Genomic DNA, 111003 nt, shown 5'->3' with positions numbered 1-111003 from the left:
AAAAATTTATTTATTCACTCTCTTATTATTTTAAAATATATATAAAAGTCATTAAACATAAATATATTGTAACTCTTCTCATTTCTTCCACTTAACTAGCCTGATCATGCTACAATGATAAATAAAATAAAAGGCTAAAATAAAATTTTGGTTCTTTATTTATATTTTTTGTTTAAATTTGATCCCTTAAGTGTAAAAGTTTTACTTTAAACCCTTAAAAGAACTTGTTAGACTAAATTGATCCTTCAGTTAAATTATCACACAAACACAATCAACTTATTAATACCTGATAGATGATTATTTTATGAAAGTCAATTTAGTCAGCCAAATTATGAGAAATATAATCTCAGTCGAAATTATTGTTGCTTGAATCAAAAGCTGATAAAAAAAAGTTCAATTTAATCTAATAGAGACATTATCATATTAAAGTGATTTTTTAAGGGACAAAATTCATATAAAAAATATAAATGAGACCACAATTCTATTTTTAGCCTATATAACATTATGTTTTTTTTATTCTGATTTTTTCTTTATATTTTTTTTTAATTTTCCCTTTACTTCCAAATAAATCATTTACATTGTGAAGAAGCAAAATTGGTGCAAAGGAAATTCGGAAAAATAACTACAATTTGTGGTAATAAGTCATAAGTGTACATGTTTGACCGTGGGAAATTAAAATAAATGTATTTTGTAATGTCGTATTAATTTATATAAAAAATATTTATTTATTATTTTTAATTTTCCAAAAATAATAAAATAATATTACTCCCCACACTTAATTTGTCCCGTGTGATAACATGAACTAGTTCTATGAAAAATCTAAAGATAAATGCATCTTTCACTAGTAATAAAGTTTGAAGAGCTCAGAGGATCGAATTCCATTTGGTTGCTGCTACAACCATTAAAACCTTCAACAATGAACTGAATTACATTTACAGATTGTTATACATGGAAAGTGGTGCAGTGCAAAGAGTTGTGGAAAGGTACAATTTCCTGGATGAGCAGCATGAAGATTATTAATATTATCCAAAATAATTTGCCCCAATTAGTCTTTACATACATTGATCATGTGATTTTTTATTAGTCCCACAGTTTTGCCAGATCATGTGCCTAGTTGGAGGGGGGAACAACATTTTTTTTTCAGCCTTGAGGTAGTTTTGTCCATGAAAGCGTTGAATTAAACTTAGATTAGGATGTTTCTTTAATGGGATAATCTTTTTCTACCTTTGGAAGTCCTTCGAAGCAAGATAATCTTTTTGTCCATGAAAGCATTGAGGAATGCTAAGCCTGCAAAAGCTGAGAGAGAGGAAAGTTTTCAAATACAAGGGTGAAAGCAACTGAATAAAATAGTGATCAACTTCATTCAATCTTGAAAGTTACAGCATAAATATCTCTCCACACTCCTTTATAATATTCTTGTTACTAATTATAATATTTTTATAAATAATCTCTAAAAAATAAAAAATAATTAATATATCTAAAATTTAAAAATAATTATAAAAAAAATTAAATAAAGTCTTATAATTAGAAATAGAACCATTACTTCCTACAAAATTTTGGTTATATAAATCACTTGAATATCAAAGTATGGTCGTAATCTCAAAATTCAAATCTAGATTCATCACATTAAAAGTGATTAATCCCTTCTAGTAGACCCAACCCATAAATAAGATAATTATATTTTATCACGTGCAATTTGTTTATTTGTCACAAATTTATTCTTTTAAAGATAATTACGTTTGAGATACAATCAAACACTAAATGTAATCATGTAGATATTTTTTTAAACCAAAATTTAAATCTTGATTCATCACATTAATAGTGATTGATCCATTCTAGTAGACTCAATCCACGAATAAGAATATACTATTTAGTATACAGCACCATCGCCTTCCGTAACATGGAATTACTTGGAAGGTGGGACTATGCAATTAGAATCTAGAGCTTTTTCATTTGAAGATATGAAGATCTTTAATAAAATAAACCTCTGAATTGAATTAAACTTAATCTTGTCCACTAACGTGCGTAAAGTGAATGATGTCGATCTTAATTTTGCTTTACACTTCACTTCACTTCACCATTTAATATCAGATTTTGGAATTCAAAATAAATCTTTTGATATTGCCATACTCATTTTCTCCATACCAAGTTACATGCACCGCACACTGTCACATTTGAGTAACAAAAGGCATTGATGATTGTTGTTGGCTCCTCGTTCTCAACAGAATTTGGAGGAATATAGAGTACGGATACGAAGTTCTTTTCTCGAAGTCACACTGCGTGGCAACTAGTGTCACTGTGTCACCTTGCATGAAAATAAGTACAATTGAGTTGTATAAATTTGTGGAAAAAGTTCATTGTGAACTATCTTTTCTTCACAAAAAAATATTTTTAATATCTGTAAATTGATATATTTCAGATTCATAATTCGTGACTAACTGAAATCTTTGAGATACGATACTAACCAATAAGTATAATACTTATATAATTGTCATGCTCGAAATATTGTAAAACTTGACTTTATAATTATTCTGAGCAAAATGTTTGATTGTTTAATCAATAGAAAGCTTGATTCAACTTTCTATTTTATTTATTATTTATTTACTATAGTGACATCAAATCTAAGTTCTCATGTATCTACTCCAACTTTTGACTACCAGTTCGACCCTAAAGAATTAAGCTCGATTCAACTTAATTATTAAGAAATGTTTTTTTTAATTAATCAAAAAATTATAAATAATATTTTTAAAATAAATAAATTCAGAGAACATATAAAAATGATAAAAACTATTTTACATGAAAAAAATTTAATAGACATGTACTGTTTTATTATATTAACTGATCAAATTTATTTTTATATGACTTTTAAAATAATTATTATAAAAATAAATAAATTTATGTGATAATTTATTATTAAAATAAAGTATTTGTGCATATATTTCTTACATTTAAATATGATTTTAGTGCTTAAAGAATTTTTGTTTCAATTTTTTATCCTTGTAAAAATAATTTACTCAAGTTTATTTTATTTTATTCCTTCTAATATATATTTGATAGATTAACAATAAATAATTAATGTGTTATAGAAACTAATAAAAAATAAATACATTAAAAGTTTTTTTTTTGTCCAGATCACCTATAGTGTACATCGTTGATGGAATATAATCTTGTTCTAGTCGAATATGACCACAGTAAAGCTCTCCTTCCAAATATTTAAATTAAAACAAAGTTGAACATAAAATAAAAAAATTACAAAGTACCAAAAATCAAGTAAAATTTAACTAAAAGAAAATTACTATATTCCAGTAGAAAAAAATAAACTTATGATTTATTGATTTTACAATTGACAACTTCTTCATGATTATTTCTTGACATTATGGTTATGACTATGTTTGGCAGGTATTTGAGTTAGTTTTTAACCTTTTTTTATTAGCTAAAAAACTTATTTAATTGTTTGGTAAATAATTTTTTTTAATAATTTTTCAATGTTTTTTTAAATATACTTGAAGTAGAGTTTTTTTAAAAGCTAACTTCTAATATTTTATATTTTCTTTCTTTTTTATCTTTAATGTATTTATCAAATTTTATGTTTGTCCTTTTTTAAATAAATCAGAATTTTATTGTTATTTAATATGAAATAATAGGTCATACCCTAGTTTAGTTTCTTTTATTTTTTATATTATTTTTTTTTTATATTTTTATATTACAATCTTAATTTAATGATTATAATATTTATTTTATTAATTTAAGATTATACATCAACACATTGATAATGATAGATGATAGAGTTTTTTTTAATTATATTTTACATTTTATGTTACATTATTTATTTTAACTATTGTGCCACTTATAATATTTAATTTATTATTTAAACACTATATTTTGTCTTTCATTTTTTGAATAATTTTATATTAAATTATTTATTTTAACTATTACACTAATTAATATAATAAAAAAATAATCTATTTAAGTGTATTTTCTTATATTATTTTAAACTTGATTAAAAATATTTTAATAAATAATATAAGATTAATATTAAAATACTTAACATTAAAAAATGTAATATAAAATAGTAGAATATAAATATGTCTATTTTTGTCATTTCATAATTTTAGTTTCCTTGAATTTTAATTGTAATATTTGGTCTCTCTAGTTTTATATATTGGTGATTTTGGTGATCCTGATAGGTTATTAATAACTAATCTTGATTAATTAAGTTATTAAGTTAATTATAAATTAATCAAATCATTAATTATTAAAAAAATTGAATTAGAAAATTATTAATCATAAATTTTCACTCTTCCTCTTTTCTGCAAATTAGAGATTATGGTTAATAATATAGGAGGAAACCAAAGTTGTAAATTTATAAAATTAGGAAGAATAAATGTTACAATTAGAAAATTGAAGGAAAGCAAAATCATAGAGTAGTTGGAGAGCTGCAGTAACAAAATTACAATTGAGCCAAATAATAATAGTACTAGAAGTCTAGAATAATTACTTTTCCTTTCTCCGGTTAAACAGATAAAAGTGAAGCGAATGCTTAAGCTTAAGAACAACAAGAAGCATCATGTTCATAGAAAAAGTGAAGTTAGCGTAACAAAGAGTTGGTGTGCAATGATTCCTTGGCTTTTGGGAGCAGCCTATATAAATCGCCAATTCTTAATAAACGTTCGAAACATCCTACTTTTCTTTCTTGACGCAATTCAGACGCCGTTCCTATTCTTGATCTTCATCATGTCCAATCCCAAATCCGAGTCAGTAGTGTCTGAACCCTCTGATTCGGAACCTTCAATACCCATTTCGTATCCAATAAAAACTCTTTCGGAGTTGGAGTCTCGCTCGTATTTTGAGTCCTTTCACTACCCTTTCAACAAAGCTTCTTCTTCGGTGAACAATTCTTCTTCTTCCTTGCCCAACAGGCGCAGATTGCTCGTGTGTCATGACATGGCTGGGGGCTACTTGGATGACAAGTGGGTCCAAGGTGGCACCAACCCCGATGCTTATGCCATCTGGCATTGGCATTTGATCGATGTATTTGTTTACTTTTCGCACTCCCTCGTTACTCTTCCTCCTCCTTCCTGGACTAACACTGCTCATCGCCATGGTGTCAAGGTACTTTCTTAAAGTACACAATTTTGGCTTTGCTTGCTGAAAAATGTTAACTTTTTGTTTTTGCTAAGTTTGGCTAGACTTGATTTGGCCCGAAGTTGTTTTTTTTTTCATCCTGGACTCGATTCAATTCAAGTTTACTTATGATTCGGTTTAGAATTTATTTATGTAGTTCAAGTTCGGATCATTTATTTAGCTAGTTCAATTTTCAACTCAAGTTCAGTTCCTTTGGTTCATGAACGAAGTTCAACGAATTAGCTATCAAAGTGAATCGAGTCTCAAACTAATTTCAAGTTGGTTTGATTCATTGATAACATAACCACACATATAGATTTTATAATTTTGACAAATGGTTTCCTCTCTTTGCTTATTAGCAATCAGTTTTAAAGGTCATTTAATGGCTTATACAGTTGGTTTAGTTTAAATGTTCAACTGATCCGAGATCATTTAGTAGCACTTCTTTTCTAATTCTTTTATTGGAGCTCCGGCCTTATGGCATTTGAGTTTGTTTCTTGCTTGAAGATGTTTCTGACAGCTCATGCTTTAATTAAACACAAATAGATTATTCTTTAGTTGTACTTGTTCCTTTTGATATTTCAGGTGTTGGGGACTTTCATCACCGAATGGGATGAGGGAAAGGCTGTCTGTGATACAATGCTTTCGACAAAGGAAACTGCACATATGTATGCAGAACGTCTGGCAGAGCTTGCTGCTGATTTAGGCTTTGATGGGTGGCTAGTAAATAATTCTATCTCTGTGCACTTATTAGTTTTATATTCATGTCTATTAGTCCACTTCAATTTTATATTATGCAATTGAATTGATATTTCATTTCCATTCACTTCCTTTTATGAGTAATAAGTGAACTGTTAGCCAGCACTACTAGTGCATAAGAGGCTCCTAATGCACGTATAGTGCCAAATTTAATAGACTGAAATGATTTGAGTTTGGGCTCTTTTGTTGAAGGTGCATGGTGTTTAATCTAAATAATGCCCTGATTGATATAAAAATAAATATCTAAGAAAATAATGGGGAATAATAATATTGTAGAGATTTTACTAGAAAAATTTCTAGGATATGTTTTTTTTAACTGAAGTTTGTAAAATCTACAGTTTTTAGAAGAGAAGTCAAGTGTATCATTGGAAATATAAATAGCCTCACAACCATTGTATATTTAGAAATTCGCCAAATATTCTCAGTGAATTGACATTATGAAGTAAACATATTAGATGTTTTATGCATATTTATACCAAAAATCAAAACAAATAAGTAACTGTTTTTGTCCTACTTTACAGCCTTGCTTTTTTGGTATTCTTGTCAATTATTCAAACAAGTAACATTTAATTGCAGATAAATATGGAAGTAAATTTGGATCCGGGTCAAATTTCTAATTTGAAAGAGTTTGTAGCCCATTTATCATTAACAATGCATTCTTCTGTGCCAGGATCATTAGTGATATGGTGAGTATTAGATGATTAGTCAGCAATTTTTTTATTGCTGTGGATTGTACCAGAAGTTGACTTTGATGTGTTTTCTTGGACATGTAGGTATGACAGTGTTACAGTTGATGGTAAATTGAATTGGCAAGATCAACTAAATGAACACAATAAGCCATTCTTTGATATATGTGATGGAATATTTGTGAACTATACATGGAAGGTATTGCTTATCTTCCCCTTGCATGCTTGTGTGACACAAATGTTTAATCAATTGTCATTTTCCTTGGTTAATTTTAATTTGTACCGTGTAGGAAGACTATCCAAGGCTCTCTGCTGCTGTTGCCAGTGATCGAAAGTTTGATGTGTACATGGGAATTGATATATTTGGAAGGAACACATATGGTGGTGGACAGTGGAATGTATGTGCTTTGTGATATACAGTCTGCTATCCCAATTTTGAACTTGTTTGGAAATAAATTCTTAATTGTTGTGAGTGGAACAAAGATCAGAAACTGAATTTGGTCTATTGGACATGTATATTCTTAGTGAAAATGCTTATTTGACATTCAACAGATATCATAGATGATCTGCATGTTTTATTTCACTTTAAGCATATATCCTGTCTGTGCATGGTCTTTCTCCAGTGTTTCATTTCTGATTAGACTGCATCCCAAAATAAGAAAAAGAAAAAAAAAAAAAACTCAGACAAACAACAACATATCTATTCATTTCAAGAAAATAATTACTTCTCATTTTGGCTGCAAGGCTATGAAATACCTTGTGTTCTTCGCATTCAATTTCATTAATAGGATTAATAGTTATGATTAAAATTATTAAATATGGTTTTGCACATTATTCTAGACATTTCAATCATCAGAACATTGGTTTCATTCTGGTTATTTCAGAATATATATGCACTTTAATGTTATAACTGCCTTTAGAGAAATTTCTTTCTACATTTAGAACCCTTTCCCTTGGTGAAGCAGCCAACTGCCTCTAACTAGATATCCTTTTACTAAAAAGATAATTATCACTTAGTCTTGTTTTCTTACTGCATTGTATTTGAAATCTATTTATGAAAACACTTGCTGTTGGAGTTTTTTGTGGGACATAGTCTTGTGAAACCTGAGCTGCCAAATAATTTTTGACAAGTGTCGTATGTGACTGGTAAAGTTAATAGGATATGTGTTATTTTGCTTTTCTTGGTAATTATCTCAATGTTGTTTATGCGCTTTCTTTATTCTCATGTATGTCTCAGGTAAATGTTGCTCTTGATGTAATAAAAAAGAATGATGTCTCTGCTGCAATATTTGCTCCTGGCTGGGTCTATGAGACAAAGCAACCACCAGATTTTCAGACTGCTCAGAATAGGTAACTTAGATACCTGTTTTGCAATACTCATAATTATTGCAAATTTTCTTTCACATGGTTAACTGAGTTAATGCATATTAATATTTTGAGGAAAAAAATCTACTGTCGAAGTAGCCAACATTGTATATACAGAAAGAACATTAAGTTGGGGATGACACAAAGGCTAGAGGTGAAATGAAAAAAAAATGATGAATTCAATCTATCTCTATAATTCTAAATATCTATAAGAAGGGATCTTGTTGAAGAGGATGAATATAAACTATAGTTGCCCCAGAAATTGCACTTCAATATCTTTAAAGGCTTTGATTTCATTCTGATGGCATATCTTTAAGCTTCAGAATTTTCTGTACTAATTTTATACATTCAGACAAATAAAACCTGTCCTTTTGTCTCTTCTATTCTTTTTGGGATTACGTAACATAATTACATAATATAATACATCTGGATGATCCCCATTATTTGCTTCACTAAAATGTATCACATGACTAGCTTGGTATTTTATTTCAAACATGTTCTAGATTACATTTTTTCCTGGTCACTCCCACAAAGCAAATATTAATTTTGTGAAGATGTTTTGCATAATTTTAGAATTCATGATCTTTTATGCAATCTGCTTTTGTACTTTGAAATAACCATAAACTATAGTTTAGTAACTTTAGTTTCAAGTTTGTTAGTACTTTGATTCCCCAAGAGAACCTTATTTTATAAATAAGGTTCTCAATTATGCATTTTAGCATTAAGTTGGTTCATTCTATAGTTTCTGATTATTCAATCCTGAGTAAGGAACTTCACTGATTTATGCCAGTCTCTTGGAGCACTTTCTCTTTTCCAGGAGTCTGATCTTTAACTCGCCAAAGTCATATATTACAGTACTTATGAAAGCAGAAATATTTCAGATTTTTTTTATCCTATTATTCGTATTGCCATAGAAATACTAAAAGCTTTCATGCATTTTGAAATGTGTTACAATGGTGGGTGCAAACTACATGCTCAAACTTTCTTTTATATTAATGACGGAGATCAAACCTTAAATTTCTTACTCATGAATAAGCATTATTGCCATGCATTGATATTGCAGTTGGTGGGGTCTTGTGGAAAAGTCATGGGGAGTACTACAAAAACTACCTGGAGTACTACCATTCTACACTAATTTTGATCAGGTTATCTATTGCAAATCTTGTCCCCTTTTATATTTTTTCTTCTGTTGTCTACCCTAGTATTTTTATTTTTTTCATTGTACATTTGGCATCTGCTTTTTTTTTCTGTACATTCTGAATTTTTGCACATTTTATTCAATAGGATTTATTTTTAAATTAATTTCAGTGAAAATGATTCTAAGAATAATTTGTGAATTTCAAGAGGAAGATGGTGGTGGACTGAAAAATTTTATATCCAAAAAGACAAACTTTGGATTAGTGCACATCAAACTGGCAAGAGGTGAAGAACACAAAGTCTAGCACTGAACCTCCATCAAAGAAATAATTTTTTGCAGGATATCTTAATAGCCTAAACAAGACCTTGGCAATCTTCAAAAATAAATAAATAACCTTAACATTTTTTCTTCTGTGCAATCTCACTTTAGATCAAATACTTGTGTAACCTATATTTCCAATCTTGCCATTGTATCTTCCAAATATATCATATATCTTTTATTTCTTTCAGGGACGTGGTTATCATATTTCAGTTGATGGTGATAATGTATCAGATGCTACATGGTGCAACATTTCTTGCCAAGGCTTTCAGGTATGTGTAATGCGCCAGATAGTCATTCTTTCTTATTGTTGGCTCAACTATTTACCATTAAGATTGTTGGATAGATGACCTAGAAAAGATTATATGCCCTTGTTTTCAAATTCTTATTTTCCATTTCTAAGATTAGGGGCTAATTTTAAATAGCATCGTTATAATAACTGGAAAACCAAGTCATGTTTAACATTGTGGATTTATGATACTTGTTTAAGAGCTTTATTGTAATCTAACTCAAATATTTGTGTGCAGCCACTCCTTGAGTCTGTTGATCCGACAAACTCTATTCAAGTTTCTGTAGAGTAAGTGATGGTACATATCTAATATTTTAAAATGTTCCTGTAACTGAAAATTGTAACAGAATGTGCATATCGCATATCGCATCTGTTCAAAGTAAATATTGTCTAGTTCTGACATGATCTGAAGTATTTATTGACTTGCTTTCAAATTTCAGCTTGAAGGAAGCATCATACAGTGGAGGGGGAAACATTACATTCAAAGGATCCCTTGAAGAGCAAACTTACTATGAGAGCAAAATCTTTCAAGGAGAGTTTCTTCTGAACGATTTGCCTATTCACTTTATTTATTCTGTAAGTTATATCTTCTTTATCATTATTGCTGAAAAAACTGCACACATCAATATGTTTTTTTTGGTTTTAAGAATGCCATCATATCTGGAATACCTGCCAATGCATGAATCTTATTAGATTCTTAGTGCAAATCAGTCTTGGTTATGTAATTGAGGTAAGGCAAGGGGAATTTGGATGTGTTATCTTTTTTTTGATCCTCAAAAATAATATTATATATTAGATAAGTTTCAGTACAAGTCGTACTGAGATTTTTACAATCACCAATGAAGTCTCCCATGTGGAGGTTTGGTTCCCTAATACAAAACTAATCATGATGGATTAAAGAACCAAAACTCTAAGTATGTATTGGTGATCCCTATCTGTGGAGCTATTTTCCACTAATTACAAAATCCTTCTCTGATATGACTTGACCATTGATGGAAAGGATTGTCAAATCCTTTTTCTAGGTTCCTTAACCAGCTCCAGCAAAGGAAAATGGCATCATCCAGTATCTTAGGAAAATGGCATCATCCAGTATCTTACTGGTGTTGGGGCTATCATTTGAAAATACTATTCTGTTTCTATGGTTCCATATACTCCAAGTTAGTGCCACCCACCAAATTAACCATCTCTGTAACTTGATACCAAGATGTGTATTGCAGAACGAGTGCTGCATGTAATTCTGCCTTGGATGTTGTGAAAAAGGTCCCACCATGTTGATCCAAGACAAGGATTCCCACCATATCTGCCTAATTTTGTGACAGCTGAAAAACAAATGCCCTGCATCCTCCTCCTTTTCTGTACAGAATGGGCAGAGTGTATCATTGATGTCGATATTTCTTCGAGTCAAGTTCAATTTAGTGGGCAGTCTGTCTCTCATTAATCTCCAGACAAAAAATGCTACCTCGTTTGGTATTTTTAGCTTCCATATGGCATGAAAAATTCCATCTGTGTTTGGATGTGTTATCTTGATCAATGGAATGATATACATTCTGTCAAATTCACTGAAATGATTATGTATGTTCCATCCCTATCTGAACCCTCTTTTTCATGAGTAATGCAGGTGAAATCTGATGGTAATTCTTCATTGGGACTTAAGCTTGAGTTCACTTCCACCAGCAACAAAAGAGCATCTGTACTTCTCACATCCCGGGCTGTGAATCGTTTCTCAAGCAAATTCAGCAAAATAGTTATGACACGTGAACATAAGGGATTATCCTCTGGATGGGTTATAAATGAAGGTGTGGTTGCAATGAATGGATACACTTTAACAGAAATCCATGCAGTGTGCTATGGATCAAATGACAATGATGAAACTTTGGCTTCCCCATCAGATTATTTTGCGCTTCTTGGTCATATTACAATCAAGACTTCTGACTATAAGTCATATTTTCCTGTGTCTTCTTCCTGGCTAGTTGATGGAAGCTGCATAAAATGGACATCAGATCCTCTGGGTTCAAAGACCCTTGATGTTAAAATTTCTTGGAAACTAAAAAATGGACAGAACTTTCTATTTCTAAAGTACAACGTATACTTGGTGAAATTATCAAAACAAGATGTAGGTATAACATTAGAGGATGTGAAGGAGTACCTTGGAGTAGCACAAGTAAACTGTTTTTATGTTTCTGACCTTGAAGTTCCTTCTGACACTTCTAGTCTCAAATTTATAATACAAGTCTGTGGGGTAGATGGGACAATTCAAGAATTGGATGAGTCTCCATATTATCAATTGGAGGTTGAAGATCCCTAAATTGTCGTTAAAATGTAACATTACTCCAATGAAGCAAGGTCCCTAAATTGTCATTAGAATGTAACATTATTTCTCCAATAAAGGAAGATACATAAATTGTCATTACAATGTTACATTGGAATTGGACAGTTCACGTTTATGTTACAGTAAGTTAATACAACTTCTCTTAAGAGACTACACCTAATAAACCCTTGCTTTAGTTTCATGCTCAGTATACAACTAACAGGACCGAAATAGAAGCTTATGAATGAAATTATGAAACTATTTCGAGTTACTTTTGGACATCCTATGGTGATGTAAAGCCAAGAGTTTTCTTTTTTTTTTTTTTTTTACGATATAAAAAAAAATATCTTCTCAATATAGATTTTGTCATATGTCGTAGCAAAGTTGCAATTTTTAATTTCAAATTTACTGCCCAACAACTTATTTTGATATAAAGTTTGATTTTTTTTAATAGAAAAAAGGTGTTTTTAAATTAAAAAAAACTTGTTTATAATATTTTACATTAATTAGACAAGTTTTTAAATTGTATTAAAAAAATTATTTTTTCATAAGTTAATACTATTAGTTTCTGAAAAATAAATTTAACACATTCATTTAATAAATACATTTTTTAGAAATTTTAACATAGGCTCTATGAAACATGGTGATGTGGAAAATTTAAAATGGATATTTAAATTTACATTGCCTCAAATTCAACACGGTGCAAACTTTATTTTCTTCTCATATCTTATGTTTATTTGTTTAGCATCGAAGCATCTGAATTCTGAAACAACCTTTGGTTTTGGAAGTATTATCCTATTCCTCGAGCCCTCAAAAGGAAAACCGGGTTCCCACAATCACTGTCTTTGTCTACACAAAAAATACAGAATTTCAGATTGATAAACAACAGAGACAGGGACGTGCCTTTGTCTTGTTATGTAGTTTAACTTATTGTTAATGTTCTACTAATTCTCATCTTTTGACTCACTACAAGGTTCTCTGTCCCACTGAAGTTTCAAGAACAAGAGGAAAATACTTTGGCTGTGATTTATTGTGTTGATTGCTGTTATAGCTTTGTCTTTTTTCCTGAAAATCGAGTAAAATATCGTGCAGATATTACTGGCCGAAGCCTAGAGAAATCCTTGCAAGACAAAAATACAAACCGGCAGCTGTCACTAGTGCAAAGTATCACAAATATGATGAAGTTTTAGAGTGAACAAAGATTTAGCTTACCTTTAAGCTTATGCATCAATTGATATGAAATTGTTTCGACTTTGATTTTGAACTCCAGTATAAAAAATATATTACATTAAATATTAAATATTTAGGAAAAGAAATTGTTGTCATAATTAATAAACTTACACTGTCCTCAAACAATGATTTGATTGACTATCAGGAAAGATATCTTATTCTACATGATCTATCCTTCTTTCTCAACAAAAGCTTGATAAATTAAAGTTTAATTACACTAGTTTTATTAAATTACATTAGTTAAATGTTATGGTTACTGAACTCATTGTAAATGGATCATAAATTAGTTGATTTTGAAACATTCTCGGATGAATCATGAGTTTTTTTTTTTTAGTAAAACATAAAATCACATTAATTGCAACCATATAATTAAATTATTGAAATGTTGCAAGAATACCACATTCGTGCTGCTAATATTGAAAAGGATGAAATAAATAAAATAAAATAGTGTATGAACATCAAAATGGACAGCATTTTACTTTTACTTTTTTATTTATGTTAAAATTTGTTTATTTTTTTATTTATTTTAAGATGTATTTTAATATGTGTGTATATGAAAAAAATTCAAAAGCAAATTCAACATAAAGTTGTTAACGGATAAAGCATGTGAAGTCATTTTTAATGTTCAACCTAACAGGGCTGTGAGCCTGTAACATAAATTTACAAACCATTACTTCAATCTTCAATCTTTCCTAACAGAAACAACTCGTGACACAAACATTGCAAACAGTGACAAAAAGGGTCCCCTTGTACTTCCTCCATAACATAAGCTTCTTCTCTTTATTGATAAAATAAAATAATTAAAATTAAACAACTATAAAAGGGATTTATTTATTTATTTATTTTGGTAAAGACTAAAAGGGAAGGTTTAGTATTATTCTTGTAATTAAGCAAGGCAAATGATATTACCCAATAAATTTTTTGTACCAGTTCATTTATGGGCCATATGGTTGTTGTAGCAACCTCTTCAAATTAACTTTGATTACAAAAAACTAAAAAATTAAGTTCAGTAGGTCAATTAGAATCACACACGAAACTTTTGAGGGACCCGACCTAATTCTAAAGAAGGTTCGCCACTGATTAGTTTAGATTTTAGAATGGTAGAATAGGATCACTAGTATACAGCTAGATACAGACAAGAACCGTGCTAAGACAAGGTGGATTCGGTAGAGATAAATTAAATGAATGAAAATTCATGTTTGACTAGAAAATGTTTCACATTAAACAAAGTTTGATGAGGAATCTTTCAAGTTTAAGTCTGTTGTTACACCATTTTTTTCCTCTGAATTTTTTAATTAAAGAACAGTCGGTTGTCGCCCACTATTATTAGGCTTTTCTGGTTTTCTCTTGAGCATTTAAGATAATAATGCTTTGTTTTGGACATAAAGTTGTTTGGAGAGATGGGTATAGAAATCCTATACATATAATAGCTCATATAATATGTTGTGCACATCCCATAAATCGGGCACTTTCTTGCACAGACCCCCCACGTGAACCAGCTAGCTAGAAGCTAGAAGCTGATCCAAATGAGGAAACCTCTTGAAATATTTTAACGTTTTTCTACTATGATTAGAAAATTGTGGTATGCCAAGAAATGGACAGCTTAGATATGGAAGTTAAAGCGAAAATCATGCATGCAGTATTTGATAACTTTTGACAATAAAGGATAAACTAATGGCTGAAAGTAACATGCGTAGAGTAAAGAAGAGACCCAAAGGAAACTTAATTTGTGAAGAATACATTCAAAAATATGAAAATATCAAAGAAGGAAGGAGAAGTTAAGGGTCAAATAGAACATCTCTTATTTTTTATTTTTTTAGTTTTTAATATTTTTTTTTTAAGATTTCATTATAAGCATAAACTTTCTATTTATCTTGAATTTTTTTTGTTTGGTGAGAAATCACGGTTGTCTTTAACCCATTGGATTAGAGACTATTCTCGCTCGTAATTTATGATCACAACAAAATCTTACACCATTACATTAACTCTTTTAAATTATTTATTCCTAATTTTGGGATAATATTATTTGTTTCATCACACCAAAAATCCTAGGTTGAATAAGGATTGAGATTATGGTCAATTTATAAACATTCTCTTGTTACTTTCTAACTATAAAATACATATACTTTTTTTGTTTGAAGTTTCACAATGTTAGTAACATTTTTAAAATTACACTTATCCGAACACTTTTTTTATACATATTAGAGCCTTTTTATTGGATTTTTAAAAAAAATATTACCAATGTACCAATTTTACTCTTCAAGTATGAGTTGCATATTGAAGTGATTAATTGCTTATTTGTACCTCTCGTGTTCCTGTCGAAGGGGGCTTAGCCATTACTAAAAAGTGTTAGTGACGAAGATAAACATACTAGGGAAAACATAAAGCAAAGGAAAAATAACAATACTAGTGGTCTCTGACCCACATTGCAAAAGCTCCATAAAAGCCTCTCCTTTTACTCTTTTCAACCTCCACATCTTGTGGATCTCATCCACAATTGCATGGTTGAAAGTCTGTTTGTGGTGATGACACCAATCACCAATCACCATGAAAGAGCTTCCAAATAGTTACCGCAACGACCTTCCTTTTCGACCACCCTTGGTGTTTGTCCCTCTCGTTTAATTAAAACAAACTCTTATCATGATTTGTTAATGCTATATATTTTTATTGGTTAATAATAAATCTTTTCGGGCAAGTTCATACTAAATAGCACTTCACTAGGTGTCAACTAGAAGCACAATTCTCAGTGCCAAAAGGGATCTAAAGGCATTGAATCACTACCTCAGTGTACATCTTGTGATCTAGTTGAAATAAGATTATGCTTGGACAAAATTGGAAATTTGAATGTAATTCCTTTAATTGATTAATTTAAATGCTTTGCATACAAATTCTCACACTTGTCAAAAACAAGCAAAGTAAGACTTACTGTTCAATTTGTCTCCTAAATTTCATTTTGTGTGAAATCGAATTTTACTATCTTTTCAATCAATGGCTCATATTGTTTTTCTATCTTTTTTCCTTCTCTCACAGTTCATTTTCCTTTTTTAACTATTGTTTGCTATATAATCTTCTGCTACGTTACTTTTATCATCCATTCAGATACTTTTCCTTATACAAAAGACTAAAACTAAACCTATGAATATCAAAATCTCTTACTTGCATGCTACATATATAATCTTCGATTTTTAACAGAAAAACTTATTCGATTTCGTACAAAATATGAATTTTATAATAAAAATTAGCAATTTATTCACTCCAAACCACAGAATTCAATATTTTTTATTTGTTTTTTAAAAATTCAAAAAGTGATTCACTTGATAACTTTTGTCCTTCGAGAACAAAAAGCATGTTAAAACCTCATAGACAATGCCCAAAAAGAAAAAAGAAAAAGGAAAAACAAGAAATTAACAGAAAATAGTTGTTAATGTATCTCAAATCTCAAATCTCAAATTATCAATCCTTTATATAGTTTTCATAATTTGGTTTACCACATTACAAAGATTAATAATAAATAATATGTAATTATCAAATCATTTGTAATCAAATTAATAATATTATCAAATCAATTAAGTTATTATAATACCAAGTCATTTAATTTTGTTTTTTTAATATTATTATAATATTAAGTTGTTTCCAAGTTTTATTATTTTTAAGATGTACACATTTAAAAAATACATATTTCATATAAATTAAATTTCATAAAGCATGTTTTCCAAATACATAATTATATCTAATAAATTTTAAAAAAAAATGAATAATAAGGAGTGTACTATTCTGATGTAAGTAAATTCCACCTCTCTAAATAATTAAAAGATACCCCTAATCATCAAAAGATCATTAATATAAATTAAATTTTTAAATAATTAAAAATACCATCCTGTCTAATAAAAAAATTATCATTGATTTAATCCATAAAAATATAATAGTTTTTAGTATTATCCTAAAAGAGTAGTTAAAAATAAATATTAAAATATTGAAAATTAATTATTGTTATCATTAGTATATTTCTAATATAATTTTTCATTATCCTTATAACAGTGGAAAATATAAAATGTTCTCAAACGGAGAATGGCACGGCTTTTCAGGGTGTTGAAGGAAAACTAAAGTAGAGGTCCACAAAAAGAGTTTCAACACTTATTCGTACTTACAAACAACAAAAATACAATTCTAGTGGAAAAACAAAATGATTTTATGTTTGCCAGACTTTGTGAGTTGTCTTTCAATTACATGAGATGGTAAATTTATAATTAATCATCAGAATGTTTGCCATTTTAAAAAAGCTCACCGACCCTCATCTGAATGCATTAATGATCAAGCATCTTAATTATTAGTTTAATGGGTTAATTACTAGTATTACTAATTAAGAACACTCTGAGTCTGAGTGACTTCACCGGTACTTAACCGCGTGCTAGAGTTGACTCTAAAACTGCATTCATGTGTCTTAACTTCAAAAAAATAGTTTAGAAGTTCAGACAACTTTCAATGCTTCACATATGTATATGGAATAGTATAAGAGGTGGTTAATCACTCTTTAACGTATTTTTCTCTCTCATATTCTTTATCATTAGTTAGTATATATTAAAAATTATAAAATTTATTAAATAAAAAAGAAAGCTTATAAAAATATATGATGATTTTTAATAAATTTAGAATATTGATATGACATCAAATATTTTTTTTCTTTCTATCACATCATAACATTTATTATACATATATTTTTTCTTCTTCAATCTCTTTTATCTCTCTAGGCCTTAAATAACTTATGAGTGTCCATTAGTCATTTTTCTAAATTTTAACCATCAGTAAAGAAAAGAGTATATTAAAACTAAAAGAATATGTTGCCAACATTTTGTGCATGAAAAAGATTGTCTAAATGATTTGAAAAAAGGGACTAAGAACTCAAGAAGCATTTGCATTCAAGAAACCATGTCATGTCCAAAAATACTCTCTCTTGAGAGAGAGTCATAGATTACATTGCTAGAAGAGGCATAGTTGAGGTACTGAGGGAGTTCATTTTGGAGAAGGTAAGATTTCTGATCTGGGTCTTCCATTTCTGGGTTTGGAATCGCTGGCTCCTGCTGCATCTGGATGCAGAGTATCTCTGCTTGAGCCACTGCAAGCTGCATTTGAAGCTCAGAAACCTGGTTTTGCAGATAGGATATGGCTCCAACACAACCATACACCGGGTCCCGAACTCTTGCATGTGCCTCATACACCAAACTACTCACAGCATCCGCTCTCTGGTGAACCGGAAGTTCCTGAAGCAATTATATACATCTTTTACATCTTAGAATTTGTGTTTCAACCTAACTCAACTTCAAAAACTAGTTTACAAAAAGTGAGAGTTTTGTCATACTAATACCATTTTGAACATTTTACTAGTAGATGTGGAATAACAGAAGAGGTTAAAAGCCATTTTGAACCAAAAAGTTATCAAATCCAAGAAGCTTAAAATAAATCTGAATATCCCTTTTTTTAATTTCACCTTTCATAGTAAAAAAAAAAAAAAAAGCTAAGGAGGCATAGGTAGTGTATGAGATACCTGAAGCATTTTGCTAACATTGCTAGCACCAAAAACCTTGTGAACTAAGGCGAACTTTTGAGGATCATTGGAAGGGAAATAAGGAGCAAAGATGCAGTCCTTGGTACACCTGCGTCTCAGCAGTTTGCATGAAGCACATGGAGAATTCCCAGCCATTTGATTATAAGAAAGAAAGAAAAGGGGGGGGGGGGGGGGGTACTACAAAAATTCTTTGTTTGGAGGGTTAAAGCTTAAAAGTATAAAGCAGGAAAACAGAAAGTTAGGAACACAAGGCAACTGAACTTGACAAAATGAGAGACAAGGAGTGTGTATTTATAATGGCCAACACCGTGTGAGGCTAGCCGCTAGCTTTTTGTGAGTATAACTTTCAACTATCAATCAGACTCAACTTCTAAAGAATTTTTATTTTTTAAAATTTTCTTATCAAATAAATTAATGGCTTGGCTTATTTAATTTCCTATGCCAAGGTCATGTGTAATTTTAACATGAAAGAATTCATTACTCATTCTTTCTGAATTTTGTGATGTCTGCATTTGAAAAAATGTGCTTTGCGGATATTTTTGCACAAAGAACCAAGTTGTACAAGTGGGCAATTGGGGGCACGTATTCAATGGTGACTAGTCATTACTCATTAGGTTTCTTAGGAGAAATTCTGCATCACACTCTAACGCAAGTTGGTTACTGCAAGAGGGTCCAAAAAGGCCTTGGGTGTCCAGATCGTTCGTGAACAAACCTGATGACATAGGCTTAGCAACTGTAGTCTTACTCTTACTATGTGTTTCTTAACTTCATACCATCAAATTATTAGCTGCATTTAGACTAGAAATAAATTTAATCACCAAAAAAAGTCAAGAATTTTTTTTTCTTATTTTCTTATTTCCCGTCGTCCTTTTTCTTTATTTAAATGTTGTTGTCTTTTACATATGTTATACATTTCTATTTTTTGAAGTAAAATTCAAGGGGATCCCTGTTATAATATATATTGGCTTGGTTTTGCGCACAACACATTTTTAATATGTTTTATACCATCATTTTTCACGTTTTTACCAATCTTGTCACCGAATTATGAAATAGAAAAGAAATATCTTGTGGGTCTCATCTAGGTGTCACACTTTCTACAATTTTTTAAATTCAAATATCTTTCTTTTATTTTCATTATCCCTGTCAAACGAAACATAGGAGTTTTATCTGACTCAAATTACTTCCTTAAAAAAATGTTTGTGATCTCAAAATAAAACAAAACAAAAAAATATTAGTAGTGGATATAAATATAAGTATATAGATATTTATTATTGGGTATATATACAAGCATTGTTCCTTTTTACCTACATAGGTATGAATATATTAAAAAATAGTCATTTTTATAAATATAAATATTTCAATATAATATTCAAACTCTACCCCTAATTAGGCCATCATTATTCTTATAATCAAACTCTATTGCTAGTGTAAATGGTTATTTAAAATGAACTTTATACACATTTATCCAAACACACACTTATTTTCAAAGGAGGATACCGTCCAATGGAGGATAAAAAATTGATGTCGATAACCTTTTCCATTTTTTACAATTGAAGGTATTAAAAAAATGGTCTTATTAATGAGTGTTTTAAGAGCATTAATTAAGAAATGAAAAAAATATTAAAAATCATATGAAACGCATTTAAAAATCATAGTAGAGGACATTTTTATGCATTTCATTGAAAATATTTTTTCTTTTATTTCTTTAACTAGTGTCTTTAAGACATTAGTTAGTTGACATTTATCTTAAAAAGTCTAACCAAATATATTAATGCCTTATTAATTAGAAGTATTAAATAAACGAACGATTGTTTTTAAAGTATATGTAATGCTTAAAATATTTTATTGATGATACTTGTAATTAGTGTCACAGTTAAATGTATTTTTTATAAATTAAAAATGAAAAATTATGTTTAAAGTCAACAGTGTTAATTATAAGATAAAATCGAATAGATTATCAAAGAGTAAAATATTAAAATAAACTAATTAAATATAAAACGTTGGTATATAATCTTACAATTAAAAATGTTAAAAGAATAAAAAAGATAGATAGCTAGAATTTAATCATAAAAAACTATCTCAAACCCTAAAATTTATAGTCACTATCTAATTAGTGTTTAAGTTAGAACTCCAAGAACTAGAAGAGAAAACAAAATTATCTTATGACACACTATAATAAGCGGATTCGGGTCCCATGGGAAGATAAACCAAAGGTTATCGTAGGCGCCGCCAAAGGTTGTAAATTGAAATAGTGAGGGTTTGACAATGTGGTTTCCACGTTGTTTGACTCTTAAATGAGTGCTATAGCCTGTTTAGTTGTCTTAGTTAAGAGTATAGGACTAGGGTTTGTAAGAACCAGGTTAATACGTACCAAGAAATGAAGCTTAACGTGGTTACGTGGATGTTTGTTAGACATACAATTACAAAACATTCACGTGAATACACACGTTAACATTACTTTCTCCAGCTTTCTTTAGTTGTGCGCATAATATAGTTTGACTCAATTCATTCATTTTATATAAATCACAGGGAAATAAATGCCTTGTGCACGCAACAACACTTAAGGATACTCTAAATTGAGTGCTGCACATATATATGTAAGTGACCAAGGCTTGTATATTTGCAACCACTACTAAAAAAATAGCTTTTTACGACGGTTAATAAATGCATTTTACGACGGTTGTCAACCGTCATTGTTTAAAACGTCGTTAAAACAAAATTAATTTTTATGACGGTTATTATAATAACCGTCTTTGAATGTACGAATCTTTCAAAGACGGTTATTAACTAATAACTGTCTTTCTATGTTGTGTCAGCATTTACATTCAAAGACGGTTATTTAGTAATAACCGTCTTTGAATATAAAAATCAGAAACCTTTTAAAGACGGTTATTATGAAATAACTGTCTTTGAATGTCAAACGAAGAGACATTTTAAAGACGGTTATTTCTTAATAACCGCCTTTAAATGTAAAAAAAAAAAAACTTTCAAAGACGGTTATTATGAAATAACCGTCTTTAAATGTTAAAAGTATAAACTTTGAAAGACGGTTATTTCGTAATAACCGTCTTAAAAAGGACATCAAAAGTGAGAAATTATTAGACATTAAAATTAATATCCAGACATTAAAATTGATATCTAACTTAGTACGTACTAAAATTATCAGACATTAAAATACAATTATAGAAAGAACATACATATATCAATACCAATTAAAACAAGAGTTTAATAGATATGAACAGTTAGTGTAAAAAAATTTACACTGTTACAAAATAATGCAAAGTCTGACCGAGAGCCCCCTATTCCAACAATATCCCTCTGCAAAAAAGGGAAACAAATATTATTATAAACAAAAATCATAAAATTAATGTTCTTGAACAGAGAACAATAATAATGCTGACAATGTCCTCAAGCATGGAGAGCGAAAGACAAGTTTCCCAAGCATCATAGATCTTGGTGACATGAATTACAAGGTGAGAAGGATTAGGGGCATAAAATTAATGTTATTTGAATATATTAAAATAACTATATTGAATGAGGGCATTTTTATGAGTCATTAATCAATAAGAATTTTTTTAGCTAATTTGATTAATTTAAACATGGACAGACAGATATCACAAAGGACAGGCACCTAAAGTTGCTAATTTTATTTTAATCTATACACAAACTTTTAATTAATTAATTTATTTAAATCTATCATATTTTTCCAAAACTAATTAATATGATTTATTAGAAATGTTGTTGTATGTGTGTGAAAATGAATAACTGGAGTTAAATTAGATAATTAGAGGAGTGTAAGATTAAATTAATTAATTAGGTGAAGGTTAGAGATAAAAAAAATGTTAGAGAAGTGTAAGATTAAATTAATTAATTTTCTCTAACTAAAATGTAGGGGTGATAGAGATAAAAAAAAATTATTTACATTTTATTAATATAACTATGTATCACAATATAAATTATTTACTGTAAAATTTAAATGTAATTTATTATTCCAAAATATTTATAATTGGTTTTGTTTTGGGTTCCTATTAAGCTGATCATGGCCCACACCAAGTATATGTTTTTTCTCTAACTAAAATGTAGCATACTTTATCATCAAGAAGGCTAGTAAGTTTCTCTAAAACACTAGCATGGCATAATATGTTTTGTTCGCCAATTGTCTTGCAAGAATGAATAAATTGGATGTAGCATAATATGTTTAGCCCAGTAAGATTTTCATTCTCACTTTTCAATAATGAAACGATAATAAGAAACGGAATATTTTTAAAAAAATCAGCAGTTCCACGAAATATTTTTAAAAAATAGTAATATTAAAACAATAATAAGAAACGAAATAAAATAATTAGCAGTTCCACGAAATATTAATGTGAAAATTTATTGTAATTTTTATAATTACATTTCTAAAATTTCATAAAAAATATTGAAAAACATTTTTATTTTTTTAATAATATTTTTTAAATTTAATTTTATTATAACACATAAATGTTTTTAATTAGTAATTTAATTTTCACATTACATAAAATAAAATAATGTTATTTTAACATACTTGATCATCAAATCAGCAACTTTAGCAAGCCCATACTCTAGAATACCAACTACCTAAAAAATGACATAAATTACAGGAAAAACAAATTTACAACAGCACATCAGGAATAAAATAGAATGTTCCAAATAGAGTACGAGAATATAATGTATTAACTTACATCCATTGCCTCCAGAACTGTTTGTAATTGAATCCCATTCACATTCTCAACTTCTAAGTGATACTTGACTTCAACTTGATTCAAATCCACATCAAATCGTACTGCCTTTTCCATAAAGTTCACGAGGACCTCTTGAATCTACAAACCCAAATCGAATTCCTCTAAAAACAATCACAAACTCAATAAAAATCACTAACTATCCAACCATCATTTACTATGGCACAAATCACATGAATTGATTGTATTGTCAAACATATCAACGAAAATATAATTCAACCACAAAATCGCATTAAGTGTTCCCTACCCAGTTTATCATCACCAATGACAAAAATTGAAGGTGATATCTTACACAAGGGGATCAACATCTTATCTTGTTGGAAATAGGAGCATTTAATGATTATTATTTTCCAAGTAGCTTAGTTATTGAATATTTCTACGCACCTCAACAAGGATAACTTCAAAACATCCATCCTATGTTAGAATTGTAGAAATCCATTTTACTTATATTATCAAGACCAAATCCTAAATCCATACCCCTAAGGAAAGAGACAAATGATTCAGAGATTTACAACATGCAGTAGAAGGAGCATTTAAAAACATTACAGCAAAAGCTTACATCAGCAGAAAGTGGATCCACTAACTCCAAGCCAGCAATGTCCAATGAATGAGAAGAGGCAAGACTTCCCCACGGCCAGCATGGACCATGGAAGGCCCACAACAATGTTATGTTTTCCCCCACAGCTATCATAACTATTTTGCGTGTGGGTTCCATTGATTTCGATCCACATTACTAGCACTGCAGAAAGCTGAAGAAAATTGAGGCTTTAGCTAAAACTAGAAATGAATAGCAACTGTAAAGTAAGCATAAATACACAAAAGGAAAGTGAAATTTTAAGATTTGGCACTTCAACAAGCATTACCTGAGCAACAACAAATCCACTGATACTATACCCAGGGACAAAGAAAATATTATCAACTACCCCGTTTCCAAAGCCTAATTCAACCTGCGAGAAACACAACGTTAGAAAAATAGTAAGCACAATATGCAGAGGGAAAAATTGACACAAAATTGACCACAGACCTTTCCCTTTTAAGTGAGAGTTTCACGATCCCCGGACACTTCTTCAAAATTGACACAAAACCCACCTAAGCCCACGCTGGAACCCTAATCCTTAACTCCTCCGCCGCTCTCCACAAACTCCTTGTCATCTCCCTCCAACCTCTGCTCACCATCGCTGCCGTTACACAGCCTCGTCGGCGGCAACTTCCTCAATACTTCCCATAGAAGATTCCCCGACAAACCAGACGAATCCAGATCATCTTCTTCAGACCGCACATCGACGGGCTCCGACAGGTCGAGCCTGCCAGCTTCGTCCTCGTCGAAGGAGATAGCGCGGCGGAGGTGAGACAGCGGGCAGCGGGAGGCGGAGCCGGAGGAAGGAGCGGAAACGGCGGAGAAAGAGGAGTGGGAAGGGGTGGCGGAAGAAGCGGAGGTGGGAGTGGGAGCGGTCTTGCCGGTGCAGTCATGGCCCTTCTTAGGGAGGCCGCAACAGCCGCAGTTGTAGCTGCCGTGCTTCTTGCTGGCAGTCCTTGATTCGGAAGTTCTAGGGGTGCTGCGAAAGCCCTGTCGGGAAGGTCGAACTCGACGAAGAGGCTGTGGAAGAGATCGATTCAACCAGGGGTGCCGTGTGGGCACGACTAGGGTTCAAGAAAAAGCAAGAGGTGCTGCAACCACGCTTAGGGTTAGAAGAAGGCAAGATGGTTCAGCGCGAAAGGAGAAGTTGAACGGGTTGCGCGTTTTGTTTATAATCCAAATGATTTAAGACGGTTTTTTTATAAAACCCGTCGAAAATTGAATTATAAAATGCTCTTATATTCATTATAATTACAAAAATGCCACCGCACTACTTTCTAAAGCGGTTTCCAAGCAACCGTCGTAGAGCCCATGTCGTAAAATGCTGTTTTTGTAGTAGTGAACGAGTTAAGTTACGCATGACCAACGAGTCAATCAATTATATGTATCAAAAGATGTACGTATGTTGTTTTATTCAAGATATTATTATAAGGTTAAATTGGTGATAAAAAAAAATATCTATGTGAGACACAAACATATTAAAAATCTCATAACATTTGAAAAACGGTCAATCTCATTAGGGAATTTGTGAGAACTCAAGAAAACCTAATTTAGTGTTATTTCTCTAATTAACTGCATTGACAAATGACTTAAGATTAAAGTATTTTGAAATGAGATTGACCGTTTTTCAAATGTTATGAGATTTTTTTTTAAAAAATGAAATGTTATGAGATTTTAAACTCGAGCTGATTGCACATTATTTTAAAAGTGGAGATTTCTTGTTATTTTGAACTTTATTTTCTTGACTGCCAAATCTTTAGATAACGGCTAATATATTTGTTCAAGGGCCGAGTTTCCAAAAAAAAACTTTTACAAAATATAATATAGGGTGATAAGTAAATTTAGGACCCCGATCTAAAATACATATATAACTCGGTCTAAAACTTGAAAGATACGCTCAGCCAAAGAGGCAAATAAGGGTTAAAAGATTTTTGTTAAAAAAAGGCATAATAATTGGTGTATATATATATATATATATATATATATATATATATATATATATATATATATCCGAGAGGGCACAATTAGTATATGATATGATTGTTTTAGTTTGAAGCGATTTATCAACAAATTAGTTAGCTTCTTAATTACCCAGAAACTGGAGTTCATTCTATTCATCTATTCTAGGCTAGCTAGTCTTGGCCCATAGTTTAGCATGTTTAGTCAACGGTTTTGGTTTTCTTCGTGTTCTTGGGTCAAGGGCAATATATATTTCATATCAAGGAAAATTCTGCCCAATATGAAACAGATACATCAGAACCCCGTCATATACTATATTTTATTTTTAACAAGTTGAAACGTAAGAGGACTAATCTCGTGAGCTATGATTGATTGTATCATTATCTGCTTAGGCTCGTATGTTATGTGTGTGCGCGTGTGATACATTCAAATATTCGTATCCATAATAATTAGATCACAATTTAAAAATATAAGTAATCCAATGTTTTTATTGGAAGCTAGAAAAAAAATAGTTTATAAAAGAATTCTAAAACATAATTTTTTTTTTATTTTACTTTTAAGGGAATCACTTTTTTTTTTCTTCAAGTAATACCTTGTAGGCCTCGTGTAAGAGTTTGGTTTTCTAATGAGACTTTTCATAGAGTCCGAGAAAAATGAGGGATAAAAGAAGAGAAATTAAGATGAAGAGCATTCACGGAATGTTTTCATTTCTTACTAATTGATGAATTTTAATTTAGGCACTCAGATTTGGATTTCATTAGTACATTAAATATAATTAATTTAATTTCATGCATGCATTTGTATTAATTAGGGCTAGCTAGCTTAGGCGGCCTCCACTATAATGGTAATTAAACATCACACCCTACGTACTCTGTCTTGTTTAGAAGACTCTTGAGTCTTGATGTGTATCGTATTGTCACTTCTTTTTTTAATTAATTCATCCCAAATAGACATGTAAGATGATGAGACAAATTGTAGCCACACCATTTTTTCAATTCTCTTTTATTTCTTAGCAACCACACGAGATGAGTTTCATTTCTCAATTTTGAACTTCCCATGTATCAAGTTACTCTTGTTCATATCTAGATATACTTTTGATTACTTAAGCTAGGGAGTTGATATGACATTTTTTTATGGAAACCGCTCATACAGTTAGCTATCAAGTTAATTAATGTTTATTCGATACTGATTAATTTATTAATAAATGTTTAGCAATTTACCATAAATAAATTGGTACCTATGGATCGGATAATTTCTCCCTATCAAACTATATATCTTTTTCCATATGTTAACTTGAATCATATTAGCCATATATATACCATAAGATAGAGTTGGGTTATGTGTCATTTTGTAATTAACGAGTAATGTTATTTTATAAATATCTTCGTACAATAATTTTTATAATAAAGAAAAAGATAGGAAGAAGAAAAAAGTGTGAGACTAAGTGATTGCGGTGAAAAGAAATAAAAAAAATGCATTTAGCAATTAAGTAATTAAGGAGAACAGGTTGGTAAGATATATAATTTTTCTTGTCAAAATTCACTATAAGAAAATGATAGATATTTCATTTATATATATATATATATATATATATATATATATATATATATATATATATATATATATATATATAAAAGTTTCTATCGGAGTAACTTGTTAACTTATTTTTTAGAAAATAAGTAGATATAAATTAACAAGTTATGTATTAGGTGTATTTTAAAATTTTATAGTTATATATAACTCCTAACTACTACTTTTTTAAAAGATTAAGTGGGTGTAAGTCATTGAATGTTATATTAATTTGTTGACATACACCAACTTGTGGGAGTAACTTAAATCATATCTGGGTGTATTTTAAAATAATTATACAACTTGCTAACTTGTATGTAGATCGAGATTATCTTAAAATATATTGGCTGTAAAATTTATTAACGTATTTTGACTAAAAAATAAGTGTGCTTACGTTAACAAATGGTTGTAAAATTTGTTAATTTACACACACTTATTTTTAATTGTCATTTAGTGTAATAAAAAACATCAATTAGTAGTTTTTTTAACAACTTAAATTATTTTAAAATTTAATAATATGCTTTTCAATTTTAATATATTAAAATTTTTATTTTAATAATTTATTTTAAGTATTCTACTAATTACTAATTAGTTGTCTAAACAGTGTATATGTGCATACATATTTTTTTTCTTATACAAATAACTTTTATATTACTATCTCCAATCGTATGTGGACTTTACAAGAATTAAGTTTTCTATTTAAAAAAACAAAAAAAAATACTTGTTTGACAATAATAAGTTTTTAAAAATATTTTTTTCATTTTTAAAATAAAGAATCAAAATATTTGTAAGCTGTTTTAGTTCTTTATTTTCATATTTTTATTACCTATATTCTTCTTTGCACAGTTCCTTTTTCTTTTCTTTTTTTTTTATACCTTTTTTACTCTCTAAAAATCAATTTTTGACAATCAAAATAACTTTTAAAAGTTAAACAATATAATGCAATGAAAAACTTTAATAACTATTTTCAGGACACTTTGACGCCCAACTAGGTTGTATTCGCATTAGACTTTTTTTTTCGTTATATTCTCTGTAACACTTTACAAGTAGAATCAGTTTTGGTTGTTTTAATGAAAGTTGTAGATAAAATTATCCTTCGAAAAATGGCATTGATCTCATGTCACATTTAGATGTCTTCAACTCCAGATATAGTAAAAAAATATATTAATTCCCCCTATAAAAATAAAATAAAATTCATTCCTTGTTTTACAAAAAAACAAAAAAAAAAACTAACTAAAAGTTATTCTCTTCTTATTTTTATGTTTGAAGTTTGAACGCTAAATCATAAGTAAAATTCTATAATTATTTAAAACTAATGCTTATTTTCATATTCTGTTTAGTATTGGACAGTAAAAGTAAGTGGTCATGTTCTAAATGAAATCACAAATGATGGAAGTATGTTAAACAGATCTGATGTGTGAGCAACGAAAAGAAGGTTATGTCAAACAGATCTGTGTATCCTCGGAATGTCAAACAGAGAACGTTGTATTGCAAGAGGAAAGTAGAGATTGGAAGGTGACAGAAATTGTAACGTAGTAAATGCTTTTGTTCTTGAAAGTTGCTGCTTGAGTTTTGTCCTTGATCAATTCTAGTAAATGAGTTATTATGAAAAAAAATATTATATCAGATAATTGAGTCTTGAAATGCATTCAACTATTGGAAAAGTGTTTTGAGTTATAGACTTATGTTCAATTGCAGCTTGTTCTTGAAAACTCCATTGCATCGAGGAAAGTCAAATTGGCAACTAAGTACTACAGTGGGTATTTAAACCAGCATATGTTACATTTTCATTTATAAAATTTTGAAGTCTCAGATCTGTTACTTTTTCATTTCTCATTGTAAACTGTAAAGGTTTGGTAATGTTACTTTCATGTTATACCCAACATTCTAAGCTTCCAATATATAAAAAAATTTGTTTAATAGCTCTTGGGACAACACCAGCATTGCTCGAAAATTTGCCATTCTATAGTCAGCAATATGTTAAGATATAGAATAGAAAATACAAGACCCTTTTATAGTTCTATTGATATGTAAAATATGTCTGCAATATGATAAATTGTTAATCAATTGAAATTTAATCTGCACTTTATAATTTGCAGAGCCATTTTCCAAAGGTGTAATTTTTTTTTCCCATTTCAAATGAATCAAAGACAATATTTAATTAGTTGAGCAACTTCATTTAATTAAATTCTACAAAAACATCTAATTAAGATAACAATACGTTACAATACTTTCGGTTTCAAGCTGGGCTGTGGAGTTATGGACTATGCTAACAAGCAAATAATGTAGGTCAATTCATTACACCAAACAATAGCCATCCTATGCAACTTTTGCCATTCATCACACCAAATCAATTATTTTTTTTGAACAAATGTTAACTACTAGTTTTTATTAGTGGAGTGATTTGAACTCACTATCTATTTCTCTCTCTTTTATTATTTACCACCAAGTAAATCTTATATCTCCCACCAAATTTATTCATCACGACAACTTGTTAAAGCAAATATATAATTCATCATAATAGCTAGGGGTAGAAATGATTTGTGTTACGTTAAGTCTTACCTAAGTCTAATTTAATCTATTTTATATTTTTATAGTCCAAGTTTTGATATGTTATTCATCACGAGCCAATTTTTAGGGTTGTACTTAATCTTTATATTAAGAAGTGTAAAAAATATTATTTTTTTACACAAAACCAACAAAATTCATTAAAAATAGTAAGACAATTTTAAACTATAAGATATAAATGAAATTTTCCTACAAATATTATAGTCCCATGCTACCAAAATCTTACGTCTCACCAAAGGAAGGAAAAGAAATCTATATTCTTGATATCCAATTGTGTTTATACAAATTAACCTATTTCAAACATCAGTTAAAATAATTCAAATCAGTCAAATTACTAAAATAATTTATGTAATTTAAATAAAATAATTATCTTATTATATATCGTATTAATAATAATACTATTATTATAAAATATTATTAGCCAGGTTAATAAATTTTTAATAAGACTTGTTTAACTTATTTAACTAAATAGATTTCTTAAAAATTTTCAATCTAACTTTTTTTTATTAAATTAGCTAGACCAAATGACCTAGTGTATTTTTGCAACCCCCGTAACTACCATTTCTGTCATTACTGATCAACCAGAGAAATACTAATAGAATTTTCTCCACTTCCTCTATTTAATTTGCATTATTTTAAATCGAGAAAGATGCAAGATCAAATAATGAAGATTCAAGGAGTTATAAGTTTGACCCAATAATTAAAGAAGAACAAAAGAAAGGGAAAAAAGCCTACATATTGAAATTTTTTAAACTAGGATCCTTTAGAGTTGGAGTGCCCTATCATTCTTCATTCTTCCTCTTCATTGATGCTCTTTTACTCTACACCATCGTTCATATCCAGAGCCGACATCTTGTTCTCCCCAACGGTCATCTTCTGCGCCCCTTGAAGTAATCCTCCGGGAAGCAAAGGAGCTTCGCCGCGGCGCAGAATTCCGGCAGCCGCTTGGAAGAGTGCGTTGCCGGCGGCAAGCTTCGCAAACGCCGCCGCGTTCATCGGCGGCGCCTTGGACAAAAGAAACTGTGGCTTCGGTGCTGCGGATCTTTTTTGTCCCAATACCGAATCGCAAAGGCTTTTGGAGTGAATGGATTTTTGTCTCCGGCGCCTTCGAACCCACCTGCATTGAATGATCACACACCCTTTTCGGAACTGGAAATGGAAGAAATAAAACAATAGGAAAAATGGAGACTTGGAACAGTGACACTGAGGAAAATTTCTATACTGTAACAAACAATTTTTCTTCTTCACGATTGGACCACATGACTCCCTTCTCCACCATAGAAGCCACCAAAAAACAAAAAACGTGTGACAATTCATTTAAATATATATAAAAATAAAGAAGAAAAACCGTAGCCATGAAAATGATGAAAGAAACAAGAAGCAATATAATTGGAAGGAAAGGAAGAAGAAGAGTCTAGAATAGATATTTCAACGAATCCTGAGACGAACCACGAGCATGCCACGCGCCCACTCCAACGTCTATATCAACTTCCTCCACCACACAACACTACCTCAATTACTCAACTAACGCATCTTCATAGTTCATTCATTCATTCATTCATTCCCCTTGTTGTGTTGTGTTCTCTGCAACCATGCTTCTCAGAACAGCTTCATCTTTCTCTCTCCTCAAAGCCAACGCCGACCATATACTCCCTCTCCCCAACTCTTCTTCTTCTGGTATTATTCGCTACTCTCAGTCTCTGGGGAAAAACTTGGTTCCATGCGCTACCAAGGACACCAACAACCGCCCCTTAACCGGCGTCGTTTTTGAACCCTTTGAAGAGGTCAAGAAGGAGCTCGACCTTGTTCCCACCGTCCCACAAGCTTCCCTCGCTCGCCAGAAATACACCGATGACTGCGAGGCTACCATAAACGAACAGATCAAGTGCGTTACCCTGCTTCTAACTTTTCTCCTCTCTTTTTTTTTTTTTCCTTTCTCACTTCAAAAAAATTAACAAATTAAGTCTCCTTTTAGTTATATTCATGAATCGTTATAAATTAACATGACTTTTATGGGTACGAGATGAAGAAGGTTTTTTTTTTTTTTTTTATCTGTTTATGGGTTTATCTTGTTTGATGGTCTTTAATTTTATTTTATTTTTCACTTTGCAGTGTGGAGTACAATGTTTCGTATGTTTATCATGCGATGTTTGCCTACTTCGATAGGGACAATGTCGCGCTCAAGGGTCTTGCCAAGTAATGATTTCGTTATATATTTATAGGTTTTGCTGTGTAGTATTTTGATTTACCTTGTGAGGAGTAGCTCATTAATGATTGTGATTATTACAGGTTTTTCAAGGAGTCAAGCGAGGAGGAAAGGGAGCATGCTGAGAAATTAATGGAATATCAAGTATAAATTACAGCTTTCAATCTCCGAGAATATGTTGCATGTGTCAATTGAATATGCAAATTTTCAATCTTATCTTCTAGAAAATGATACTGAGATTTTTGTGTGTGTGTGTTAATGTAATTTTAAGAACAAACGAGGTGGAAAAGTGAAGTTGCAATCCATAGTGATGCCTCTTTCTGAGTTTGACCATGAGGAAAAGGGAGATGCCCTGTATGGTTAGTGTGTTTGTCATCCCTTGTTCTGTTTTTTTCATGTATTTTATAATTTATAATTAAACTTTTCACTTTTGCGGAGCATTGTTGTGCATTTTAATGATGAGATATGTGTGTTTTAGTTTGTTGAGGCTTATATTTTTAGAATTTGAAAACATATTTAGCAAAACTGAAATGAGTAGCATTCACAACATCCTAAATCATATGAATTCCAATTACTTGTTTTTTAGTATCTTGTTCTTTGGATGTTCCCTAATCTGGAGCTCGATCATCCATCCACTTGAAATATTCTATAAAATGAAATGAATTATGATTTAAGGTTGCATTTATCTTGTTTGTATGCACATATGTTGATTTAGTTATGTTAGGAAATACATTATGCCTTAATTCTTAGCAGAAACGTTGCATACAAATACACATGATGTATGTAAGCCAACTTGTTCAAAGTGTTTGCTTTGTCTGATGAACTTCCCCTGCAGAAATTTGTATGTTTGGAACTAAATGTATTTTGTGTTTGTTTCTTGTGGCAGCAATGGAACTTGCTCTGTCGTTGGAGAAGCTAACCAATGAAAAATTACTTAACTTGCACAGTGTAAGATAAGTTTGTTTGGTCCTAGTTTTGGGTTCATAGCATGTTCGGATCATTAAATTCAATTTCCTCATATTCAATTCCAAAATCACATTGAAAGCTAAAGCAACAAATAGTCATTTCCACTTTTTCAAATTTTCACCATAATTTTGGGTCTTAGAATCAATTATAGTAGCTATCCAAACAAGCACGCCATTTGTCTCATTTGTGTTCACTTCAATGTTGTCAAAAGTGAAAATTCATTTCTTTGAACATGTTGGATTTTGTTTGACAGGTTGCCTCAAAGAACAATGATGTGCAATTGGCAGATTTTATTGAAAGCGAGTTTTTGGGTGAACAGGTAAAGTGACGTTGCAATTTAATAAAACTTTCTTATAGCTTACTGGCATAATGATTTGCACATGATTGTATGCAAAACACTGCAAGGAAGCTTTTGTAGATCTAAAACTCAGCACTTCTTTTTTATTGGGTTAGGTGGAAGCCATAAAAAAAATCTCTGAGTACGTTGCTCAGCTCAGAAGAGTTGGTAAAGGACATGGTAAGAAATTCTAATTAAGCTACACAAAACTTGGTTGAATATTTCTTTCCCTAGTTCTTTCAACGAAAGAAATTGTTTTAGCAAAAAACAAAACGGAATCTAAACGCTGTGTTTTCTTTTATGGCATCAACTTTCAGGTGTGTGGCACTTTGATCAGATGCTGCTGCATGAGGAGGGCGTTGCTGCTTGATTATCTTTTTTTTTAGTATTTGAATTGATATTTTTAATGCACTTCCATCAAATTAAATCAATTGATATGAAGCAAATACAATATACAAACTCAAAATAAAGTTTTGTTTTTTTTAATATTTACTACTTTAAAAATTTTATCATTTCACGAATTGATATATATTTATGAGCACAAATCAATTGATTTAATTGAAGAAGGTGAAATCAATCAAAAGTAGGTAGCAAAATATATAAACAAAAAATAAATTTTAATTGATTGCAATTTTAATTGACTTCACAGATAAAAAAAAATTAATTACACAACAAATTTGAGATAAAAAGGCGAGACCTATTTTAATCGGCACTTAACAGTGTGCTGACTTGCTCAATTAACAACATGAGTCAATTACTAATATGTTAATATTATATGAATTTCCAACAAATTTATGAAGTTATTCCAAAGTTCTTGTCGTTTATATCGAAAACTCAAATTATCAATATAGATAAGAAGATCATAAGCTTCTATTTGATAAGCAAAGAAAAACAAACACAATCATATATATTAAACAAATACTATTATTTCACAAAAAAAAATATATATATATTAACAAAAGATGGCAAACAAAAAGCCATTGTATGAATTTGAAATAAAAAACATTGACAAAATATAACAGTCCAATGATCTGCCTATTATTTTGTTTTAATAAGTTTTGATAGAGTATGAACTTTTAATTCAAACTCAAAAAAGAAAATATTAAGATTATACATCATCATTTTTTTTTGCTGAATTTATATTGCATCATATATCATGATTATTATCTTATATATCATTATTTACTTAATCTTTTTATTTATTATTTATTATTATAGTGAAAAATCAAAATTTAAGATTCAACGAAAAATTAAATCAATTTAAAAATGGAAGAATGGATTATTTTTTTTTTGAAAAAAATGAAAGAATGAAATTATTAAATCAATGATTAAAAATTTACTATTTTTAATTTAATTTTATTTAATTAATTAACTAGAATTGATTTAATTATATTTATTTGAAGAATGAGTCAGAGAGTCTTCTAATTACATACAACATTCTTTTATAGATAAATAGATATGAATTTATTATTTATTAAATTTATTTAATTTAACTAACTAGAATTAATTTAATTACATTTAATTTAATTGAAGAATGAGACAGAAAATATCATGTGACAAATTTTAATCATATAAAGCCTTCGTGTATATAATAAAATAATAATATTAGATTTGAAAAATTTGGAAGTAAACTTAACAAAAACAAAAATAGGGGTGCGTTTTTGGGCTGGGATTTACAGAAATAAAGAAGAGCCCAACAAGAAGGTGTTCCAAACGCGAATCGTGAGAGAGTTCTACAGAAGAAAAACAAAACCCTCCTTCTTGAGAGAGAAAGAAGAAAGATGGCTCCGAATCTTGAATGTCGCATGTACGAAGCGAAGTACCCGGAGGTGGACATGGCGGTGATGATACAGGTGAAGAACATAGCGGACATGGGGGCCTACGTGTCGCTGCTGGAGTACAACAACATCGAGGGAATGATCTTGTTCTCCGAGCTCTCCCGCCGTCGGATTCGGAGCGTGAGCAGCCTCATCAAGGTTGGACGAATCGAGCCGGTGATGGTGCTCCGTGTCGACAAGGAAAAGGGTTACATCGATCTCAGCAAGCGCAGGGTCTCCGAAGAAGACATCCAGGCCTGCGAGGAGAGGTACAACAAGAGCAAGCTCGTCCACTCCATCATGCGCCACGTCGCCGAAACCCTCAACATCGATTTGGAGGTACTAATTGCTATAGTCTATTCTTGTCTTTAGGAGGAGGAAAAGTGGCCTGAGTTCAGTTTTTTCGTATAAGTACCAAATTGAGAACCAACCTGCAACACATATAGGACTAAATTATGTGTTTAACCTAAAATTTAAAAATGATCCCTGGAATTTTTTTGCTTGATTGTTATTCATTTTTATTTTTTTCTGTCTTGTTTCTTTATGATTTTTATATTGCTGTATTTGCTCACTTTTTCCCTGTGAAACATGTTTGCCGATAAAGAATTATCGAGAGAAACCCTTATTTCTGTGAATGTCACTGACTAGCATCTTAGAGAGGAGTGTTATTTAGAATAGGGATCATTAGTCTAAATATGTGTATAATACAATTGGTACATCTATTTACAGAACATTAATAATAGTAAATTAATATGTAAAAAAGTTTGTTGGTTGTATTTCTCAGCACTTTGTTCAATAACTTTTTTTTTTTTGTATGACCCGTATAATTAAATATTTTCCTTTTCCTGGTGCTACTATTTCAATTTTTCTATTGAACTAAATTCAAATGTGCAGGAACTTTATATTCACATTGGATGGCCTTTGTATCGCAAATATGGTCATGCTTTTGAGGTAAGGATATATTTTATTCTTTGATGGTTCCCTGACTGTTGTAGTTACTGAATAAACTTCATTCCATGCAGGCTTTCAAAATAATTGTGACTGATCCTGATACTGTTTTAAGTACTCTCACTCGTGAAGTTAAGGAAGTTGGCCCTGACGGGCAAGAGGTAAATATTTTTATCAGAGTAAAACTGACCACATCTTGCAAGTCTTGTTTATGACTAAATGTTTTTTTATTGTCGCTCATAGGTGACTAAGGTGGTGCCAGCTGTATCAGAAGAAGTGAAGGATTCTCTTGTGAAGAATATTAGAAGACGAATGACCCCCCAACCCTTGAAAATTAGGGCAGATATTGAAATGAAATGTTTTCAATTTGATGGAGTTCTTCACATTAAGGTCTTGATTATTTCTATTCCTCCTGTTTCTTATTTTGGCTTCTTTTCTTTTAAGCATCTAATTTGTTATGTGAAGTGTTATTTCCTATAGCTTATCTTCCAAAGTATTCTCACGTTTTATAATGATTTGATTATGCAGGAGGCAATGCATAAGGCTGAAGCTGCAGGAAATGATGACTGCCCCGTCAAAATTAAACTTGTTGCTCCCCCACTTTATGTTCTTACCACCCAGACACTGGACAAGGTTAGTGCAATTTTCACATAAATCTTGATTATGTATATAATTTTTGGATGTATGAATTTTGCCCCTACTGTTGTATTGTAGATAATGTTTGGGGGCATTTGAGATGTAGATTTAGGTTGGCGATTGTTTAACCTATTATGATTGATGTGTAAGCCATGCATTAGCCAAAAATGATTCGCCCCTGAACATTCTCATAACTCCATATCTTCAACATCATTGCAGTGTTGTAAAATTATATTTCTCTGTTGTGGGTTGGTAATATTGGTTTTTAAGGGTGTCTAAGTAAAAAATAAAAAAACTTGAGTGAGTATTTGTTTCAATCATATTTTTAGGAGTGCGCATTAGAAGTTACTTGAAATTTTTTTGCTGTTTGTACCAAAATTCCCCACATACCTCTCACCATCTCTCTTGCAGCTACTTAATATTATATGTAATTTGTTTGATCTGGTTTCTCTGTTACCTATTGAGAATAGATATCTTTTATACAGGAACTTTTTTTTAACCTAATGTCAAATGTTAATAAATCTAGAAGTTGTGGTTTCTCAAGAAACCATTACTTTTGCTGTTATAAGCAATTCGTACTTGAGTCATGTCTTGTCTATGGGTACTGTTACTGTATTGATGCCCTGCAGAGATTTTAATTCCAATTGTGCTATAGGAAAACATCTGGAAAGATTTTAATATCACAACTGTTAGACACCATAACATGTATATGGTATTTGAAGCTAATTTGTGTATTTTGTTATGGTCTGGACAGGAGCAAGGAATATTGGTTCTCAACAATGCCATAGCTTCTTGCACTGAAGCAATAGAACAACACAAGGGTAAACTTGTGGTTAAGGAGGCAGCTAGAGCAGTGAGTGTCAACTTCCTCTATATTTGTTTTCTTGATTATCAACTATATATTTGATCCATGTACAAAATTTTGTCCATCTGCCTTTGGATCCTCCTTTTATATCTTTTGATGCCAGTATAGGAACAGTATAATTCTACTACTTTCTTATTTTGGGAGGTTTGACACTGCATTGTGATTCTCAGGTGAGTGAACGTGATGATAAATTGCTTGCTGAGCACATGGCTAAGCTACGCCAAGATAATGAAGAGGTCAGTGGTGATGAAGACAGTGAGGAGGAAGAAGATACAGGAATGGGCGAGGTTGATGTGGATAATGGTGCCGGGATAACGGACTGACAAAAAACTTGTAGGTATAGTAAGGCATAGATAGCAGAGTACGGCTTTACTAATTTTGTCTTTTTTATTATTATTCTTTACAAAACTGTCTTTAAATGCGGTTGTATAATACAAGCTTGAATTACTTTATGTTGAGATGTCTTGTATTTTATTTTTTGATGTCAAGTGATGTCTTGTAACTTGCGAAGCGATTTTGGAGTTTCTTGACGAGGGTGTTCAACCCAAACTAATGAGATTTACAGTTACTTCAAATTTACCATCGCCTTTCTCTTCCCTTGCTCTCTACGTGGTTTGCTATTGATTATTAGATATTTGTTGAACGTAATTCTCTTAACTTCACACAATAATTACTTGCTATTTCTATTTTCTAAATACTTGGTTTACTTTCCAAAATTCTAGTAAGAGCCATATAATCCAGTTAATCCAGCTTATAAGATTTGGCTCTTTTAGACTTTGGAAATCAAGTTTTTTTATTTATTGTGAAGGTATATAAACAAATGTTTGCAAAAGGAGGAGCTCTGGTAACGTTTTCTTTTATTTTATTATTATTATTTTAGTTGAAATTAATTCAAAACCATCTAGTAGGAGTGTAAATTTATTAAAATAGGATTAATACAACTTTGTGATTTATACTAGTAATACATTTTCTCAAACATTGTTTTCACTAATATTAATATTTAAAAGAAATAAAGAATGTTTTAAAAAATGTGTCACTAGAGTATGTTTTCACAACATTGTTTTCAAGAGGACTGTCTCTATCTTTGCAACATTGCAACATTTTTAGGCTGTATACAAAATCGTGTTAAGCATTATATAGTATTTGTACTTACATCTACTTTACATAAAGAGATAAAGAGAAGAGTCTATGATGATTGATGGAGAGAAATAAAATAAGAAATAGCCAATGAATAAGAAAATGATTCTTGAATATTTTTTCGGTGTCTACCTAGATAAAGAGAGAAAAAAGATACTAGTAAATAATTGATATTGCTGGTAATATGATATAACAAAAAAAAAAAAAAATCGATGTCTATCGTGTTAAACATTATATAGTATTTGTACTTACAACTGCTTTACATAAAAAAAAACATAAAAGAGATAAAGAGAAGAGTCTATGATGATTGATGGAGAGAAACAAAAAAGAAATAGCCAATGAATAAGAAAATGATTCTTGCCTGTCAAAAAAGAAAATGTTTCCTTACCCAAAAAAAAATGATCCTTACCAAAAAAGAAAAGAAAATTATTCTTGAATATTTTTTCGATGTCTACCTAGACAGAGAAAGAAAGAAAAAAGATACTAGTAAATAATTGATATGGTTGGTAATATAATATAACAAAAATGCGAAGTATTTGATGAGTCTTAGAAGTTTTGAATGTACAAACATCCGTACCCCGGTGAATAAACTGGAAGATAAATGATTTTAGTGTTAGTAGGTGTATTATACTATATGACAATTAATAAATTATGTTAAAAAAGAAATATAATTTTATTTGTATTTATGGTTTGGGCGAATATTAATTATTGATTCCAATGGGATTAATTGATACCAATAAGATGGTGAGGAAAAAAAAAATATATGACGACAAATTGGGAAAATAGTTAAGTGGAAGGTTTCAAATGTGATGTGTCATTCTGATTTGCGTATCATTTGGGTAGTGAGGAATCATGGGATCTTGGGTCTTCTACCTTTGACTGACACAACATACTAACATATCAGCTACCTAACTCAGTCCACTTTCACCGTCACTGCATCTCCATCCCATGATTTCAGTTCATTAACCATCAACACACATTGCACAAATATTGCAAACACAATTCTTGATCCTCAAGAATGGCAATTTCAGTTGAAAGCCTATTGAAAGAGAGGAAGTATCCTTTCATCTTCACCTTCATGGTCTTGCTCATTTGCTTCACGATCCTCACATTCACCTCCACCTCCACCTCCACCTTAGACCCCATTGGCTTCTACCCCGATGTCAAACCGCAACCACTCGCTCATTTTTCTTCGCCGAGTCCTAAGCGCCAAAGATTGCCACTCAAGGGAGAACCTTTCTTGGTTGATGCAACCATTGATTGGAAGCCTTGTAAGGGTCCATTGGCGATGGATTATATACCATGTTTGGATAACTTTAAGGCCATTAAGGCTCTCAAGAAAAGGAGGCACATGGAGCACAGGGAAAGGCACTGTCCTCATTCTAGTCCTCACTGTTTGGTGCCTCTCCCCAAAGGATATAAAGTCCCCCTTCCTTGGCCTAAGAGCAGGGACATGGTGAGATTGATAGTTTGGTAAGATTTTCTGGTTTTTAATCAATGCTTTCTTGCTTCCATTTTTTTGATGCATGAATATTTATGGCTGTTTCAATCTTTTTGACATTGAGAAAATTATTAGGTAGTCCGAGACACTATGTGACATGTATCAAAATTTTCAATTTACAAAAGAAACATAAATTAATAACACTTGATCATGTGTCATTGCTATGGGATCTCGGACCATGTAATAATTTCTCCTTGATATTGGCCTAAGACTGTAGTAGTGTTTTATAATGGATGGAAGAAACTTGCTTGATGTTTAAGTGATGTACTACTTCTGGTGGTTTTCAGATTTGGTATGATAATGTCCCTCATACAAAGCTTGTTGAATACAAGAAGGAGCAAAACTGGGTGGTTAAGTCTGGCGATTATCTTGTCTTTCCCGGAGGTGGTACTCAATTCAAAGAAGGAGTTAACCATTATATTAAATTCATAGAGAAGGTATATCGTTACTTGGCTTTTCATGATTTGCCTAAACTATGATATGTCAAGTGCATTATTTCCCATCCATGTTAAGCTGTTATAAAAATACAGAAACTGTAGAAATTAATCCATTCAGTTTAGGTGCTTCTAGTGTTATTATAATTAGAGTTTCACCTTGATAATTCATGTGATGAAGGTTTGCATTAAAGGTCAATATAGGTTACTCAACTGAAATTTCAATTTTGATTTGAAAACAAAACCAAACACAGTTACGGAACTGCATTTAAGTTTACTAAACTCTTCAAAAGAAGAAGAGAGAGAGAGAGAGAGAGAGAGATTTGGGAGGAGAGGGATAAGGACCAAGGTGGATTCTTTTCTTCTATTTTATATACCTGCAGAAAGTTCCTTTGAGAGTGAACCACTTACCATAATAATGGTTTTAGTCCAAGAGCTAAGATATTTGAATCTAGGGTACAGTTAAATTTGAACAAATTTATGCTGCTTTTCTTACATATTGATATTTTGTCAACAAGGGATAAAATTCTAGGCTTAGAATTGGCTTTTACGAGGAAGGAGCTTGTTTGAAAAGTCAACTAAATTGTGGTGATTCCTAGAGGTGTGTTGAAAGTGGCACATGACATATAGCAGTAGACAAAAAGAACAATTGTTAAAGTTTCACATTGACTAAAGATAGCATCAAGATAGATTATATAAGTGAAAAACAATCCTCACCATACAATCCGATTTTATAAGGTTGAGTTAGGCTTAAAAATGTTGAAAAAAAAGAGAAGAAAATAACAATGAAAACAGAACAGCAACATGGAAGCAGCATCACCGCAGCCAAAATAGATATGCAGCCTGGCTTTTCATATATTATGATTATGAAGCTCTCATATGGGACAGCAACATACAAAAGGGTGGAGCAAAACTGAACTCAGAATTTGGGCACATTAAACTTGTTACAACAAGGCTTTAAATAGAGAACTAACAAGTCCCTCATTGGATGAAATAAACAGCACATTATGGCTACCTTAAACTAGGCATCATTGGCTTACAGCTACAAGTTGTTTTATCTGAGCACAGGTAACCATTTAACCAATTTTACAAGCAACCACGAAATCTTCAAAGATATTTAATGATAGTAGAAAAATCTCACACCGCCAACACTCCTCCTTCAGATTTTTCTTCAATAATTCAAGCTGATCTACATTGACATCTTCTTGCAGCTTTCATGGCATTATTTTGGCATAAACGGGGATATCATACTGCTGACATATGGCGACATACAGCCTCTTTTTATATAAGCATTTGGGCTGTAATATGCGATCAGCACCATGGCATAAGGGTAGAGGCGTAGAGCAAAACTGATCCAAATCTGACCTCAGTTTCCACTCCCTCATTAACTCTGATTTTGTTTACCTCACAGACCCGAAAGATCAATGAAGCTCTGCTGTCAAAAATGACTAGCAGCCTTTTTTGCACTCCCTCAATAAATTAATCTGATTTTCTCTACCTCGAAGACCCGAAAGATCAATGAGGCTCTGATACCATGTTGAAAAGAAAAGAGAAGAAAAAAACCTTGAAAACAGAACAGCAACATGGAAGCAAAAGAAAAAAACATTATGGCTACCTAAAACTAGGCATCATTGGCTTACAGCTACAAGTTGCTTTATCGAGCACAAGTAGCCTTCAACCAATTTTACAAACAACCACAAAATCTTCAAGGATATTTTATGATAGTAGAAAAATCTCACACTGCCAACAAAAACCCACGTTCTATCAGAGCTGTAGAAAATGACTTAATTAGAATCTTACACATGTTCCACTGAAATAGCTAGATTAGTATGTAGCTTTTGAATGCTTACTATGTCTTGTAGTTTTCTGAATGACTTTTGTTTTATGTCAGACACTACCAGAAATCCAATGGGGAAAGAATATCAGGGTTGTTCTTGATGCTGGTTGTGGAGTTGCTAGCTTTGGCGGCTATCTTCTGGACAAAAATGTTATTACCATGTCATTTGCACCAAAGGATGAGCACGAAGCTCAGATACAGTTCGCTTTGGAACGAGGAATTCCTGCAACTCTTTCTGTCATTGGAACCCAAAAGTTGACATTTGCTGACAACGGATTTGATTTGATTCATTGTGCAAGATGCAGGGTGCATTGGGATGCAGATGGTACTTATTGAATTCCATTCTTCTGAGTTGTGTTGTGACTTAGTTATGTCCATATCAGGACAACCTTCTTCTAATTGACTTCCAAGTTCTATTTGTATTATTTTTATATGACAAGAGTGTTTGTTCACAAATCTGTAGGTGGCAAACCGTTGTTTGAGCTCAATAGGATTCTTAGACCTGGTGGTTTCTTTGCATGGTCTGCCACACCAGTTTATCGCGATGATGAAAGAGATCAGAAAGTATGGAATGGTTTGTCCCTCACTCCCTATGCATATGCCTCTTTTGTCATTTGAAAAAAAAAAGATTATTTTACACCTCTTTGGAATATATACACCTTATTGAGGAGGAAAGGAGAGATGAGAAGGGAAGAAAGAGAAGTGAAAGACGTGAACAATGATGTGATGAGAAAAAAAATTGAAAGAACCATAGTTTATGATTTCTTGAAGGATGTTACAAAACATGCAAATTTTACCAATGATGAATGTTGTTCTTGTTTTCTGCAGCCATGGTGACCGTAACAAAAGCAATGTGCTGGACTGTTGTGGCTAAGACTCTTGATTCATCTGGAATTGGGCTTGTTATATACCAAAAGCCTACCTCAACTTTCTGTTATCAGGAACGCAAAGAGAGAACTCCTCCTTTATGTGAAACTAGCGATAGGAAAAGTATCTCATCATGGTATATATGCTAAAGTTTTTGGTTGTATTTTTTTGACATTTATATTTCCACCAAATTTTATTTTTCTGTAATGCCAACATGTATGATGCTTTAGCTTTTTGATATGTGTATATATACACAGTATGGAATGGCCTGACATTTTGCATCAATTTATAACATATGTTGTTCAAAAGGAGACAATAGAAAATGTTCATGTACCATATCACTGTTAGTGTTAGTTTAACTTCTATCTCTGCTAATTTTCTTTGCATGATTGTGGTTAGGTATACCAAACTCAGTAGCTGCCTTATACCTCTTCCAGTTGATGCTGAGGGTAATCTGCAGAGCTGGCCAATGCCTTGGCCCGAGAGGCTTACCAGTATACCTCCGAGCTTATCCATTGAATCCGATGCCAGCGAGATGTTCTTGAAGGACACCAAACACTGGTCAGAATTAGTTTCAGACGTTTATAGGGATGGTCTTTCTATGAACTGGTCAAGTGTTCGAAATATAATGGACATGAATGCTGGTTATGCAGGGTAAAGTATATTCAATTGTAGATTAGCTTTATTATGTCACTCTTCTTTGACATTTATGTTTAAGGAATGCTAGCAACACATTCTTTAAGGCACTTTTTATTATTGGTTAAAATTTATTAAAAACTGTAAAATGGTAGAGGTTCATTAATTAAGATTACAATAAATTTCAACCGATAAAAGAGACTCTGTACTGCTAACATTTCTCTTTACGTTCACATATATGTTTGTCATTACATAAACTAAAATTTGCTCATTAATCTAATACCTTCCAAGTTTTCTTTGAACTGATACCATGCATTTTTTTTCCCCTCAGATTTGCTGCAGCACTCATTGATCTACCAGTCTGGGTGATGAATGTAGTACCCATTGACATGCCAGATACTCTTACTACTATATTTGACAGAGGGCTAATAGGAATGTACCATGATTGGTGCGAGTCCTTAAACACATATCCTCGGACTTATGATCTTGTTCATGCTAGCTTTCTCTTCAAACATCTTATGCAAAGGTACACATATTGAGGAAACTAATGTCTAGAACTAAAGTGTCTAGTGGCTAGTGCTTTCTCTTGTAGAATTTTTTTTCCTACTATATTTATGCTACATAGTAGGAAAGATAAAAAGTTCTATCATATTGTAGCATAAATATGTGTTAATTATGATTCTCACAGTTTGCAATAATCTTTATTGTCAGATGTGACATTGTAGTTGTGGCTGTGGAGATAGATCGAATAATGAGACCAGATGGGTATCTCCTGGTTCAGGACTCTATGGAAATAATTAACAAGCTCGGTCCGGTCCTGCGTTCACTTCATTGGTCTGTAACGTTATATCAAAATCAGTTTCTTGTTGGTAGGAAGAGTTTTTGGCGTCCAAGGCCCTAGAAACTGAATGAATGATCAATAATAGGGTTGCTCATCATTTATTTTATTTTACTCTTTTTTGGCAGTGATGACGAATTTTTATATATACCATCAAACTATGAGAGCTTAATCATTTTTATTTTACTCTAATACATTTATAAAATAAAAAGTTGTACATCAAGTTTGGGGAAGGAATGCTGATAGAAAAATGTTTTAAAGAAGGAAAATTTGGCAGGCAAACTGTCAATGGAAATTCTGTAGATGAGACATTTATTTAGGAAAAAAAAATACAAAGAAAATTATTATCTACAACTATTATAAAGAAAATAGTCTCATTTGATATTATCTTTTTTCTGGATAATTTTATCTTTAAATATTAATATATTATAAATCATTATAACATTTTAACTTCTAATAATAATTATATCTTTTAAAACAAGTAACACTCAAATATATATATATATATATATCTTTTCTGCACTAGTTTCTTATGATATAAATTAATTAGTCTATGTATATCGGAGATGTATAGCTCCCGCCTCCCAGTCTGCATTGTGGCACGAGATTCTTACCATTACTATTCTCATCGTCCTCTGCATTATCATTATTTTTTAGCATTTGTGGGTCAAACATTATAGGCATGAAAATTACAATCATATGTTGATAACATTGTACTTGAATTCATGTTTGAATCGTCATAACGTCTATTCTTATCCATTTCTCATTAATAATGATAGGTTATTTTAAATAAGATTTAATTATTCATTTAATTATTATAATTTTTAAACTTATCTCTTTTAATCTCTATAATTAATAAGTGAATTTTTTAGTCTTAAGTTTATATTTTCTCAAAATATTTTTGCCGTTAAACCCTTTTTTTTTTAACTCTATTAGTTAAAAAATTTTAACCGCACCTTTGGATCCTTCGATAATTAAAATATAAATTTTTGTCACTAAAAAATTTACTTATCAACTATAGGAATTAAAATTGATAAATTTGGAAAACTAAAATTGATAAATTTGGAAAGCATAGGGATTAAATGATTAATTAAACCTTTAAATAATTATGATAATATAACGATAAAATATGATTCCAAGTTTTTAAAATATTTATTTTTATTTTCGTAAAATCTTTGCCATCATTTACTAATTAATGGCCTAAACAAAAGCATAAAAAATTAAAATTTAACATGCCTATTTTTAATTTGATAAAATCTTTATTATTAATAACTAATTAATGATTCAAATAACTTATAAAAATAAAATTTTAGTACATTTTTTTTATTCTTCAAAACAATTAAAAATTGGTATAAAATTTATAAATATTTATTACTATCTAATTGTAAATGTCTTTAATCACTTTTCAAATTTTCACTCATGGTTATAGTTTGTGATTCTAGTTTTTTAAAAACTTTAAAAAGAATAAAGTAAAAAAATTTGAATGTTATAAAAAAATCAATAATTTATATTAGCGTGGGTGAGCTTGTTTAAACTTTAAAAGATAATTTTAAAATAAACATTTTTTAATAAGCAATAGAATTTGCTTTTATTAAAAAATAAAAAAATATATATTTATTTCAAGTAAAAATAATTTAAATTAAAAAAATCATAAAACTCTTTATTCTATTTAAAAAAGCATTTATTTTAGAAAATAAATTAGCTTTGTATGTGCTGACATATCAACCGTTGATTTTCTCATTAACGATTCATATTACTTATGTTACTTTTATGATAATTTAATTAAAATAATTTATCTTTAAATATTTTTACGCAATTATTTAATCATAGATGATCATAAAATATGATAAAATTGTTTATGTTTGTAAGAATTACTTTAAAAATTATATCTAAAACGATTTCTAATTTATTTGATCGTGTAAAAATCTTTAAACTAACTTATGTAAAAATTAAATTATTATTTAATATTTAAAGAAATATAAAACTAATATGTAAATAAAACTTTATTTGATGAAAGTTAAAACTTTCACTACTTTCCAAGACAATTTTAAGTACCCATATTTATAAAGTCAGACCTTAAGTCAAACACTAAAGATTTTTGTGCAAATTAGCCACGACTGAGATTTTGCTTAGGCCAGAAAGGTAATTATACGAGAAGGAATTATCCTACAATAGTAGAAATGATTATAATTTTGATATATTATTAAATATGAGTAATGCTATATTTTCTAAAACTTTTCTTATAATTTTTAATATTTTATGAACATAGTATTAAATGAAAGAGTCAAAATATTTAATGATTTATAAAGTTAAAGGGGTTTAATATTTTCTTTATTTATTAAGTGGAAGGATTTCATGAAAATTTTATTTGGTATATTATTAAAAAATGATTTTTTTTACTATAATAACTGTTATATATTAAATGAGTATCCATCTCTTATTATACGCCCACATAGTTAATCACATTTATAAATATGTTTAATGTGTGTGTGTAAAACCATGTTTTTCGGGTGGACAATGAGTGGGGAAAAAAAATTGGGTGCATGTCTGTATCTTTATCCATATTAAATGCCAATATTTTTAGTAATAGAATGATGTATACTAGAACATCTATAATCTGAAATTTAAATAATTTGAGTTTTTTATTTATGTTAAGTGGTTCTTATAATGTTATATTATCATTAAAAATTTATATATATTTGTTTTAATGGTATAAATTTAAGGAACTCTTAAATGATAAAAAGATATATTTTTATCTATAAATAATTATTGTTTATATAAACCATCAAAGTTTAATTTTAAGCTGTGAATCATCTTCAATAATAAAATAAATTAAGTAATAATATTAAAAATAAGTAACTCCTTAAATGCATTGGAGATGCTATTATGAGTATAATAAAAGACCATTTTTATAATAGTTAATTTTTTTAATTTATTTTATTTTAAAGAGTGATATTTATATATATATATATATATATATATATATTATATATATATTACATTTTTTATATAATTTCAAATTTACATCCCATTTTATTAATTATACCTATTTGATTTATAATTTTACTTATATTTATTAAATTTCATTTAAACCAATTATACGTATTGTGTAACTTTGACTATTATTACATTATTCTGTAACTTTTAATTAGATGGTATTTTTTTAAAACTCATTATTAGATTAAAAATTTCTTTCATATGGATTACATATGCAAAAATTCATATTATCCTAAAATTATTCACTGTCTTGTTAACATAGATTAAAATTAACATAATATAAATACTTCAAAATATATTAAAATATTAATCATTTGATTATCTTCTTTTGTTATATTATTCAATTTTGATAAAATTTGACACATAAAATCTTGATAATATTTAGATATAATTTAATGGTTAGATCAATAAAAATTACATTTTATATATAAAAATAATATAATAATTATCAAAATTATACGGATGTAATTTTTATTTCTTCTCATATATATATATATATATATATATATATATATATATAACATAAGTATATTTTGTTTTTGACAATAACATTCAAGCTAAATATTCTTATTGTGGGTGACAAAATTATTCTTCTAAAATATTTAATGCATAATTAAAAAAATAGTTAAATTGAAATAATTCTGGCTGAGTAGTTGATTAATGATTAGTGTGCTTGGTAATTTGTACAAGGTTGAGAAAAAGTATTTAAGAATATAAAATTAAAATTATTAGTATTTAATTAATATGTATCCTTCATATATATTAAGAAATTAGAAGAGAAAAATATTTATTATATAAACTATAAGAAATTATATAAAAAAATAATAAATAATATAATTTTTCTATTATTCAATAAAATATTTATACTTTTAAGTTGAATATTCAAAAGACACTCATTAGCATTTTTCAACTTAATATTAATAAAACATGAGTGAGAGAAAAAGAAACAAAAAAATACACAACAAGGTTGAGAAAAAGAAACATGCTAATCATTAATGAGGATGACCCTTGCCTTAATTGACCTATTATCCGTACATACAAATACATACATGAATTCAACCCCACCCCACACACTGCTTTTATCTTTTCTTTTTCTTTCATCACTCATCACTCTACACACTAAACAGTAACACCCATTCATAAAACCACACCACAAATTACACACAGAGAACAAAACCTGCTTGTTTCAATGTGGCTACCATGGCGTATCCGAACCACAGCTTCGCGTTCAAACCGATCCCAATCCTGCACCATCTCCTGCTCTTCCTTCAAAGACATCCAATCCATACTCGAATCCGAACCTGAACCTCCCTCTCTATTCCGCCGCCTAATCGTCTCTCCCTCCCTCATCCGCTCCTTTAGCAGCCCCCGCGCCGCCTCCTCCGCCGTCCAACCGCCTCCGGACTCCGACCGTACCGCCGTCGTCGTCTACTACACTAGCCTCCGCGTCGTCCGCCGCACCTTCGACGACTGCCGCGCCGTCCGATCTATCCTCCGCGGCTTCGCCGTCGCGATCGACGAGCGCGACGTCAGCGTCGACGAGCGCTTCCGCGAGGAACTGCAGCGGATCCTCGTCCGCCGCAGCGTGCCGCTGCCGAGCGTCTTCGTCGCCGGCGTGTACATCGGCGGTGCCGACGAGGTGAGGAAGCTCTACGAGAACGGCGAGTTGCACGAGTTGATCAGACGGTTGCCGAAGTCACAGAGGAACATGTGTGATTTGTGCGGAGGGCTGAGATTCGTGGTCTGCGACGAGTGCGATGGAAGCCACAAAGTGTTCGGAGAGAAGAGTGGCGGATTCAGGAGCTGTTCGTCTTGCAATTCCAACGGTTTGATTAGGTGTCCTGCATGTTTCGTGGTGAAGCCGCGACACACCAAATAATTCCATTCCTTCCTTCATTCCCTGTAGTATAATATGAATATCCCTTTCCCTTCTCTTCATCATGCATGTTGAACTTAGATATATTCCTTTAATTTTTCATTGTTGATGATCTCTCTTTGAATCACTCAAGTTAGATTCTTTCAAAAATTTCAATTAAACCCCTTATGCAACTTAGGTTCCATTATGTACAGTTGATTGATTGATAATTGTTAGGAGTATGATATTATGATGTCTGGTTATGTGTATGAAGAATATTTTATGGAAGAGACAAAAACCATTTTGATTTTGATGATCTCTGAATTTTAAAAAGAACTAATCTTCAATTATTGATTGAGGGATATCCGAAAACATATTGAAAGATTGTGAAAACTTTCTGCATGTCTCAGTTTTTTTGAGTCGCAGAAGTTTCGGTGAATTTGTTCAATTCAGCAATTGGCATGAAGGGACGGGAAAATAGGGACTAATTTTCGTCAAAGCGCACACAAGATCAGGGTTTTTTTTTTTTTGGTAAATTTTTTTTCATTCTACATTACTTCACAGTTTAATTTTCAATATACACGGAATTTTTTCTCTCCTTTTCGTTTTTTTTTAATTTAAAATATTATAAAATATAAATATTATATTATATAATTTTTAATTAGTTATATAATTACTTATTTATTAAATCAATATATCATAAATTTTCAGTATTTTTATTTCATGAAAATAGAAAACAAGAAATCAAACCAAACATGTTTTCAGAATTCAAATCTTTTGAAAATGGAAACAGTTTTCAGAAAATGGAAAAAGGAAATGAAAACAGAAAATGAAAATGCAAACCAAACACACCCTAAATATCTTTAAAGATATTTTTATTATAAAAAATAGTTCATATTTAACGGTTATTAATATCTTTTGGATATTTTAATCTTTTCTTTTCAGATTTACAAGTCATAAATAATAAAAATATCAATTCTTATCACTTAAACCAAAAATGTTTTTAAAGCTAAATAAATATTTTTAAAGATATTTTCAATATATTTTTATTTAAAGATATTTTCAATATAACAGTTGTTACTCTTTGAAATTTAATTTTATGTCTATTGTATACGATAAATGTATCAATTATTTTTTCTACTGTGTTCTTTAGTTTATTTTAATATTACTAACTAATTTTCTTATTTTTTTAATTAATGAACATAAAAAAAATATCACTAGCATATAAATTTAACTACAAAGATACATACAACGTAACTAAAAAATTGTACTTTAATTTTATCTAATTTTTTTATTTTTCTTTATCTGTATATTTTTTCTTTAAAAAACAAAACTATAAAATTTAATTTAATAAATAAGTAATTTTAAAACCAATTAAAAATTTATATAATATAATATTTTAAATTAAAAGGAAACAAAAAGGAGACAGAAAGTCTTTTCTTATGGCGAGGTTCATCCCGCAGCGTGGGGATCTTTCAGGAAATCAAACCTTGTTTTTTTTGAGGTCCTGCTTACCACCATTTCTCTTGCTACCTGTGTGCCTCCTAATTCCGTGAAGTCCTTGGAACATGCGCGATTTATTCAGGATCCTTGTCAAGAAAGAAGTCAGTCCCTTCTTTTTTATGGGGGAGATTGAAGTAGTATATATTGAGAATTAAACTACAAAATAGTGTAGAGTGAGAAAAAATAGGAGAAAAAATATGTATTTATCAGAAAAAACTTAAGATTCGGACTATTTCATATGCAAAAATCAAGATTCAATTTAGGATTATTTGTTGCTTATATTTTAGAGATATATTTCATAAATTATAATTCTATGAAATTATATTATTGTATAGTTTTAATGTTTAAATTATTTTTGTTTTAAAGTAATTTCTTGGTGGGATTCAAGTTATTTGAATAGATTTACGTGTCTATGCAGAGTAAAGTAAATGTAAGAGTTTGATTGGATAATTTTTTTTATAAATACTTATAAAAAATTAAATATTTTTTTATAAACTACAATTAGCTTATATATAAGTTTTTTTAGAGGAGCTTATATATAAGTTACAAACAAGTTTTGAAGAAACTAATAAAGAAAAATTCTAGCTTATGAAAAACTTTTTTTTCTCTTCTAAGTATTTATTTTGAAATTTATCTATAGAGACCTTAAATTACTTTGAAAAGTATACTATTTAAGAGGTGTATTGTATACCACCTTATTACTTAAATTTTTATTTCAATTGAGTGAAATATAAGAAATAAGAATTTGTATCTCTTAACAAGTGATAATAATTTATATCTCTTAATCCCATGATAGTGACTTTTTTTTGACAAAAATTAATCATTACCGGTAATAATTACTTCTTATCAATATCATAACTAATAAAAAAATATTTATATTGATACATATTACATCAATTCATGCACCGTTTAGTCATTTTTTATTGGATAACTTTATCTCAATTTATCATTAAATTTTAAAAAATATTTTTATATGTAAAATTTATAAAAGTTCAAGTTAATCTAAAATGATTTAATATTTCATTTGTATACATTAAAATTAATATAATATATACTTTTGAAATCTATGAAAATAAGAACCCTTTAATTATCCTTATATTATTAAATTTTTTCATTAAATTTGGTACAAGTAATCTAAATAATATATAATTAAAATTTAACAATTAGATCAATAAAAAAACATTTTATATAAGAATGATTTTAAATCCTATTATGACATTTACTAATCTCTTATTTCTTTTATATGGTAAATATTGATTTATTTAATATTTTTAAGACATTAAAGATATTAATTTTTATTTAATACTTTGTTTATAAAATATTAATATCTTATTTGTTTTATATAGTAAATATTGAATTTTTAAATATTTTTAAGCCATTGAATATATTTATTTTTATTTAATGTTTTCTCTATAAAATATTAGAAGAATCTTTAATAAAGTATAACATTACTTTTTAATGATACTATTGATAAAAAAAAAATCTTTGAAAATATTATGGCCCATTTGGGGTGATTATTAGTTTTTAGTTTTGAAATTTTAAAAAATAGCAACCAGTTTTAGTTTTTTTTTTTAAATTAAACTAGTTTTTAAAATATGATTAATTTTAAATAAACTCATTTTGAAAGTTTCATATCATATTAAAGTTAATTTAAGAATGTTTTTGTGTGATGATGACAATAATAATGATGGTGATAACGTTAGCAATAGTGACAAAGATAAAGATATCAGTGGTGGTCACGATGATAGTGACAATGACAATAATAACATTAGAGGTGGTGGCAAAAGTGGTATTAGTGGTAGTGGTGGGGTGATAGAGGTGGTATTAACGTTGGTGGTGGTGATGGTGATAACGAAGATAGTATTAGTGGTGGTAGTAGTTGTTGTGACACTGATGAAAGTGGTATTGTTGGTAGCGGTGATGATGACATTGATGGTTGTGGTAGTGATAGCATGTTAATAGTGATGGTGATGTCGGTGGTGGCACGAAGTGGTGGCTGTGTGGTGGTTGCGATGACATTGGTGGTGGTTGCGGTAGCGGTGACACTAATAGTGATGGTGGTGGTAGTAATGCCGATGGTGATGGTAATGTTGGTAGTGATGATAATGGTGTTGATGGTTGTAGTGGTGACAATGATAATGTTTGTGGTGATAGTGATGATAGAGGTAGTAGTGATGACAACAAAAAGTATTATTGTTAGAGTGAAAAATGTGTGTTTTTTTAAAACTAAAAATCAAATTTACAAAACTTTTTTTTTAGGTTTGAAAATGAGTGTAAAATTATTTTGAAAATAATTTAAAAATCACTGTAATTCCATTTTTGTCAAACACATTTTATTTTAAAAATTACATTTGAAACTCAAAAACAAAAAACTCGCAATCACCCCAAAAGATTGTTAGTTTTTTTTTTCATTATCAGAAGATTTGAACACACAACCTCTGCATCATTCCCTTCTCTTTTCACTACTAGACCAATCTTATACCTCCATTATCATAATATTTAAGATAAATCATTTTTAAGCTTGAACAATACGCTCTATAAATTCCATCTATGTATTTTTTTTTATTAATACATCATAAAAGAAAAATGGCCAAAGCCCAAGACCAGAGAGGAAAACTATCCGAAGATACATTATGGGCCTTTGATATATTTTTAGGCGAATTATTAAACATACCTCCCTTTTTATTTTTGTTATTAAATTTCCTAAAATAATCCCACCCCTTACCTCCCTCTCATCCAAATATTATAATATCAGCATTACTACTTTCATCCCTAACTATAGGAGTTGTTAATTTCAATTTACAGCATGATTAAAATTATTTTTTTATAGAAGTTAACGTGAAGCAATTGTTTTTTCATCACAATTGTTTAACGCGAAGCAACTTTCTATGCCTTATTTTGTCCGCTTGGTTACAACCAAAAGAATGAAAACAATGAGTTTGAGAAATAACACTTTGAGAGTGGTGGGACATGGGAAGGACGTGAATTTTTGGCATGCAAGGTGGGTAGGATATGGGCCTTTATGTAAAAAATTTCATGAAGAGTTAACTAAGTTTTTAGTTCTTAAACATTTTTTAAATTTGATTTTTAATTCTTAAATTTTTATTTGACTAGTCAATGTTTTTTAACTTTTTTCATTAACGTTGATAATTCATAAACTTTTGTTAGACTGATTAACATTTCTAAACTTTTAGGATTTTCAATTTTTAGTCCCTAAACAAAAGTTTGAATCCATTATCTTTGTTTATTTAATAAAATTTTAAGAATTAAAATTTTCAAAAGCTTAAAGACTAAAATACTTAATGGAAAAAAGTTGAACCACATTAACCCGTCAAACAAAGTTTAAGAATTAAAAATATTTTTTTAAAAAAGTAAAATAACCTTAACCGGTCAAACAAAAATTTAGGAGCTAAAAACTTACTTAGCCCAAAAATGAATAAATTATATCAAAATTGCAGAAGTTGGTCTTTGGAGTGGTGAGGAATGGAGGTAGACTTCGGCTAGGGATTTGGAAGGATAGGGGCAGTAAAGCACGTGCACGTACACAATACGGGGGAGTTGTTATTGACAGTGTTACTTTTGCTATTGACACTACTCACGTGGTGTCTTTTATTAGTATCTCAAAAATGTTCTTTTGATAGAAAACATAACCAGAATCCTGATTTCATTGCTTATATGGGGTGAAAAAAAAATTAAAGTACAAATGAAACATGATTATGTTGTACAAGTGTACAATGGAATCACATTTCTCTTGTGTAATTATTTTTCACTTTCAAATAACATAATAAAATCATAATTTTATTGGATATTTTTTATGCATCCCTAAATAATACAGCGAAATCATGATTTTATTGTATATTTTTTCACCCCAAAAAACACAATGAAATCATGTTTTCACTATGTAAGAAGGGGTGTAAAAATATACACAATGGAAATATGATTCCATTGTGCATATTTTTATTTTTTAGTTGATTTTAAATGCAAGTTACCTTTTTAAAAATAATTATATTAATTGTGACATAATTTATCATTTTTAATAATAATTAATATTTTTTTATTAAAATTTAATTAATTAGATAGAAATTACCTTTTATAAACATAACTAAATTATTTATATGAACTACCTTTATTAATAATAATCAAATCAATTTATGATATTAATTTGTATCATATTTAATTTAATTACAATTAAAAATAGAGGAAAAGAAAGGGAAATTGTGGGGGTGTTATGATGGAGAAGTGAGAGAGGGGAAGGAAAAAAGAGTTGGGGTGTAGGAAAACTCAGAAAGATAAAATGGTCATTTGCTAAAACTTGGTAGTGCAAATAATAATTTTGAAAGTGTCAATAACAATGTCCCAGTATGGGATTGTTTGTACATGTAACATCGGGTATGGGTTGTAGACACTCCTTGTGACAACTACCTCCAATTTCTTGGATGTGCTAGTTTAAAGTTTTTTATTGAAATAAGTGTTTATTTTAATAAAATAAATATTTTTTTTATTTTTTAATATATTTATTTAAACTGTTTATATTGAAAAAATAATTTTATACTTATTGTAAAATGTAAATCTTATAGGTTTCTTAAAAGAACACTTATATAAAAAAGGTTTATTTTAAAGTTGTTTTTTTTAAACTCACCCAGTATATCATTCTTTTGCTTTGAAAAAATAAATAAATTATATACACAAAAAAGTTCTTAGGAGAAAAAAATAAAAATATCATTTATAGAAATATAATAATAATGATTAGTCCAACCTTTTAAATAATTTGTATGATGAGAACTATGTCTAAAATATACATATGTTCAGTCTATATATCAAAATTAAGAAGTTCTAGATAAGTTAGTAATTAACTTCTTGATGTTTACATCATCATCTGTAATTACTTTCACATAGTCACTTTCGACTTATATTGTACCCTATACGTCATCGTAAGTCTACGCGAACTTAGATAGAAATAGAAGCCAAGCTTTTCCACAAGAAACTAACATAATGATTTTCAAATAAATTATAATTATAATATAATTGTTTTAAACCTTTTCCCTTATTCTCGATGAATTTCCCATTCAATTTCGATATAATATTTTATTTGGCGTGAAAAGAAAAGTTCATGCGCAGGAAAAAAAAAGGAAAAGAAAGAATAAAAGAAATTTAATACTGACCCATGGATTTTGACGACACATTTCAGAAACGAGGGATGAAATGGCCCTTATGTTGAAAGTAAAAATAAAAGGCTGATGATGACTACGGTGATAGATTTTATATGCAAATCAATTATGATCATAGGAATTTGATTTCTTATAATGTATTTTTTTTCCTTTTTATTTTATTATCTAATCCTCCTTTTTCCTTTCTACACGTAAGACCAAGACCTAACATGAATCTTTCTTTAAAAATCAAAATTAAGTTTCATGATTTCAAAGCAATGGTGGATCAAGAAATTTTGTTCAGTAGAGTAAAAAATAGTCTAATATTTTTCAAACAAAAAATTATATAAATTTTATTAAAAATGGTAATAGAAAATTAAAAACAATAAAATTTAAATGAATAAAATTAGTATTAATTTATTTTCTCTTTTATCTTTTATAAGTATATACATTTATCTTATTAAAAAAAATTATCTTGGACGACAAGATCATTTTTTTATAGGAATAAAAAAAATATCCATTCAATATATTCAAGTAAAAGAATTTTGTAAGAATAATTGTTCCCATTAAACTCCATGTAGATCCCCCAGTGATCACAAGAGCTACGTACATGGTAGTTCATACGTGAAAGGCCATAAGTCTATGCCTTCTTTATCGTTAACAAATTATACTACCATATTTCTTCTCTAATTTTTACTATATATCATCGTATTCGTATGCATCGATTCTTCAAACCAGTGCCTGCAAGTCGACCTCTGTGTGTATATCATGAAAATTTATGTAAGATGTAATACCTAATACCGATCAATGGTTTCTATTATGATGAGGAATTCAACTCCCTATATATTTTTTTTATTCTTTATTTTGTTGTTAACTCACAATATATATATATATATATATATATATATATATATATATATATATATATATATATATTATGGTTCAATCGAAGGATCCACTCCTCAAGCATCAGCTTGGAAAGATGTTTTAAAAAATTTGATGCAATCCTAGCTAGCCCTGTATATTTTGATTAAAATAATGGGAAGAAAAAATTAAATATTTTTATTTAATTGAAGAGTAAGTTAATTTTATGAAAACAAAAATTTAACATTTTCTTACTTATCTTTTAATTCAAATTTTATTTTATTTTCTCTTATTCCAACAATAATTCCTAAAGATAGTCCAATATGTTTAACTCATCACATTTAATTTCATTACGAAATAATCAACAGGTCAAGATAATTTTAAGACAAATTAGATTATAAGGATTGTTATTTTCTTTTAAAATATATTATTATACAACTTTTGTCATATATATTATGCGCCCGATGCCTCGATGACACCTAACACATATATAAAACCTTTTTTATAATTAAGAATTAAAAAAGAGAGAGAGAGGGAAGATCATGCAAGCAAATCTCACTCATTCAAAAACTCAAACAGTGATGAAAGAATATAATTTAGGTTTTTTGTTTTTTGGGATCACAACACTTTATTACAAGATAAATACATTATAAAAATATTAGAAGTGCTACTTCTTGGAGTCTTTTACCAAGTCTTGAGAGAGAAAGAGACAGCAAAATTATTATATAATATAAATACATTATAAAATTATTAGAAGTGCTACAACATTTTATTATATAGTATTGTCGTTTTAGTCTCGCCATCAGCACATGATAGACTCCAAAACACGCTATTTCATCTCATCTAATATTATCATCATCATCATCTTATGCAAAAACATTGAACATAAAACATAATGGGAAAGAAACTTCTTCTCTTCCACTTTTATGCTTGGTTTGAATTAAGAGTAAACTAGTGAAGAACAAAATTGATAGAAATAAAAAAAAAAGTTAGATTAGAAAAAAAATTTACTGTTTAGTATAAATGAGAAGAAAAAGTAATTTTATTTTTGTCAATTTGTTTGGATAAATGAAAAATATAGTAGAAATAAATCAGTAATTTTTTTGGTGGCCAAAAGGAACCCCCAACTAATCAATTATAACCACGTGTGAAAGATACAGAAGCAATATCAATCAACAGGGGGATATTTAAAAAATTAGGAATACTATAAAAAATTCTTCCTACAGTATATTAAGTATTTTCAGACCAATTATAAAATAATTTTTCGCTCAATTGTTTTTTCTTAACCTAAAATTATTTATTATTTATTTAAAAATATGCTATAAAAAATATTTAATACTTTAAGAAATTAAAACAAAAAACTGAAAAAGATAGATCATTTTCATCACATTCCATGTCAATTTCGGGAAAAGCGTTTTTTTGTTGGATCCCATCAAAATAAATCTAATGATCCATTTTTTTTTTAAATCTAATGACTAATGTTTGTGTTAGTATATACTATATTTCATTTTTGTAGTATATATGTGTTTTAGGAAAATGAAAATAATCTCTAAATTATTATACCATTTTTTCTCAATATGAATTAACAATTTTTAAAAAATATGGCATTAACAATCTTCACATCTTTTAGGCGTAAGAGTAATCTTTATTTAAAATACAATTTTAGTCATAATCACAATTTAATAGTCTTTTAATTATTTTTGAAAAGAAGTTGAAATCCAAATTCTCCTCTAAAATTATTAAATACACGTATATATATATATCAAAGTATTAACGTATTCTAAAAAATATATTTTTATTTCTTCCAATTATTTAAAAATAAAAAAATAAAAAGTCTTGTATTTAGTTAGTACTTTCCATAAATTCAAAATTAACATTTAATTATTTTTTGTGTTGAAGAAATAGCTTTTACCATTTTAGTCCATTTGCTCTCCTTTATGTCATTAAAATTTTACTTATCTAGTTTATTTACATTTAATGGAATTTAATATTCCATGTTGATTTAATTAAATTCTTAAACTACCACCAAATCTTTAAAATCATTAAAATGTTAGTACTTTTGAAATAATAGTCTAATGATGTGTATTAATTATTTTAGACACGCAATCACGATAACGATAAAAAAAAAAAGAAGGAAATTTCCTTATTCTCATAAAAGGACATCTAATTCACTGCTTCATAGTCATTAAGAACTACAGTTGGAGGCAGCTTGGAGCTTGGACCCGTTCCATGCTGTACAATTTTTTATTTGGCTTCTTTACTATTGTGTGGACGATCATGTCTAAAAATTAAATAAATAAACGTAATTTATTAAAATGTTTAATATTGTTAGTATAATGACTTTAATAATTCAGCAAATAAAAAGTTTAATATTAAACAGATCTACACCCATAACTTGATTTACAGGTTAAAAATGTTAGAAAGATATTTTTTTATTTATAAAATTTTCATAATAATAGTTTATACATCAATAATATATAACTTTTTATAATCATTTAATTAAGTATTAATATATATATGATAGGTTTATTACCTTTTATAATATGGTATTTATTTTAAAAATTATACTTACTTTTCTATTTTTAGAAGAAAAATTATATTTACTATGATTCCTCATTAGCAAATGTTGTAAAACTTTTTACATTAATTTTTATTATTGAATAAAATAAATAATAATTTATGCCTTTGAATCAGAGATTAGTATACATATACGGTAATTTGAATAATTTTTATAATAATTATTTTAAAAATTATAGCTTAAAAAATTAAACTAATTTTATTATAGAATAAACAATAGATTATGCACCCATAATATAATGACTTTTTTTACTATCATTCAATAAAAAATTAATATATATATATATATATATATATATATAATAAATTAATTAATTTTGATAATAATTATTTTAAATATTATACTTATTATAATTTCTCATTAGTTTACATTGTAAAACATTTTACATTGAAAAAACTCATAGTTTCTATAAATATTTGTTTTAGAATTACAGTTTTATTACAAGGCAACTAACGTGTCTGAGTTGGTAACATTGAGTTTTTTTTTTTCTTTTATTAAGGAAAATGTGTGTGAAGTTACGTTTAGATTTGAAAACATTTTTAATAATATAATGATTTTAAACAAAAATTCTATTGTGAGGGAACGCGTTTTCAAATATTTTTGTATTGTAATAATTTGTATGGGTCCAAACTGGTATCCTTGGTCTAAAGAACATGGTTTGGAGATTCCTTTGGCCTATTTGACAATGTTTTAGCAATTTCCCATCTTTTGATACTTTCAAAGACTGATTCTTTTGGATTCAAATCCTTTCAATTTCGTTCCATTGAAGAAAAACTTAATCTGGTTCGTGCTTTTCTTGCCCGAGTTGACGTTTGCAGGCAACAAGAAAATGAGCAAAAACTGGAAATCTAGCTGCTTTCGGGATCCTGGGGGAGTTCTGTTCCTTCTTGTGTTGTGTTTGTTGTTTCAGAACTTTAGTTTGTGCTGCTCTTTGAATGAAGAAGGTATTGGATTTTTGGTTTGTGGAATTTTGTTTTCTCATAAGGTTAATTGTGTGTATCTTAGGGGAAAACAAAGCTGAAAAGTGAGTTTTATTTGCAGGTAAAGCTCTTTTGAAGTTCAAACAGGGAATAGTAAACGACCCTTTTGATGCTTTGTCCAATTGGGTTAATGATGAAGTGGAAGTTAACCCGTGTAATTGGTTTGGAGTTGAGTGCTCTGATGGAAGAGTAGTGGTCTTGTAAGTTCTGATTTTCTGATCTGTTTTACAGAAACTGAATATATGTAATTTTCGGTTCAATTTAATTTATGGCCAGAGACAGAACAAAAAAAATCAAGATTTTGTTTTTTCTTTTTTTCATTAGGGTCATCGTATGAGAGATCAAAGTTTAAAATTTGTTTTATTTCTTCTTGTTATTAGCAAAACTGTTTGATCCATGATATTTTGAGACTGTTAAATCAAATTACTATTGTTCATATTGTTGGTTTGATAGTATTTAGTATCATGCTGATCATGAGAATGTATTTTGTTTGGCAGGAATTTGAAAGACCTTTGTCTCGAAGGAAATCTGGTACCTGAGCTTGCAAACCTTGTTCACATAAAGTCCATGTAAGTAATTGCTTCATAGTCGTTACCAATTTGCGATGTTTGATTGCAGCTACATGCTTAATGGTTTCAGTTTTCAAGTGTCTAATAATATTGTGAATAATATGTTGCAGAATTTTGCGGAACAATTCTTTTCATGGAATCATCCCCCAAGGAATTGCACACTTGAATGAAATGGAGGTTTTGGATTTGGGCTACAACAACTTTAGTGGACCGCTACCTACAGATCTTGGGAATAATATTCCGCTGACAATCCTGTAAGATAATATACTCTTTGAACAGTTCAAATTTCATTTTCAAACTTGATTTCATACTGTGTACTCATTTTCTTCTTATTGCAGTTTGCTGGACAACAATGATCATCTTTGTGGTTTCTCTCCCGAAATTAATGAATTGAAGATGGTTTCTGAATATCAAGTAGATGAAAACCAACTAAGTAGTGCAGAAAAGGTGCCAATAAGATCCATCAAACGGTATGCCATTAAGCTTCCAAAAGGGCTCATCTCTAGTTTTTAGTTATGAGCCATGAGAGTCTTCCATGTATTTCTACTTCAAAATCTTAACTCTTCTATCATTCTTTCTGTGAAGCCATGCTGGCCAAAATAATGGTGTTCGGAAGCTACTGCAAGTTCGTACTCGTGAAGGTGGAAGTCCTTTTAATCGGGTTTTTCCTGATAGTCCTGCTCCATTTCCTTCAGCTCCCTCACCTGCCCCAGCAACGCCACCAGTGGTTCAGAAGCCAGCTCCCGTTGACCGAAATAATTCTGCTTCTCCTTCTCCCCTGCCTGAACCACGCTCTGCACCGCTATCTAAAAGTAGCTCATCAAAGAACCATCTAGTTGTTATTTTGGCTGGAGTTATGGGTGGTGTTGTATTTCTTCTCATTTCAATCATTGGCCTATATCTCTGTAAAACAAACAAGGTAGCTACTGTAAAACCTTGGGCAACAGGATTAAGTGGACAGCTTCAGAAGGCATTTGTAACAGGTAAATCTCAGCAGTTTAAAAGTAGTTAAGTAGAGCAATGACTGAAAATAATAGTTAACTTGCACACAACTACTGCTTCAGGATTCTTGAAATGCGACAGAAAAAAAAAACTTGACTTATTTTCATTAGGTCCTTCATCTTCTAATTGATCTGGCTTGAATGATTGCAGTATTGCAATCCCTTGACCGAGCAATGTTACTTATGTATTGCATATAAGATTTCTGCCTCTGTTCATGTATGACAGAATTTTAACATTTTCAGGTGTGCCAAAGCTAAAGAGATCAGAGCTTGAAGCAGCATGTGAAGATTTTAGTAATGTAATTGGCACTTCATCCATTGGTACAGTTTACAAAGGGACTTTATCTAGTGGTGTCGAAATTGCTGTGGCATCTGTTGCAGCGACATCATCCAAAGATTGGTCAAAGACTCTAGAAGCCCAATTTAGGAACAAGGTACTACCACCTAAAACATAAACATTTATTTTTTTGTAGATTTCCAATTAGGCTGCTATTGTAACTAATATTTTAAGCAATTATGATTTCAGATAGATACATTATCAAAAGTGAACCACAAGAATTTTGTAAATCTTCTTGGACATTGTGAAGAAGATGAGCCTTTCACCAGAATGGTGGTTTTTGAGTATGCCCCAAATGGAACACTCTTTGAGCATTTACACAGTGAGTACCTATCATTTTGGTGTTATTATTACATAGAAAATAAATCAATGATTGAGTATCCTGTATCCCTATTTATGATCATCAACTTTTAATTTGTTGGTTTTACATACTTGCTGGTCATCAAGTTTTCCATCTATTGATACTTCACACATTTAGTTCATTCGAGCTTGTGCTATTACTCTAATATTACCATGTATTTTCTTAGGACTAATTTGCTATCTGTCTGAGTTTTGCTATAACATCACTTCTTATCATTTGTCCACCCAGTTAGGTATTTTGTCTGACTTATTCTACATATTATAACATAAAGATGCTTTGGTCTATCATCCATTCAACCTATTTAGCATTTTTGCTATAACTTGTCAGCACAGTTAGAACTTAAGGATATTTAGGAGTGCCTCAAAAACTCAGATGTCAACAACCTAGTTTTATAATGCCTATCACATCCCCAACCTCGTGTTTTCTAGGACTGAGCAGAACACTGTTGGTGCAAATTAACAAATGATAGCTTGCTAGATTAATAGCTCTGCAATTAGGCTTTGAATTATATTTATGTGAGAAATTAATCGTATAATATTTTTGAATTTATATGCTTTCTCCCTCTCTAGTCTCTACTCTCCATGTTTCCTTTTCTCTTTCAAAGCAAGACTAGTTTCTTTTAAGGGCTTTTTTTTTGGCATTCTTTTGGTGTTATTAAGTTGGAAACTGGCTGATGTATTCGATCTTGTTTCCAGTAAAAGAATCTGAGCACTTGGATTGGGGAACAAGACTTAGAGTTGCCATGGGCATGGCCTACTGCCTACAACATATGCACCAGTTGGAGCCTCCTTTGGTCCTTAGCAACCTGAATTCTTCAGGTGTCCAACTCACTGATGATTATGCTGCCAAAATCTCTGATTTGAGTTTCTTAAATGAAATAGCTTCAGCTGTGATAAAATCTCCTGCTAGAAAAAACACTGATATGACACCGGCAAGTAACATATACAGCTTTGGTGTTATATTATTTGAGATGGTAACTGGCAGACTCCCTTATTCAGTGGACAATGATGGCTCACTTGATGACTGGGCTTCACACTATTTACAAGGGGATCAGCCCCTCAAAGAAATGGTGGATCCAACTCTAGCATCCTTCCAAGAAGAACAGCTCGAACAAGTCGATGCTTTGATTAAATCTTGTGTCCATCCTGATCAAAAGCAAAGACCAACAATGAAAGAAGTTTGTGTGAGATTAAGAGAGATAACAAAAATAACACCTGATGCAGCTGTTCCAAAGCTTTCTCCACTTTGGTGGGCAGAGCTTGAGATTGCTTCTGTAGATGCAAGCTGAAATCGGTAATTCGGGTTGTAAGTATGGAGTTCTTACCATCCTCATCCTTTTTCCATCGGTGAAGGCACAGAAAATGTATTCACCTGTAGATTAATACATCTTGTGTTAATTATAGAAGAGTGGCAAATCACATGTACATAAGGGAGATAAAAGAATGTGATTTTTTCTTTTCTTTTCCTGGGGTGCTTCGTTTGGTTATGGTTTATGAAATTACACTAACAAAAAAAAGTTTCACATCAGTAAATTTCATTTGCTCAGTCAGTTTATTAGATGAATTAAAAATGTTTTTAATTATGTTTCTTACCAGTTACCACCACTATCCATTTCTCTCCCCACTTCCAAATTTTCCATTTTCATAAACAATACAAGTTGTTCTGAGTAACAAATAGTCAAATAACAAAACCGTATAGTATGATTGACAAATAGTCTTATTCTTTAAGCATGTAGTGATCAAGCATTTGATCCTTATATTCATGTACATGAAAAAAAAAACATATGTTAAGAGAATTTAACTTCTTAAATAAATCTTAATATTTTAAGAGATTAGTCCTTGAATCTTGGCTAGAGAATACTTTGAGTTCAACAGCAACCAAAAATGTTCAATAATCATAGTCATACCCATGTGTGTTGATTAAAACTGCTTGGCCTTTATTTGTTGCACTTTGTTGAAAGCTACATGTGATAAATAAGTGGCAGGTTAAGGTTGCGGGTGTGATATTTGATGTTTTAATAATATACATGGACAAAGTCAAACGCTTGTGGGGGGCTTATTAATTTTCTACGAAGTGTAAACAAAGTTTGTTAGCAAATGACACCTACAAAGCACAGACTTCCAAGCTGTAGCCTGCCAAATAAAATAATGGGCGGCAGAAAATTTCAATGGCAGCTGCATCTGCATGACTGACTGGGTAGACATGACTTGGAGGCACTTGTTGCAAACAACGATTGCTTTTGTCATACGACAATTGTAAATACCAATAAGTGGATGATAGAGTTGTATTAGATTTAATTTTTTTAAATAAAATTTTTAGTGTAAATTTTGTGAATGAAAAAAAAAAATAATTACGAGAAGAGAAAATTTTATTATAGGTCATCAGTTAAATTTTTTAACAGAAATTAATCATTAATACATCGTATTAATACCATGTTAAAAAAAATACCACAGTTGCCAATTGAAGATAACAACGTACTTGACCTTAACCTATGCATTGCTCACCACTCTGGAAAAATCAACGGCTAAAGAAACCGTAAACATTTTAGAATAAAAAATTGATGGTGTCAAAATCATTACTAACTTCAATTAAGGACAAACAGTATATAGGTACACCAAATTTTGAACTTTTTAAACTGGCATGGCGAATTTTGAAATCTTCTTAATGTGGTACAATCTAATTTTTTATTTATTTATGACGCCTTCTCTGTTCCTTAAATAGTTCATCAAGATGTTTATTTTATTTATATTTTAATATTTAATAAAGATATATAGATAAGAAAACAAATCTCCAAATTTTTTAATCATATGATTCATATCATGTATTGAATTAATTATATTTTGATGTTTTTTATTTTATTTTATTTCAGCATTAATTATATATAATAAATAAAATAATATATAAAAATCACAATTATTAAAATTAATGTTGCAATGAAATAATTCAAACAAAAATTAATTTGATATTTTAGTTAATTATATATGTATATATATATATATTTATGTATTTACTTTTTTTTCTTTTAAGGATTAAAAATGATATAAAATGAATAATTTGATAAAACAATGCAGATACCATACAAATAATTATGATTGTGCCATGTTATAAGTTCGTCAGTAAGCTAATGAAATTATTGAGAAGGACCAATTGATAGGATATTCATAATTTAGGAAGTAGATAAAAAGATTTTAAATTTTACGATATCTATTTATAAAAGAATTTTTTTTTGGTTCAAATCCAGTTTGTCTTTCAATTTGGTTCGCATTGATCCTGTGTCCACCCATAATAAATTGAGTTTACTGTTTCTACTTTTTTAAATATTTAAGTGAAGTAGTCAAACTCGACAAATACTTGGTTCATTAGAGATTAATTTGAAAAGAAAAACTATATATATATATATATATATATATATATATATATATATTTGCATAAAAAACAATATATTTTTTATTCCATCAATTTGCTTGATAATTATTACAAGATGTGATAAAAAAAATGCTATGTCTAAATTTATTTTATTAAATTATTATCAGAAAAAAAACATTACACATCAGTATTACTATCACAAAATGTTTTATTTTTTTTTAAAAGAAGTTCAAGTCATACCTTGACATGAAAGTATTTTCTTTATCATATTTAGTTTTATATGAAGATTAATTATTATTTTTTATATAGAATGCCGGAAATGGTACTTTTTTTGCATTTTTTTATATAGAAAATTCTATTTCAACATATAAAGTATAACTATAATACCAATTTTAATCAATATTAACTTTTAATGTTTGTTTTAATGAAACTTACCGATGAAATCACCCATACGAAGACACATATATTATATTGTGTTAGTTTCATAACTAAATAAGGGTCCTGTGTCACCCAATAGTTATTTATATAATGTTCTACATATAGCAGGGCCGGCCTTGGGCCGTATGCTATCCGAAGGTGCGATGGCATAGGGTGCACAGAAAGACACCCAATTTTTTTATAGTCGTGTAATAATTTTTTTATATTACTTTTATAATTAAATTAAAATTATTATTTTATTTTGTGTCTCTTTTATTTCAAATTAAGACATGTTGTTATATATATATATATATATATTGATATATGATAATAGACTTAAAATATTTATTAATTCCAACAAAATAAGAAACAAACAAAAGTTAAAATTATAAATGAAAAAAAACTAAATATTAGTATATTAGTAAAGAATAAAAATATAAAATGATATTTTGTTGATGATAAATAATAATGACCAAATTGAAATATTTCCTCCAAGAGATAAAATATAAAATTAAATTAAATTAAATTAAATTATAAATATATAAGTAAATTAAAATTATAAAAAATATGATGGATTCTTTACCGCTTTATTCAAATCTCTAAAATTTAGTTAGGATGAAGACATGAGGAATTAAATCTTTCATTGACTCGACCCATTGTCATGCCTATTTTATATATAAATATTTATATTATGTAATAAATTGAATGATAGATGATAGCATAAGAATAAATTGAATAAAGACATGATATATCAGTTTGAGATTGATTAAAGTTATGTTATTCGTTAATTTTTAATGAAACTATGTTTTTTATATAGTATATATTTATATTTTAAATACTTAAATATTAAAAAGTCCAAATTAATTTTTTGCATAAAATCTCAGGAACGGCCCTGACACATAGTCACCCACATATAACATGAAAATATGTACATGGCAAAAGGTGGTCTTCACGTATAGAGATGAGATTTATTGGCAGCGGAGTGGATGGCACGTTGATGTGCTTCATTATCAATTAAACCCAAGTCCCCCCATTACCAATGAGCTATCAACTATATATATCCAATGTACCGAATGTCTCTTCAATTGCCAAGCCTTGATCTCTGAACTCTTCCTAGTCCCTTAGTTCACCCCTCAAGGAAATGGCTGGTAGGTACTTCAGTATCCTTTCTCTGTTGCTTCTTCTGGTGGCATTCTCTTGCACAGAAGCCAATGCAGATGTTCCAAAAACAACAGAGAAGAAAATAGAGGTGGTGGTGGAAGCCACTGTCTACTGCCAGAGCTGTGACCACTTTGGAACATGGTCTTTGATTGGAGCCAAGCCTATTCCTTCAGCCAAAGTGAGTGTTACCTGCAAAAGCCACAATGGTCATGTGAGCTACTATAAGGTCTTTGAGACAGACAAAGATGGTTACCTTTATGCACCACTTGAAGGGTTCAAGATGCAGCATTATATACTTGATCACCCCCTCCACTCTTGCTACGTGAAGCCTGTTTGGTCTCCTCTTGAAAGTTGCAGCCTTCTCTCCAATGTCAATTATGGTCTCAATGGTGCTCCACTTCGTTATGAGAACAAGAAATTGCATGGAAGCAAGTATGAGGCTGTCATATATGCTGCTGGTCCCTTGGCTTTCCGTCCCTCTGAATGCTCACAGACTCACCACTAATGTCCCAAACAATTTGCCTTTGGCCATGCATTGAGATTCATTTGATCATGATTTTATTGTTGCCTATTGTTTGTGTCTACATAGTATTCAATCTAAGATGTTTCCTTTTGGTATTTACTATATTGCAATGTTACTGTGGTTATTTAATCTCATTTTATTCCTTAAAAAAATGACAACTGAAACTTTTCATTCGAATACCTAACACAAAATCAAATTCTGCTTACATATCAGAAATCAGAATAGGCACTCAGCAATCGACTTATTCCTAAAAATCCAGAGGCATGTTAAACATCTTGTTTATATCGTCTATGGCTTCCTTTGTGAGCATAGTTGGCTCAAACAAATCAGATTCCTTGGATTTTTCTTGCAATTTTGGTGGTGGTGGTTGTGGAACTTGTTGCACCGGGTGCTCATCATCAACAAGGATTGAAAACCCACCAAAGTCATTTCCCCTATTGCTCTGGGGGGCTTTCTCTTGCTTGGTGGTGGTTCTTCTTCTCCTAACAAAATCTATTGGCTTCCCAAACATGTTATTTATGTCATCCATAGCTTCCTTCAAGTTGATGGTGGGGTCTACTAAACCGTGGTGGCAAACATTTTCCACCTCTGGTTCATCCAAAATGGCAGAACCAACAAATCTGCAAACGACTGTATCCTCTCTGAACTTTGAATTACGACCGATGTCAGCATCCATATCACTAGATTTTTCAGAAGGAATATCCTTGGGGCGTAGAAAAACAAAACCATTTGGTTGTGAAGCCGATGAAGTACTACTACCTTCAAACAGATTCACATTCACATCACTGGTCTCGGAATTTTCTTCATCATCAACGTATATCTGGAGCGGTTCTGGGTGAGGTTGGCTAGCTTCAGTCCTGTTTTGAAGTGACAAGGAACCTGATGGTTTGATTCCATGATCCATGTTTTCATCAACAAAAACCTCAAATTCGTTCTTCGTACTAGGATCTTCTTTTGGATGGTTTTTATGTGATTTCCTGCCTAATGGAACAGTCTCTAACGGTTCCCGGAACATGCTGTTAATGGCATTCATGGCCTCCTTCATATTTATTGTAGGATCCACTAATCCATGATGGCATGCGTCTTCTGCTTCAGACTTTCCAACCATGGCAGTGTCAACAAACTTGACTACAACTGTATCGTCTCCATGAAATCTCTTGCGCTCATCCTTCTTGGTCTTTACGTTTTTATCATCAGCTACACCTTTAGCTGCATAATTATCAATTCGGGGTCCCTTTTGCACACCACCCTCAACACAGCATGCTCCATTGCTTTTGCTTCCCTCAGTCTTGTTGTCAAGAGAAGGGAAGCTTTTTGTAGACAGAGGCCTCCTGGCACCTTTTGCTTCCTGATGCTGCAGGAGATTCTTCTAAATTAGCTAACTGAATTGAATACAACTAACAACAACAATGAAATGCCTAAAACAGCATAGATGTGACCACACGAAGAGAAAAAGCAAGTCACCACCTGAATTCTCTTATTGTTTTTTCGCTCCATCCGTTGAAGAAATTGTTCATATGATTTCTGCAATTTATCTACAGGCTCTGCAAGGCTGTTCAGAAAAAAGGCAAGGTAAAAAATGACGTTCGAAATTTCTGGGATAGAGAAGCCTCTCATACAAATTAAAGTACCAGGTTTTGCTAAGCTAAATTGAAATTATGAGAAAGTAAAATTCATCGAAACTGATGCATGCACCAAGTTTCAAGCATAACCTAACAACTTCATGTGAATTTTCTGTCCCAATTTCACTGAAGCATCAAACATAGAATAAATTGAATGGGACACCTGATCCAGTCAAAGGTGAAAGTGTTTAAGCTAAATGGTGAAACATAGTTAGGGTTGCATCTTAGCCATATATCATATCTGTGAATAAAAAATTAGAATAAAAGAGGGATGCTTGCCATGACACTATGCAACTATCAAGGAATCATGTTAACTTTATTTGTGCGAAGTTCATTACTAAGTTCTATCACCACTCATGTACTCAACACAACAATCAAAACAAGATGGTGATGATTACTGAATACAACTTACTTCTTCACTCCCAGATGGTACATTTTCTCTGCCTCATCGTACTTCTTGCTCTTCTCGTAGTAAAGCGCATACGCTTGGTAGAATTCACAACGTTTTGTCCCAATGTGATTAACCTCCATGGTTCTCAAAAGCGTTTTTGGATCATCCACGAAATCCATCTACCAATCAGAGGGAGAAAAATCACTAACCAGTAACCATTTCATTACCCCTTTGTAAAATTCGCTAGATCCAACAATCCAATAATAATGATATAAAAAAAACCTTAGGCTTCATTTCCCGAATTCATTTCTTCAAATCACTAAAAGAGAGGGAAAAAGTGCTTGGTTTACCAGATGGAGCCAAATCCGAAGATAGCGCATGTCGTTTCTGTAACGTCGATCGAGCTCGAAGGTATGTGCGCATTTCTGCAAGAACGCGGGTAGTTTTTCCTTTAGGGTTTTGGGTGGAAGCGTGTCCTTCACCTTTCGGATCGCGCTGCAAGTAAAGTTGGGAATAATGAGTGAGTATACAGAAAAGTTAAGTGGAAAACAGAGGAAGAGAGAGAGTGAGGGGATTGAAGGGTACCGAAGCCAGGGAAGAAGAGGGTCCTTGCCGGTGTAGGTATGGATGTCTGAGATTAAGGAAGATAAGAGTTCATCCACGTTCGCCATTTCAGAATCGAATCTGCGGTGGTGGTAACGGTGGTCGTCGCGGTGGTCCTGATTTGAATTTGAGTCTGGGCGCGGCTACGAGATGCTCGTTATATCGAGATTCAATTTTTTTTGGGTGCGGACGTGTGATGATGGGCCGGCCTACTTTATTTCCAAAAATGGGTTGGGCCCAAGTCCAACTACCACTACCGGAATGAAATATCTGCATGATGAAATGAAATAACTAAAAACGAAATACATATAATACTTTTTATTAAGAAAATAGTAATACAACGAGCAATATATTTTATTCTTAAGATTATTTGATGGAATTCAAGCTCTCGTTATAATTGCTTCAAAAAAGGAAGCTCTCATTATAATATATATAGTGACACTGAAATTTCTGGTTCATTAATAATTACTTGAAGTTGAAGTTGAATTCATTCTATACGAAAGAAAATTGGATACTAGTTTAGAATGTTGGTGGTCATTAGGGATGGAAATGAGCTGAGTAGCTTGTCAAGGACCTTTGGTTAAGGGTCGGCTTGTTTACTATAAAGACCAAATTCAAGCTTTTTAAAAAGTCTTTTTAGATAAAAAGGTAAGCCTAAACTATAAAAAAAGCTTGTTAAGCTTGACAAGTCGGTCTGTTTAACTAACAATAATAATAATAATAAATTTATTTTATCAAATCTTATCTTATCCAAATTTTATTTTATCTAGACTTTATTTTATCCAGATTTTATTCCATCTAGATTTTATTTCGTCCAAATTTTATTTCATCCAATCTTATCTTATTTTATCCAGATTTTATTTTATTTCGTTTATGGACTTGGACTTAAGATAGATTTGTAAGTTTTGGGGCTGAGGACCTAATCCATACATTTTTTAATATTATGCTCCTTTTATTTTCTTTTGATATACGTTGTGCTTTAACGACTTGAATTCAATATGATTTTGTTTATCAATTATTTTTGGATTTGTACATTACTTATACAAAATTTTATATGTTTCTTTTTTAGTTAGTATTTCACTAGGTTTTAAAATAATTAATTAATCAAAAATGTCTTTAAGCAAACAAACTTTTAGATAGGCTCGTGGACCAAGCCAAGCCGAGCCTTTAAAAACTTATGATGAGCCAAGCTTAAACCTTACGTATTCAACAGCTTACTAAAGCTTGACTTGACTTGACTCATTTCCACCCCTAGTGGTGATCAAATGTAGAAGAGTTGAATAGTTCAAATGTAATTTAATTATGTTTATTTTTTTTTTTATAAAGTAATATTATAATGTTGGTTTAATTGAAAATTAGCATATTGTCTTTTAGGTTAGTACTTAGTATTATGTTGAGGTTTAGTGCATGAAACTATTATAAAGAAAACTATAATAGGAGTAGTAACTAAGTAATTCTTAAATTGTAAATTCGAGTGTTATTTTTAAAAATACTGTAATTTTTATTTTATTTTTCGTCATGCAATTACATATATTTATATTATAAATTTTTATATCAAAATAATACTAGTATAAAATTTTAATTTTTTACAAATTAAAATTTATTTAAAAAAAATCATTTTTCAACATGAGAGAAATAAGTCTGGATATTGAGTTGAAAAAAACAAATAGAAAAAGAAAAGCAAAAACCTGTGCGTTGTTTCTACTCACACTCTTCCTTCCTTCCTCTCCAACCCACTAAGGAAACTGCTTCCGAATCCGATTAATGGAAAATTCAGACGAACAACTTCCCTTCTCTCCACCAAACCCTAACAATGCCGAAGAAGACGACGAAATCGACGAACCAGAAGACGAAGACGAAGAAGAGGAGGAAGACGACGACGACGACGATGTCGTGTCGCAGGAGCAATCCCCGTTGTCGCGGCTGCGCGAGCAGCGTTCGAAGTTAGAAACCCTGTCCCGGCGATTGGCGTCGGAGCTGGTCCCAATCCGAGTCCACGACGTGCTGATTCGCGGCAACACGAAGACGAAGGCGTGGCTGATCGAGGCGGAGCTCAAGCTCCTCGAGGAGGCCACCACCGTGCAGGAGCTAATTCGCGCCTCCGAAATCGCCCTCGCCAGGCTCCGTGGCCTCGAGATTTTCGACACCGCCGAGCTTACGCTCCAGGCCGGGCCGCCGGAGCTTCCTCACACCGCCAATGTTATCGTCGACGTCGTCGAGACCGCCAACAAAATCTCCGGCGATTTCGGCGTTTACACCAAACCCGCGGTACAATCTCGCTCTCTATTATTGCCATGTGTGAGTTATGTTGAGATTGCTCTGGATTGAATTCATTCTAAGTGAGGGACCGAGAAATGTTAGTGTTATTTAAGGCGTTGTAAAGAATTTTCAATTAATATGAGAATGCTTTTCCACTTAGGTTTGAGGTTGTACATTTTCATTGCAGATGCTTGTACTTGTAGCCTTGTACTATAGTGCAAACAGCAAATCTGTAATCAGGAGTTAGGACAATGATCATAATTTAAGTGACTATAACATGTCTGCATTTTAAAGGAACGGGAATGGCACTGTGGCTTGTTATCAGAGACTAGGGGTTGGTCCTATATCGGTATCCTTTGAAAGGGTTTGGTTTAGCTCTACTGGTTTGCAGTTGCAGGAAAAGAGTAATTTCCTGATCATTATCTGTTTCATTCATAAACTCTTGGTTTGTTTAAATTGTTGAGAGAACATACTCTTCCTGCCGTTGAGAGGTTAAGGTCATCTTCTAGTATGATATTTGACTACTGTCGGTGGAGGCATTAGACATATATTGAACTGCGTGTGCCAAGATTATAGAATCAAGGGTTAAAGGGAAGCAGACTTTCTTGCTTATTGCCCCCTTAATAATATGAAAGCTGTTGTACTATTACAGCAAAACAAACAACTACGTACCATTGTTTTACTTCTTGGCTATTGGTATTATGCTTAGGGATGAGCAGGAGTTAGTTTGCATGTTTCTTGTTTTTTTTAAACTATTATTGACTATTTGGCTAGAGATTAGATAATTATTTGAAATAGTATACTTAATGGTGGAAATTGGGAACATACTCCAAATTCTTGGAGCTCCAATTTGATTTTTCTTTCTGTGAGTGGAATTTTTGTGGCTTTTGGTCCTTTAGAATGATTATCTGAACTTTATTGGAAGCTGTATATTGATTTGCTGAGTATTTATTGGTCTTAATCCGCTAATACCTTTTTTTTCCCATTTTGGAAATGTTGCAATGCTCTTCAGACTAGTTCTTGGTCTGCTGAAGGTGGTCTTAAGTACAAAAACTTGTTAGGTTATGGTGATCTATGGGATGCCTCTTTGGCCTATGGTGCCAACCAAACAACAGAGGTAAGTGTAGGAGTGTATGCCCCTCGACTGAAAGGATTGCTAACCCCTCTTGTAGCACGACTATCCATGCTTTCCCAAGATTGGCAAGAGTTTTCTTCATACAAAGAGCAGTTGTTAGGCTTGTCTCTTGGCTTAATCTCAGCAAGGCATCATGACTTAGTCTACACTCTTGGATGGCATACCTTGACTGATCCATCACAAATGTCATCCAGGTCTATAAGGAGGCAACTTGGGCATGGTTTAGTATCATCTTTGAAGTATACATTTAAAATTGACAGGAGAAACTCACCAATTAGGCCTACAAAGGGATATGCTTTTCTATCTACCACTCACTTTGGTGGCCTTACACCAGATCCTCGGAGCTTGCGATTTCTGCGCCAGGTGCAATTAGGCCATTTTCTTGTCCTTTAATCAATCTGCTGAAATGCAATTGTATATGTCATGGATAAAACATTATAATCTCTGTTAAGTGATAGATAGCAGTGTAGTAATTACAAAAACACCTTATCCCCCTGAGTGATGAATAGCAACGTAGTAATTTTTGAAATGATTTTAGGATGCTATACTTTCCAAATTGATGCAGACCAGAAGTTTTAAATGAATTTATCGATATAACTATATGTTGTAATTTGGAGGATCTGATTGTGTATAGATTTTTATTCCCAAATTTATTTCTTTGTAAGTTGTAACTCCTTATTTGGGAGAGTCTCATTAGAGTCTATATATTTGTACCAAGCTACGTATTTTTTGGAACAACAGAAAATAATTTCTGATTCTTTATCCTTTCAACCTTCCAAATGAATTAGATTGAAATTAAGGATTTGGAATCAAGGCGTAAAACATCCAATTCTTTTGGGTATGGGCAGAGTACACCTTGGGCATTTGAAAAATTCAGAATCTGGTGTCTGTAATCATATTCTTCTTTTCCTATACATGTTGACATCAATTAGTTTTAATTTTGCCAGTTGTAGACAGTGTATGAGGAGCTGGTTTGACCAGAGTGTGGCCTCTCCACCAAGTGAAAGAATGCCCTTGCTTGCTTTGCCTGAGTAGGATGCTCATACGTGTTGAAAACAGCCTATTTGGTTATTCTTACTATTTGAAAAATCTTGGCACTAGTGCATGATTGGTTGCATTTGGCTTTTGGCTTTTGCTTCTTTCATAGGCGCTATATTATATAGCTTGTGTATTAAGAAATCATATTTTACTAACTTTATTGTATATATAATGCAATTTTGTTACCCCCTGCCTGAAAATGCTTTGGACTGTGGTAAATAATATATATTGGTGAATGGAAAACTATCTACGTATTCTTTAAAAAAATGTTGGGAATGGGGCAATCATGCCTTCAAGGCGTGTTCAGCAACACATGTATAACATGTGGTGGTAATAACCCTCATCTGTCTAAATATATGTTGTATTTTCTTTGCTCATTTTTGATAGATTTTGTTTTCTTGACTAACTTGTTTGACTCTTTCAATGCAGGAATTTGATGTTCGCTGTGTCATCCCCTTTGGGTTTTATAATACAGCACTTAACCTTGGGATTTCTGCTGGTGCTGTTTTTCCATGGGGGCATGGCTTCATGAACAAGCCATCTCCGCTTCCTGAAAGGTTTTATTTGGGTGGTGATTTCTCTCCAGTTTGCACTCTAGGAGGGCCAATAACATTGTGGGGATTTAAAACTAGGGGATTAGGTCCTACTGAACCACAAAGGCGAAGTAGAGATGGAATTATTGATGACAATGATGATTCCTCTAGATGGGACTTCATTGGAGGAGATCTAGCTGTTACTGCATTTGCAGACTTGTCTTTTGATCTTCCAGTTAGGTGGTTGAGAGATCATGGAATTCATGGTCATGTTTTTGCTGGTGCTGGGAATACTGCTAAATTAACTCAGAATGAATATAAGCACTTTTCACCTCGGAAGTTCTTAGAATCCTTTCGAACATCGGTGGGATGTGGATTTGTTGTTCCTACTAGACTTTTTCGCCTAGAGGTTAGTTTATGTTTCAGTTTCTTTAGTTTATATTAATTGAGCAGGGGCCGTAACCAATTTTTTTTGGGGGTGGGGGGGATAATTGAAGTGAAATGTTAATGATGGAGGGATACATAGAAGACTTTGGGAATTGGGATAGTTAGTCTTATTTCTTAAATTTGGACTTTGGGCTAGTTGTGTAATTTTTCTTTTTATTTTCCTTAAATTTGGTTCTGAAAGTTAGCACTTAATCTTATAAATTATCTGCACCAAAATTTGATCCAAGTTTTGATACTGTTGCAAATCACCTGAATACAGTGTATTTATTTATTTTACCCTTTCAACTATGTACTGATAATAATATAATTTAGACTTAAGAGAAACAACTAGTTGTGGTTGTAAGGTTGGCAATGTTTGACAAAATTATCCAATCTCTTTTCTGATGTGGCCCTTAACCTCCCTCCTAATTTGGTATTTAATTGTTATTTATCAAGACTTTATGATTTCTTCGTTGACACACTTTAATTGTTTCAGGGTAATTTCTATTACATACTCAAGCAGAATGAGCATGATCGTGGGAAAACTGGATTTAGGTTCAGCTTCTCAGCTCCTTCTTAGAGATTGAGTTCACAACTGAGATTTTTTTTCTTTTTCATTTATTCTCTAGCATTAAACATTCTTGCTGCCTGTCAATGGATGGCTAGTACTTTTCTTTTCCTTCTCGTTTAAAATCCTGACTGAAATCGGGAAAGGGCACTGTTTTAGTGTTGAGGATTTATAGGATCAGTTTTTGGAGAAGACATTACCCCTTGAGGGTCATAACATATAAGTTGATGCTCATTGCATTTCGATGGTGTATGAAATTCCAAATTATTTAATCGTGTATTGCTACATTAGAAGGCCTCAATTGGCACTGAGAATTCTCAAACTTTGTTTGTTCAACTTAAATTGAATAAATCGCTAACATTGGTTGAGATAATTCTTGTGGATATTTATGCCTATTGTCTTCCGAATGGTAAAACAGCAAAGTGGCTTTGTGCTTGTGTACTTGTATATTTGATGGGTGGTTCCTAAAGGGGTATACACGGATTAAATTTTGATTTTCTGCCAATACTATTTGTGCTAACAATTAATTCATGTAACTTAAGCCAAAGTCATTCCAAATCGGAGCTGGCTCAGGAGATCTGAATTCATAACTCAATCCCAAAAGTGAAAAATGGCTAATTATTAATACTTCCTGAAGCACAAAAAAGCCCGGAAAAAGAAGACGTTGGATCATTCGCGATATTAAGAAAAAGGGGAAATAATCTATTGTGTCATTTTCTTATTGAGATTGTCTTATTTATGCTTGGAAGTGTTAGATGTTGTCATTTAAGTCTCTAAAATTAAGAAAATTCAAAAGAATTCCTGAATTAGCAATCTATTAATAGCATGAATCTAAGCATTATAAACAATGTATGACTTGAGTGATAATATTAACATTTGTTTAGCAAAATTAACTATTTTTACTTGAGTGATAATATTAACATTTGTTTGGTGTAAAATTAATTATTTATATTTATATGAGTCCCAAGAGAGTATGCTATTTACTTGTAAGAAGCATACTTTGTACTCTTAATATATTTCATTATCAGTAAATTTTATGTGAGATTCACATAAATTTTATTTTATAAAAAATGTTATTGCTAGCAAAAATTTTAGGAGAATTCAAAGAAGAAATATTAGAATGAATAAAAGTGAAAAGATGTTAGAGACTCATTGAAGAAAGGTTGAGACATACATTATGTGGTCACATAAAATGGGCATCTATGCTTAAAGAAGACATGTCAAACACTTAGAGTATGTTTGATTGAGAGAATGAAAATAGAAAATTGAAAATAAAAAAATATTTAAATCAAAATAGTGTAAAAAGTGTGAGACTCATATGATCCATCATATTTCTAACAACAACTTATTAGAAAAACCACCATTGTTCAACTATAAGCTTGTCATCTGTGCCACCTCAAATCTCCAATCTTGGTACTCATGTGCAGTGATTTTATAAGAATTAAATTATAACTTTTAAAAAAGAGATATTAAATAAAAAATAATGTAATTAGTGTTTTTAGTTTCGGAAAAATTTTCAATTTGTTTTATTTTTGTCTTTTACTTTTTTTTTTTGGTAATGCTTTTGTCTCTGACATTTTACAGTCAATAGTTTTCGTGTTTGTATATTTTAAAAACTCAAACTTAAGCCCTAAAACTATTATTTCCCTCCTATACATGGACACCACAATTTGACTACACAATATATATATATATATATATGAACTAAACCTAATGTTTTAAAAATTGAACACAAAATCTAAAATTTGCCAATTTTTCAGAAACTAAAAATACCATTAGCCCTAAAAATAATATTTAAAAAGCTCAAAACTACAATTAAGTGGAAAAAAATGATTTTCGAACAAGCAAGAATTTAGGGATGTACGTACAGATAAGGATGTTGTTTTTTACACTCTACTTGTAACTTTCTCTATTTCGTATATACAGTTCCAAAAGGGAACGACCAATCTCACCATAAATGTCTACCAGTGTTAGTATTTTATATATATATATATATATATAAGTGTTAACTGAAATTTAGCCAGCCTTGTTTCATTTGTCTCTATAATAATAGTGTTACCATGATAGAAAATTTCACGTCCCTAAAAAGTCAAGTAGAACATTAATAAATTTATTCTTGAAAAATGAAAATTCAAATTTTGGTTCCCGAAAATAAATAAAAAAGCGTGACAAATATATTCATATGTTAACTTTTGTCTATTATCGACAATGAAAGAATCTACGTGACATATTCAAGGACGATCAAATAGGAAAGTTGTTGGTAGGATCTATACAATATCTTCTTCAGAAGGAGACAAATTCTACTTACGTGTATCGTTATCTCATTTTAGAGGTTTAATCAGTTAGGAATACCTATTTTCACCGAAAGACGCATGTTTGCCTACATTCAAGAAAGGAGTTGAGCATTGGGACCTTCTAGAAAGTGACAATAGTATTCACTAGTGCTTAGTTGAAGCATCAAGTCTACAAATGCTTTATGCTTTAAGGAGGTTGTTTGTCATTATATTAATTTTTTGTGAACCAACTGATATTAGAAGCCTTTGGGATGAGTTTTACATTCACATGGTAGAAGATTATCCTTCCACAAGCATTACTATGGGATTAAGCTTGACTAATATGTTATTGAGGCATTTGAATGATCTTCTACTTAAACTTGGAAAACAAATCACAAATTATGATTTGCCAACATTAACACTAGAGGAAAATGAAAATACTTCCTTTTCAAGGGTTATACAAGAGGAGTTATTGGTCCAAGTTTCCAATGAAGATGTGGAATTTGTACTAAAGTTAAATAATGACCAATTAGTTGCTTACAATACCATTATGGATGTAATCCACCATAAGCAAAGTTAAGTTTTTTTTTTTTTTGTGTGGATGGCCCGAGAGGAATAGGTAAAACAATCTTTTATCGCACTTTAATTGCAAATTTGAGAAGTAAGGGTCATATTGTCTTAGCAACTATCTCATCTAGTATAGCTACTATATTATTTCTTGGTGGCCAAACTGCACATTCTAGATTTAAGATGCCTATCAATGTAGATACAAATTCATTTTGCTCAATAAGTAAAAAATCTGATATTGTGAAGCTAATTAGAGAAACAACATCAATCTTATGGGATGAAGCACCCATGACAAATATATATGCTTTGGAAGCATTGGATTGTTCATTAAAGGATATTCTTGATTTTCATGCTCCATTTGGGGGGAAAATTGTGATATATGGAGGGGATTTTCACCAAGTTCTTCTTGTTGTTCTAAAAGGTACCAAGGCACAAATTATATATGCATGCATTGTTAATTCTCATCTATGGCCTATCATAGGGGTGTTACACTTGTGTCAAAACATGCGATCATTACAAGATCATTTGCATAATATCTCATGCGCATTGGAAATGATATTGAACCTACCAAATGTGATGACATGGTCAAAATACCTTCCCAAATGGCGATAACGTGGGAAGGAGAAAGTTGAATACCAAAGCTAATTCAGGAAATGTTTCCCGAGTTAGAATCTCATACTTGGGATGTATCTTATATGGTAAAAAGAGCTATGCTGAAAAAATTAATGACAAAGTTCTCAATCACTTACAGGAAAAGAGCATGATTTATCATCATTTGATGAGGTGGAAGGGAACACACACAACTTATACCAACAAGAATACTTGAACTCTATTGTGCCAAGGGGTTTACCACCGCATATTCTAAAGGCTAAAAATGTAAATCATGAAGATTTTGATGATATCAAGAAGAATTTGCTTGAGAAAGAGGGAGATGTAAATCATGCAAGCTTTGATGGTGTCGAGAAGAAATCACATGTTTGTCATCATCAAAAAGGGGGAGAATGTGAATGTATGTATACATAATTTTGATGATGTCAAAGAAGAATCTAACAAGGCTGCTTCAAATGATAAGTATTTGCTTCAAGAATAGTTCAAGATTGCTTCAACAAACAAAGCCTTGTTTCAAGATTCACTAAAGACCAAGCCTTGCCTTAAAACAATGTGCTTTCAAGACATGCAAGGCTCTGGTAATCGATTACCAGAAGACAGGGTTGAGAAATAGCTGTTGAAAAATGTTTTGAATTTGAATTTTCAACATGTAATCGATTACCATATGTCTGTAATCGATTACCAGCAACGAAACTTTGGAAATTCAAATTCAAAAGTCATAACCCTTCAAATTATAACTGTGTAATCGATTACACAAACATTGTAATCGATTACCAGTGGAAAGTTTTCAGAAAATCTGCCAACAGTCACATCTTTTCATTAGATTTGTGAATGACCATCAAAGGCCTATAAATAGGTGACTTGGGCACGAATTTTATGAGAGAGTTTTGCTGGTCCAAAATGTCTTATCCTCTCAAAAGAAAATAAGAGAGATTCCAAGAGAACTTCATTGTCAAATGCTCTCTCAAAGAACTCTTGGGCAAACACTTGCACATCCATTAAGAGTTCATCCATGGATCTTCATTGTAATATTCTTCTCTTGAAGAGAGAATTCTTCTTCTATTCTTCTTATTCAATGAGATTGGTTAAGAGACTGTGAGTCTCTTGTTGTAAAGCATCTGAACACAAGGGATGGGTTGTCCCTGTGTGGTTCAGACTTTGTAAAGGATTTTACAAAGATAGTGGAAATCTCAAGTGGGTTGCTTGAGTACTGGACGTAGGCACGGGTTGTGGCCGAACCAGTATAAAACTGTGTTTGCATTCTCTCTTCCCTTATCTTATTTATTTTGTTGCAATCAATTGTGTCTTGCATGTTTAAAGAACATTGTTAAATTGATTGTTGTTGCTTCTTCTGTATTCTAAGCCTATCCCTCTTAAGATTATTGAGGCCACAAGGTCCAACAAAAAAAGGTGCACCATTAATGTTGTTGCGAAACACATAAACCCTAAATTTGATCTATGTAACAGCACAAGGTTAATATATTGTGAATTTTTCATGAATATGTCGGATGTTGAAATCCTAACAGACCACCATACTAAAATATAATAATAGTTTTCTTACCTAAAATTAAACATAAGACAACAGAGAGTGCAAGACTCCCCTTTGTGCTTATTCTGAAGCAAATTCCTGTGAAATTGAGTTTTGTAATTACCATAAATAAGTCACAGGGACAGATCATATCCAATGTTGAAATCTATCTTTCATAACATGTTTTTAGACATGGCCAATTATATGTTGTTTTGTCAAGAGATGTTTCTCAAGCTTCCTCAAAAATCCTTATTAAAGAAGGACAACTTGAAGAGGAAGATGAAAACTTCACCAAAAATGTTGTTTACAATGAATTTTTGTTATCTCATATTTAGGTATTGTTAATTTTCATTTATGTATGTATATTTATTATTTTATTAATTGTTATTATTGGAATAAATTAAGAATCATTTGACTAGGAAAAAACTAAATTGTACTTTTTTTTGGTTTTAAAGGCAACTTAAGATTTAAAGTGACCTTTCGGTTATATGAAGACTTAAAAAGAAAGTATTTGGACATGCACTTTGACAAACAAGTAAGGGATAAAATATATACTTATACTTATTTGTTATTTTTTTTTTCAAATTCTCAATAAAATTACTTATTATCTTTAGGAGGGTGAATTTGAAAAACTATGAAATATTTGGAAGGATGAGTATTCACTCAGAACAATATGCCCAATTGACAATAAGATTAGATCCAATTTGTTATTAAAAATCTTCATATTATATCATTTTCAATCAATCATTTCAATTTCTAATTTTTCTTTAACATAGGTTTATTGTCTAAAAATTTATTCTATTAGGTGAGATTCTACGGTTACAATAGATAAAACTCAACTTTAGAACATGGTAAAAAGAGAATTATTGTCTCAAAGGATATAAAAGTAATATAGTGAGGCTATTTTAAAATTTATGGATTCTAATTTAATATATGCATACATTTAATTTCAAATTTCCTTAGTTTTAATCAATTTTAACTTAGTTTTTTTTCTCTATATTAGGTGACATGGAAATGCAATACAAAATGATACATGCCATATTAGTAACTTTCATGCAAATGATACATGCCATATTAGTAACTTTCATGCAAATGATACATGCCATATTAGTAACTTTCATGCAAAACTAAATGGATTGATTCTTGAGGTTATACTTAGTTCTTTAATTAACTAATTTTAAATTACATAAAAAACTCCTAACATATACATGATATTGTGTGACCTATTTTGTAGTTTTTCAAAAGGTAACAAATTATGGATGATGTGTTGTATAAAAAATTAAGAAAAATCCTTCAAAGTTAAAAAATTATTCAAAATTAATAGTTATATTATTTCATTGATGATATGCTTTCTTATAGGTTAAATAAAAATACAGGAATGACCATGTATTGGCGCGCTTATGATATAAGGACAAGTTTCATAGACGGTTAAGAAGGCATCTGATTTCCCTCCTTATTATGATCTTTCTCTTCTTGCAAAGTATATTCTTCTCAAACTCATAAATCCCCTCTTTCTTTATCCATTCTTGGGCAATGGTTCACTCCACTTCTCTTCTTCCCCATAATAACCAAACCTTCATCCTCTCCTTCCGCTCCAAACCTTCTTTTTTTCATTCCCATTCCCACTCTCTCTCTCTTCCATCTTCTTCCTCTTCTTCTCAATCGTCATGTTGCCACGTGGCTCGAATCTCCACCGAGACCTTGGAAGTCTCGCCGCCGCCGCCGCCGCCTCCGGGTTTCAACTTCCGCCGCGAAATCGCGCGCCTCGCTTCGCTCCGCGACAGGCTCGCCGCGTGCACTACTTTAAACGAGAAGCTCCGAGTGATGGACGCCGACTCCAGAGTGAAGCGCTTCTTCCGTTCCCGCCACGGGCTCGCTAGGGTTTTGGCGTCGCTGCAATTGAGCTCCGACCAACTTTTCCTGCTCAAGTGTGTGGTCGCGGCGGGGCAGGAGCACGTGCTGTGTTTGGGCGAAACGGAATCGTTGGAATCCTCCGCCTCCGCCGCCGCCGCCACCATGAGTGCGGTGAAGAGCGCGCTTTACGCTCTGGCGGAGATGATTGAGAATATGGATTCCTTTAACGGCAATGGCGGAGCGGGTTTGGGGATGGCGTTGGGGGATCACGAGATTGCGGAGCTGACCATGTTTTTACAGACTTTGGCGGAAATTGAGCGATTCTATGACTGTATTGGAGGAATTATTGGGTCAGTGCTTCGTTTTTTTACGTTTACCATTCGCTTAGTATGAAACAAATGGGAATGTGGCGGAGTAAAATTAACTTATCTTGCTTTTGCTTCTTTACTATATTAACAAGCGAACAGAAAGCAATTATATTAATAATATTACCTTGTCTCAGTTACGCTTCTTAAAATTTTTAGTTCTCCAGTTTTGTGGGAAGAATAATTGGGTTTGCGCGGGAGACAGGGTGGAAACAATAATTGTATTTTTATAAACTCCTAAGCAAACGAACTAGTTCGCCTAGCCTTCATTACTTGTCATCCCAACCAAGGTTTTAAATATGTGTCATCTATCGAGGTCACAGCTTCGTTGAGTTCCTTGATATTGTGGGAAATTGCAGACAAATGTGGCCGATGTAGCTGAAATTGAAGTTGCGGACCTTTTTTTAAAACCTTGATCCCAACACATTCAAGTCTTTTTTTTTTTTGCTTTTGCTTGGCATAAACTTGGTTTAATAGAAAAGAGTGTTGTTTGGGAATAGGTTAATGTGCATCTGCTTGTTTGTTTGCTAACAATAACATTAATAAATTCACTGCAGATATCAGATTACAGTACTGGAACTTGCACAAAAATCGTTTGAGATGCAGAATATAAGCTGGGCCCACCAGAGGCATGACGTGAAAGAATGCCAAATTTTGGGAATTAATGCACCTAATGGGCTTAACCTTTCTGAAGACACAGAGTATGCATCTCAAGCAGCTCTATGGGGTATAGAGGTTAGTTTACTTACATTACTGTTTCATAATTTGCATTTAGATTGAGATGATTCATAGCTACCTGGAATAATAAGATATTGTCCTTCTAGGGTTTGCCAGACCTAGGTGAAATTTATCCTTTGGGAGGTTCTGCCGACAGACTTGGTTTGGTTGATCCTAACACAGGTGAATGCCTGCCTGCTGCAATGCTACCATATTGTGGAAGGACTTTGTTGGAAGGCCTTATAAGAGATCTTCAGGTATATTAGATATCCAACTATCAAACACAATCGTACTTCTTATGCCCACTGAAATATCTATTTCTGCTGTTTCACATTTGAAGGCTAGGGAATTCTTGTACTTCAAGTTATATGGGAAACAATGCATCACACCTGTTGCAATAATGACAAGTTCTGCAAAGAACAACCACAAACATGTCACCTCTCTGTGTGAAAGACTTTCATGGTTTGGAAGAGGTCGATCGACTTTCCAATTTTTTGAGCAGGTTTTATATAAATCTATACCACAGCTTCTTAGAAGGGGTAATCTTATTTTAACAATATCTGAATATCTAATTTGTACATTGGCAGCCTCTTGTTCCAGTTGTTGGTGCAGAAGAATGCCAGTGGCTAGTCACCAAACCATTCAGTCCCTTGAGCAAGCCTGGAGGTCATGGTGTCATATGGAAACTTGCTTATGACAAAGGCATCTTCAAATGGTTTTATTGTCAAGGAAGAAAAGGTGCAACTGTGCGCCAAGTCAGGTCTGTTGTTATGATTGATATTTCGAGGGTTTGCTTATTTTTCCGTTTTCTAGTAGAGAAACTTACTTTTACTAGGTGACTCATACTGGTGACCTTGCAGTAACGTGGTGGCAGCTACAGATTTAACCCTCCTAGCCTTAGCAGGGATTGGTTTACGTCAAGGAAAGGTAGGTGAGGTTGTTTTAATTGATAATGTCATTCTTTTCTAGGACTGTGTATATTGACAAAGATAAGAACATGTTATAATAAATGGGTAAATAAAGTCTTACCATGTGTAGTTTCTTACCTTCTGTCTTGTAAAATTTCTTATGCATAAATATTTGGGTAAATTAACAAATGACAGATATTTGCAACTTTGGTGAATAATATATCCTGGGAAATAAAAAGAAACTAGATACCACAGTCAATCTGTTTATCCTTTAAATGCACTGTTTGCAACTTTGCATGCAGCATTATCCCTATTTAATAGTTTATCTTGCCTGAAGAACTTTAAGAAAAAAGAAAGATACTATTTTCTGTAATATTTATTGAACTAAGCTGTCTCAAATCACAAATTGAATATTGATTGCACTTTCTTAACTGTGTATGTTTAACAGAAACTGGGATTTGCATCTTGTAAGCGGATCTCAGGTGCCACAGAAGGAGTTAATGTGCTGATGGAGAAGAAAAGTCTTGATGGGAACTGGGAATATGGTGTGTCTTGTATTGAATACACAGAGTTTGACAAGTTTGGAATTACTACCGGACCTCTTGCTCCAAAAGGGTACATGATTTTTCTGAACTTGATTTATTTCAATATTTCATCAATCTCATAAAATGTGATTTTACCTTTCATAATCTAAACTGAATATGCTCAAATTTGGTTTCCAGATTCTATGATATCTTGTGCAGCTTTAAATAATTTTCAATGCTTAAGTTATGGAATCCTTCTAGTGAGATACTCTATTACAAACAAATAACTTTGATGATTAAGAACACATCCCCAAACTTGTGTCAATATTGAGAATGGCATGCATCTCATAAACCTGCATCCACAGGAGAACCATACATTTCATTTTAATATGAATGCATTTGATATCAGAGATTTCTTTTCTTCTAGAGATTATCATAACAATTAAATAGTCATATATGTAGTCAATATAAACAAAAATTGGATTAAAATACCCTAATCCTACCTCCCAAGAGGCAAGAACATGAATGCCTAATTAGAGTCTTATTTTGTGTTCTTCTAATCTTATTTGTTGAAAACAGAGACTTATTTTTGTTTGCTCAAAATTATGTCTCACTTGATTTGGTGGTGTTGGTTTCAGTTTATTCTATTAGAAATCTTTATTCTGTTTGTATTTTAGGCTTTCTAATTTGGAATGCATAACCCAAATATCAACTTTATTTTTATACTCAAGTTTGCAGGCAGAGTTCCCTGCCAATACGAACATCTTATACATTGATTTGCCTTCTGCGGAGCTAGTTGGGTCAAGTAAGAGTGAAACTAGTTTACCTGGAATGGTGCTAAATACTAGAAAGCCAATAGTTTACACAGATCAGTTTGGAAGACATCATAGGTATGTATTTTCCCTATGAACTTTATCTTTGCAGTTTTATTGCTTGCTTTTGTTTTATAGATTAAATAGAATGTGAACCTTAGCACAATGGTAAGGTTGCTTGCTGCCTTGTGACCTAAATAAAGTTCACAGGTTCAAATCTTGGAAAAATTTCTGTTCGCGGGGTTAAGGCTGTGCATATCTACTTTCCTCAAACCTTAGTTAGTGGGAGCCTCTTGCATTAGGTTGCCATTTTTCTTATTGATTAAAATGGTATTATTAACTGTAACATTTATATTTTGAAATAGATGGGTTTCGTTTACCGGCTTAAAAATAAAATTCATCCTTTCTTTCCACAGTGGTCATCTGCTTTCTTATCTATTACTACTTATTGGGGTTGGTAAGAGTAGATTTACGGTTTCTTCAATTTTACTATATTGGTCTTAAATTCTCTAAGTTGGTTTTTGGTTAAATTACTCAGTTTGTCTCTAAACTATCCAAGAATTTTCAATTAGGTCCCTAAACTAAAAAAATTAACTTGGTCCCTAAACTAAAAAAAGTATGTCCCTGGGGTTAGTTTTTGATTGCTGAAAACCACCAGAAAATGACAATTTATCGCCATTTTTAAACCCCCGAGACTCAATTTAAAAAATTTACATGATCTAGGAACTTTTTTGTTTGTGGTTTAGGGACCTACTTGAAAATTCCCTAATAGTTTATGGACCAACTAAGTAATTTAACCTTAATTTTTCTTGTGATGAAATGTTATCACTCTGTCTATATCGCTGATTCTTTTGTACAACTTATTCATCCCTTTTTCTCATTGTGATTTGCTAGTGTCTCTGGTGGTAGACTTGAGTGCACAATGCAAAATATAGCTGACAATTATTCCAACTCATATTCTTCTAGATGTTATAATGATGTGGAAGGTATGCCATACATCATTCATGTATTTGTTTGATCTGACAAACCCTATGTTCCCTTTGCCATTGAGTTGAGCTTAACAAAAACCTTACATATTATGTGAGCAGATAAGCTGGATACTTTTATTGTATACAATGAAAGAAGAAGGGTTACCTCCTCTGCTAAGAAAAAAAGAAGACATGGAGACAAGTCTTTACACCAGGTTTGATTTACTGCATGTGTAAAGTATGAATTTTATGTCTAGATTGTGATTACTAAACACAGTACATGTGATATTCCATTGTGTTGATTTAATTTCAAGCTCCATACCGTCCTTGTACTCTTATTTCTCAGCCTTTTAGCTTTTTATTATGAGGTTTGTTCCTAATGTTTCCTTAGATACTTGGATAGTGCTCACTTCACTTAGCAGTCGGTATCATCTGAATATCTTAATAATGTGTTGAAAGTTGAAGAACCAAATTAGAAGTTTTTTGAAGTATTAGAATTATTTTTAAGTTCCTTAAACATTTACCATCACAAAACCTACAACTTATGTCTTGGAGTTGTAATTATTTTTGCTTTTAAATATCTAAAATGTTTACATTTATATGCAGACACCTGATGGTGCTCTGTTGGATATCTTACGAAATGCTCATGATCTTCTTTCACAATGTGATATAAGACTTCCTGAGGTATATATGTATTTTAATGTGTGTTTTATGCATATTGATTCATTTTCATCTGGTTGGATTGGGTTCAATTTCATATTATACTAGTATGCTTATGCGACTGCATAACATTTTTTTATTTATTGGAAGTTCATTTGGTAATACATGTAAATTTGTAAAGGGTGGATGACTATCTTTTCTAGGTACTTTCAATTATTTTATGTTATGTTTTCTCTCTCCTGCAGATTGAAGCTAACGAGAACTATGCTGATTCAGGACCACCATTTCTCATCCTTGTGCATCCGGCTCTTGGTCCTCTTTGGGAAGTCACTAAGCAAAAAGTAACACTATATATTTATGTTATTTTTAAATAGTCATTCATCAACAATTGTCATTTTTGCATTTGTTTGTGTATGTTTAAAATTATGGAAGTTTAATTGAATTCTATCAGTAAATGGCTGTGCTCTCTAAACATGTTGGTTCTTAAATGGTGAAATACAGTATCCACGGTCTATTTATTAAATGAGCATTTTAACATATTTTTCTTGTTAGTGAAATTGTGTTAGACATGATTAATTAAATAGGTCATTTTTGTCTGTGTCCAGTCTCCACTCCACCCATAGTGTTCTATCACACATGGCAAGACATGAATATAACCTTTTTACACAAAACTTTCTTCCTATTGTTTGATCATAATCCTTTCTTCAATGCAATTGGCTTGAAACATGACAGTTCTACAGCTTTACAAGGGTGAATTGTGTTGATCATCTTTTATTGAAAAACGGTTTCAATTATTTTGTCATTCTTTCTTGTGATCAGTTTTATGGCGGTTCCATATCAGAGGGCTCTGAGTTACAAATAGAGGTTGCAGAGTTTTTTTGGAGGAATGTTCAGGTACTACCTACTCACATAGACTTTGTTAACTTATATGGAATGGAGTTGCTAAGATATTGGGCTGATATTTGTGGTTTGCCCCTTTATTCCAGCTCAATGGAAGCCTGATTATAATAGCTGAGAATGTTATGGGCTCAATGAAGATTAATGAGAACAGTGAATCCATACTACATTATGGCCAAAGGTACTGTGTTGTCTGTATTAATAAGAACTGTTGTGATCCTTTATCAACCTGATCTTACGTACAAATCCCAAGACCTCAGGTACAAAATTGTTTTGGATTGTAAATATAAAAAATGTTTATACACATTTGTCGTGTTATCATGCCAGGTGTGGAAGATGTAAATTGCAAAATGTCAAGGTATTGAACAAGGGAATTGATTGGACTTGCGATGAAAACATATACTGGAAACATGATGTGCAGCGATCTGAGGTGCTGCAGATCATACTGCATGGAAATGCTGAATTTGAGGCTACTGATGTTGTCTTACAGGTTAAAGTTTAAATTCGGATGTTATTCTCCCTCTAGAAAAATAGTTGCAAATCTTGCTTACAATACTGCCAACTCATTGGATTTGAGCCAAAGATTTCTTATACTATGTAAGATGAGCACAACTGCCTGGTATTTCTTGACACAGTAGGATTTATTTCCTTCATCGATACCAAACCGCATTGTTCCAAGCAATATTATAGACATGGGACACTTCCTTTTCTAAGCACTGACATAAGGGATGCCTTTCGAGTTTAGAACTTACTAGGTAGCTGTTTTTTGACTATCAAACTAACCCTGTAGTCATTTGTATATGAATGTTGAAAAGAACCAGAGTCTTGTAACAAAGCCATCAATTACTGTCAGTTATACAGCCTAAAAAATAAGTAAAATAAACTTACTCTTCTCGTTAATTCTAGTGGATATTTGATACGTATTGTATCAAGGGTGCCAGCAGAAAAAGGGAAATAACAGTAAAAGGAAGAAGGAAGACGTTTCCAGAGAGCTATAGCCCTCCCTAGTGAGAGAAATATTCCTGCACTCCCATTTTCATTAGTGATCTCGAGGATGATCCTCAATGATTACAATCCCCACCCTTATAACAGAATTCTCCCTCTCCACTATTCTCTAACTAACTCAGCAATGCCCATTCTACCCCCTTCTTGAATAACTAAGTAAATGAGAATAACAAAGCATCAGCTCATTAACTTGGTCTTGGGCCTACGACTCTACACCTTAAAGGGCTTGTCCCATTTTGAGGCGCATTTCCTAACAATATTTGATACCCATAAACTAATAACTGACGAGCTTATTTTTGCTGTTATTTAACTGATATAGGGAAATCATGTGTTCGAAGTTCCAGATGGCTACAAACTGAAAATCATGCCAGGAAGCTCAGGTCTCTTCAACTTTAGAAATTTCTTTGGCTTGGTTGCTTATGCTTTAGTTTCCTAAATTAATATGTGTGCTGTTATCATGATTATTGAGAATGTTACTGTTGTAATCCTTAGTCAAATTGTATTTGTTCTGTCTAGTCATAGAATGTTACTTATTTAAGTTCATAATTGCGTTTCAGGTTTAGCAATCCAGTTGGATCCAATTGATCAAGATATGATGGAGAGTGGAAGCTGGCACTGGGATTACAAGATAGAAGGTTCTCACATTCAGCTAGAATTAGTAGAATCATAAAACCACTAACCACTCTAAGATGTCTACTGCGAGAATCATGGTTCACAGCTAGCATTGGAGTTCACCTAAATAATTTCGATTACCAAGTGGCAGGTTGAACAGAAGTTAAGCCTTTGTCATTTTTGGTTGTTTTAGTTGTAATATATGTTTGTAGGTTTGTAAAATCCGTGTCACTTCCCTGATGTTCTTTTATTTTTCCATTCTTTTTCCCCTTTATTTGTTGGGATGATCTCATGTAACCAACATTGTTAAACTGAGATGAATTCGATGAATGAATATGGATCTATTTCATTAATTGCAGATCTCTTTTGTATTATAAACGTACACTTTCCTTTGAGATTATCACATGCTCAGATCACACCCGGTCTCTTTTTCTGGTTTCTGCCGAGAGTCCCTTTAGCATACGTCTTTCCTTTGAACTAGCTATTATCGTTTTCATAAAATAATGATGAATTAATTTTAATAAAAATTTGTCCTCAATACATATTTTATTTGTAACTTGAAATACTAGACAATTTGGCTCATTAAATAATCCTAACAGTTTTTTTTATTTATTATTATAACATAAAAGTGAGAGTATTATCAAATTACTAAAGAGTGAAGAAAATAATAAATAATATTTGAAAATGATGTTTTTATCATAATTTTAATATATTAATAAAATAATATTACTTGTTGAGACCGAAGAAAAAATATCTCAATTACTTGATACTATGAATAGAAACAAAACTCAATTTCAAAATTTCAATAAAAAAAGAAAATACGAAGAATATTTTGTAATTAGTTTAAGTTATAGTCATGTTAACAAACAAGTGGTTAGTTCGACTCAAATTGAATTTGTTTTTCTTAAAAAGGATATCGAATTTTGGATGAAAAAAACATATATGATTAGGGTGAAAGATTTTATTAAAATTGATCAATCAAGATTTTTTTGATGAATATTGATTATCAATAAAGTTGATGAATTTTTCATATGAATATCATACTATAGTTCTGTTATATATAAATATATCCATCACCATGGTTGTTTGAATGAAGTATTCCAATGTAAAAGTTTGACAATACATGAGTTAACAAATGAATTTACCGATTTAAAATGTCAAGACAGTATGCAGCCTCTGAAATTTCTGGGTTTTTTTTTTCTTTTAATTTATATGTATCAATTTGCTGTGTGTGACATGTCACATGGTTGTGTCCGCATTGCTAATGAAACTCTCCTGTTTTGGAGGATTCGTAATCGTCCTCCTAGTTGTATCCTCTTTCCTCACTCTTCTATTAACATTAATTAATATGTTTTAAAAATATATATCAGTGTGCTGAGGAATTAAGAAAAAATAGTGCTTCTTTATCCTGAACTGCGTGTTCGGTTGTCATAAGAATAATAGAAGAGTTCCACCAAACAAGATACATCTGTATATTCGCTGCCAAACAAATGACTTTGAATGTCAATCCCCTTAAAAGACTTATCACTTAATAATCCTACTTTAATATTTAGATGTTTACAGATCTCATTATTTCATGTATTTTTCAGACTGTCCAGGCAAAGTAGTATTTCATGTTTACAGAGTTCACCAAACAAGAAATTTTTGCACTACTATTTTACTATATGTATCTTTTTTTATCAAATATTCTCATTTACATTTCAATATATAATTTTTTTTTTCTCTATTATCTTTGATAAGAAGTGACCCAATGGATTTTTTTTAGAATCTTATTTATATATTTGATCACCCTACTAATTAAAATAATCTAATTCTGAAACCGTTAAACAGAAACTTATATAGATCGTTCATAGGCAGCTACAAGCATGGATGTTAATAAGAAAGGTCACATTAAATCTAATCAGATTGTCTAGTCAGATTATATAGTTAGTTAATAATTTGGCACCAATTAAGCTAACATTTTATTTGCACTGTCTTTAAACAGTTGTTGGATTTGGGTTCAAGACAAATTGCAGGAAGACAATTGCATTATTTGATTGATCATCCTGCTGCTACACCTATAACTACTGTCCAGGCAAAGTCACTTCTAAGTTATATAACACTGACTTGTTTTGTTGTTGTTCAGTTGAAGGAATAGAATTATTTTGTCCCATTTTGGAATACACCTAAATCCCACAAAATATTGGGGCAGGGAAGAAGGTACTACTGATAGAAAATGCATATCATCCTCAAGGCCCAGCAAGGCAAGATTCATCTGGGAGTGAATATTACTTTAAATTTGTAAAAATTAAATAAAGTCGTAGACAATGTTGTGCTTTGATCACTTTTTTCAGTCCTAACCCAATAAGAGACAAAGCCTCCTTCCATTCCAATACAAAGCACAAGCCTCTCTCATTGTCCATTGAATTGATGTACAAAATGTACGCTCTAGCTAGCTATCATCACTAACAACAGGACCCTCTCATACACCCCACACCTCTATTGCCTTACAATACATTGCACTCCCAACAAGGTCATTCATTGTACTACTGCCTATTGTGTCACAGGAGACAAAGCACCCTCCACTCCACCGCATTGCACGTATATATATGTACCATTAGTCCAACACCTTTCTTTCATTTCAACACACTCACAATTGCACATTCATCTATAACTTGTAGCCTTAATTGTCCTTTGGTTTTATTGCATAGATAAGATCAGGGAGTAGTAGTGGGCATTGCAATTGTGTTCGTAACGTCAAGGTATTTTGACATTTCACAATCACATTATGATCGTAATTACAACCACATTTTTTGACAATTACCCGCAATGCAAAAGTTTTTTAGCTCACCACAACTGTGATTTAAAACTATGATAGTAAGCACTGTAGTGTTTGAGTTAGGATCTATAATAAAGTCATACATAGAGGGACCTTAGGCTGTGGTTCTCCTTAGCAAAAAGATAAATTGAACTAATTTACAATATGAGAAAGAGCTTAAACACAATTTTCATAACCTTAGATACTTTAATTTGTTACAAATATCAGGAAAATACTAAAATTTATTAGTAACACTAATTGATCATACTAAAGTAGTTTGACTTTGACTATTTACGTGACATATAATGTGTTCTAGTCAAGTGCTAGTTTAACTAGCGAATTGACCAAGCAATGACTAATATGGCTCTATGCCAGTAATATGTTTCAGAGTAATCCCCTTTTGACACTCAGTTTCTAAAATTGCTCTAATTTGGTCGATCAGCCTATTAATAACGGTTATCAAATGTCTAATCTATCACCCATGGTATATCTGTACCTGTAAAAAATTCAAAGTATCATCCATGTTATACCCTAATTACTAACTCGGAATGTACACTTCAAAATTTTCCATATTAAATTTTTTCTTTCTTGATATACTTCAAAATTCTCCATATTAAAATTTTTCTTTGTTGGATTTATTATATTGGTAGACATTTAATTTTGCTTGATATTATTTTACTTGAAGAATCCCTCCAATCTTATCATGAACCACCTAAAGGATCATTTAGTGTAACATCAAATGGAATTAAATATAATTATAAACAATAAAAAGTATAGAAGAGAGGGAGAGAATATTATAGAAACATTTTATGTATTCCTTCCGTACCCATTTGGCCATTATATTTATTGTAATAATCATATATTTATTGTCATTGCAGTTATACAGTCAATTATACCAGACATGATTACATACAAAGTCAAATGTTTTATGTAATTCATAAAGTGAAATCAAATGTCTCAGCACATGAAATATGCAATAATTAATCACGCCACCCGTACTCTTTGTCTGCATACCACTCTCATCCATGGGCGGAAATTGATGGATGCATCAAGTTCTTTAAAAAGTTTGCGAATATGCTTTTCAAATATTTTAGAAATTCTATACCATACGTCATGCATATCTTGTTGAATAACCAAACGGACATAATCCACTTTTTATGGAAAATTTTATAAATAAACAACTTTTCACGTTTATGATATGAGTTATAAATATATAAACGAATTTTTTGACAGACATCATCATCATACTAACAGTTTTTCGATTAAAATAAAGAATTTAATAATACGAAATGCAACAATGCCAAAATGATAGCTAAATACAAAGGACCCGACCATTTTCCTCTGCTTATTAATTTCAAAATAACTTACTATAAAAGCAACAAATCATACCCTCAAAAACAAAAACTAATCATACATGCATCTTTTTGTAATTAATTAGAAGATGTATCAATAGGTGTACAAAAAGTTTTTACTACTATTTAGTTAAAATTTGTAATTTTGAGAAAATAAGTCTATCATCCAGCAGGAGTTATGGCCTAACCTATATATAAAGTCAAGTTAGATATACTAAGCTTTTTTAGAAATAAACTAGGCAAAAACTATAAAAGCCTATTTGATTAAAAAACTAGGCTTAAACTATTCAAAAATATTTTGAGCTTTACGGGTTCACCTATTTAAATAAATTATATTATTGTAAGTGGTATTAATATAATTATTTTTTTTTACAATTTATTAAAATCACATATTTATTTACTTTAATTTATTAATGATATTAAACATGTTGACCTACATATAAGTTATGCTAATAAACTCATTGAAGGATAAATAGACGCCTTATTTAAAAATCCTATTGTAAAATGAACTTTTGAATAGATTAAAATGATAGTCATATTAAACCTTAAAAATAGGTTATAGTATTTTATTTTTTTTGGGAATGGATAGGTTATAGCATATAAACACTTTGACTCTTATAAAATCTAACCTATATTATCACCTTGTCAATTGCCTTGAGTTATTTTAAATTTCATAGTTTATAATTTATTTAAAATATAACTTTTTCTCATTGTTTTTTTAGTTGATTATCTTATTTATAAATAGGTCAAGTATATCTCATAACTTTCATATGGAATAGGCCTTTGAACAAGTTAATAGGTCAAATCAAATTAACTTTTAAAAAGATCAGGTTAGGCATAAAAACAAGCCTATGCCAGATTTTTTTTATGTTTGAATTAAACTTAATTAACAGCGTGTTTAAAAGTATTTTTACTTTCAAAAACAACAAATTTTTCTTTCTTAATCTATACATTGAAACACATAATTTTGTATAAGAATTCGCAAACATACTTTTACTTTGTAACTATAAATCAAACGTATTCATATTCTTAGTAAAACTTACTTAAGTAAAATCTTGTTTGACCCCACTATATACTACCCTAATAATTTGGTCTTTTAATTTTTTTTTGTTCTTTTATCTTTTTATTCTATTTTAATTTGATTCAATTTATTAATTGTAGTAATAAAAAAATGTTACAATTAATAAAAAAAGATTATATATTGATAATATAAAAAGTTTTATACAATCATAATCGATTATATATAACATATACTCTCATGGACACTAAACTTATAAAAAAAATGGACATTAATTAATTGCTCCTTCTTATAGTATATATCTAATTTGAAAGTGATTGTATGTTATCCAAGTGTATGTATATATATTTACATTTATTCTTTTATTTAGTTAATTAATAAAAAAACTGAGAAATTAAAATAGCACATGACATGAATCATAAAAAAAATACAATCAATTTAATAAGATAAACTTGAATTAATATTAAGTGGTGAAATTCCGCCTTCTATTTATTGAAATATAGATAAACTTGAATCCATCCACTTGTTCATCCTCTGTGTTTGTCTTTTACACAGGTGTCAAGGTGTGTTCAAATTCATATAAAGGAAGCAAGATTTTTAGGTCCTTAGATTAGATGATTAAACAGTAATCCGGGATAGCAAAAGTAAAGGGGATCGATCAGTTTGAGAAAGGGTAAGCAAGTGGGAATGGCATAAAATAAATTTCAATTCCAAAACCGTAAATAGTAATAATAGTATGCCAATATTTGATTGATTAGATCAGGAACCAATCATATATATTCCCGATTATTCCTTAATCTTATTATATAATTATTCTATTTTTTATCATATTATATATTAAAGTATTCTTCGACTTATGATTATTTTTTTAAATTTTTTTACAAGTATTTATTTTTAGTAGTCTCCTTTTTCAGTTATATTTTATTTAATTATTTACAAGAAACGTTACGAAAAAAACTCAAATCTGATTCATGATATATTTTTTTCATCAGGAGTCATTTTTAATCTTATGCGCGTGAGTTACAAAATATAATAATTGATTCTAATTAAACATTTTTATTCAGCAAGAGAAAATGGAAATTAGGAATAATTTGTTTGTTTTTTATTTTATTTTTGTTAAACAAAAAGCACAGGAACTAGTGAAGAATAATTACAGAGGTCAACGTGACGTAACCTAGTAGGGTGTGGTTGGGTCATAAATTCGATTCCCGGAGGAAACGGTGAAAGTTGTCAACGGCGGTGGTGGGGACAGCCACCATGACCTTCACACTCGCCCGTTCACCGGTCACCGGAAGAAACAAACAGTACCTATCACAGCATATGGGCCCCACATGCAGAGGCTTCCCCATCCCGAGTTCAACCCTCTCAAGCCCCAGCCTCGACCACTGCGACAGAATCAGCACCCCCACCGAGTCAGGACTCGCCCTCGACTCGGAGACCAACTCAACCACCCTCCGCACGTGCTCGCTGTCCACCCTCTCCTTCGCACGCTTCACCAGACCCGACCCGTACCTGACCCCTCTCTCCCCCAACTCCCACGCGCTTGTCTGCGCGCATCCCAACACAAACGCATTCCCATAATACCCCTCCGGCAGTCCCGGCTTCACGCGCTTCCGCACGTTCACGCTAAACAAAAGCTTCAGCGTCTGGTTTTTAGGAAACCCCATCGCCCTCGCCCAACTCCTCCACACGTGCGCCGCCAGAACCTCGAACGACGTGTACGACGACATTCCGCACGCGCCCTTCAGCGCGTTGATCCGCCTCTCGTCGAACACAATGCAAGTTGGTCTCAGCCCGCTCGTGACACGGTTCATGAACCCGCACAAATCCGGAACCCGGACAAACTCGGCGTGCATAGCCAGGTTCGCCCGAGTTCTGCCGTCCGGGTTCATGAGCTGTCGATCCCAGACGGGTTTAGGTTTGGGATCGACACTCACGTTATTATTATGGGATGCTAAGTCCGAGAAATAATTGAGAAACTCGGCACTGCCGATGCCATCGCAGATGCAGTGGTTTATACCGACGCCGACAGCTGCAGCGCCGTCGGCAAGCCACGTCAACTGAATAACAAGAATTGGAGAGCCTTTGAGAACGTCGGTGACGTAGAGAGATAATAGTTTCCTCCATTGTGCCACTGTCTTGGGGGCCTTTTGGAAATCATGGGCAGTGTAACGTTCAGAAGAGGCTTCGATGAAGACAGCGCCCTGGGCCCGACAAACGACCTCGAGGCCCGGGCCGTCGGGCCTGGAGCGAACCCTTCCGGCGAATGGATAATAAGGAACAAGCGCTTTGGCTAATGCAGCTTTTAAACGAGCCGCGGTGGAAGTTGGGTCCAGGCCCGGGCCGGGCCTGTAAATAAAAAGATACTCGATGGTGAAGCGCAAGAAGAGTTGGGAGTCAAGAGCTGAGAGTGAGAGAACGGTATTCGGTGTGGGCTCGGAAGGGGTGACAACGAGAGCTTCTTTGACACGCACCATTGTGAAGTTGAAGATGGATAATTTTAAGTTTTAAGCATAGGTTTGTGTTGTTGTTGTTGTGTGGAAGTGGTAGTGAATGCATGTGAGAGAGAGGGTGGTATTTATTTGTAAGGAGTGTGGTGTAGTATTGTATTTTAATTTATTTTTAAGTTGGGTGAGTTAACTGTGAAAGATTTGTGGCAAGATTCTCTGGGCATCGCTTTATGGAAGAAAAATGAATATGAAAAAAACAAAAATAGTAAAACAGCTGTGCTGGCTTTGCTTTCTGTCTGTTGGGTGAAGTGATGACCAGTCATTTCCGTTTCCACCACCACCTCACCTCATCGAAAAATCATTCCCCAAATTCCTCCCAAAAATCTTTTCTTCTTTTCTTTATGGTTTTGTCACAAGCCCGTCGACGTGGCTGGTCGCTTCATTTCAGATACCTGTCTCTCCAATTCATTTCCCTATACCTTAGTAGAATTCTCGTGAAACTAAGCACATAAAATATATAAATATCATTTAATAACAAAAGTTGAAATGCCTATGTCTTGCACGGATCCACATGATTGGGAGCAACTTGGGCCTCAGGCATAAAACAAAAGGAAAAGTATTCCTACTATACTATTAGAGTACTACACTTGCTTATAGTAGTTATCACCGAGTATATGGATAATCGGAAAAAAAAAATTATTTTAATTTAAATAGTGATATCGCATTTGAGCCTTAAAAATTGTGTTAATTGTTTGTTATCATTCATCTATATATAGTGATAATATATGACTCTAAGTAGTATTAGCCCTTGTAAAAGATACTCATGGTCTCCATACAAAAATACCTGGGTATATCTACCTTCTTTCCCGGACCCCACTTGGTGGAACCTCAGTGCAATTGCCATCGAATAAACTGTTGTTAACAGAAACGTTTATATTTTGTTCTCCAAAATAACTGTTTTCAAAATTTCAAAATAGGAATTCATGTTTAACCACAACAGTAGTTACAGAAGCCCCTCATAATTTATATACACTGTAGTCTTTACGTGTCACTAACCTATATTCAGGTATCTATCTGTTTCAAGAGAAATGGAAATTTCTGATTTTGGATAAATGACAACGACAAGTTGAAATTCATGGATTTCCTTTCCTGGCTTAAAAGTAAAATTTATCATTACTTACTTCAGTGATTACCTGCTATCCTATTTATTTTTACTTGGTGGTGTTGGTAAGGGTAGATTTATAGTTTCTTCGTTTGTTTTGCTAAGGTCATGATGATTCTCTAAGTTAACTTTTCCAATGATGACTAAACACTAATGCATTGGGTTAATTCGATCATTTTCAACCTCCACAGTACCGTCCTTTTTCTATTATAATTTCTCGTCCTTTTAGCTTCTTATAATTAATGAGGTTTGCTCATAATATTTCCAATAATACTTACTGATCACTTAGCAGTCTATACCCTCTCATGAGTATCTTTGTACGTAATCTATCTGTTCTGAACAACAGTACAACTACAAGTTATTTGAAGTATTAGGGTTATTTTTATTTTTTAAGTTCCTCGATCAAACATTCACCAAAGACAAATCTACAATAAATTTATGGAGTTGTTCTTAAATGTAATATATATATTTTGTATTTATACGCAGCAGAGATAATGGCTCTCTGTTGGATATCTTACGAAATGCTGATGATCTCTTACAGTGTGATATAAGATTTCATGTGGCATATTATACGTATATACTAATGTGTTTTGTGCATAAATTGCATCGATTCATTTTCATATATGGTTGGCTTGGGTACAATTTCATATTGTAGTGCTAGTACGAAACTTTTTTATTGAAGGTTCATTTGGTAAAGCATGTAAGTTTGTCAACGGAAGATAACTATCTTTTCTATCGACTTTCAATTATTTTATGTTATCTGCATCATGCTCTTGGTCTTTGAGAAGTCACTAAACAAAAAGTAACACTTTCTAATATGTTATTTTTCAATAGTCATTCATCAATAATTTTATCATTTTTGCATCATATTAATTGTTAGTATAAATTTTAAATATGGAAGTTTAATCAATTCTATCGGTATATATATGTGTGTTCCACAATTGAAATATATCAGTAAATGGTTGCGTTCTAAACATGTTGCTTTCAAGTGTTACCTTTTTAAATTAAATGCACGATCCCAATGAGCCTTACTTGGGGTCCTACAACAATAACATGAGACCAAAGTGTTGATCCACGCTAAAACATAGTAAGAGGGGTTGGTTCTCCTAACAATGGTCATATCGGACTTGAACTAACGATGGGACTGACTTGGGCTGATCATAGCAAGGTAATATAATGTTATTTCTCGTTCAAAACAATGTGCGAGCCATGGCTATAGACGATGTATTTCTTCATCAAGGGAATTTCGGTTGATTAAACAAGATACATAACTTAAGTTATTATAAACTTTTAACACCTTTCAATTTGTATAGATAAAAAAAGACAAGACACTTCTTCAAGTCTAATCCCAATAAAGAATGAGAGTTTAATAACTGTTGAAATGTGCAATAAAATGGCATATCTTGTGGTAATGAAAGCTTATTAACAGCTAATAATTAAGAAGTGGTTATTAGACTAGGTTTCATTAAATAAGAGTTCGAATTTGAATATTATAAATAAAAAATATAATCAAAATAAATTTTTTTACTAAGTGTGATTAGTCAGATTTCCTAATAAAAAATTAATTATTATTAAATTTCAATATTTCGTATCAATCTTATAAGTATCATAAAAAAATTAACGGCTAACAAATTCAAATTAAAAAGGGAGTATAAAAAAATAAAATAAGAAGAGGATATGTGCTACATAAAGTAAAAGGACTGATGTGAAAAAAATGTGCTTTCTAAAAAATTGAGGTGAAAATATATACCACAATTTGTATCTTAGGTTTAATTTAAATCTAGACAATGTGCAATCCATGGCGGTAGGCAAAGGTGTTTCTTCGAGCCGCATCCCACCATTGTTTAGTGTAATATTGCTGGATGATTGCAAAGATTAACCATTATTTGTGAGCTAATGAGAGTTTGCAGTTTAGTAAAAAGATGAAATGGGAGAAGCATTTATTTACTAACCGATGCAATCAAGAGGGAATAGTAATCAGAATTTAGTAACCAATGAAATGTGCAATAGAGAGGATAAAAGGAAACTAGGCATGATCGGGCATGTATTAGGATGATCTCCGTGTAATTACCAACATTGTCAAACTGAGGAATTCAGGCAATGAATATGGATCTATTCAACTAATTGCATATATACTTCTTGTATAATTGTAAACATATGCTTTCCTTTAAGATTATTACAAGCTCAGATCAAAACCAATTATATGCTTTCTGCTGAGACTACCCTTTGGCAAAGTTCATGGGCTTGAATTTCGTTACTGTAAATGATGGTCATTCACTTGGTATTCTTAATAAACGGGAATTGTTCCTTGTTGATTCTTTTGTGCCTCAAAATGTGCGTGCAAAAAAGTTCATAATATTTACCAAAGACTAATGAAATGAACACTATTTAAAGGGAAAAAAAGTAGCTAATCAAGATAATATTTGAATTTAATAGCTCTTTGTTTATCACACTTTTTCCAGGATTTACTTTAATTTTCTCGTCAAATTCCGTATTTCTCGTTTAGATTTCAGCAATTTTTTTTCTTTCTGTTTTTACCCTTTCCCTTTTTAAGTTTTCTAGTGAAACTGACGTTTTAAAACTTGGAGTCCATTTTGATTTGCGAACTGCAGTGGCTGCTGATACAAAACAATCTGTAAAAGCAATATAGAGATATTATATTGAGGTAGCTGGAAATGGAGTTTTAAATAAAAGCTGCAATTAACCGAAGTTCATATGCAGCTTTCCTTTGGATGTCAGAATAGTCTGTTGCCAATTTTCCAACTATAAATTCTGCTGTCATTTTCACAGCATCTGCAGATTCTTTGTTTGCAGGAATACGATCAACATCATTGTCATTCAAAGTTCTTACTGCTGTTTCCCTCTTGAAAAGAATAAATTAATAGAATGTTATTGCCTAAGCAAATGGAGGAAAGTTCAGCTCAAGAGACTAATCAATTAGGCCAAAAAAATTAAATGTCACATTATAAATTTTATTCTATTTAAGAAAATATTTGATACACACCTGATATTATTTAACACCTAAAAAAAATATAAGTTGGATAAAATTTATAATATGATAAAAAAACATTAATAAAATATTTAAAATATAAGATGATTTATATATGTATCATTATTCTTCTATTTAATATGAGACTCCTCACATCATCACTTTCTTTAAGAAGTATTGACATCTACGATGGTTTTTACTTTATCAACACTAACATATGGTAACCCTTTTTTCATACATTGTCGAATTCATTCGGCTATCAATGTTTGATACATTGCACCTTAACCAATGATATTTGGGACCAAAAACATTATGAAATTCCTTGCAGGTACAACGTATTTTTCCCTGGTCATTCCTTATATTGGGCCAATTATTGGCATTTGTTGGCCCAATATCTTTGGGTGCTGCTGGGTTAGACACAAGCCCCGTATCATAGGACCTTGTTTTCATAGCACCATTGCTAAACAAGACTGCTCAAGGCATAGTTGAGTATTAGAGTGGTGTAATAAACAACATAAACTATCTTTCAAATTAAACGCACGAGCACTTGACCGTTTCTATTTGTGCACTTGAAACCAAGGAAGTATATTCAGAAGGGAAGATTTGTTGGTCACTTTCGTAACCTGCAAGATTTATTGTTATATCCCCCAGCCAATTTTTTACACAAAAATGTTATAGCAATTAGCAAGCCCTGTCAAACCTTATTTTCAGGTACTTCTTTAAGTAGACATAGTTATTTCTACATTTTGAATATTATTTTCAGCGCAACTTGATAGCATTTGACAATTTATATACTTGAGAAATTGAGTTGGCATGCATGCAAGTTTTAAGTGAAACATTTTAATTCCAATTCACGAAGCTCCCTTCATATTTGCATCCTCCATTAGATTAGATACCAAAAGCCACATAACGGTCTTTAACGATAATACAAGGTTTGACATTGCCACAACAAAACTCTTAGAATTTAATTAATATTCGGGGCAAATGGAAATGCATCTTCCTGTTAAGCTAATAACAATAATGGAAGTTTCGTACGATCCAGTTGCTATTAAACCAAATTAAAGACTTGTGGACATCCTTACTTAAGATGGGTAGGATTATTATGCATCATGATTTTATTTTATTTTATTGAATTATGTAATGCAGCTGTATATATCGACCTCAAAACCAAACTGATTAAACTAGAATAATTTATGGCAATTAATCTACGTATTAGGTGGTCTTTTGTCATATGAATGACAAGTAAATAATAACCAAAGAGAAGGGAAAACTTCTTTAGTTCCCAGTTCCTGGAACTCTTTGGGTCAATCTCTTAAAGCCCATTTGGTAATCAGAAGCCCAATTTCGTAAATGAAAATGTCTATCATCCTCACTAACCACTTTGGCAGTTGGGCTAGGCAACTAGCCATGAAAAATAATGACATAAAAGGTGTGTTTGGTTTTTCAAAATTCCAAAAATCATTAGTTGGACAAAACAACTAAGCTTTTAGTCAGACCATTGTATAAAGCTTTCCGAAGGGAGATCCAAAGTTTATTAATGCATTTAATTTCTGAAGGGTAACGAGCTAACGGCATTCTTTTTTACATCCTCCGGTCCCAAAATTACTAATTTTCTATATAAAATATAGGTATTTTCTATAAAAGATAATCTTATTTAAGATAAAATCATGATAAGAAATAAATTTTTTTAACTGTATTACATACTTACAAATCGAAATTGAGATTATCGGTTAAAATAGAATAATCACGTACCAAGTAATTCATGCGCTAATAGTCCACAATTATTAATTAAATATAAATTTTTGAAAAATATTCCTACCATAATTTATAATAACATAATTTCTAGTCATATCAAGTTAACGAATGTTTTTTTATCATTGAGGGTGCAAATCATCTTATGTAAGGTTTTTTTTTTTTATCAAAGCTAAAATAAAGTTACGAGAGCTTAATCAATAGGGTCGAGTTTAGATCTTAAACGCGTAGTTAGGCTATTTATTCGGATAATACTTTGTTGTTATAGACAAAATGTTTTGTTTTATAACTATATTCACTTGTTTTGAATAATAATATTTTAAAGATAATAATAGAATTTAATTTGAATTTGAAGATAACATTATACTTATAAGAATAGATAATAAAAAAATAAATTTAAATAATAACTAGTGAAAAGGTATTATATTATTTTATATTCCTAATATTATAAGAGAAAAATGTTAAGAAAATAACTCTTCTATATAAAAAAAAATAATTTTGTTAATATCTATTTTACTCAAAAGTTAATTGTTACACTTTATTATTTAATCAAGAGTATTGATATCATTTTAATTATATTTATTTTTTCTCCTTTTACTTTTTACATAACTAAAACAAATATATATATATATATATATATATATATATATATATATATATATATATATATATATATATTTCATCATTTTATTTCTTATAAAAAAAATCATCCTATTTTTTTTCTTCTCTTTTCTTTGTCTTTCTTTTCAATTTTTTTATTTATCTAAACCAAACAAACTAAAAGAATCCCTATTCCCTTCCCCCTTCCTTTCGGCCTTTCACCCACTGTGTTTTAGTGGGAAAGAAAATAAAAGAAAAGGAACGAGGTAGGTGAATTAAACAAGTGGAGTCTTTTTCGATACCCTTTTCAATCTTCCACCATGCCTATTTACTCATTTCTTCCCCCGTTTTATAATCACTATTCTCAATCCAAATACTACAATTTTAAAATTTAGCTTCATTCTCTTCTTTTCTCCCGCTACGAGAATAAATAAATAAAGAAAATTGACATAAATTGATGTATTTTTTTTTTTTTGATGTAAAGAATGAAATGAAAAAAATACTGTAGAATTTTAAAAATAAATTCATAATTTGCTTTTCTCTCATTTTAACATTAATTCAATTTTCAAAATTCTCTCAGTCTCTTGCTTTGTTTTTTTTATGTAACCAACAAAGGGTTACATTGTGTGTCTGAGTGATCTGATAATTAAAAATCCAGGGATTTTTTTTTATCCTTTTAGTTTTCACCCGAAAAATCTCATTTGCACTGTAAAAAGTAACAATAACTTATTCTAAATTCTTAATTGTTGTACTGTCATTTTTGCACATTATTCATATAAAATTCTTCAATCACACATGTCTACGTTTCCAACCAACGGTAAGTCATTTTATGTTTATTCTTAAAATAGTATCCGTTCTTCACATTTCAAGCAAATATTTTGGTGAGAGGTAACCGGCGAAAGATAAAATGTCAATTTTTAGTATATCATCATTTGGCATATTAAAAGAATATTTTTTATTTTCACTTTTAAACATAAACCTTCGAGTCTATAAATTATTTAATCTTGATTTAAAGTCAGGTTTGTCAGGTTTGCCAAAAACGGAAATTGTGATTGTGAGCACCTGCCTTTGCTATCATATGTTAAAAACAATTGTTCCAAAGCCTAAAATGGTAGATGGGAAGTTATAAAATGAATCTTTTTATATTTAATGTCCACGATCCAAGTGTATTAATATTTAATAATGATAATGCCACTTTTTACACACACTTCATACAAACAAAATCCTCACCATTTTTTTTCTTTTACACAATATCTCACTTTTTTTAGGAGGGGGATAAGGTTATATCACTTTATTTGTGTAAGTAACTTTTTTGCATTAATAATTGATTATTATTATTAAATAAGACAACCCAAATATAACTTTTTTTCATTTTGAGGGAACATGAAAGTTGGAGTACGGAAATGGATTATAACGGGTCATTTGAAGCGTTTAGCTTTAACAACAAAAATAGAAAGGTTTAACAAACGGAAGTGCTCCTGTGATAATGATCGAGTTGAATTGACACTTTACAAAAGAAGAAGAAAATAAAAGTTCATTAGAGTTAAGGAAACAAAAATAATAATCAACATCACAAAAAACAGATAACTGCCAGACCCACAAGCCATAACCTATTTTTCTTCTTTGATAAATGAAAAGAGGTGACTCATCTTATCTTAGTACTTTACACTCCTCATACATGTTTTTTGATGTGGTTAAATTTGGCAAGCCACTGATTTTGTTTTCATATGGTTCACCTTAAATTTCCCATTCATGTGTTAGAAATGAACTAGAAAATGGAAAGAAAAAACTAAACATGTTATCATAGAGAGCACAAAACAATACACACAACAACTACTTGATTTAATGATTTTTGGCTCCACTCATGCTATCCTGCCAAACTTATAATGACTACATTTCAAAAGTACTAATTTTGATCCCATCAGTTTCCTTCTTGTGGCCATACCTCTTTAGTTTTCCTCTCTCTGCCAAAAGGATAATTTTAATATATATATATATATACATATATATATATATATATATATATATATATATATTATCGAAATAGAATATTTTCTTTCCCTCAATCAATCAAAATATCCCGTCTTTATTCATGAACTATCATGTCTGACTTGAAAACTACCAACACATCGCTCCCATTGTCCGAATGAATCAATTATTTGGACCTACTTTTGCACTCCCAGTTTGAATGAATGATACTATATATATAAGAAAAATTCAATATCAATACTTCCCAGAAAAACCAAAAATTGCAAATGAATTTTTTGTAAAAAAAGCAAATAGAAAATGAAGTTAGAAGACAGCACTGGCCCATGCAGGTCCCAAACCTGCTGCTACCCTCTTGTTACTGGCACGATGATCAATCCAGCTGAGCTAATTGGTGATGACACGTAATTGCTCACAAAATAGACCATTGGGAAAGAGATATTAATGCTGTTTACTTATATTGTTGAAATAAAAGAATGAGGGAAAGTCTCCCATTAGTTAGAAATAAAAAAGTTAAACATCATATAATATAGAGAAAAATTTATAAATTTGAACTTTAAACTTTTAGGTTAAAGAATAATATTAAGTTCAGTTGTTTGATTGTTTATGATATATAATGGTGTAAATTTTTCTAGTCTTAACTCCCTCAATTGCATAACATATATATATAATTTTATTTTTAAACAAAATAGCACTTTTCAAAATAAAATTTTAATTGTTAAGATTCTAATAGAAGAAATAGAAATATAGGCACATAAAGGACCACATATTTATGAGAGCAAAGGATAGAGGATAGACTATAGAGAGCAACATAGGAAAGTGAATGTTAGTGAGAGGCATGAAGGGTTATGAGCCCCGTTCAAGCTCTTCATGTGCAGCTTGCAAGTTATTGAAGAGAAGATGCATACCAAATTGTATTTTTGCACCTTACTTTAGGTCTGATGAGTGCAAGAAGTTTGCAAAGGTGCACAAGGTGTTTGGAGCAAGCAATGTGAGCAAGATTCTGATTGAAGTGCCGGAAGAGCAGAGAGAGGACACAGTGAATTCTCTTGCTTATGAGGCTGAGGCAAGGCTGAGAGACCCGGTTTATGGATGCATTGGTGCCATAGCTCTGTTGCAAAGGAAGATGGTGGAGCTTCAACATGATCTGGTCATCGCAAAGGATCGTCTCGCGCGTTGTCACGCTGCTGCTACTGCTGCTGCCACCACCACCACCACTACTAGTATCCCTTCTCCTGATATCTTGCATGCCAATGTTAGCCTTCCCCCATTCCCTGACTTTTACACTTCTTCAAGTGACTTCAATGATATCTTCTGCCACAGTTCTTCGTCTCAATTATTGAGCCGACATGAAACGGTGGATGATTTCAATCAAATCCCATATATATTTTAAATGTTATGAATTATGAATGATGTATGCATGTTTATGGTCCCCTTTTGAATGTAATTGTTATCAATCAAAGAGCAGCTACGATCTGTCGTATGTGCTAATGAATAATAAGAACTCCAGGAGAATCAATAGGTCTGAATTGAAAACTCTCTCTCAACATGAATGTGTATTATTGATTTTGTGTTGTTGTTGTTGTTGAATTTCACGGTTCCTACTCTGCTATAGCAGCTAGGAAGTAGGAACTGGTGGAAAATGATGGGTATCTTGGCCTTTTTTTAGTTTCACTTTTGTAATAGCAAAATTTAGAAATAGGATTATTTCGTTGTTGCTGCTTTCTCTTGCCTGCCTGCCCTATAACTTTGCAAAGTGACCATAAATTTTAGCTCCGAATTTCATGTTCTGATGATCAATGATCAATCTCTTTTCTATGAAATTCCGGTTATCTCAGACAACTTTTGTTTGGTTTGGTTATAGTAAAGACACGATTATCCAGGCTTTGAGAGGCATAAAAATAAAATAAAAATAAAAAGTCTGTTTAAAGTGTGAATTTGTCAAGGGAGTTTAATTAAATTGATTGAGCAGAGTGCGTGAATTATTATAAATCTCTGACATTGTCTTCAATTCCTACATATAAAAAAAAGTGTGAATTCAAATCAACATGTTCTAGTCTTGAACGGATTGGTGATAGAGACCAGAGCAACCAGAACATTGATTGCCATTACCTACAGGAACAAGAGAGACACAAACCATTCAGCAGCACAAATTAAGAAAGCAACACTAGCAGAGATGATTCTTGCTTATCTTTGAACGATTGCTTGCCCAATACAGTGGGTCCAATCGTACTGTTTTAATGCAACATGGAGCGCCCATTATGATTTTCCCCTCAGGTAACCAACCCCACAAGTGGCCCTTTGAGCTTTATCATAATGGGAATCCAAAGAGTAACGCCAAGACCGAAAGTTTTTTAGTTTCTTTGGGGGATGTACATTTCTGATAGTAACAGGATATGACCCTAAAGAAAATGCCTACCATTCAAACTACATGAATTATCTGTTACACTTACACCTCCCCCATGAGTTGCGCCATATACTTCCAAACGCACGGCAAGCTAAGTTTGCACTGGCCTCATTAATTGCATATCACATCACTTATATATGTTTGGTTAACAATTTCTGAATACATATCTCATAATGCCCCAACTCATGAACACATATCATGCTACTTACATCAACTCTCGTGACTTGCAAAGGGCATAACATGTGCCCTTGTTGTTTTCATGTGAATTCTCAAAAACTTGTTTCTTGTGAATATACAATCAAGGAATCTAAGCCACACGTCCTTTAACTTTAGTTTTTTTATTATTATTAAGTGAAATTTATGTTAGTGTCACTAAACGATGTGACTGTATATTTCCATTTAGTAGGTCTCACAATTTCACCAAATGATGAAGAGTGCCAACATTTCTGCAAGAACAAAAGAAAGATACGGATATATTGTACATGCACAATAGTTTCAAGATCCTGGGAATTTGAAACAAATCTATCTGTATGATCAAACTGTTTGGGAAGATATTCAATTTAGAGTCAGATCCAAGTGTGTCCTTCACAATTAGTAAAGATGCCTAAACCACATCGTGCTTCTGCCCCTGGTAAAGTTCATCCATCATCAGGTCTCAGATTATGACTTTTTTTCCCTATTTCAAGAAAAGCTCATGAGAAAGAAATTGAACAGTAAAT

General features: G+C 31.4%; 15 protein-coding genes across 17 annotated transcripts; 10 read left to right on the top strand and 5 right to left on the bottom strand.

Annotated features, from left to right (window-relative positions):
* Window positions 1–4512: 4512 nt before the first annotated feature.
* Window positions 4513–12144, top strand: LOC100806475 (cytosolic endo-beta-N-acetylglucosaminidase 1). The gene is made up of 11 exons (XM_003538432.5): window positions 4513–5112; window positions 5710–5847; window positions 6460–6569; window positions 6657–6768; window positions 6860–6967; window positions 7807–7919; window positions 8998–9079; window positions 9582–9662; window positions 9918–9967; window positions 10120–10255; window positions 11298–12144. The coding sequence occupies exons 1-11, from the start codon at window positions 4537–4539 to the stop codon at window positions 11982–11984; spliced, it is 2193 nt and encodes a 730-aa protein (XP_003538480.2). The 5' UTR covers window positions 4513–4536; the 3' UTR covers window positions 11985–12144.
* A 5965-nt stretch (window positions 12145–18109) lies between these two features.
* Window positions 18110–19043, bottom strand: LOC121173085 (LOB domain-containing protein 12). The gene is made up of 2 exons (XM_041006923.1): window positions 18760–19043; window positions 18110–18475 (listed from the first exon to the last, which is right to left on the bottom strand). Exons 1-2 carry the CDS (start codon window positions 18913–18915, stop codon window positions 18134–18136), a joined length of 498 nt encoding a protein of 165 aa, XP_040862857.1. The 5' UTR covers window positions 18916–19043; the 3' UTR covers window positions 18110–18133.
* A 2917-nt stretch (window positions 19044–21960) lies between these two features.
* On the bottom strand, window positions 21961–24693 carry LOC121173086 (uncharacterized). 2 transcript variants are annotated; one of them, XR_005887232.1, is made up of 5 exons: window positions 24565–24693; window positions 24404–24487; window positions 24100–24289; window positions 23484–23644; window positions 21961–22098 (listed from the first exon to the last, which is right to left on the bottom strand). XR_005887232.1 is itself a non-coding variant. In XM_041006924.1 (5 exons), the coding sequence occupies exons 3-5, from the start codon at window positions 24253–24255 to the stop codon at window positions 22006–22008; spliced, it is 387 nt and encodes a 128-aa protein (XP_040862858.1). In that variant the 5' UTR covers window positions 24256–24289; window positions 24404–24487; window positions 24565–24693; the 3' UTR covers window positions 21961–22005. The 2 variants fall into 2 exon arrangements, 1 of the variants encoding a protein (XP_040862858.1); XM_041006924.1 differs by having other exon boundaries at window positions 23484–23621.
* A 6336-nt stretch (window positions 24694–31029) lies between these two features.
* LOC121173078 (uncharacterized) lies at window positions 31030–31567 on the bottom strand. Its single transcript, XM_041006921.1, has 2 exons — window positions 31436–31567; window positions 31030–31330 (listed from the first exon to the last, which is right to left on the bottom strand). Exons 1-2 carry the CDS (start codon window positions 31528–31530, stop codon window positions 31030–31032), a joined length of 396 nt encoding a protein of 131 aa, XP_040862855.1. The 5' UTR covers window positions 31531–31567.
* Window positions 31568–31757: 190 nt separating this feature from the next.
* Window positions 31758–34247, top strand: SFERH-3 (ferritin). The gene is made up of 8 exons (NM_001250103.2): window positions 31758–32098; window positions 32326–32409; window positions 32503–32563; window positions 32691–32778; window positions 33306–33367; window positions 33639–33704; window positions 33839–33902; window positions 34040–34247. Exons 1-8 carry the CDS (start codon window positions 31806–31808, stop codon window positions 34090–34092), a joined length of 771 nt encoding a protein of 256 aa, NP_001237032.1. The 5' UTR covers window positions 31758–31805; the 3' UTR covers window positions 34093–34247.
* Window positions 34248–34289: 42 nt separating this feature from the next.
* Window positions 34290–38563, top strand: LOC100805950 (eukaryotic translation initiation factor 2 subunit alpha homolog). Its single transcript, XM_003538431.5, has 7 exons — window positions 34290–35878; window positions 36434–36490; window positions 36562–36648; window positions 36731–36877; window positions 37016–37120; window positions 37878–37976; window positions 38159–38563. The coding sequence occupies exons 1-7, from the start codon at window positions 35504–35506 to the stop codon at window positions 38309–38311; spliced, it is 1023 nt and encodes a 340-aa protein (XP_003538479.1). The 5' UTR covers window positions 34290–35503; the 3' UTR covers window positions 38312–38563.
* Window positions 38564–38691: 128 nt separating this feature from the next.
* Window positions 38692–45347, top strand: LOC100808221 (probable methyltransferase PMT23). Its single transcript, XM_003537447.4, has 8 exons — window positions 38692–40581; window positions 40914–41063; window positions 42952–43222; window positions 43361–43471; window positions 43726–43900; window positions 44164–44418; window positions 44732–44926; window positions 45112–45347. The coding sequence occupies exons 1-8, from the start codon at window positions 40144–40146 to the stop codon at window positions 45299–45301; spliced, it is 1785 nt and encodes a 594-aa protein (XP_003537495.1). The 5' UTR covers window positions 38692–40143; the 3' UTR covers window positions 45302–45347.
* A 3934-nt stretch (window positions 45348–49281) lies between these two features.
* On the top strand, window positions 49282–50405 carry LOC100807688 (uncharacterized protein At5g39865). Its single transcript, XM_003537446.5, has one exon. The coding sequence runs from the start codon at window positions 49425–49427 to the stop codon at window positions 50112–50114; it is 690 nt and encodes a 229-aa protein (XP_003537494.1). The 5' UTR covers window positions 49282–49424; the 3' UTR covers window positions 50115–50405.
* A 10353-nt stretch (window positions 50406–60758) lies between these two features.
* Window positions 60759–65143, top strand: LOC100807163 (probable inactive receptor-like protein kinase At3g56050). Its single transcript, XM_003537445.5, has 9 exons — window positions 60759–61126; window positions 61224–61362; window positions 61660–61731; window positions 61842–61985; window positions 62070–62201; window positions 62317–62714; window positions 62976–63166; window positions 63259–63391; window positions 64126–65143. The coding sequence occupies exons 1-9, from the start codon at window positions 61012–61014 to the stop codon at window positions 64716–64718; spliced, it is 1917 nt and encodes a 638-aa protein (XP_003537493.1). The 5' UTR covers window positions 60759–61011; the 3' UTR covers window positions 64719–65143.
* Window positions 65144–68112: 2969 nt separating this feature from the next.
* On the top strand, window positions 68113–69078 carry LOC100805413 (non-classical arabinogalactan protein 30). Its single transcript, XM_003538430.5, has one exon. The coding sequence runs from the start codon at window positions 68355–68357 to the stop codon at window positions 68877–68879; it is 525 nt and encodes a 174-aa protein (XP_003538478.1). The 5' UTR covers window positions 68113–68354; the 3' UTR covers window positions 68880–69078.
* On the bottom strand, window positions 69048–71651 carry LOC100806627 (probable inactive serine/threonine-protein kinase bub1). Its single transcript, XM_006591326.3, has 5 exons — window positions 71496–71651; window positions 71261–71405; window positions 70932–71089; window positions 70365–70449; window positions 69048–70251 (listed from the first exon to the last, which is right to left on the bottom strand). The coding sequence occupies exons 1-5, from the start codon at window positions 71579–71581 to the stop codon at window positions 69145–69147; spliced, it is 1581 nt and encodes a 526-aa protein (XP_006591389.1). The 5' UTR covers window positions 71582–71651; the 3' UTR covers window positions 69048–69144.
* Window positions 71652–73163: 1512 nt separating this feature from the next.
* On the top strand, window positions 73164–77840 carry LOC100804873 (sorting and assembly machinery component 50 homolog). Its single transcript, XM_003538429.5, has 4 exons — window positions 73164–73781; window positions 74785–75270; window positions 76375–76887; window positions 77401–77840. Exons 1-4 carry the CDS (start codon window positions 73278–73280, stop codon window positions 77482–77484), a joined length of 1587 nt encoding a protein of 528 aa, XP_003538477.1. The 5' UTR covers window positions 73164–73277; the 3' UTR covers window positions 77485–77840.
* Window positions 77841–83883: 6043 nt separating this feature from the next.
* On the top strand, window positions 83884–92124 carry LOC100804343 (UTP--glucose-1-phosphate uridylyltransferase 3, chloroplastic). Of its 2 annotated transcripts, XM_003538428.5 has the most exons (17): window positions 83884–84653; window positions 85226–85403; window positions 85493–85642; window positions 85726–85887; window positions 85973–86145; window positions 86246–86312; window positions 86742–86908; window positions 87549–87707; window positions 88524–88615; window positions 88718–88812; window positions 89204–89281; window positions 89503–89598; window positions 90077–90151; window positions 90244–90335; window positions 90482–90644; window positions 91479–91539; window positions 91717–92124. In XM_003538428.5, the coding sequence occupies exons 1-17, from the start codon at window positions 83983–83985 to the stop codon at window positions 91827–91829; spliced, it is 2592 nt and encodes an 863-aa protein (XP_003538476.2). In that variant the 5' UTR covers window positions 83884–83982; the 3' UTR covers window positions 91830–92124. The 2 variants fall into 2 exon arrangements, with proteins under 2 accessions (XP_003538476.2, XP_006591388.1); XM_006591325.4 differs by lacking the exon at window positions 89204–89281 and having other exon boundaries at window positions 83896–84653.
* Window positions 92125–98018: 5894 nt separating this feature from the next.
* Window positions 98019–99686, bottom strand: LOC100803812 (alcohol acyltransferase 9). Its single transcript, XM_003538427.5, has one exon. The coding sequence runs from the start codon at window positions 99413–99415 to the stop codon at window positions 98132–98134; it is 1284 nt and encodes a 427-aa protein (XP_003538475.1). The 5' UTR covers window positions 99416–99686; the 3' UTR covers window positions 98019–98131.
* An 8962-nt stretch (window positions 99687–108648) lies between these two features.
* Window positions 108649–109713, top strand: LOC100305534 (uncharacterized). The gene has a single exon (NM_001249787.2). The coding sequence runs from the start codon at window positions 108701–108703 to the stop codon at window positions 109268–109270; it is 570 nt and encodes a 189-aa protein (NP_001236716.1). The 5' UTR covers window positions 108649–108700; the 3' UTR covers window positions 109271–109713.
* Window positions 109714–111003: the final 1290 nt, after the last annotated feature.

The sequence above is a fragment of the Glycine max genome, chromosome 11 (genome assembly GCF_000004515.6).
Source record: "Glycine max cultivar Williams 82 chromosome 11, Glycine_max_v4.0, whole genome shotgun sequence".
NCBI lineage: Eukaryota > Viridiplantae > Streptophyta > Magnoliopsida > Fabales > Fabaceae > Glycine > Glycine max.
The sequence above is the reverse complement of the archived record's forward strand: the minus strand, read 5'-3'. Positions and strand labels throughout refer to the sequence as shown.

Bases quoted from the DNA above. Each gene is read 5' to 3' on its own strand.
- LOC100806475 (XM_003538432.5), top strand. From the start codon at position 4,537: ATGCTTAAGCTTAAGAACAACAAGAAGCATCATGTTCATAGAAAAAGT. The intron at 5,848-6,459 runs GTAAATAATTCT...ATTTAATTGCAG, and splicing joins TAGGCTTTGATGGGTGGCTA to ATAAATATGGAAGTAAATTT. The intron at 9,663-9,917 runs GTATGTGTAATG...ATTTGTGTGCAG, and splicing joins TTTCTTGCCAAGGCTTTCAG to CCACTCCTTGAGTCTGTTGA.
- LOC121173085 (XM_041006923.1), bottom strand. From the start codon at position 18,915: ATGGCTGGGAATTCTCCATGTGCTTCATGCAAACTGCTGAGACGCAGG. The intron at 18,476-18,759 runs GTATCTCATACA...TAATTGCTTCAG, and splicing joins ATGTTAGCAAAATGCTTCAG to GAACTTCCGGTTCACCAGAG.
- LOC121173086 (XM_041006924.1), bottom strand. From the start codon at position 24,255: ATGGAACCCACACGCAAAATAGTTATGATAGCTGTGGGGGAAAACATA. The intron at 23,622-24,099 runs GTAAGCTTTTGC...TTGGGTTTGTAG, and splicing joins TGGATCCACTTTCTGCTGAT to ATTCAAGAGGTCCTCGTGAA. The intron at 22,099-23,483 runs GTAAGTTAATAC...CCTTTTTTGCAG, and splicing joins CAGTTCTGGAGGCAATGGAT to AGGGATATTGTTGGAATAGG.
- LOC121173078 (XM_041006921.1), bottom strand. From the start codon at position 31,530: ATGAATTGTCACACGTTTTTTGTTTTTTGGTGGCTTCTATGGTGGAGA. The intron at 31,331-31,435 runs GTATAGAAATTT...CATTCAATGCAG, and splicing joins AAGAAAAATTGTTTGTTACA to GTGGGTTCGAAGGCGCCGGA.
- SFERH-3 (NM_001250103.2), top strand. From the start codon at position 31,806: ATGCTTCTCAGAACAGCTTCATCTTTCTCTCTCCTCAAAGCCAACGCC. The intron at 32,564-32,690 runs GTATAAATTACA...TGTAATTTTAAG, and splicing joins AGAAATTAATGGAATATCAA to AACAAACGAGGTGGAAAAGT. The intron at 32,779-33,305 runs GTTAGTGTGTTT...TTCTTGTGGCAG, and splicing joins AAAGGGAGATGCCCTGTATG to CAATGGAACTTGCTCTGTCG.
- LOC100805950 (XM_003538431.5), top strand. From the start codon at position 35,504: ATGGCTCCGAATCTTGAATGTCGCATGTACGAAGCGAAGTACCCGGAG. The intron at 36,878-37,015 runs GTCTTGATTATT...TTGATTATGCAG, and splicing joins ATGGAGTTCTTCACATTAAG to GAGGCAATGCATAAGGCTGA. The intron at 37,977-38,158 runs GTGAGTGTCAAC...TGTGATTCTCAG, and splicing joins TTAAGGAGGCAGCTAGAGCA to GTGAGTGAACGTGATGATAA.
- LOC100808221 (XM_003537447.4), top strand. From the start codon at position 40,144: ATGGCAATTTCAGTTGAAAGCCTATTGAAAGAGAGGAAGTATCCTTTC. The intron at 43,472-43,725 runs GTTTGTCCCTCA...TGTTTTCTGCAG, and splicing joins AGATCAGAAAGTATGGAATG to CCATGGTGACCGTAACAAAA. The intron at 43,901-44,163 runs GTATATATGCTA...GATTGTGGTTAG, and splicing joins AGGAAAAGTATCTCATCATG to GTATACCAAACTCAGTAGCT.
- LOC100807688 (XM_003537446.5), top strand. From the start codon at position 49,425: ATGTGGCTACCATGGCGTATCCGAACCACAGCTTCGCGTTCAAACCGA.
- LOC100807163 (XM_003537445.5), top strand. From the start codon at position 61,012: ATGAGCAAAAACTGGAAATCTAGCTGCTTTCGGGATCCTGGGGGAGTT. The intron at 61,732-61,841 runs GTAAGTAATTGC...AATATGTTGCAG, and splicing joins CTTGTTCACATAAAGTCCAT to AATTTTGCGGAACAATTCTT. The intron at 63,167-63,258 runs GTACTACCACCT...TTATGATTTCAG, and splicing joins AAGCCCAATTTAGGAACAAG to ATAGATACATTATCAAAAGT.
- LOC100805413 (XM_003538430.5), top strand. From the start codon at position 68,355: ATGGCTGGTAGGTACTTCAGTATCCTTTCTCTGTTGCTTCTTCTGGTG.
- LOC100806627 (XM_006591326.3), bottom strand. From the start codon at position 71,581: ATGGCGAACGTGGATGAACTCTTATCTTCCTTAATCTCAGACATCCAT. The intron at 71,090-71,260 runs GTAAACCAAGCA...TCTGATTGGTAG, and splicing joins TTCGGATTTGGCTCCATCTG to ATGGATTTCGTGGATGATCC. The intron at 70,450-70,931 runs GTAAGTTGTATT...TTTTCTGAACAG, and splicing joins TACCATCTGGGAGTGAAGAA to CCTTGCAGAGCCTGTAGATA.
- LOC100804873 (XM_003538429.5), top strand. From the start codon at position 73,278: ATGGAAAATTCAGACGAACAACTTCCCTTCTCTCCACCAAACCCTAAC. The intron at 73,782-74,784 runs GTACAATCTCGC...AATGCTCTTCAG, and splicing joins GCGTTTACACCAAACCCGCG to ACTAGTTCTTGGTCTGCTGA. The intron at 75,271-76,374 runs GTGCAATTAGGC...CTTTCAATGCAG, and splicing joins GCTTGCGATTTCTGCGCCAG to GAATTTGATGTTCGCTGTGT.
- LOC100804343 (XM_003538428.5), top strand. From the start codon at position 83,983: ATGGTTCACTCCACTTCTCTTCTTCCCCATAATAACCAAACCTTCATC. The intron at 89,599-90,076 runs GTAACACTATAT...TCTTGTGATCAG, and splicing joins GGGAAGTCACTAAGCAAAAA to TTTTATGGCGGTTCCATATC. The intron at 90,152-90,243 runs GTACTACCTACT...CCTTTATTCCAG, and splicing joins TTTTTTGGAGGAATGTTCAG to CTCAATGGAAGCCTGATTAT.
- LOC100803812 (XM_003538427.5), bottom strand. From the start codon at position 99,415: ATGGTGCGTGTCAAAGAAGCTCTCGTTGTCACCCCTTCCGAGCCCACA.
- LOC100305534 (NM_001249787.2), top strand. From the start codon at position 108,701: ATGTTAGTGAGAGGCATGAAGGGTTATGAGCCCCGTTCAAGCTCTTCA.